Below are 109,608 nucleotides of genomic sequence, written 5' to 3' on the forward strand. Positions count from 1 at the left end.
TCGAAGAGACTTCCACTCGACGCGTCCTTCGAAGAATGGACTAGAGAGGTCGGCCAAATGAGGGTAGATAATCCACGGAGAGTAGGAGGGAGATGAAAGAGCGAGGAATGCCTAATGCTGGCCTAGCATATGTGTGTGTCTGGCTCGGTGTTGTGATTCCGCGGTGGTCTTATTTCGGGTCCGAGACTTAGGGGATATGAGGTCGTCGAGGCGATGACAAGTTGCCAGGGAACGGAACAGTGGCGACTCGAGAGAGAAACAAGGAAGACGCAAGTTCAGTTCATGGAAATTTTTGTGGTGTGTGGTTTGGCAAGTGTGTGTCGTGCTTTCCAACGAGTCTTCGCAGAGTTGGAAATCGCAATCAGGTCCAGGGTTTGTCTATAGTAGCTTATGAGGGAAGGGGCAAGAGAGCTTCGAAAGGTACATGAATTGTAGATAGTAGGCACAATTGGAAAAAAGGAAAACATAGACAGATGTTCAAGATGGTGTTTTTTTTCAGGCCCTGGTTTGGAGGAAGAGTGCAATGAATGATCAAGGGAATAAAGGGAGGAATGGCCTCAGCGGAAATTGGTCTTCTTCAAGGATCTGGAGATTAGCAGGGAAATTGCTGCTTTGTTTATTTTGTGCTGGATCCTGCATAACAGTTTCCTCTGCAACGAACAATTCTTGTGTATTATCCATCCAATCCTTTATTCAGTCCAAGTCTCAAATGCCTTTGTCAGCCATTAGAGGTATTTCTCATACTAATTATAGTGTATGATACATTCATCTGAGTGGGTGGAGGAAATTAGAGCAGCTGATTGGCCGGCTCTCATCTGTTGGGCGAGTCAGCTGAGCGATGGACAAAGACAGCTTCCGTCGCCATGGCAATGACGATTTTCCGGGGAATCTCCACAGTTCAAGGAACTAGCCTCATTGCGGCTCAGACAGAGGTTCGTCGCGTCTCCCCACGGCGTCGACATTTCGAAGGCTTTCGAATAAATCATCAGCGACAAGCAAAATTTCTCATTTCAGTTAATTCAGACGATCGCCCCAATATTGGAATTCTCAAGCTGTATTTAATTTTCAATTTTCTGCTCTCTTGAATTGAGAGAACAGCGGAAACTCGATCGTCGGCATCGGAATTCATCTCGCGTAAATTGTTAAGCCAGAAAACACGACAATTCCGCCAAATCACGTGATGAGAAATTCAGCCCAAAACGGGAGACCGTTACAAATTTGGCTCCAGTCCTTCGAAGACGGTGGGCACTTTCAGGATGCTCGAGACTGCGCATAGGGTTTTTGCGCAAGCTTGAATGCTCTCCTTCGCATTCATGACCTGCCAATTCCTCTGCGCACGCGAATGGCAGCTCAAATGAAGCGCCCATGTTGCATCAAGCGACAGTCTGATGGTCGGGTGGCATTAGTGTCGAGTTGATTGAGCTAAAGGGCAAGTGACTGGTTGGAACTTGGTCGGGTCAACATTTTTGTAACCCCCCGTTTCGGCCAGTCGAGCTGCGCTTGCCGAGATATTTTGAAGCAATATTTCCCGGCGCTCGTGTCAGGGGCCTCCCGCCATCTCTATCGCCAGCCACTCGATCACTACTAGTTTTGCTAGGTTCTGCTTGTAAATTCCAACTTAGTTGCGACTGTTTATGTTGATTTTCGAGCCTTCAGACACTAGAAACAACTGCGGGATACCTGTTGTCGAGCGTCCTCGGATTGATTCCATCATCTCGCCAGGCGGTGTAAGGGTAATTGAGTGTGCATTCAATTTAATGCTTTGCATGAAGATGGGCAACCCCCCCTCTCCAGATGTCGCCACGCTTGTTTCTGCGCTAGTCGGCGTCATTGACGGAGGAAGATCGACTGCGACCACACACGCCATTCAGCTTTTCTCGTTTTTAACCGTCGCCTTCGCGAGAACGAGAGTTCCCCATTTATCCAAGGACAGTCCCCATCGCCCGAGTTTAGTTAGGACAGGCGGGCGTCGTACACTGACGGTCAACAAAGTTAGTCGTCGTCGTATTCAAGACGACAATCCCCAGACTCTAAAAATTGCGCCTCCCTCTCCTTTGCTTTGTTAGGAACAGCTCGGGCAAGAAACCCCGCTGCTGCCGCGCAATTTTCCCCGGGATATGTCATGTTCCTCGAGATGCGAAGCAGTCTTTTGAGTTCGTCTGCGACACTTCGCTTCGTCCTGTGCGAAGTATTTTCCCAGCTTCTCCTGGTTACCCCCACTAGTCAACTTCCCGCGCTCAATACCCAAGTACGAAGTATTAGTCTCCTTCGCATTAGGTGTGTGCGCGCAGGTGTCGGGATTGAGTCGTGGGATGTAACAGCTGCTCCCAGGTATTTGTACGTAACTTGGAGTTTATGGATGAATGGCACGCTTTGTCAAGAGGACAGGGAAACTTTGAGACTTGCTTTCTCTGCCCCGGATCAATCAACGATACATGACTCGCCTCCAGTCCAGTGTGGGTGACCTGCAGGCGGGCGCCAGATGCACTCTCACACCATCGGGTGTCACTGCTGCAACAGGGTTCTACAGACATCCAAGCAACATGGCTGACTGGCACTTTGCAGGATCAAGGAGCTGACACAAAATAATAGACAAAAAATACTTGTCGTCCTTCGTCAGCCACCATGCGGATCGCATCCGCGCAGTTCCCCTTGGTAGTTTGTTACTGAACATGAGCAGGGGTTCAAGGTTCTCGTGCTCTCTGCGGTCATGTATTCACGGGTTGGCGGATTCTGAGCCAGACAAACTCATTGCGACCGCCCCCGTTCCTGGACATGCAAAGACATGTCAGAACGAAATGGAAATGGAATAGATGGGCAGCAAGGCCTGCTCAATCGGGGATGGTCTCGGGTGGTGCCAGCAAGGTGATGCTGTGAAGTAGTAGATGCCGCATGCGCAGACCAATAGGCACCGCGGGCGCCAGGGCCAAGAGGGAGGCAAGGAAGTCGAAGTATTGCCGTACTTGACAGGTAAGATCAATGCTGAGGTAGATCTGATTGATCCCACCACGGCTACCAGAAAGGAACATGGAAGTCTACTTGTAATACGGAGCGCTTTCGAGCAGAGAACTGATCGGAGGATATCTTGCATGTTGGGCTCGAACTAGTAACCAGCAACACCTGCGTCGCTGTACTTGTAAATAAGAAAGTTCCAATGTTGGACCTTTGGGGAGAAATTCAAAGCCAAGCTCGGCATGACAAGGCCGCCCGACCAACAAGAAACGTCGTGAACAAAACCATTAAATGAGAAGGGGGCGTTCGCGGCAGGATCGATTGGCTAAATGGGCGCAAGATTGGACATCGAACACCGAACATTGAAACGTCGAAGCTAAAAAAACAAAACCCAGCGCCAAATGCACCAAATTCCGCACGGTTTCGCTGGCAAACTGGAATGTCTGGATGGACCTGGTACGTAGCAGGTTTGCATTTGAAACTTTTCCTGGGATATGCGCCGAATGGCGAACGCTACGAGGAGTCGGTTTGGCTTCTGTGGTTCCTCGAAACGCCGGACAGTTCGCGCCGCACCAACGAGTGGAAACCAGCCGTTGAACGATGAAGTCTCAAGTCTCAGAGCCCGTCCTTCCCCAAAGCGCCTGAGAAGACTCGAATATCTTCCGGTTCGGCAAGTTTTAGAGCTCTTGTTCGGGAAGAAGGATCGCCCAGCTCGTTTGTCAGGTGGGCTACGTCTGCGCCATGGCAGGGACTCTGTCGGTGGAAAGGGTTTCCTGACCAGGCAGGTTGCCGTCGTTCAACGTTCTTTATTCTTTGATGAAACCAACGGCCGTCTTTAGCAACCCAAGTGGGCAGGCCAACCAGTCCGGGCTAACCTTAGCAACTTGTGTGTGCTCGTGCCCTTTTCATCATCCATTCTTCAAGAACATTGAACCATATTTCGTGGGTTGCGAAAACGAGGGGAACCAATCCACATTGACGGGCCACATGTAATGTACGGTACGATTTAACCTCCGAGGACGAAAATGGACACCTGACAAAACAATGCTACGAAGTAGTTTACGGCTGATGCCTTGGAAATGTCGTGGAGCCATCCACGCCACATGCGACTTTCTGGTTTGAGCGCAACAGGCGATGACCCTCGATGTAGTTTACGATGCGCCCACGTCTCGTCGTAGGTGAAGATAGAATTAACGAGCGAGCGTTTGAAAGAAAGCTTGAGAATGAGTCGCTGGACGAGAGTAATGTCCGAGGTCCTCTGTTTCACGGCGCATGCCTTTGTACTTGTCGCTGTTCATTTCATTGATCCAATGTGTTGAAATGGTACTCACGTAAGCGCCAGGCCTTTGAAACATTGAAGCATCGATCAATCAACTTCAAGAACCTGTAGATTTCCCACACACACCTCATCTCAAGGGGATGTTTGCGCTCGCTTGCTCGCCTTGGTGAAGCTCTGGCGCACCTCGGACACGCCCGGGAGCTAGCGCGTGTGGAGAGGAAGGAAAGAGCGCATTTACTGACTTGGCCATCCTTCTTGTTGACATTGATTTCTATTGTTTACCTCTTCATTAGATCAAAATCGCCCCAGCTTGTACGAAGGAGGCTAGAAAGGGACGCGCAAAGGGGGCTTGCGACTTCGTAGCGCAACATTCATTGGCCGCGGATTTTACCAAAACAGACTCTGCAGATGTGCCGTGTGTGTTATAGATCTGCCAAGCTGTGTCTTTTTGCGACGGGGAAAAAAAGGCGATTTTATTTTTAAACCCGACCGCCTGCGGATTTTTACCAGGATGAGACGATTACGGTCTGCTCCTGCGTGACCACCCGATGGCACTCACGTCGACGGAAATACGGTGAGGATCAGAAAAAGGTGTAGGCCGGCACCACAGGCCGCGTGGGTGTGTGTGGTAGGCGCAAGGGGGAAAGAAAAACAAAAGGCTGGGGAACAACAAACAAACGTCAACAATGGGATCGAAAGGGGACCATGTCATTAGTTTCCCTTTTCCTTCGTATCTCGTCGCCGTTGGTCAGCGGGGAATTCGCTTCGTGCAGTATGCGTAGTAAAACCTTTCCAATCCGCAGTCGCATACCCGGATAGGGCAGGAGTCGCAGGAAGAGAGGGGCGCGGCAATCGCCAGACTGAAAGGGTCGCATCAGTTTAAATCGGGTGGGACTCGGTGTCTTGATGGTCGCGGATGAAATGTCTCCCCATTTGATCCTGCGGAGTAAACATCCACAGCGGCGAAGTATAAGTATCACAAACCGACACTATCGAAGTGGCGAGAGCGATATTCAGAAGTACGCATAGTTTAATGTCGGGATGGAAACAAGACCCTGCTTAAATGGGGTTCATGACCAGCTCTGTTCTTCCCGGCAGGGGGGTCAGGCCAAGGCTACCAAGAACACCAAGGAAGCAGGGCGGCGATGCGACAGAGCCTTTATCCATGCCAGCCAGTCAGTCCAGTGGAGTATCGTTCTCTGGCCCTTTTGCCATTTCGCAAACCGGGAAAGCACTAGCTCGGGAATAGTTCCTGTCGCATGCATCCATTGACGCCTTTTTAACGGATTTGATGAACTGTGTCACTGTCGGGCTCTATACTGCCCAAGTACTAGGTCATCAGATTAACAGTATGCGCACCAAGATGTATCGAGTCTTTATTCTTTCAATACGACATATTTGAAGTATTGATCTAGTCAAGGTATTCCATGTTGCCAGTTGTCGCAAATAGCTCGGTACCAGAGAAAACGGGCGAGACTTTGGACTTTGGACTTCGGTGCGAACAACCAACCTTTTTGTGATTGTACCTTACGGGTCCCTCGGAACCTGCGAAGGATTCAGCCCTCCATCATGTTTCCAGAAAGAAGCTTCCAAAGCTGGGCAATATGATCGTATGGGCAGACCGTGACTCTGCGCTTCCACCAGGAACTGGCAGGCAGTATCGCGGTCATCTTCTGAACGAAATGGCAATGTCGGGCGTGCTGCGTACAATTGTATTTGCCTCAGATGCCGATTATTACTTCGCCATAGGAAGCGGCAGCGATCTACTTGCAATGCGACAAACAGTCCGAAACCCTGTCCTTCCCATCCTTTATGCGACGAACGCGGCGTTTCTATAAAGTACAACCTGCGGCCAAATTAGCCCGTAAATCGCACATTGATCCCTCGGCCGGTGTCAAATTCATTGGACTGGAGCTTGAGTGGGTTGGATTTGATATCTAGTTTATGAAGGATTTGATGAAAGATTGAGGTGGCCTGGCGCCGACCCTTCATCTTGAACACTGGAGGGTTACCTTGTACCAAGCCTTTATGTCACTGCCAACTGGCTGGCTGGATCTTCAAAGGTGAAAACGGTATTGATTCCCGTAATTCAGTCCAGCCTCCGTTTTGTTAGCTCTTGGACATCATGGGACCTGACATTGGGTCGGGCTAATCATAGCATCTTTCAATCCCACCAAGGCCAATTCACAAGAACGATTTCATCGAAGAAATTATACAGGTTTTGATCCTTTTCCATTGCATTTCAAGCTCGTTCGATTATTCTGTGTTATTTTGGGTTGGTTTTCGACCAACTCCATCTCCAAGTGTGAAGACCAGCCGAGTCTTGGATGGAGGTGTAGGCGGAGGTACCTTCGTAGTGTTTGGTGCTGCTTGGCACTTCAAAACGGAGCAATGACCTGATCGGCCTCTGAGCGCCGCCGCACTGTGTGGCCGGCGACCAGCGGTCAATCACTGCCTCGTTGCTGGCAGTGGGCTCTACCCATGATTGATCAATCACTAAAGCCTCCCTTAGGGCTAACTGTCTCCAGCTGCCGCCAGGCCCGACGGACAATTGTAGTGCTATCATTGCTCAGCTCACACTGGCTCCTCCAGGACCCCCCTTCAGCGGTCTCAACATGCTATTATTGCACGCCTCCCAATGATCGGCCTGCGAAAGGAAAACCCTCGCTGGGCTTGTCCTAGTTGGCGCCGTAAGACCCAGTGCCCGTACTGTCTGTACTGTTCTGTCTGCTGGCTGTGCCCTTGTGGATTGGGACGGATTCCAAACTCGTCGGCCTCTACCAGTTGTACACTACAATTTGTACTCACGTACTTCATAGTCTAGTCCCAGGATCCGTCACTTCTCCAAGAGAAGAGAGACTCCTCATTTTTCCTGGTCCGCACTGCACACAGGTTGCGAATTCAACCCTGGATTCATCCTCCCACGCCAACTTTCGAGCTTTCTGGTAAGTGTCATTGATCCTATCATCCTATGCGATCAAGACTTTGAGTCTATTTTCAACACTCTCCTTGCACACCTTGTTCCCTTGAGAGTGACGACACTCGTCCGTGGCTGGCTCTCCTTCTGGCTGAGCGCCTGCGACGAAGTCGACAGATGAGGTTTTACTCTCTCCTCTCCCCATCCCCGACATTCCCTGGACCTCCCTTTCCCATCGACAACCCCTATGCTTCTTCTCATCAGCGCCTTTTGTCCTAGATATTAACTCTTCACCCAAGAAACACTTTCCATTAGAGTATCCGACCTTGCCCGCGGCCTGCCTTTCTGTTCCCACACCTTCCGACGTCAATATCCTCGCAAGAGGGCGATCGACACCCCGAGCATCCAGGTCCTGGCGCTTTACCGCCCTTCGACAGGACGGTGACGCCCTCTTAACGAATACTTTGGAGAGGCTGATTCGCACCTCCGCAGACTTCATCGTCGTCGTCTATTGTCGACCTCGCCCTTCCCTGGGGCTCCCTGGAATTGGCCGAGTCTTGTGCTAAAGCCGACACCGCCAAAGCACACGCACACACCAGGGCCAATTCGCCCGCCACCCCCATCGCCATATTCATATTTCCCCCTTCATCGACCAACTCCCTGGTCATCCTATTATTTTCTACCTCTCCTATTTCGATCCTACTCTCCTCCTCCATAATATATTCCAGTATGGCATCCGTGTCACCCACAAGCACATCAAATGGCTATGCCGCCCACGGGAGCATGTCACCACGACAGAGCGCCACCCCCAAGAATGTCGCATTCGAACTCCTCTTCACAGAATCGCCCCAATATCGTGCGCGCCTCCCCATGCGTGTGCAAATATATCCTCACGATACCACAGACTCCATTGTCACCACCGTGAAGAATTTTTACGGCTTATACTCCAGCCCAACAAGTTCCAAGGGTGTTAGCTTTGAGGACGAGCAGGGCAACACCCTTATTGCAAGATATGAGAACTTCCGAAATAACATGGTGGTCTATGTGAGGGTCATAGAAGAGCCGACACAGAATCCCGCTGCGTTTGGACCTCATCCCTATCCGCCCGCTGCCACGGGTGCCCAGACCTACTACAACAATGACGGTATACCTCCCCAAGCTGCCCAGCGGCTTGAGCAAGATATTTCGCGGCCCAACTCTAGGACGTCGCGAAGACGAAGTCGTTCTCCTGGCAGTGCACGGGGTCGTCGAAGCGACTCCGCCAGCACGAATCCTGCCACTGGCAAAACCGGTCGTTCTCGCTCGGGAAAATCTAGAAACCCCAGCAGCCAGCACGGAGCCGATGGATATGATAGCCACAATGGCTATAGCAGCGGTGACGGTGCTCCCGGCTCAACATCTGGAAAAGCCAAGGATCAGATTGGGAATACTGAAATCAGTGTCGAGAACATTGTGGAAGGTGGCCGTCGTAAGAGGGCCAAGTTTGAAAGCTCGGTGAGTACTTTTTCGCCCTTCTTTCTTTAGGCTTTCTTTTTCTTCCATTTCTTCATTTCTCTTGCTTTCCTCCTTTCCTCTCCTTGGGTTTTCCTCTCCAATATATTTCCTGTGCTCAATACTCTAGAGGGCCTCTTTTTTTTCCCCCTTCCCATTTCCCTTTTGCTATCTCGATTTCCAATCACTAACTTTGCTTGCCTTGCCCTCTAGGAACTGCCACTCTTCGCCCCCCCTCAGATGCCCGCGGCAACTTCCAACCCGTCTATATCCCCGGCAAGGAGGATGGATCAGCATCGATCCTCTCTTTCCTATGCGCCTGGGGCTCCGAATCCATTCACCAACCCTCGACCGCTTCAGTCCCCTCAAAGTTATTCCAATGGTTTCGGCCATGGGCTGTATACTACACCTGACGGCCATCGCTCGCGCGGCAGCATAGGATATAGTGCTAATGGTATTGGCATTACCAACGGCATGGGCGGCATACTTCCAACACCTGATCCGACCGTTGGAAGTTGCGTTTCTGAAGAAGACAAGGATGTGGCCATACAACTTATGCGTCTTGGAGAGATGTCGAATATATCCCACGGTAGGACATCTGCTTCGACCCTTGACGATACATTTAGCGGCCGCGCCGACGTCGCCTCATCCACGGGAGCCACCAGCGATGGCGAGAGTGACAGCGAGGACGATCTGCCGCCGTCGCGCCGACAGAAACTGAACTCTGGTGTCAGCCGACCCGCCTTTGGGCTTCCGGAGCGCGCCTTTCCTCACGGCCCTGAGGCTGTGCAGCCTGCTGCCAGCGAAATCCAGCCCGGCGAAGTCGCAATCGGAAACGCCATGCTTGCTCCTCCTAGGACACAGAACCTTCAGGGCGCATCGAAGCCAAAGTCCGCTCCGGTCGCCAAAGCCACCAAAACCACCAAGCAGACCAAGGGCGGTAGCCGGACGACTGCCGCTTCCAAGACAAAGAAGGCGTCCGCTCCTTCGACTCTCCCAATGTCGCCTGCTTCTCTGCCCCCTTCGAGGAAACAATCCATCTCCTCGGGCTCCAACATTCCCCAGCCGTCTATTGAGGAGGAGCAGCCCGATCTCTCGACCAAGCCAAGGTGCCAACGCTGTCGCAAGAGCAAGAAGGGATGCGACCGACAACGCCCTTGTGGCAGATGCCGCGACGCCGGTCTTTCCGCGGATCAATGTATTAGTGAAGATGAGGGCAACGGTCGCAAGGGCCGTTACGGACGACACATGGGTGTCCCCATCAAGAAGGAAGATATGCCGGCTCCCCCGCAACCAAGCCTGCTCCCTGCTGCACCTATAATGGCTTCTACTGCTCCTGCGACGGCTGCTGCGCTTGACAAATCCAAGAAGCGCAAGCGGTAGACGTGGTCGCAAACCGATCTTGTTTATTATGTTTGGCGAACCCTCATGATGCTTTGTTGTCATGCAGCGAAGGAGTCTTCCTTTGCGACCAAGGGAAGTCGGACGAGTCACTGTCACTCCAAATTGGCCGTGGCTTGCTCATACACTCCCCGCGACTCTTCGTCTTTTTACTTGGCCCTGGGCCCTCGCTCGCGATGCCCGCGACGCGAGAAACGATGCTGGTGCGCATCTATCCGACTTTCGAATTCGTGCGGCGCGAGTCTGAGTTTGGTTCCCTGCTTTGTGCGATGCTTTCCGCCTTCTATTGTTCACTTCGTCAGCTCATCCTCTTGATATTTAACGTTTTTTATTATCATTATTACTATCTGCCTAGTTCTAACCCCGAAACTTGATCATTGGGACGCACTGTGGGGAGGAGTATAATTGCGATGATCCCTAACAGCGACCATCCTAAACTACGACCTCCCCTCCCCATATTTCCTAATTCTTTCACGGCGTATATTTGGTTCGGGAAGGGTGTCTATGGAGATCAATGCTGCTTTGACCCCCGCGCCAGCAACAGAGAGCGGGGGAGTTCGGTTGTGCTTTTCTTTCCTATCTCTTTTCTGGTTTTCTTTTCTTTCCTTGCTGTCTCTTGGGAGAAGTCTGGGCTTGGCAGTATGTTACCGAAAAACCTGTGCGACATTGGCGGGCGCAGCGGATCACGGGTATATTGGTGGACCTGAAACAAAAAAAAAAGAAGAAAGGGACAAAAAAAGAGCTGGAGAGGAATGGCCCTCGGGACAATGCAAAATTGATTGCGAGGGATGGGTTGATGGTGTTTGGATGTGGTTCTCTGCATGTTTTTATTTCCGTTTTTTTCCTTTTTGTCTCCCCAGTCTTTGTTTTCTCCTTTCCTATCTTGCGTGTGCTCTTATGCTTCTAAAGTACTGCTCTCTAGTTTCTGTCTTGTCAATCTTGAAAGTTTATGTCTATCCGGTGCTGCGTCTGCTGTGTTTACTCTTCCTATATTGTTCGGACGTTAAAATCAGGTGGCGACGCGACGTTTCAGTGGCGTGTGTGAAAATGCCCGTTTTTTTTTTTTTTCGTTTTCTTTTTTTCACTTTCTCTTTTCTTTTCCTTCGGTCTACCTATTGTTTTATTCTGTTTGGATTCTCGATCAATCCGCTCGCTCCTGTCGTCTTACCATTGAGCACGATGCGATGCGCTGCCGCCATGCAAGGGGAAGTGCACGAGCAAAGATGCGCGGGAGGGAAACGAGGGAGATGAGAAAGTAAATGGAGTAGTCATGACACGATATTTTGATTTCCGTTTTATGTTTGGCTCTTGCCCGTGAGATAGAAACTGAGAAACGATAATTGTGAAACAAAATGGCGTCGATGAGCGGGTGACCAGCGCATTGATGTTGGGGCTATCTTTCTGGTCGCAACTTGGATTAGTTCAGTAGGGAGCTGGAAAAGTCAATTCCAAACTCTCCGTGAGCCAAGTCAATTCAATTCCCCCAAGACTCGGAGGGTTTTAAAAAGGACAAAGCATATTTCTCGTTCCATGAATATCGCGCAAGCGCTTTTAAAGAGTGAATTGAATCTGTTAAATTTTTTTTACCCCCTCAATCCTTGCGCATCTTCACGATCCAGGTTGCAATCTCCATCTATCCGTTTTAGGAAATGTCAATAATTAAATCCCAAGTGTTTACATACGACGTCAAAAAAACAAAAACAAACGACACAGCGCTAAAAATAGGCTCAAGCCACTGATGACGCACAAGCCAACCGAAAACGCACAAAATTGTAACGGGTTATTGGTTTTTCCGGGAATTGGGATCGGCTACTTCCGGGGTTTGGACAAGGTTTCTGCCGGCGTGGCGCCCCCCACTTTCTCTTTTTGTGGTTTTCGTTCTTAAGCCGTGGTGCCGTAGCCGGGATAGCGCCGAATGCGGAACCTGGCCCCACTTTAATGGCGAAGGATCGGGACCGAGGTCACGTGTGTCGGTGCGATTGTACGGCAGGCATTTCACAGGAGGGGGGAAAAAGGTCATCATGATTGGCGAATGGGACGGACACGAAAGATTTTCTAGATTTGCCCATCGAATCGCTTTCTATTGGATGCGGAGTGGAGCGGTCAAGAATTGTAAACTAGGGTGCTGCGTTGGTGCTCTATCCTATCCGGGCTAACGAAAAGTTCTGGCGCTGGCGCTGGGACTTGAAAAAGCCTGGAACCAATGAGCAATGGTATAGCGAGGAAAAATCATGACGAAGTCGGAGCGGACAGACAGATCGCGGAAAACGTTGGGTCTCGACACCATCTCGGGCCTTCGGACAATGGCGAGAGAGACCAACTGACATTTTGTGGGTCCTCCGCCGATGCTGGGGTGGTCTTGGCCCCTCTTTTTTGGTTCTCTTTTTTTTCTTATAATTTTTCTCCCCAGTATTTCCTCACGTTCTTTTGCCTTCCGCCTTTTCAACCTATGTGGGGTTATAGAGCTCAATCCTATTTAACGTCAGTACAAGGTTAACTTTGGGGATTTGCTTTGCAGAGAAGGAATTTGAATTACCACATTGCTCCATCCTCTGAAATCATCATGGAGTTGCGAGCGGAGTGTTGGGGCGGCAGACGTGAACTATCGAAATCCGGCTAGAACGGCGCCGAAGACTCGCTTGTACATACCTTCCACTTGCCTCTCCTGCAGTTCATATGCCTCTCCGATGCCATTAAATCTAGTGTAAACGACGTTCGAGTCAGAAAACCACCGGCTGCCATCATCCGATGACTCGGCCCGCGATCTCGGAACCTCAAAAGATGTGACATATGCTCCATCGCAGACATTGCATCAACACCCACCATTGTCAAAGTCAATGATTCTTCCGGTGACCAATCCGCGAAACCGACAGGACCAGGTTCTCGTGACACCCATAGAGGCTAAGAGAGGCTAGCCCCGACTTCCGGGGGCCAAGAAAACGGAACCCTCCTACCCACGCCCTTTGACAAGTCAAGTTTTTTTCCCCGATCTGCGCCCTTGCCCGTAGCCGATGCGTGGTCCCCCTCCTCCCCCGGTCTACACTAATAGTCTTTGCGCAAAAGGATCAATTAATGCGCCTCTAGTGCAGGATTCCCGGCTTGAAAAGGCTTAAAAGATCAAACGATATGGAAGGGCAAAAATGACCAATTAATAATCCGGTATATATGGCTTGTATTTGATGTATGCAAGAGCCGATTCCGAGTCAACTAAACGCTTGCTTGGCCCTCAAATCCCAACTTCCCTCGGTTTCTTAACATCGTTTCCGTCAAGCTCTTTTTTCTACCCCTTGGCGTCATCCCGTCCAATGACCCGGCCAACTTGCTATCCAACCCCCACGTTATCGTCACCTCGCCAATGTCCGCCGTAGAAAGAGAGCTCAACGAGCGCCATGACGACTACCCGGAAAAGAAGGTCGCCGGCGCCGACAACCTCCCCGCCGAAGAGAGCGAAGAATCTCTCCCCGCCACCCCGATCGCCGACGACGATGTGGACTACCCGGACGGCGGCCTCGTAGCCTGGCTCCAGGTGCTCTCGAGCCACCTCATGAACTGCCTCGCATGGGGCTACGCCTCGACGTTTGGTGTCTACCAGCTGTACTACACCGAGACGATGCAGCTCCCCCGCTCGCAAATCTCGTGGATCGGGTCTATCCAAATCGCAATCACTTTTGCCATCTGCACCGTGTCCGGCCGGCTGTCCGATGCGGGGTACGCGAGGACCACTGTCGTGGCCGGGTCGGCACTCGCCGTGTTCGGCACCGCCATGACTAGCCTTGCCAAGACGTACTGGCAGATCCTGCTCGCGCAGGGTGTCTGCACGGGGATCGGCCTGGGTCTGCTGTTCATGCCCGGCATCGCTACCGTGAGCTCGTACTTCTTTAAGAAGCGCGCCTTCGCGCTGGCCGTGGCGGCGACGGGGACCGGGACCGGCAGCGTCATCTTCCCCGCCACGGTGCAATACCTGATTCCTCAGATCGGCTTTCCCTGGGCCGTGAGATGCGCTTCGCTGGTGGCGCTCGTAGTTTGTGCTCTGTCGGTTGTCCTATTAAAGCCGAGGCTTAGACCTAGGAAGTCTGGCCCCCTGGTGGAGTGGGAAGCCTTCAAGGAGCCGCCTTATGTCCTATTTACTTTGGGCACGTTCTTCTTATTTTGGGCCCTTTACTTTGGTTTCTTTTACGTGAGTAACCACTCCCCCCTTCCTCCCTCCCCCGCCCCGGGTGGGCTTGTGGGGGAACCTGAGAGCCCGGCGGTTGCCTCAACCGCTGGCTGGGTTGACAAGTTGCGTTAACTGCTACCCAGATCAATGCTTATGCTCGCGCCGAAATTGGCTTCACTTCAACCAAGGCAGTCGAACTACTTCTCATAACCAACGCCATGAGCATCCCGGCGCGGCCCGTTGTCGGATACGTAGCCGACAACGTCCTAGGACCGATAAACACAGTGATAGTAGCCATGTTCGTACTCAGCTGCATGTTCTTCGCCTGGATAGGAGTCACGACGAAGACCGGCATCTACGTCTTCTGCGTCTTCTTCGGACTCTCCAACGGAGCGGCGCAGGGCGTGTTCGGAGGTGCCTTGACGAGCTTGACGGCCGATCCAAGGAAGATGGGCACTCGGTTCGGCATGGTGGCTACCCTGCTCGGGTTTGCAGCGCTGGCTGGGCCGCCTACTGCCGGGGCGATTATAGATAGGTCGGATGGGAAATACCTTGGGGCGCAGCTCTGGGGCGCAATCGTTATCCTCGCAGGCGCGGCGACGGTTGGTGCATCAAGAATAGCTATTACTGGGTGGAAATTGAAGGCGAAGGTATAGAGGTTCTTTCCTTCCCTTCACCTTTTTTTCTTCTCTTTCCTTTTCTTTTTATGGGGCACCTTGGTATAGCCATTAATAAGGAGCAGGGGGGCGAAAGGGGCGAGCAAGCGGGAACCACAAAAGATTTCTGGGAAAATGGGAAAAGACGGACATGACCTGTTTAAAGGCGAGATTCAATAGATAGATAGGTTAGCGCGAAAATAAATAAACGTTCATCACGACTCTGTGAGCTTCCGGTGCATCTCGGCAATGAGAGTAGCGATCTGTTTCCCATCCTGCCAGGAAAAGTCATGCTCTCCCTTGATGAAGATGACATCGGTATCGATGCCATCGGCGCGGAGGTGGTCGGCCATAGCGGTAGTTTCCCGATCACCATCCACCAGCGAGTCTTCGGGGGAGTAGGCTAGGAGAACCTTTGGTCCGCCAGACTCGAGGCCAGCATAGCTCGCCTTCAGAGGAGCATCATCGTTCCACTTGGAGTGATCAGGTCCGAGGGCACCTTCCACCATGGTTACGTAGGGAGCTGAATGACGGTAGACGAAATCGTAAAATTCGTAGATACCCGCGACGCCGACGATAGCCGCCGGGAGCGGTTCGGCGATCTGAGGGGACGACAAGGCTGTAGTGAGCTGGCCCATCAAGAGCTGGAAAGCCAGAGTGGCGCCGACAGAGTGGCCAATAAGGATATACCTATCACGGATATCGTACTTTGACTGGAGATACTGGAGAGCAAGGCGGACGTCGTTGATGTGATCTGGGTGTTTCGCAGAGCGAAACTTGTCCGGCGGGGTAGCGGGGTCCTGTGGGTGATTGGGATGCGCAGAAAGGCGGTAGTCGATACTCGCAAACCCCCGGATGGCAGCTGGCGGCACAGACTGGGCTGACAAGAGGGCATTGATGGTCGGGAGGAAGTCTTGGTATGTGTTGGTCGGGTCCCGCCATGCGCCTCCGTGGATGAAGCTAGAACTGTGTAAGCCTCTGGGTTGACAATGGAAGGAATACATGATTCTCAGGAGTGATTGATGATAGAACAGAAGGTATCAACGCGTTCAAGTATTTCTTGACGGGTTATGATTGATGCTGCCAGCTTCACTTTGACACTAGACCCGGTGCGACTCATGATGGAGCCTCGGGTTCGTGAAAGAGAGGAACGCTGAATTCTTACATTAACCAGTAGGCGGATGGATCTGCCGTAGGAAGTGGAAACTCCCAGGTGGCCAAGCTCTGGAGCTCATGATCGCTGGCATAGCTGTGACGCTTGAAGATGAGAGATTCGGCCATGGTGTGGGGGTTGGTGTGTTGAACTTATCAATGTTTAATCTTGTCACTGTGGAGCTGGGAACTTCAAGTCTTGAGGCTTCCGTAGGGTCAAGTATTTTTTTTTTTTTTTTTAAGTACAGCAGTCGGCAGAGGGCGATATTAGGGGCGGTAGTAAAGCGGATAGCAACCCGAATCGCCAGTTAAAGTCGCCATGTTGAATTGCAACTCTACTGGAACCTGGAATATCAGGCATCTATGCTACTGGCGGAACTCCAGATGATTGCAGTGCTTCATGGGCGGCTGGAAATAGAGTAATTCCCAACTTCACCTGTACTTCGTACTGAGGTATTGGCATCCCCTTTTACCCATTTCCTGTGACCAAAATGACCCGATATTTTGACATATAGTTCACCATGAATATTCCAGATTTAGAGCCATCTACTCTCAACGTCGTCAATTCGGAGTAAATTGGTAGTTCTAGCCATGTAGTGTCTCGAGGGTCGAGGTGAAAGAAGCTATGTTCGCAGATTGATAGAGCCGATTCTCGAGCGACTCACCTACGCTATAATCATCACTTCGAACACAAGTCTGAATCCACAGACTCCCCTTTCAACATGGGCAAGAAACCCCTCCTCGATTCCTAAGTTTCCCTCCAACGTCAACGATTTCCTAAAGAGTCATGTCCTGCCTGCGAACCGGGACTACCGCCCTCGTTTTAGCTTTGAAGAGGCCGCAAGGCGAGAAATCCAAGTAGTTCCCCTCGACTTTATCACCGGCACGCCTCAAGCTTCCACTGATTTCGGGGGCACCTTCATTCGGCCTCTCCCCTCAGCAGACGTAGATGGCTTACTGGATATAAGACGAAACCCTGGCTATCCAACCCTCGTTTCAACGACGTCATTAATACCTCTCCCGACTGGCGCGCGCACTCGGCGTCAAGAAGCCAGTAGCCTCTGCGGCCTTATTAGCTACTACTTAATGCAGTGCCAAGACGCGGACGGTGGTCCATCAATTATACCAGGCTTTTCGAAGTGGCGGGACTTCGGGTTAGTAGATGCTATAACTCTATAACTCTTAGGAATGGTAATACTAACTTTATACTAGTCACGACATCATCCACCTTTCCCGGGACAGACGTGACGATATTAGTTGCGACTGGCATCTCCTAAATGTATGGCGCTACTGCGCTGAACCGCTGTCGCCGCTTACCTACGATGGATACATGGACCCTTCGAAGCCGCACACGGTCAGCTTTCTCGTCGACCACCAGGAATTGAAGGACAATTTTATCTCTACTAGTGAGCTCACGTCCATCTACTGGCTTGCGTGCCCGAGCGCGTCACCTCACGTATACGCTGAACATACACTTTTCCCTGTAAGCCATACTTCCCCTCAAGTCTATCTAGCCCTATACCACTAACACACATCTAGCAGGTCACTGTTCTGAGTGCGTCGTATCGGACAGTCCGCATCGTGCAGGGTGCGGTCAACATGCGCACTCGCGCAGTTGAGCTCCGGGTGTCGCAGCTTGTCTCCTTTGAGAATGGTATTAGAGCTGATGCCACGAGCTGGCGGAGGATTACGACTCTGCTTGGGTGGATTTTGGGAGAGCCGATTGGGCAAACAAAGCTAGAGTGACCCGGGGGGAGTTTGCCGTGTACTTTACATTGCTTACGCTTGAGATGACCCACGGCGTTTATGGCGCATAGAAACCTGGTTTTTTGGGACCCTCCTCTCGTCGGTCGGATGTAGCGCCTCCTCGGCAATGTGTTTCGTGACCAGTGCCATGGAATCCTCAAGGTCGTAGATAGCCGAGTCTGCAGCCAGCGAGCTGGACTGGGCGAGCATCTTGGAGGGCGACCCGGGAATTGCACCCTTGTACCTTTGTAAGCTTATAAAACCGCAAGTTCATGTCTAGGATGGTAGGAGCAAACTGTACGTACAGCAAGGCGCTCTGGACGGAAGCCGTTGCGCGAGCCATTGTCGACAAAATAGCAGCGTAGGATGCTGTGGAAAGATCGCTCCTCCTTCTAAGCGTCTTACAGGCCAACTCGGTTTGCTACATTCGAATCGGCCAAAGAAGAAGCCAGGCACAGGAAAACTCGCCCCCTTCCGTGCCTTGTCTCCATAGCAGCATCCTCAGAGGGTTTTGTGTGGAGGAAATTGTCGGCAGAGGGCCAGATTAGGGGCGGTAGTGAAGTGAACAGCAGCACTGAGCCCGAACAGACCAGTACAGCCTCCCATATCCGATCCGCCGGTCCAAGTCGAGTCCAAAATTGAGAGAGGCTTGCCTTTGTATTGTTGCAAGCTCTGCGCATCCGTCAAACCCACTAACAATTTTCAATCAAATGAGTAACCTCTGAGCCGTCAATTCTTGACAATGCAATGGGAACAAGACTACGAGGTACCGAGGTACCCCAGATCAGATAAGCCAGTTGCCCATCAACGATCAACGAGGGAATCGCGACTGGCGACCTGCGAACATGACGAAGTACTTTGTACACTACCATGTGCTGGGAGAGTACACAGGTACATACAAAACACCAAATGGTGCTCGATCCCATTGCCCGTCACATCTTCCAACACAGGGACAGGGACAGGGGACAGATTGATGTTCGTAACAACCTCCAACCTCTGCTACCCACCCCCGTTCAGCACAAACTCGAGTTTCTCAGGGTCTTCTTGTCTGACTCAACATTTTGAGCCTTCCATTAATTTCTTGCCAAGCATATTCATGCCATGGCATCGGCGTGGCCTGGCGTGGCCTGGCTGAGCGGTTTCTGGCGACTTGCACAGCCCACCCCTGGTCGTCTTGGCCTGGTATGTGCAAGGATTAATTGCCAGGATTGCAAGGAGCCTCACGGGCAGTGGAGAGCTCTGTCCCCAAGGCACGGTTTCAAGAATTGACGGCACAATGTATGAAGGACGAAGGACTCATCAAGGCGGCGGATCTCCTACGAAGTACTCCGTACCTTTGTACGATTGGGAAAGATGCGTCGAATTGAGGGTTAACAATTCCTAGTAATAATAATACCTGATCCATACATTAATTTTGCTGTCCGGACCAGGGCTCGACAAGCAGCAGAGCGGCACGGTATAGCCTGCCAGTACGGAGTACAGGCTTCGGCTCGACGTTCCTCAGTATATTTCTTTTCTTTACATCATTGTAAGTACGAACACGCAAAAAGGACAGAGTGGTGAAATGATTCAACTTCCACGTCGGGCTTTTTTCACCTCAATTCTACTCTCATGCCACCTGCCCAGTTCGGTACCAACATCCCCATCTCAATGGATCCCAAAACCCAGACCGGTCTCGACAGTCGACGCGCAAACACGCGCAGGAATCTCCGCCCATCCCCACCGAACTAATGCTGCATGAAACGACGACCAGCGCCACGTTCTAAATGCAGGTCTGTTCGCTTCGGGCTGAGCTTGGGTGGGGATGGGGAGAGGGGGGCAGTAGAAGCACAGGAGAAGCACACCACGCAGCAGCATCTCATTGTCCCATCTCGACCGAGGTTTGAAGTTTGCGAAACAGAGAGGGCGACACACCCATTCAATGGATCCCGGTCTGGTACCTGCAGGGCCAAGTGCAAAGTAAGAGATGGACAGACGGACAGACGGACAGACGCAGCAATCCAAGACATGTGAACCGCGTTCGAGGTAGAGACAAGAGAGAAAGAGCCGACTTTGAACACGCGATGAATGAAAAGAGTTTACCGTGGTTGACGACCCGACACAAGCATGCGCCATGCCCCGACGTTGCCAGTGACGAATCAACGAAGGTCCTGCTTGCCCGCCCCTGGTTACTTTCCGCCCACGACGGAACATGTTCCCCCTTGTCTACACTCCCTGTTGGACGTTCTCACGGGCCACTGTCTTGCTGTCTCGCTGGCGATGCCTCGGAAAGTATCGAGGATGGTCAGTCTACTTTCGTAATTAGTTGCAGGAATGGTATGCACAGAAGAAGGCAGAAGAAGCACTCGATAAGCGAAAATGCCATCTATTGGAAGTATATCGTAGAAGCGCTTTGGCCTAGAATTTCCCATTTATCCAGCCCGGGAACTGCAGGCCGCTTTCAACGAGAGACGAGCATTGGGCAGCTCTGGCCTGCCATTTTACACGGCAATCAGTTTTTGGATTGCTTTAGATGCCAACTTGAACTCATCGCATTCCTTCTCGCTCCCTCATCCTTAACAACGGCAGCAACTAACGACGCCAGTCGGCTTGTATATCCCTTCCTCTACCCTCAACTGCCGGGCGTTAGCACAGCTCATATCCCACCAGTTGAGCTTACCGACGACTCGCACCATTACCTCCCTTCATTCAATGTCAGGTTTAGCCAACACATGTGTGCGTCCAGGAGCTCTCCGGAAAATCCTCTTTGTGCAGACACCTCATGTATCATTCTCTGCCGCCCTTCCTCCACCCCGGTCCACCAGTCCCTAGGCTCGATTATTACAGAATAGAACCGAAATTTCAGCCTTAGTAAATATCGGGAGCACGGAACGAACGGGCTGGGACGGACTGCGACAACCACATGGACAAAACTAGCAGTTGGCCCTGTCTGAACGAAACAAAGGCCCCAGCTGCAAGGTACCACCCACGCCTAGCCGTGGGCATCGACGGATCCGGAATCGCGTCCACCTCACCCTCTCTCCTTCATGCATCCCATGTCTTCTGGGGTGGCTGAGAACATCCTGGCACTTACCACCCACCCCGGCGGCCCATTCGTCTCACTTCGTAGAGCCGATATCTTCCCGCTCCTACTACTACCTTGACCTGGTGTCGGATTTGCTTCCGTCTATATTTGAAATGTAATAACGATGCTACTAAATTGTTCTAAGAGATCCACGGAACCCGCCCCTCCCACATAACATGGTTTTCATATTCGACACCAAACAAAGACGAGAACTTCGTTCCTGCTCTGGCACACTATCTCTATCCATAGCCTAGCGACCTCTGGTCTACCTCTGCTGCTTCTCGGGGCTACTCTCTGCTCTACATGCCGACGGCATCAAGGAGATACAAGTTGTTTCGCGCCCATTATAGCATTCCAACACTTTATAGGTCCTCCGTCCCATATCCGCAATCGTCCTTGTGTAGCACTTAATTCTGTCGCCGTCATTCCCGCTTTGAAACTCCGTCTGATGATAGCTTTTCTCCAACTTTAAAAGGCAGGAAGAAGAGAGGAGACAGAGAGCAAGCGACGCACAGCACCTGAAATGGGGCATCCTTAGCCGACTTCGACTTCCATCTCGATGCCAGTCGTCTCTACCTTCTTTCCCCGAAGCAAAGAGCCAATTCCAGTTTTTGCGGGCCTCTTCATTGGCTCTTGTATCCTCCTCGCCCTCCCGTCCGTCTCGAGAGAAAAGTTGCGCTTCGCCGTCGAAGCCACCACCCTCACATGGCCGGGGTGGACGTCAATGAATACAACGGCGGCGTGCTCGTCGCTGTCTCCATAGCCTTTCTTACCCTCAGCTCGGTTTCGGTTCTCTTGCGAATCTATGTCCGGCAGTTTATGACGAATAGCTTCCAGCTGGACGACTGGTTCATGGTCCTTGGCCAGGTATGGTAATGCGATGCGATGTCGCGAGATGGATCTCTAGGATCCCCTTCTTAGGAGAGCGGCACTTTGGATTTCACGGCCAACTTCGATCAATGGCTGGGTATAACGGAGCTAACTTGTATATTTTCGCCGTCTAGATTGTTTTTATTCTTTCATGTGCCTTTATCCTAGTTGGTGTGAGACGTGGCCTTGGTCATCACAACGTCGCTCTTCCACAGGATGCCGAGATCGATTCTCTCATGGTATGTACTCTCACGCTGCCGATCCCACATAGAACCAAATGGTGATATTACGTCCGGGGCTTTGGAACCAGGGCTTCCCAAGCTAACCATTCTATATCCGTGTTTGTAGTGGCAAGCCCTGGCGACGGCAACCTATATCCTCGACATGATGTTCATCAAGCTTAGCATCGCCATCTTCCTAGTGCGACTGGCCGTACAGAAGGTCTACAAGTACATTCTCTGGGTCAGTCTGGTGGTTGTCACGATTTGGAGCATCGTCATCTTCTTCTGGAACATGTTCCAATGCGCTCCCGTCGCCGCGCAATGGGACTACACTATCCCCAATGGCAAGTGCGTCAATGCGGAGCAGATCGTGTCGGCGGCCTATTCGATTAGTGTCATGACTATCCTTACGGATTGGCTCTTCGTGAGTGCTCTTCCTACGCTGCGGTTCTTGATCACTGGTGGCAGGCTAACTGACAATACGCGCTGTCTCTTCCTACACAGGCTCTATTACCGATTCCCATGCTCTGGAAGGTGAAAATGACGAAGCAGACAAAACTCACCGTTATTTTTATCCTTGGACTCGGTATCTTGTATGGTTGCGCTTTTGCTTCTCCAGTTCTCTGTCCGTCATGTTATCCCTAACTAATGCTATGTCTTCTGCCTGCAATAGTGCGAGCATTGCAACTCTTATTCGACTGAAGTTCCTCGCTAATCTCACCGACACCGAGGACATACTATGTTCGTAGCCCGCCCGTCAGCCATAAACGCGTATTCTAACATCTTCTATAGTTGCCGGTACTGATGCTATGATGTGGACCCTCATCGAGCCCGGCGTCGCCATCATCGCCGCCAGTCTCGCCACCACCCGACCCCTCCTCCGCGCCATGCGCCTCAAGGGCTTCGAGTCGACCGGTCGCACAGGCAAGAGCGCCGACGTCCGATCCGGCGTCTCGAACCGCTCGCGTCAGCACACTATAGACGATATAGAAAGCCGCATAGCAAACTCAAAGCACGCGGATCGTATAGAAATGAGGCCTCTACCAGGTCACGACAACTTTAGCCCCACACGCGACCGATTCGGTTCCGCCGTGGACATGCCCAACATGCCGGGGATCGCGATCACGACGGACCAGACCGAGCGGCTCGGGCAGGATTCGAGAACGCGCCGCGCGACTAGCGAAATGTTCGTGATAGAGGGCGAGAGGACGAAATGGACGCATGAGGATTCGCGGCTTAGCACCGCAACGCCATATTCGGACGAGGGGGCCTCGACGAGGACGTCTTCGATGGATATCATTGGGATGAACCCTACGGGCCAGCATGGGCCCCTCAGTCATAGTACTGGTGGGCGATGAGCGTAGTATCCTCTTCGAAAATTATACATTCTTGACTGGCTTTGTTGGGCCTGGGCTTTTTTTTTTTCTTTCCCTTTTCAACCTGGGAGTTTTACGGTGGGCAGTTTTTGAAAAACATTTTACGACTAGCGATAGAACAAAAGCCCTGGGGAAAGTTCCGGCAGCGAATTGGCATGGCTACGACCACATGCCTCTATGTATATTCTTGTTGGAGTGTGGAGGGGACTCCATGTATCACGAAATGCTTGAGGGAGAGAGGGTTGCTTGACATGTTGGGGAGACTTGAAAAGAAGCTAGCTGGCGAGTTGCAGAAAGACTGCGCCTTATGGGCAACGCATGAATTGATACCCTAGATCGATTTAAGAATACTCACACCGCCTCCTCCACATCAAATGTCCTCAACTATTATCAAAAGGGGCACTTCTGATACAGGGCCTCCGCCTCTGCGTAGGCGTCATATCCGTACAAAAACCTCTGCACCCTCGGACAAGTCCACCTCGAAGGAAAGTCCCCCGGCACCACCCCAGTTCTCAACGCCTGCAACATGACTTCATCCCTCATAACCTGCTCCTCCCCATCAGGAAGATGAAAGTCCTCCCGCTGCCTAAACGACTCCTTCTGTATCTCCATGCCCCTATTCCTCCTCAGAGCTTGATACATAGCCGCAACCCGTGGCAATTGCACGCCCATAGACCCCCGCCTCACCTTCCCAAGCAGATATCCGAGCACGGCGCCATCCTCCAACGCGGAGTTAGCCCCCTGCGCAAGGTAAGGAAGCATAGGATGACAGCTATCGCCAAGCATGAAGAACCTCCCGTCCTCGGAGGTCCATTCGTCCAGCGCCTCGACCCAGAGGAGCCGCCACCTCTGTACGGACTCGACCTCGTCGAGAATCTTCAAGAGGAACGGATCCCAGCCCTTGAACAGGTCGCGCATCTCTTCGGGGTTAGCGTCAACTTTGATGACTCCAGGGGGTAAGTCGTCGGGTTTTAAAAGACCGACGTTGAGGATGGAACCGCCGCGCACAGCGTACGAAACAGCGTGACCCCCCGGCCCGATCCAAAAGTTGACGGCCTCAGACTTCGCGAAAGCCGCAATCTCATCCCGCCAGGGTCCCTTCAAATTCTTCGTCTCCAGCGAAATCCGATACGCTAGATCCCCCGTCGGCAAAGGCTCGGACTCCCTCCCCAGGAACTTACTCCTCGTACAGCTCCACAGACCCTCGGCGCAAATGGCGACGTCTCCTTCCACCTTCTCGCCATCCTCAAACTTCACTGCTACCTTAGTTTTGGCTGCGCCTGCGGGGCCGAAATCTACGTCCGCGACCCGCCGGTTGAGCTCGATCCGCACCCCAAGCTCTCGACACCGCCGGACAAGCTCCCGCTGGAGATCCACGCGGTGAAGATCCCAGAAGGGCGAGCCGTAGCGCGAATCCATGACTTCGCGCATCGAGGGCTCGTGCGCGAGGATCTTGGTGCCGTCGTAGCGGCGGACGGTGAGGGTGCGGGGTTCCATTGCGTCCGGGGAGAGGGCGTCGAAGATGTTCCATTTTTGGAGGAGTTTGGTCGCGTTGGGTGTTATCTGGAGGCCGGCGCCGATCTCTTGGAGGACTTTGGCTGCTTCGAAGACGGTGACCTGGTGGGATGGGTTGGCGAGCTTGGTCGAGAGGGATACGGCGAGCCCGGCTAGGCCTGCGCCTATGACAAGGATTTGGATCCCATCTGGGTCCGGTGGTGCTGCGCCGTCTCTTGTCATTTTGAGAGGCGCAATCTGAGGAAGAGATGCAGCGATGTCGCTAGTGCCTCCTAGTCGTGTGAATCCTTGTCTGTGTTAGTATCCTGTCTGGTTCTCACCCAGAACGAGAAAACGGATCGATAGAATTAATTTACTTCTGGACCCTTGGCCCCCGACATTAAAACACCCTTCTCGGCGCTGCAAGTGGGGAAGGCCGAGAGAGATCCCGGATGGCTGCAGATCACCGTGAGCAGGCGCCGTGATCGACACATGAATAAGACAGACAGGAAATAGGGGATCCTCCTACCAGGGTATCAAAACGTTTTATCTTCAATTCCCAATTCTATGGAGGATTCCTATTAAAAACGCCCTATACTCCTTGCACCTTGAGAAGCAGAAATTATCATCCAGCCGGGGTCTTCTCCTTAAAGCTGGAGGTACTTTTATGATACATATTACCCCCTTCCCTTTTCCAATCATCCTAACGAAAGGGAGCAAACAAACCGCATCGGACACCTGGATTCGTGCATTGCGGAGAAGACGAAGGGAAGACGGCTTGGAGAATTCTAGGCGTCATCCTCAGCTGGCGCTTTCAAATCCTCCTCGTCTACGACCCACTCCTCCTGCTCTTCGTAAATCGGTCCAAAGTTGAATTTGCCAAGGAGGGTTCCCATGGCAATGGCGCGACCGGCATACTGGTCCTGTCCGACCTTCTTCGCTTCGTCTTCCTCGATAAGCATGTACGAGGTGACACCGGAAGACTTGATGCCGCGGCTCATTCGGTACTTGATGCCTCCGTAGTCGAGCTCGGCCTTGCCGGACTTGCGAATGATGAGCTTGCCCACGAAGCCGCCGTACTTGAAGGGGTTAGATTCGTCAATATCTGCGTCCGCGTTCGCGTTCTCGTCGCTGGCCTTGGTCGTGTCCCCGGTTAGGTCTACGGAGGGCTGATCGAGCATCACCGTATCCGTGGGTTCATCCTTAATTTGAGGACCAGGACGGACTTTTGGACGTAGGGGAGGCATGATGGGGCCAAACTTGCAGAGGAATGGCTGGGGATCGTTAAGAGCGTTGGCAGCTTCTTCGTCCTCTGCACCATCCTCGGCGTCACTATCACGCAGAGACGCGGCAGCCAGAGTTCGGAGGACATATTGGTAAGACTCTTGTCTCCATTCCTCCTCGTCCGTCAAAGGCGCTCCAGACTTCTTAGTCTTGCGCGAGGGCTTCGCTCCGTCGGAATCGGTCATAGAAATAGGTTTAGACTCGTCGCCTGTAGCTTCCGAGCCAGTGTCCCCAGAATGCTGGGGAAGGGGAACCTTTCTCATCGAATCAAAGTCGATGTCACCGGGGGGTGGGATGATGCTGCGCAATTCGCCGTCCTCGGTCTTAACCTGGACGTGGTCTTCAGGCGCGGCAGACCAGACTTTGTCATCGGCTTGGGGCATAGCGGGAGGACTCTCGGGAGAGTCTCCGACATATAGGTTCTCGTCATCTTCTTCCTTCATCTGGGCCTCGAGCTCGGCGGTTGTGACAACGACGGTCTCGGGTTCCTTTACTTCCCTACGGGCAATGCCAAGGGGCTTCGGTCCGGGCTGCGAGTTGACGGCCATAAAGGTCATTTCCTCCTCCTCAGCGTTTTCTTGATCTTGAGATGAGGGAGTAGATGAGCCGAGCTTGTCGGTATTGATGCGCATCTCCCAGGGCCGTTCGATGCTCTCGAAGTTATAGCCGCGACCACGACCTCGTCCGCCGCCACGGGGGAAGAAACCGGCTTGGCCACCGCCGAAGCCAAATCCTCCACGTGAAGAGCCGGGAACTACATAGAAAAGAAGAAGGCAAGGGTTAGCAAAGTACCAGAAGTAAGTAGAAACTGCGACAGCGAGTGGGTACAGGGCATACGAACCTCCTTGCTGTCCCGCAAATAAGGCTGAGGGCTCCGCTTTGCTGATACGGGGACCGGTGGTATTGAATCGACTACCGCGACCACGTCGACCACGGAAGCGAAGTCGCCCTCTCAGCCTCCGTTCCTCGGCGGCGCGTTCGGAGTCTTTCTTGGCCTCCTGCTGGGCAAGCTTCTCTCGCTCTTCTTCGTTCCTTCGAACAACCTTGGGTCGTAGCCTCAATGAGGAGCCCGCTGTCTTGGATGCTCCGCGCGTATTCGTCGAAGTTGAAGCCTGGGGCTGGGTCTGGATGGTAGAGCTCGAGCTCGATGACTCGGGAAGCGTAGCGGAAGCGGTAGTGGCTGGACGGGGAATGGGCGTCGCGGAAGACGAAGGTGATGCAGAGGTCGGGTCTGGAGCGGTGGGCGTTGAGGTAGAGGCGCGAGTATTGGCACTGGCAGCGGCGGCTCTACCCCGACCGCGAGGCCGCCCTCGACCGCCGGAAGGAGCGCCTCGAACCATTGTTGCGGTGCGACGTCACTAACTTCACACACACGTACTGCAGTGTACTGTTAGTATCTCGCAGGCATTTGTGAAGGTGGTGGTGCAGGATTTAATTGAATAATTGAATAGGTAGGTTGTGCTTCTTGTGCGATAGTGCTTTGTTTAGCTGTCTGGGGTGTTGAGGAGTCCCAAGCTTCGAAGAGAATGTGTATCGTTTAGAAAAAAGATGGGAAAAAAAAAACTATTTTCTATTGATGACTGTAAATCAGAATCACTGGAGCTTGGAGGGGCTGCGGGGTAAAATTATCCCTAGAACAATTGAGCTTGGGGCATTGGAGCACTGATCAAAGTACCTGGGTACCTTGATTTGTACTTGTACAGGGATCAAGACACAAGCCTGTAGGACCAAACCAGGCTTGGGTGGGGGCCAGTTGTCCCCAGATGAGAACTGCAGCAAGGTCAGGATTATGATTCAAGACCTGTGTACCTTTTGTATTGCTTCACAATGTACCAAGTAGCACTCGTGCACACCTCGGTAGACTTGATAACATCAATCCTAACCCAGCTACCGCACACAGAACAAAGCCTCGTCCCCAAAGTTTGCTGCTATGCTCCCTTCCTTGATAATCATCGAACCTATCCACCGTCGTCCTACCTCCACAGTGGCCGCGCCAAACTTGACAATGACACAGCCACGCACACTGGCGGCGCACCATAATATGCCCTCCTCCTTCTCCATTGCTAACCGCCCAGCCCTCCACGATTCCAGTTCCGACTCTGGTGTATTTTCCGAGCCTTTCGCATTTGTCGACTTGAAACCACGGGCTCCTAGGCGAGGGAGCGCGGCGAATTCAGACAGAAAGAAGCCCGCGAGAGATGACACTAGGTCTCCTCGAAGAATGAGCGTGCCAAATACGGCTTGCTGATGCATGACATCCTTGAGCGGCCTGTCCGTGAGCAGCTGATCCCTTCCATTGAGCTTCACTGCGTCTCGTACAAGCAGTCTTCCTTTATCCCCTTCGCTCTTGCTTGCCTGCCATATCTCGTTTCGACCATGCCACTTCACGAAACTCCAGTTCTCTCCTCTGGCAGATCGTCCCTGGGTGACCCAGTCTAATAGGCATACCGATCCCGTCTCAGCAACTGTGAAGGCCTGCACTTGTTCGTAAACGCTGTCCCTGAAGGGCTGGACGGGATCCGGGAGTAGGCATATCGATGCGCCGTCTTGGACGCTGATTGTGAGATTTTGTCTCGTAACAATGTCTGGGCTAGCCGACTTGAACACCTTGGTGTGGCCTTGCGTTACCAGGCTTAGCTTGGCATTTGAGCAGACGTCTATCGTGAGATTCACCTGATCGCCTCCGACCAGTCCTCCACCGTAGGAGAGCAAGAAGACCGAAGCGCTGCGATGGTGAGGCGCGGGTTTCGGCGCGATGAGCTTGAGGGGATACTGATATTCGGTCGTCTCGAGTCCAGTGGCCCCGTCTGGTAAGAGCTTTGCGACAATTCGACCGTGGCCTGGACGTGACGAGGATTTGGGGAAGGGCGATGCCATTGATTGATTGGTATTAGTCGCATCACCACTATGCACAGGGTATGTACGCTCTTAAATTGGTGGATGGGGGAGAATGAGGGATGGTGGAAACGGATGGATCTGCCAAGATCCGGGGTTAATCCCCTCTTCTTCTTTCTTGTTTCTTTGCTCTTTCTTGTTTGCTTTTCCGAGACGTGAACTTCGGGAGGTTGTTTTGGTTCTCGGGGTCGAGATTCGAGATTCAAGATTAGCCCCTTCTAAACTTGTTTGGTAATAAACTAATACGAAGTACACACTACGCAGTTGGGCGGCTTATCGGCTTCCGCAACAGCCCTGGCGCTATCAAATCAATTACGACTCAGCAGCGACTCAATAAGGTGAGCCTCTGAGCCAGTCTGTCTCTGACACAGGCACGGTGGGGTCCGCTCTGGCTATCATTCAGTGCATTGTCTTGGAGAGCACACTGGACGTCGCCAGTACAGTGCGGGTCTGGTAAAAGAGCCACATCTAAACGGTGTACTTGGGCACTCGTACCTTGCAGGGTCTCTTCTGCTGTCTGTTCGCAACCCAGTATTGAGTACCTGCTCGCTGTGCCTCGTGCCTTAGTACCTCCTCACAAGCAGTTGTGCCTGTGTACGAAGTACTTCGTACTTTGTACTCGCATTATCCTTGATTCTTCCCCAAGTCGACAAGTCCCGTTGTACTTTTTAGTGGCCAGAAATAATAAAGTGGAGCGCCTTATTTGGACAAATCACACAACTCCGCCGCCCACAGTTTCTCTCCGTCTCAACGCGACGCAGGAAACATTAAACCTTCCCATTTCCGCCCGCCGCACACCGCACACCACTACACAGACACATACCCCCCCTTCCTCTGTCGCCCTCATCCACCACTGGTGACATCGCCGTCATCGAACCCGCGCGACCCTCGTCGCCTTATTTGGATGCTATCGACACGACTTCCATTGCGTGAAACCATGAACTCTAACGCGAGCCCGAGCCAGTCCCCCGGTCCCGAATCGTCGCGTCGCCGATCCGGACGCGTCGTCAAAGCCCCTCAGAACTTTCTCGCCGACGCTGCCGCCGCGCAATACTCCGCCGCCAAACGCAAGAGGGGAATTGATCAGGAAGGTGATGATGTCGAAAACGAAGCTCCCGTCGCCTCTGACGAGGAAATGTCGGACGACCAGGATGACGACGCGAGTGATGATGTTGATACCGAGAACGATGATGACCATTCTCCCCCTTCTCGTCGGAAGACAGCGAAGAACAAGAAAGCTTCTAAGCCGAGCCGTCCGAGGAAACCTGCAAATAAAAGAGTAAAGACAAACGGCGCGTCAACTACCATCGCGGGACACCCTTCCAGCCTTCCCAGCCGACCCAAGAAGACTGTAAGGATTGAGCGCTTGCCCGAGGATGGAACAGGTCTCTTCGGTTCGTCACCCCAGCTCATTCTTGAAGCCTTCCTCCCCCTTACCAATGATCTGCCTTTTCTTGTTCCTCATTCTTTTCCATTGTGCACTTACTGCTCTGGACTCTGGACACGCCCCGGGTTTGATTGAGACTGAGACTGACCTTATTCCCCTCCCCCACAGCCGAGATATTCGGATCTGGCGATTCGTCCGATTCTGTCGCCGAGCAGTGGCTCACGAGGTACCGCGCCGACGAATGTGCTGCGGTAACCGAGCTGGTGAACTGTGTTCTCCAATGCAGCGGATGCGATCTTTCCGTGACCGAAGATGATATTCGAGACCCTGACAATTGTCAGAATCGCATAGCCGACATCCAGAGTGTCTGGCAAGATGTAAGCCGATCCACCGCCCACCCGCGCTCAATGCTTTCCCCTTCCTGCTCCAGCCCTCCATGTCGCTAGTGTTGTGAAAATTGGAAGAGGGGAGCGAAGAAGTCCTGCGAACTAACCTGGCATTTCATGCAGCAACAAATTACCGACTACCCCTTGATTTCCAAAGCCAAGAGCACGAAATCCTTCCGCGACCTGCTCAACGGCTTCTTCACCTCTCTTGTTAACCTCCTACACACCACCGACGTACTGTACAACGACGAATCCTTGATGGACAACATCCATAGATGGGTAGCCACAATGTCGTCCTCTACTCTCCGCCCCTTCAGACACACTGCCACTACTATTGCCCTCGCCCTTCAAGCCGGCCTCGTCGAAGTCGCCGCGATCCTTGACCACAGAATTACTAGCGTAGAGCAGCAGCTCCAAGCGAGCAAGCGAGGAAAGAACAAGGCCAAGACTCAGGCAATGCAGCAAGCCCTCGACGAAGCTAACAACTATCGCGAGATCTGCGGAAACTATATTAGAGACTTCTTCGATACAGTCTTTGTGCACCGATATCGCGACATCGATCCGAAAATTCGCACCGAATGCGTCGAGGCCCTCGGCTACTGGATCTGGGAGCTCCCAACCGTCTTCATGGAGCCTGAATATCTGCGATACCTCGGCTGGATGCTGACTGATGCCATGCATTCCACCCGCCACGAGGTCTTGAAGCAGTTGACTAGGATGTTCAAACGCGACGCTTCGCAGCTGGGCCATTTCATCGACCGGTTCCGGCCCCGCCTCGTCGAAATTGCCACCAAGGACGCCGACGTGTCCGTGAGAGTTTCCGCCATCTCCGTAATCGAAACGTTAAGAGAGAACGGTATGCTCGAACCGGATGAGATCGACAGCGTTGGAAAGCTCATATTCGACAGCGACCTCCGAGTGCGCAAGGCCGTTGTGGGCTTCTTCACTGCCTGCGTGCAGGATCTTGTTGATGCCAAAGTCGAAGAGGTGGGCGGCAGCGATGCCGTGGAAGAGGCGTTTGGCTCTGTCGAAGTCGACGATTATGAGACGCCGCGCCAGGAATGGATCCATATCAAGTGTCTCGCCGAGAATCTGGCCGCGTACGACGCGCAGATCGAGGCGTCAGGCCAGCAGGATCCACCAGCCCCTCTAGACATCTCCGCCACCTTATTACAAGCCGCAGTGCCCGATACCAGGATTTCACTTGCCGCCCAAGTCCTCTATGAGAAGATGGCCGAGGTGAAGGACTGGGAGGCCGTTGCCGGCTACCTACTATATGATCACACAACCAGCGCCAAGTCTAGATCTAAGAGAGGCAAGGCTAGCGTTGAGGAGGCGGTTAAAGCTGCCGTTGCGCCCACCGAAGAAGAAGAGGCTATTCTCCTCGAAATCATGGCAGCCGCTGCGAAGCTCAGCTTACACCCCACCGGCCACCACGACCATACCAAGAAGCGCACGAAAGCGGATCTTGCCGAGGATGCCGAAGATACCGCTGTTCAGCTGGCGACCACGATACCGCGCCTCTTGAACAAGTTTGGCGCTGATCCGGACACGGCGACCTTGGTACTGAGGCTGGAGCATGTTCTCGATCTCGACTTGTTCCCCTCCCTGCGGCAAGATTCCAACAAATACGAGAAGCTCTTGGACGAGATTAGCACTCAGTTCAACAGGCATCACGACAGGCGAGTCCTCGCAGAAGCGACCAAGGCGCTCCTACATGCTCGCCAGTACGACGAGCTGGAGGAGTTGACGGACGGTCGCTTGGCCGCCCTTTGGGAGAACGTCGTCGAGGCCCTTCGCAACTTTGACAAGTACTGCGAACTCTCTAGCCGGGGCAATCTCGACGTCGATAGGTTAACGGAACTGGGGACCGTCCTGGCCAAGATTTCGAAGCTTGCCAGCATCTCGGACTGCATCGATGTGCTCGAGACCGAAGGGCGATCCGCAGACTCGTCTGCCTCGGTCATCAATTTGCTGGTGGAGATTGTGCACAGGGGCAAGTTCGATCAATCGGACCCGGACTTTGACGAAGCCGAGGACCAAGTCGTCGGGTTTGCGATAGAAGGCTGCCAGTTTTATTTCATGTGGAAGATTCGATCCATCCTGAGGCTCATCGGCAGTGGAAGCCAAGTGCCCACGAAAGACATGGAGGCCCTCTCCTACCTCAAGGAAAAGTACCGACGAAACCTCATCGTATCCTTCACGACGCGCACGGCGGTCGACGAGCTCTGCCGCAGCGCCACGGGCAGCTTCTGCGACTTCCACGTCCTGCTCAGCCAGCTGCGCCCCGTAGTCGAGAACACCACGACCGAAGCGTGGAAGGCCCAGAACCTCGACCGCGTGGCCGGCCTCGTGTCTGACATTGAACCGAGCCTAGTCAAGGAGCTCACGGCCATCTTCGAGAGCGTCGAGAAGCACTACGCCAAGCTGACGAAGCGGGTGCTCAACGAGCCGGCGGAGGACGAGGACCCCATCGACTTTGAGGACGAGGATGAAGATGACGAAGACGATCGGCTCTCGCCCGCCGAGAGGCTGTCGGCGCAGCTTCAGGCTGAGAAGCACCTCTGTGAGCTGACGGGGAAGCTCGTGCTCGCCATCTCGGCAAAGGTGCTTGATCACACGCCCGGTCAGCGGCTCAAGAGGCGTCTTGAGAGGAATGCTACGCGTCTGGGCAACAACTACAAGGAGATCGTGGCGTACCTGGACGAGGCTAAGGTCGCTGCCCTGCTGTCCGGCAAGAAGAAGGGAGGAGACAGGCAGAAGAAGGCGGCGCCGGCGACGAACGCCACGAATGCGGCGGCCCCTCGCGGAAAACCCTCTCCGAAGAGTGCCGAGATGGTCGTTGACGATGACGATGACGACGAGGAGGAGAATGAGGAGGATATCCTCGCCGCACCCGAAGATGATGAGGAAGAGGAGGCCGAGCAAGAAGAGAGTGAGCCCGAGGCCCCTCCTCAGGATGATGCTGATGACGAGTCGATCCTGGGTGATTAGGCGCTCATCCGTTGAAACGTCTCTTTGTCCTTTTATCTGTTTCCTCTTTCTCTCTCTCTCTCTGTGTCTCTTTTGTACTTCTGAGCCGAAACAAAACTCATGATTGGATGGAGGGTTTAAAAGAAGAAAAAAGGGGTTTGAACTATGTTCCTGGTTTGCTTTCCTGTCCGACTTCGATGGGTTTCTACCCATCTGGGATATTCGATTTTCATGCGATTATTTCTTTTCCTTCTTCATGTTTATTTTTTTTTTGTTCCCCTTCTTTTGTTTTTGTTACGTTGAATCCTTTCTTGTCTCGGGTATAATGTCTGGTCTAGTCGAACGGCGGCAGCAGTGGTTGGCAGTTTCTTCTTTCCCCTTCTTTCCTTTTCCTTTCTTTTTTTTTTTCTTGTTGGACGAGAATGGGTTTGGTTTTCGTCTTTTGACGTCCTTGTTTCTTTTTTACTCGCCCTTCTTTTCTTTTCTCTTTCGTCAGACTCTCTATTTCTTATTGGGGATCAAGAAGGGATGAGGAACAAAAAAAAAAAAAAAAAAGGAAAAAAGAAGATGGCGATCCTTTGTATAGCTGGTTGATCGGAACTGTATTCCCCAATCTTCTACAGAGGCCATTGTTCTCTTCCTCGATAAGAAAAACGGGAGCTTGACGGAACGAGGGAGCAGGGTGGGCCGAATGGAGTTCATAGGAGTCTGAAGGTGTTTGATGTATTTTACTATTTTACAGTCTTTTTATGTCTGCTTGAATGAAACGATAGCGTTCGCCCTTCGTTCGTGTCAACTCTCATGTCTTCCACCTCTGCCTTGGTTGAAGAAGCACCCTGAAGCACCCCTGATCAAAACTGTTTCTCTAGATAGGATATCAAATACATTTCAGGGAAAGACAAATGAACATGATCCCATCACCCTGCGCCTCCCCAGAACCTTTTAAACGCCGGTAAGAAAACAAAAAGGACACTTGTCGAGCTTTCTGCAGTTCAAATCAAAGGGGAGATCCTAGTTCCGAAAAGTCCGAAACATCTCTCCCAACGAAACCCCTCTCCAGCATCTGCCTTGTCAGCATCCGCTTCGGCCACCTTGATGCCAAATTGACGGATGCAGCAGGGGAAGGGTTTGTTCACCAGCGGATTAATTGCTTCAGAAAGTCTTTTAGACGATTGACTGCCGCGTCCATGATCCTGAGATAGTTCACCGTCTGAGCTATCGGGTGGCAAGCCGTCCTGATCCTTATTCTTCCCTGTCCTGGCTGTTTCCTTCTCGGATGATTTCGCCAACTGCAGCTTGCGCTCTTCTAGGTTACCCCATAGTCTGGCGAGCCGTGTTCGCAAGTTGGCTAGACCTTGGTTGTCCGAACGAAGACTACTTTTCGTTAACACTTATTCCTAGGTAGGGTTTTCTGGATGGGGTAGTTTCCACCTACTTCGATGCGTTAAGATCCGTCAGGCATTCAGCGTCGGCGTTGCTCACGTAGACCCAGGCTCGTTCCGGCTTCGATCGCGCCTGAGGAGACGCGTCCTCCAGTTGAAGGGCGAACCGCCACTCCCACCTTCTCTTGCCATCCGGAGTCCCATGTGCATCGGAATCTTCGTCGTCATCATTGCTAGAAATGCCCGACAGAGCATCGTATTCCGTGACCTTGCGGGAATATGAAAAGTCTTCAAGCTTTTGGGGAAAAAAGTCCGTGACTCGGGCTATAACCCGATACTTGGCATTATTGAAAGGGATCGGTATCCTCATGGGGCTATCAACGCCGTCTAGAGACAGGTTATAATACACGGTCTTGACCATGGATAAAATAGTCGATATGGGGACGTCGACGTTTTCGCAAGACACTGATGAGCAATGAGAATCGCGATTTTGAAGAGAAAGTAAGATTCCACGAAACGGTGGCAGAAACGGAAAGCTGGCCTACTTACCATCAGGGTTTAGGTCGAGCACTTCCTGACTCTCCCGTTCTTTTACCATCTTGTTGGCGCGTTCCATTACACGCCGCACCTTACAGCTCAACCGCGCCGTTGATTCGTCGTCCTCTGCACGGCGCTTTTTAAACTTCTGGTTCGCAGCATTTTTCCCAGGCTGGCGGTTCTTGTTGCGTTCGTAGACATACTTTCGACGGATAGCATTCTTTAGGCGCTGGTCCATAGTATCGCCATCAGCTAGATGGTCGAGCACTTCGGCGCCGACCTTGGAATGACTTCTCCGATCCTCTCTTAAGTAGCCCTCTAGATTCGCATTGTTCCTCCCGTATTTGACTTGCACATTCCGCAAGGAGACCCAAGAGCCAGCCTTGGCTTTGGTCCGCAATACGGTGGCATGAGGCTCCCAGCAAGTTATCTGCATCGACATCTTGCCTACAGGACCTGCGCCGGCACTCTCCTGAGTTGCCGGATATGCAGTGTTAGCATATCCCATAGGTTCGCCATAGACAGACCCCTCCGAGCCTTCTTCTGAAAAATGGTAGAAGGCCGGGTTTTCGGTGTAGTCGGTCACCCAGATCGTGATTGAATCACCAAGGTCATACGGCCGTCGGACGACTCGAACAATGAGGTCGTAGAAGTTTCCCGGGCGTAGGTCTTTTAGCTGCTCGTACTTTCGTTTAACGTTGACGGCCTGTTTAGCCATCTCCTGGAAGCTTGCTACGTCCGGTACTCGCCCTTTGTCGATTGTATAGTACAAGGCGGAGACATAATTGAGGACGTCCTGGCTGGGCAGGGTATTGTTAGATGTCCTAAGGGCGCGGGAGGGACAGCCAGGGGGTTTGGGGATTAGGGATGCGCGAAAGACGTGGATACGGGTAGAACGATTAGTTAATATCGACAATGAATTCATGCCGTGGCGTTGAACCTGTTTGCCATGATTAGCTACGTGGAGTCGCAGAACAGACGGACAACGTTAATCCCACATACTCTAGCGCTTTGCACGTAAACGACATCACCAGCGCCAACGTCTGGCATTAGATCTCTTGGTCTGAAAATGGTGAAGATGAAGTCATCATCGCCATGTTGCGTCGATAGGTCAAAGAGGAGAATTGACGCCTTCCAGTCTATGTGAAAATTAAGCGACAGCATGTCGATATTAGTTCGCCGGAAATGCAATCTCAAGGAATATTCGTATCTTCATCAAGTTGAGCGGACTTACCAGCACCGCGGGTTTCGACGGGGGGACGAAAGTCCCTGACAAGTCCGATCACATTGACGAGCTGCTGCGGATCTACTTTCTCGTCAAGTATGTCACATATCGGGATGATTTGCCGCGGAAGGACAAGTGTCGATGAGGATGGCAAGCCCGAGGATGAAGTCATGATGGGTGGTTCAGCTCTTTGATTGTAGGATAGGCACTTCAACATAGCATCGGGACCGTGTCAAGATTCCGGCATGCCTTGCCGAAAGTCTAAAGAGAATGGGAAGAATGACAAGCACCCGTCGAAGGAGTGGTGGTGAATTAATCGCCGAGTGTGAACGATGGGGCTTGGGACGCGAAGTGCAGACTGCAGGCGCAAACGATGAGTGAAAGATAAGATTGAGACGCGACAGAGGTTCAGGCGATGCGACAGCTAAGCCGTGCGTGTCAATTACAGGATATCGTGGATAAGGCGGTGAGATACTAGAGCTACGAGGAGCGAGGCTCGTACGATCTCAGAAGAGTTTGGGAGGGAGGTGCCATAGGTGCCATATCAATCCTGCCTTGCAAGACGACGACACTCGATACGCGATCCAGCCTTGCTTTGTATTACACGGAAGTCGCGATGGCTGCTGGAGTGCTCTGCGCGAAAGCACGTGCTGGACAGGCCTAAAAGCCAAGCAAAGGGAAGGGGGAAATAAAACGGCCTGGAAAGTCCAGCCCTGATGTGGGCACACAGTACGAAGTATGAAGAGCGTGCAGCTTAACAGCTGCCAGCCCCTCATTGCTGGGCTCGAGCTCAGAACCCTCAATGGACAAAGGTAGTGTACGTACCACAAAGACAATCAAAGCGCGGGGTCCTCAAGTTCTAACTTAGCGAAGTACCTCTCCCGCCAGTGATGTCAGAACTTGGTGGAGATTGCACTCTCCCACTTTTCTCTCTTTTACTTCGTCCCTACTATAACAATGCAGTAGAGCCATCAATAGTGTTAAGAAATACTATCCTAGATCTACCGAGACTGAGCTCGAAGGAATCTTCTTGGCTGATTGGTCGTATGTAGTCGAATGACAATTCACCACTACTTGATGTTAGACTGGACAGCCAAGATTCCCCTCAAGCGCTGTGACAAACACATGCCAAACTGTTTAGTGTGTGAAGCACGTGCTTCATTAATTCAGCGAGTGCGAAACTGAGTCTTCCAGTGGATTCGTCAGACTGGCGGGGGACTGGAATCTCATATGATGGAGACTTCGGAGATATCAATCCATAGGATTCGTGGATCCAGACTCTGTCAAATGGGAGCCTCCAGTGTCAAAGGTGGTCCCAATGTCACTTTCCAGCATCAGGGTTGAGTCCGAAGTCTGAATGGTGTCTTCCACACTGTCTCGCGGATTGTTCTCACAGTCAAATGGTTTGGAAGGTCTGACCGCTCTTCCTCGAAGCTTCCTTCCAGGCGTGGCAGCAAAGACAGTAAGTGAAGTGTCCGGGCAGTACTTATAATTGTACTTCGTACTTCAATGTTGTTTCATACTTAGTAAACGCTGGGGAGAATACACAGGTAATAGACGAGACGGTGGTAGACTCGACGTACAGCGAAACGAGAAGAAAGAGCGCTGCATGATCAATTTCTGCTTGGGATACTCTGATACCTGGGAAGGAGTGTTCCAACACACCAACCCAAACACCAAAGCCAGCAGGATACAATTGTACAATATTTATGGGTCCTACCGTTCGAGCCTAGTATTGATTTTCGTAGATTCTAATTATTGTCAAAGTCCCTCAAGATCAATTGGTCTTGGACTCTTGGTCATATGTTGGCTCCTCACTCCTCAGGCAAGAATACCCCGCCAACGCCCCCCAAACCGGCATAAAAAAACCTTCACCAACGGTGGACCACCAAATCTCCCCAGTAACAAAAACAGTACAATTGTACTTTGCAACAAAATATCCTGCCCATTTTGTAGTGTTGAAATTTGGGGTCCCTCCTTCTCTCCCCACTCGACTCAACTTCTCTCTTCTCTCTCCTTCCTTTACTTCCTTCCTCGTCTCATCGACGTTTTTCTTTTCTCCATCTCTCTCCCGACTTCATTCCCATTCTGCCTTGATCTGTGACCCGAGGAGCATCTTTTTCTACTCTTCTTAATTACATCTTGTTTCCTACTTTCCGCGGAATAATCTTCGCCCCAAAACGAGCCTCCTGAACAGCCCGCCCGCTCTAGGACACACCTCGCCAAACTCCCACCAAGTCGCCGCCGTCCAATCAGCACGATTCTTTCAACTCCCCCCCTTTCCTTTCCCAAGGAAAATACCAAGAAAAACCTTGAACCGGCGCTCCGCGACATCCACTTCTCCTTTCCCACCAACAAACCTCTGAATTAATTTTCCTTCAACGATATCCCGCTCAGCAACAACCATGGCTGATCGATACATTCCCGAACATCGTCGGACTCAGTTCAAGGCGAAGGGCGCCTTCAAGCCTGAAGAGCTCCGCCGCCGACGTGAAGAGCAACAAGTCGAGATCCGAAAGTCCAAGCGTGAAGAGAACTTGGCCAAGAGAAGAGGCATCGGAACTGGCGAGCGTCTCGGTGCCTCGCTTGGTGCCGCGCCAGATAGCGATGATGAGACTGCGCCCACCGAGTCCCAGGTAAGCTCTCGCATTTCTGTTGATTCTCTGATTCCTCGCACATGCCTATGGCCTGTCGCCAGCCGTCGACCGAGTCTCGGTGACGCCCCTCTATTTTTATCCCAAAATCCATCATCCCTTTGCACTGCACCACGTACCCTCATCCTGGCTTTTGCGGGAATCGATGCGTGAAAGCGGGGGAAGCTTTATTCTCTGGTGGGATGCGTTCTTGATCCCCGCCAAGGCCGCTTCACCAAAAACAACCCCACCATACATTTGAGACCCTCGAAAGACAACCCCCCGTTGAAACCACCTCCACTTGATGGCAACCCCCTGGGGGCCCCATGCATCTTCAATCTGTCCTCCCCCAGCGTTGTGCTCCACCTCGCATCCAACAGGGCTCTGTGTAGCCTTCTCGGAGACCAGTCTTCTCCCTTCCCCCTCTTTACCCTGCTCTCCGGTCATAGGCCACAAGCCTATAGCCTTTGCCCATTCTTCCCCTTCCTTGATTTGCATCTGTATCTTCTTTTCCTTTTTCACTCGAAATGCTAACATGGCCAAATCTTTAGCTCAATGAGGACCTCCCGCAGATGGTCGCTGGCGTTTTCTCCAACGAGATCGACCAACAGATCAAGGCCACCACGAAATTCCGAAAGCTACTTTCCAAAGAGCGCAATCCCCCGATCGAGGAGGTTATCAAGACTGGCGTCGTCTCCCGCTTCGTCGAATTCCTTCGCTCGCCTCACACCCTCGTCCAGTTCGAGGCTGCCTGGGCCTTGACCAATATCGCCTCCGGCTCGGCGACCCAGACCCAAGTCGTTATCGAAGCCGGTGCCGTTCCCATCTTCGTCGAGCTCCTTTCGAGCCCCGAGCCCGACGTCCGCGAGCAAGCCGTCTGGGCTCTGGGCAACATTGCTGGTGACAGCCCCCACTGTCGCGACTATGTCTTGACCTGTGGCGCTCTCAAGCCTCTTCTGGCCCTCCTTGGAGATAGCCGCAAGCTTAGCATGCTGCGAAACGCTACATGGACTTTGAGTAACTTCTGCCGTGGCAAGGCTCCCCAGCCTGACTGGGCTACTGTTCGTTCTATCCCTTTCCTACCTTTCATCTTAGGCCCATATTAACTAACATTCGTGCTTTAGATCTCTCCTGCCCTCCCTGTCCTCGCCAAGCTTGTCTACTCCCTCGATGATGAGGTTCTTATTGACGCCTGCTGGGCGATCAGCTATCTTTCTGACGGTTCCAACGATAAGATCCAGGCTGTTATCGAGGCTGGCATCCCCCGCCGCCTCGTCGAGCTGTTGATGCACGCGTCCACATCGGTTCAGACCCCTGCCCTTCGATCGGTTGGTAACATCGTTACTGGCGATGATGTCCAGACTCAGGTCATCATTAACTGCGGAGCCCTTCCCTGTCTTCTTGCCCTTCTGAGCTCCAACAAGGATGGCATCCGCAAGGAGGCGTGCTGGACTATCTCGAACATTACCGCCGGTAACTCGAGCCAGATTCAGGCCGTCATCGAGGCTAACATTGTGCCGCCCCTCATCCACCTCCTTCAGAATGGTGACCTAAAGACCCGCAAGGAAGCCTGCTGGGCCATTAGCAACGCGACCTCTGGTGGCCTTCAGAAGCCTGAGCAGATCCGCTACCTCGTGTCTCAGGGATGCATCCGCCCTCTTTGCGACCTTCTCGCCTGCCCCGATAATAAGATCATCCAAGTCGCTCTCGATGGTCTCGAGAACATCCTCAAGGTTGGAGATCTCGACAAGCAAGCCTCGGGTGGACCAGAAGCCATCAACCGCTACGCTCTCTTCATCGAAGAGTGCGGAGGAATGGAGAAGATCCACGAGTGCCAGAACAACGCCAACGAGGAAATTTACATGAAGGCGTACAACATTATCGAGAAGTACTTCTCCGACGAGGACGAGGGTGCCGACGAGATGGGTCAGGCCGGCCAGAATGGTGGAACCTTTGGCTTCGGCACAAACGGAGGTGCTGCCGGCGGACAGACTGGTGCTTTCAACTTCGCCAACGGCGCCGACTCTATGGATATGTAAAAAGGCTGTCCAGAACGGGCATTTTTCTACTGTGCACGGGATGACGACGGAGGACAGCTCTCTACTTGGCACCTTGTCTTTCTGCGGAGCACTCGTTATTCGGGTACCGGCAGTACTTTGATATCCTTTTCGTCGCGACTGCAGACCTCACACTGCCTGGAGAGCCCCCCCTTATCCCGACTCTTACATCTCTCTCTGTCACTCCGTGTTGTCCCGCTCACAGTCGATCGGCCGCATCGACGCCACGCATCGCACCTCTTGTTGTTTAATACCATTTACCCCATCCCTCCACCTCCCATCACCGAAACACACTACCCCCCAAACGACATTACACTGGATAACCCCCGTTTAGCCCCACTCTTCCCCTACCCCCATTATCCCCCAACTTTACATGCTCTTGGTCCTGTTTCTTTTGCGATAATGAATGAGGAGGTTGCAGGGGAAGAAAGAAATCCGCACTTTTATAAGCGGAGATAGACAGGCCCTATGGTAGCTTGAAAGCTCCAGCCTGAATTATGAATGAATGACGAGAGAGAGTGGACGACGAGTTTTGGTCCCTAAGCCGTGTTTCAGCTTGAGGAGAGGTGTTGTGGCCACGCCAGGATGGGGGCTCCGAAGCCTCTTTTCGGCCGAGTCACTATGGTTGTTTGTTTCTGGCTAGGGAGGTCGCTTGGACTCGAACACACAAAGATCCTCTCTAGAACCAAAAGTTTCTCTGTCGGAAAGGGACATCCAGCATTGTTGGAATGAAAAGCCTGCAATCTTCAACTCACGAAATTGAGACACCACAAGACAGCAGGCAGCCACCTTATCGAAGGAATCTTTTGGCCAGCGATAATGCTAGTGCATTCGCTGCTCCCAGACACTGCAGAACCCTGTGCTAGCTGGGTTGAACACCGACAACCAAGTGGTATGTTGATGGTCTTTCTCCCTAGAGAGAGCGCCTTGTTAGCCTTTGTTCGACATGAGTAGGGAAGAAAACAAACATGATGTTGAAATCAAAAAACTGTGCCACCTAAACAAAAGCAATTCTTAAGTGAAAGAGCTTGCTGTGGGCTGTGAGTGATTTGTATCCTGTGAAGCTTGTAATGTCTATGATCGATGGCAAAGAGCATCTTCTGTTTGTCTAGACAAACAAGTACAAGGAAGTGGTGTTCTGTCCGTCCGTACATACACTTAAAGATAGATCCCTACAAGGTAAACATGATTTTTGTAGCACCAGAACTCACACATCCAGCTGCAAGGTTATAGAGCCTAAGGCCTGTTGATATCTACTCCTTTATATAAGAAGAGTATTGGGTCCTGTATGCAGGTAAAGTACGACAAGCTAGCAAAAGCATTCTCAAGTATTGTCCCCTCCCAAACCAGCCATCCCTCCTTTTGCACCAGAAGGAAAATCAGTAAGTATCATGACCCTGCAGCCCATCATCTAGTTATATATAGATATATGTGTGTGTGTGTGTGTGTGTGTGTGTGTGTGTTTTAAATCAAAAGGGAGAAAGGGAAAAAGAGCGAAAGCAAAAAGGAGAAGAAACGAAAAATAACCAAAAACTTTTTTCCTCTTCATTTCCCACCCTTCTCCCACTCCTGAAACCGCTTCTGCTTCTGCCTCGTATTCCACCCCAACTTCCCACTAATACTCTTAATCCAATCCTCGCTTCTCCTTCCTTCGGACTGCACCGTAGCAAAGGGGTACCGGCTCGCGCTAATGGTAACGTAGTCGCCGGGATGGAGCTCGACGCGCTCGCGGCCGTCGAAGCTGGCCCAGGAGCTCGTGCGGGAGTCGTAGGGGACGCCGATGCGCAGGACGATGGTGTCGGGGAGGATGATGGGGCGGAAGGAGAGGGTGTGGGGACAGATGGAAGTGACGAGCATGATTGGGTTTTCGGGGTGGCAGAGGGAGCCGCCGGCGGCGAGGTTGTAGGCGGTTGAGCCGGTGGGGGTGGAGACGCAGATGCCGTCGGCGAGGATGGATGTGAAGTGTTCGTCGTCGCCGAAGAGGTCGAGGCTGGAGAGAGCTGTTGGGAGTGAGGGGTGGGTTAGAACAAAACTACTTTTTTTATGAAAATATGACAAAAGGGCATGCAATTGCAGTTCGGTATACTCACTTGGATTCGGACCGCGATCTACGACGATTTCATTGAGGACCTCAAAAGTCTTGCCGTCAGGGCGATGTGTATGCTCGTCGTCATTCTCTTCACCAATGAGTTCCTCAATAAGATCTCTCCTCCTGTTGAATTCTTCCTCAGTCTCGTCCGGATGGTCAGGGTCGTCGGTGATTGGCTTCCTCTTGATGCTGCGCATAACGGTGCTCTCGAATCGTAGCCTTAAGCTCACGCTGACACCCTTCACGAAGGCTGTTGTGAGGATGTCATCGTAGTGGGCGAAGTCGAACTTGGTAAGGAAGCCGAGGCTCCCAAGGGAGAAGCTGATGACGGGAGGTACAATGCTCTGGAAAAGCCAGCTGGCGTACAGGACGGTTCCGTCGCCGCCCAGGGTAATGATGAAATCGATCGAGTGGGGTTTGAAAAGGCAAAGGTTCGTGTTCCAATATCGTAGCTGCTTGCTGACTTTTTCGATGCAGGTTGCTTCGTCCATTCCCGTCTTTGCGGCGTACTCCTTGGCAACCGAGCGTATGAGACCGTCGGCGTCGAATCGTTTGCTGTCCTTTAGCTTATCCTCCACATATACTGCATACCGCCGTTCCCTCTCCGGCGAGAGAAGCCACAGGGTGAGCTCCCTCGTCTTGGGAATCAGGTCCTTGTCGTGGATTTTGGTGAGAATAAACAGGCTCCTAACCTTGGGCTTCAGGCGAAGGGTGCTCAGGCGTCGACTGAGCTCTCGAACACCCCAGGCCATGTCACTCAGCTGTCTCTTAGTCAGGAGGCGGCTATTTAGGGCCGCTTGATCGGGAGGTGTGGCAACGGAAGGTATGTTATTAGTATCAATGTCGTCGCAGGATATAACGGTGTGGCCGGTCTGGTTCGCCCATGCCATCTCATCTGGTTGGCCTATATTACCAGTGGAAAGAGCTCGCGGCTTGACTCGTCCATAGCGAGTCATCTGCGGAGTCAAAGTAGCGGCCTCCTCGCTCTCGGGTGGGCTAGGGACTTCTTGAACAGGGGCAAGGTGGTGGTCAAAGGCGGATTGTGATGCAGTGGACGATGACGGCTGGCGGATAGAGGGCTCGGCTTCTTCGTCGAGCAAAGAGCTCGCGGACATTAGATCCCGCTGCTGGCCCTGGAGGAGGTGATGCACGATGCAGCTTGTCTGCTGCTTGGGCTGTTTCCAGGCGGGCATGGCGACGTGGAGGACGTCTATGGAGCTCTTTCGGCGATGGGTTTTTCCGGCATCGAAGGTGACCTATATAAGCAGATTTGCCACTAGTAAGTCTCAGAGACTCTTCCATGGGGTGGAGGTAGCTCAATTAAAAGATATTCGGTGGAGGTGCAGGCCACAGCCGTATATCGAGTTATGTACATACCTCAAGCTCGCCGTGCTCATGATCCTCGCTCGAGATAGAGCTCAAGCTCTGGTTGTCATCATCGTCATCGTCAAAGGTGACATGCTTTTCGGTATCTGCGACCTCTACCATGGCTTCGGTGGACGTGGTATCACTGCGGACATGTATATGGAATGACTGACTGGTGAGATTCGAATCCATATGGTGCAGGTGCAAGTGTTGTCTGGAGGCTTTGGCTGTTGAAGTGGGCGGAGGGGTTTTAATGGAGAATTGGCTGATGACGTCGGTGGGAATTGATAGTGGAACAGTGGAACAGTCAAAGTGGGACTGTCCCAGTCCAAGTCAAGCTGAACAATTGAGGCTGGCCTAAGGCAAGCAATGATAGCAATGATAGCAATGATACATTGCAAAGATCATCCAATGCTCGTACAAAGTCGGAAGGAGGGTCCCAGATCGATCGAACTACTTCGTGCCGTTGCTAACCTTGCCAACCTTGCCAACCTCGCCGTGCTGTTCCGTTCCGTCTTCGTGGGGTCCAAATGGTCTCTGTTAGTCAAGTATGACAGATGAGGGACGCAGTACAAAGGTCCCCCACAGCACCAGAGTTCATGAAGCTGCAGCACTGGTTGATAAGGTTTAGCTCGGATTTTATGCTCCCTAGTGTCGGAATGTCGGCAGCATCATGAAGTTTTATAGACGAATATTTGTTCAGAGAAAATCCAGAAATCCAGCGAGGGTGCTGCTGTTTCTTGTGCCCGTGGATAGATTGTGAGATGATGGCTCAATCTGCTTGGCAGGTTGCATCAAACGAATCGACTTCTTAATCTATGAAGGGTCGATGACTCGATGCTGCAAATGTTTGTCGTTCTGCGAAGTGCATGAATGACCTCATCCAGATATGAGTGGTACTTCGTACCTTTTGTACACAAGTTGTACAGTAAATCGTAGAGTACTGACGCGTTGGTCTACTCCGTACTTTACGGCAGGCCATCGATAGAACGGTTGGACGCTATCAATAATTCCAATTATAGGACCCCAAAACTGGGCTGGATTCTGTCTTTGTCCTCCGGCTAGGGGGGCGAGAAAACGAGAAAGGAACATTCCTGGATCTGGGACGACTTGAGTTGATGGCAAGCTCAGTGCTCGCATCTCTGAGCCCGAGGATTTAAGCTTCAATTCCCACCAGGACCCCTGCCTTACAGTCGGTCAGTCACCTTGGTCAGTGCCCAGCGCCTTGTAAACTTGCACCGACAATTACAGCTAAGCACCTGATCGCCCCTCCATGTCAGAGCATTTGAGAGCTCCGAGCTCTGAAGTGGGGTTCGTCAGGGGCCCGCACAAGCTCTGAGCTGCATCGACGCCGCCTAAACCGCACCGCCCGCTCGTGCTTCGCGATGCGTCAAGTTTGATCTGGATGTCTTGTCGACGCAGCCTAGCCGCAGGATACAGGAGAGCCACCGCAGCACGCTATTCCACCATGGCTCCTAGAAAACCGGGCGAACCAGAACCGGAACTGGAACCACCGGCCGAGGACGCACCCAAGCCGGCAGCTAATGCATGTATGGACTACTACCCCCCCTAAATTGAGAGCTACAACCTCCGACCAAAACTGACCACAGTCTACAACACAGTCGAGGAGTTGATGGCCCCAAAACCAAAACGTCCTCCCCCACCCTCTCCATCCCCGACCGCTGCCATCGCTAGACGCTGGGGCGGCATCAGCCGGGACGGTCTCGGCGCCTACCTCCAACACCCCGAGACATTCCCCTCCACCCGCGTCATCTACTACACCGACGACTTCGTCGCCGTACACGACCTCTACCCGAAAGCCAGTGTCCACACTCTCCTCCTCCCCCGAAAAGCCACCTTCAGCGACCAGCATCCCTTTGACGCATTCCTCGACCCGGCCTTCCTAACGGCTGTGAAAGTCGAGGCCGCCAAGCTCAAGGGTTTCGTGGCCAAGGAGCTCCAGAGACGCTTCGGCGCCGAGAGCGCGGCCGAGGCGCGGCGCCAGGCTGTTCTGGATGGCGAGGTGGAGCTGGAGGGGGACGATGAGGAGCTACCTCCCGGGCGCGACTGGGAGGCCGAAGTCAAGGTTGGCATTCATGCGCATCCGAGCATGAACCACTTACACGTCCACGTGCTCTCGAGGGACATGTTCTCGCCATGTCTGAAGCATCGGAGACATTACAACTCGTTTAACACGCCTTTCTTCGTTGAGCTCGCCGATTTCCCTCTGGCTGATGACGATCCGAGGTTACATCCCGGGAGAGAGCAGTATCTGCGTCGGGATATGGTGTGTTGGAGGTGTGGCAGGAACTTCAAAAACCACTTCAAGAGCTTGAGAGAGCACTTGGAAACAGAATTCGAGGAGTGGAAGCGCGAGTAATCTATCATGCGGTATTTGATGATGTTCGTGTCCCCAGAGAACAGTGGAAGCGGGAGCTCTCAGTTTTTGGCCGTCACTTACGCGGAGAAAACGCTTTTATAACGATGATGATGATAATGGCAATGACGATATGATGGTCGAACTCGGACGTGGAATCCCGCACAACGCGTAGTTACCCTCTGGGGCTGTCACATTAGAGCATACTATCAGTAATAGGAATCAATGTACCTTGATTGTTAAATGTTAAAACATCAAAAAAAAAAAAGAAAAAAAGCGAGATAGTAACGAGGAACACCAGACTGGCACTGCCTTCCCCAATGCCGAGCCCCCAACTTAAAGACGTCGAGACCCTGACGTCCCCAAACTCGCCCTGCCCGAATTTCTCCCAACCCATCCCAAAAAGTAGTTCCAGCCGAGCAAAACACCTTGAATTGTTACAACCCGAAAAAGCCACTGATTGCCAAGTAAAGAAAAAAACAGGGAATAACCCGTCTGAAATCGTCCCGGATTTTTTTTCCTTCATTTTTTCTCCCATTTTTTTTAAAAAAAAAAAAAAAAAAAAGAAACAACTCCTAGAAAAACTCGAGGTACGTAAACAGTCGCGAGAGGAAAGAGGATCCGCCGTCTGTTATTGCGCTTTTCTCGACGATCCGAGTGAAAAGGGGAACCACCTTCTCGGTGTCGCAGTCGGCGGCGTTTCTCTCGCTATGGCATCATCCTTTTCCGCGTTATCAGCGAGCTTGCTCTCTTCCTTTTCTGTAATATAGTGCATTGTCTGAGCGTAGTGTTCTTCTTCTTGTTCCTTGGAGGGGGAACCAAAAGGTAGTGAGGCGCAACGCATTCGACATTGAAACAAGAGCCACTCTAGCTCTACAGCCCCATGCTCGGGGAAAAGAGTTCCAAGATGCGGGAGGTAAGAGTAGGTGAAGAACCGCGACACAAAAGAAGAGTATACGCACACAAAAGGGGGGAAGAGACGCGGGACACGGGAACAGAGAGATAAAGAACCAAGGGGTTAGGAAAACTAACCAGAGTCATCCTCGTTCTCGCCATCACTACCCTCAACCTCCTCCTCAGCCTCAGCCTCCTCCTCCTCTTCCTCCTCTTCCACGGGCTTACCGCGCGTCGCACTCCTCCCGCCGGCCCTCGCGCCGGCCCTAGCTGCGCGCGACCCGTCGTTGGCCGCCTTCTTCGCCTTCACCGCCGCAGCCTCCTCAGCAGCCTCGAGCGCAGCAGCAGCGGCGGCAGTCGCCTTCGCACTAGTCGCCGTGGTGGTGGTGGTGGTCGTCTTCTTCTTGCCGCTGCCCTTGGGTCGGCCGCGCGGCCTGCCCGTGGGCACGTACGTGGGCTTCGTCACACTGCCGCCGCCGCTTCCCTTGGGTCGACCCCTGGGCCGGCCGGTGGGGACGTAGGCCTTCTTGACGGCCGCGACGCCGTTCTTGGGCGGACGGCCCCTTCCTCTCTTCTTGGGCTCTTCGGTGGTTGGGGCCATTGGGTGGTTTAGGCTTCGATCTTTATGTGTGTTTCAAGACAGGGGGATTTGCGACCGTGTCTTATTGTTCGGATGTTTCTTGGCTTGGTCAGAATGGGGGGAGGGGCGAAGGAGGAATATTTCTCGGTACGCGCCGCTCCTTTTTTGATACGTTTCGAGATGTTGCGAAGTGTGGAGATGCTTCTCCTCTTTTGCGCGCACTTGAGAGGGAGGAGGTATTCGATGCGAAAAGAATTTCAACCGATAAATAAGAGACAAAAAAAAAAGAAGGAAAAAAAAAGGAAAAAGGAAATGAGAAAAATTAAAAGGCGACGTTTGATAAAATGACGTTTCCCGCTTTGAGCTGTGCCGGTGCAGGTGCTGTGCTGGGATTGGGATGGGATGGATCGGTTGTCAACTTTAATGCGGAAGAAAACAACGCGTTGCAGGTCGCGTCTCAAATCGGCAGCTGCCAGCTGGATAATTCCGATATGATCATTTTATTGGATTTTTATTTTGAGAATTAATTTCATGACAAATTTCTCATTCAAATATTGCATCAAAAAAAAAAATGAGGAGAGGAGAAATTTCCGGACGCTGACTAACATGATTCTCCAGCCGCTAACAGCTGTTGACAGCTTTAGCATTCTTTAGCCAATTAAATCCCTCCAAATCTTGACCAGCTTGCGGTCAATTCTCCGATCGCCGTGCCAACTGCCAACCACAGCTTCCCACGCAATCAAAATGCTCTCGCCCCGCTAATGTAAACAGATTCGACCTAGATCGTTCCAGGGTAGGCTCGCTCTCGCCGCAATGGGATCCACAAGGCCCAGAGTACCTTTCAATATAAGCGTCACCCAGGCCCCCCGTTTTATTGTTCGCAGCGGATGTGGAGTCTTCACAGGCTTCGCTTTCGGCATTCCATCGAAGAGATCAGCGAGGCTCTAGTTGACATGTCCATTGATGCACGACTCATGCCAGCAGCAGCGGTCAGCCGGGAATCACCACGAATGATACGGTCGTCGGCCTCGACTCCCTCGCTGAGGTCGAGGGATGGAATTGTCCCGATGCATGCGAGGATGGATGGAGGTGGGAATGTGAGGGTGGTTGTCCGTGTTCGAGCTTTTCTCCCAAGGGGTAGGTGTCTCTTTTATTGACAAGGGAATATAGGGGTGAGCTTTGGACGATACTGACGATCAACACAGAGATTCAACGTAGGGCAGAATGTCTAATCAGGATGAACCCAATCACTCAAGCGACGACCCTTCTCGTCCCCGCAGACGATGATACGACGCCGGCCAAGGCTAGGTCTCGCAGGGTCGTCGAAGAGAAGACATTTACTTTTGACAACTCGTTCTGGAGCCACGACAACAAGCAGCAAGAATACGCAACCCAAGAAGACATCTACAACAGCCTCGGCGAAGAGTTCCTCGACCACAACTTCGAAGGCTACCACACCTGCATCTTCGCCTACGGCCAAACGGGTTCGGGAAAGAGTTACACCATGATGGGGACCCCCGATCAGCCCGGCCTGATCCCTCGCACCTGCGAGGACCTCTTCGAGAGGATCGAACAAGCGCACGACGAGACACCCAACATCTCTTATAACGTAAGAGTGTCGTACTTTGAGGTCTACAACGAGCACGTCCGCGACCTGCTGGTGCCCGTAGTGCCTAACCAACCCCCTTACTACCTCAAGATCCGCGAGTCGCCGACCGAGGGTCCCTACGTCAAGGACCTGACCGAAGTCCCCGTGAGGAACATCAACGAAATTCTCCGGTACATGAAGATGGGCGACGCGTCGAGGACGACGGCAAGCACCAAGATGAATGATACCAGTAGTCGAAGTCACGCGGTCTTCACCATTATGCTCAAGCAGATTCACCACGACATGGAGACGGACGAGACGACCGAACGGAGCTCACGCATCAGGCTGGTGGATCTCGCCGGCAGTGAGCGCGCAAAGTCGACGGAAGCGACGGGTGTCCGACTCCGAGAAGGTAGCAACATCAACAAGTCACTCACGACGCTGGGGAGAGTCATCGCCGCCCTCGCCGACCCAAAGCAGCATCGTGGAGGAAAGCGCCGCGACGTGGTCCCCTACCGTGACTCGATCCTCACCTGGCTGCTCAAGGATTCGCTGGGCGGAAACAGCAAGACGGCCATGATTGCCTGCATCGCGCCCTCGGACTACGACGAGACGCTCTCGACGCTACGGTACGCTGACCAGGCCAAGAGGATCCGCACCCGCGCCGTCGTCAACCAGGATCACATCACCACGGCTGAGCGTGACGCGCAGATCGCCGCCATGGCGGAGGAGATCCGCACGTTGCAGCTGGCTGTTTCGGATTCCAGGCGGCGCGAGAAGGACGTCAAGGATCAGGAGGAGAGGCTCGAGGAGTACCAGAACCGCGTGGCCGTGATGCAGCGCATGATGGAGGAGAAGACGCTGGTGGCCGAGGGCAAGATCAGGAGCTTGCAGACGGAGAACGAGGCCTTGAGGTTGCACCTCAAGCTTGCGCTCGAGAGCATCAAGAACCCCATCCCACCCGTGACTGTTACTTCGCCAGACCCCGATGACGAGAAGGCCGCCGGCCTTGTTGACACGGAAGACAAGGAGAATGCGCGGAATGCGCCGGGCCAAGGGGACGAACACGACGACGATGACTACGATGATGATGGATACTCGTCTGGGACACTCCATGAAAGCGATGAGGATGAGGATATGGGTGAGGATATGAAGGCGCTGCTGAAGGACCTTGATATGTTTAGGCGGAAGATTGGGGACGACAAGTCAAGGTTTCTGGTTGATGCGGTGAAGCGAGAGCCGCTTGGTGTGAGGATGAATGTTTGAGAGACTACGCTTTTCAACGGCCATTCTGATTCGACTTTCTCATCATTTGTTATCTTTTTTTAGGGGGAGGCGTATAGGACATGACGGGATTAGGCATAGCAACTGTTAGATATGAGATTCCTTTTGTAGACTATTTTATGGATGAGCGAGTATTCGAGTTCTGTTTGAAACTGGCCTTTAAGGGGTGTTTTGTTTCTTGACTTTGTGCGGGCATGGTGAGGCTGAAGCTGATGTTGATTCATCCAGCTCCATGGCTTCTAACTTCTGGCATGGTACAAGAAGAGGGAGAGGCAGCAACCCTGCTCCGGCTCAATGCATCTGGGGCCTTCGACAGCACGTTGTGCAATCGACTGTTACCCCCCGTGGACTACGGCAGAGGAGAAATCGTGAGAAAACAGTAGTGGATTGGCAAACCTCTGAAGGACTAGCACTGGAAAATTTCCAGTATCAACTTCGTCAAAATTCGATTTTCTCCGAAGCACCGCTCGTGATAGGAGGCCAACTCTGCGTCTTAGCATGACTAATTGTCGTAACGTCAATGCATGTTGCTGCCAGCACGTCGATGGCCAAGTGTAAGTGATTTGACCAATGGATATATTCCTCCCCCAACGTTATCCACTATACCGCTGTATGGCCCGACATCCGTCCTCCTGCTCACGATTATCCACGCCGGCCATTCTCAGCAACCCCACAATAGTCCCAAACCCACACTCATAAGTAGCAGATCAATGCGCTCCTTGGATACTCCTTGGATAGGAAGCCCCATATCAGTCATCACCAATCATTCATTTGCCTTTATAGGCATTCCGAGACGGAAATTCCTTCCACGTGCTATCCTCGTGGGCATGGATCGACGTGACACGCGTGCCCGACTGTGTGTGGTAGCTGACGGTGACGACATCTTGTTCGTCGCTTGGATCCATGGTCGACTTATGTGGCCACGAACCCCTATACGTTGAAGAATTAGCCGATTTGAGATTCTTTGACCTTCTACGACGGTATATATCATGCGCTATGGGACCTACTGGATCCTTGCCTCTTTGACTTTGGGGTACTGTTCCCTAGAAGTTAGCGGAAGTCTTACAAGTGCAAACAGGGAAGGGTATTTTCATTAACCTTTTCCTCTATAGCCGTACTAGCGACTTGAACAGAGGTAAGGAATCCGCCCGGGAGACTGGACAACGGAGTGCTACCGCCGTACTTGATAAGGCGGGCCGCAGTGCGCTGCATGGTAGAATAATGATAAAAATAGCAAAAAGGACAAGAGGCTAAGTGAGATGAGGAACGAGGATCAAGTCGGATTGGGAGTTTGTGAGGGTGGAAATACCGGAGGGGGAAGGGCAATGGTAGGACATCGAGAGGGTCTTTATAGACGATGTATTTGCCCTTCCCATCCGTCCTCGAAGTTCCATGACAACCCACACCCTTTGGAGTTGGGACTCGTTAAGCGCCAGGAAGACGCGATGTCGTACGAGAAGTGTCTCGGCTTCGGGCACAAGTTCACAGCCATTGGCGCCGGGGCCTAGCGCTGGCTACTGAGATGGTGATATCTCAGGATAGGCCAGTTCCGGCGACCTGGAGGCCCACCGTCGGCGCTAGGATGTACAACGGATTGATGCGGTGCGTCGGTTCTCATTCGGCACGAGAAGCTCTTCGAACTCCGCCATCGAGAGATTCTTCCGGAATCACTTCGTAGGCGCCAATATTGATCTTAGAATCGGGATTCGGGATTACACCCTCCTCCAAAGGATTCAACAATACTAGAGATCTACATCATTCGCTTGTTTGACTGAATTCCAGAACATCTCGAGGCGATGAGTGGTCGTTGCCAATTGGTCGTCTCTCAAACGCCAGGACGGGGCTGATTCTCGGATAATTCTCACACTGTCATCAATGTTACTGGTCACCGCCAGGCTCTATTAGCAGCAACAGGTCGCACCCGGCGCCTACAGAGTAGAGAGAACCCTAAATTTAGCTCGACTAATAATAGGTACAGTCTCGTCTCTGGACTCTAGGCTCTAGACTCTAAGCTCTAGGCTCTCAAGGCTCTCTCGGCCCATCTACTTCGTTCACTTCAGTCACCCATTCCACCTGCCACAATTATGATGAGAACTGCACGGTTGCCTCTCCAGCTCTTCACTAAAGTGTCAAGCTGCTGCGTTCACCAGTCTCCAGTGCTGCCTCCAAATCCAAGGTTTTATAGACCAAATCGCAGTCTTGCCACGATGGGCCGGGACCCTCCTCCGGTTGCTGATGCCTTCGAGAGGCTACCAATAAACGAAAGGATCGAGGAAGAGGATGTCCCCAACTACAAAGCAGAGAGGTTCTACCCTGTTCAACTAGGGAACGTATTCCAGTCGCGATATAAAGTCGTCTCAAAACTCGGATTCGGCACGGCATCTACGATCTGGCTTTGCCGTGATCTCGAGTATGTACTTGGTCACGCATTGGGTTTGAGGTTACTCGCCAACTCGCCTGGATCCTGGCTCTGACCTTCGCGGTGCCTAGAAAAAATGATTTCATCGCCCTTAAAATATGCATCACTGGGAAGGATACCAGTGACATCGATAACGAAGTGGCTATCTCCGAGTATCTTCAATCCGTCGATCCTGCCGGACACCCTGGAAAGGACCGTCTGCGTCTAGTGCAGGATCACTTTCGGATAACTGGTCCCCATGGCACGCATCAATGCTTGGTCTTCGCGCCTCTGGGCCTAAGTTATACCAAATTTCGGAACATTTTCCCTGAAAAGGCCCTCAACAAACTACTACTACAGCAGTCCTTGCAGCTAGTTCTTCTGGGCCTCGATTTCCTCCACCAGGCCGGCGTCGTGCACACAGGTACGTTCGTTTGTTGCGTAAAACGACTTGAAAAGTGAGCCACACTTTAGGAAACTAAAACTCTCCTCAGACATATCACCAAACAACATCCTCCTGGGCGTTCCGGACCCTTCTGTATTCTCAGAAATTGAAAAGGCCGAGCAGGAACACCCAGCAGCTCGCAAAGTTCTCCCAGATCGAACAATTTATCGCACCAGTGTGATGCCCCTCACATATGGGGCTCCGGTAATTTGCGACTTCGGTGCGGCGAGGATGGGCGACGGGAAGCACCACGGGGACGTCATGCCCGGCGTTTATAGAGCGCCTGAGATAATTATGGGCATGGAATGGGATTCGAAGATAGATATATGGTCGGTTGGAGTAATGGTCTGTCTCGCATACATCTCACACACCCCCCTTTTCCACTCGCCAGTCCCTTCTAACTCTTGCAATAGATCTGGGATCTGTTTGAACGCGGTCGTCTGTTTCGCGCCGTGAAAGACGGACATCTCAACGATGAGCTACATCTTGCAGAGATGGTCTCTCTGATGGGGCCGCCTCCGAAGCAATTCTTGGAGCGAAGCGAGAAGTGCCGCCAGTACTGGGATGGCGAAGGTAAGACGGCCCTCTCCGTGGCTTATCTCGCGGTTCTTGAGTTAACAGAAGATGTCCCCCCCCCCCCCAAAAAAAAAAGGGAATTGGATTGCGGCCACGCCTATTCCCGACCAGACCCTCGAGTCACGCGAAATACGACTGGAAGGGAAAGATAAGGAGTTACTCCTTACCTTTGTGCGCAAGATCTTGCGCTGGCTCCCAGAAGAGAGGCCCTCTGCGGAAGGGATTTTTGAGCATGAGTTTTTAACTCAACACTACGAGAAAAGTTGAGAAACCCGAGCCAGGAGAGCTTGGTTATACGGCGTGGAACTCGAGGCGGTTGTGAATATCATATGTAACGAAACTGCCAATTGGCAACCTTGAGTGTAGCGGTTTTTATTGTTTCTAGTGTCTTGTACTTGGGCGGAATAATACCATCACCATCACAATCAGTGTGGATTAGGAGGCGTAATATTAGAATATCAGAACATCAGAACACCGGCAAGGGATGTCTGTAGAATATAGAGGAAAGAATGTAATTAGATAACTATATATTTTGTGACAAGCTCTAGCTGAATATATCGTCGAGCTCAATTGACTGCAGCTTGATGTATGCGAATATCGAGCAAATAGCAAATCAAAGGAGGAAAAGGTTAGATTTTGAGAATAACCTCCTTCACTGCTTTACTACTTTGTGTCTTTCTCTCCCAAGGTAGCTTATGTAAAGGCCTACCAAGACGGCGCCCTGGTTCGAAAAGGTGGTCGCCTTTTTTTTTTTTTTTTTTTTTTTTTTTTTTTTGGTTTTCGTCAGGGTCATGTTCGAACCGGCATCATATCATCGATGCTGGTATCACCGGCGAGCCAACGCTTTCTCGACTAGCCATAGATCATCATCAACCCGGCCGAGGCCGATTTGCCGAAGAAGCTCGAAGCACACGAGTGTCCTTTCAAGCTCCGCAAAACGCCGGATATTTCGTTGAAAAATTCCTCAGATACAAGCAACGATGAAACACATCTTCCTGGTCGGCGCCTGCTACGTCGACACGATTCTTAGGTAGAAAAGAGAGATGGGAAAGAAGAAGAAATCACCTTCTAATATATACTAAGGATTTAACTTTCGCACAGCGTCCCCTACTTCCCCGAAGAAGACTCCAAACTCCGCGCCCAATCCCTCGCCGTCCGCCGCGGAGGCAACTGCCCCAACTCCCTCGAAGTCCTCCACCAACTCCTCCTCCACTCGTCCCTCAAGAACGGGGCGGCCTTATCAGATGTGAGGACCCATCTTGTCAGCTGTCTCCCCGATATATCTTCCACCGCTACGGCGAGGATCAAGGCGTCATTCAGGACAAGAGGAACGCCGCAGGGCAAGGAGGAGAAAGAGGCTGAAGGGTATGAGGAGCTTGTGGAGGGGTGCTTCTTGACTTGTATTTACAGGGATGGTGTCGAGGAGCCCGCTAGTAGTTTTATTGTGAGGAGTTTGGCGACGGGGAGTAGGACTATTGTGAATTATAATGGGTTGGAGGAGATGACTTTGGAGGAGTTTAGGGGCGTTGTCGCGGAGTTCGAGGGTGCGGAGAGTTCATGGTGGCACTTCGAGGTGAGATGAACTACTTTTCTTCTGTTTCCTTCTCCCTCTGAGCGAAAGGATATAAGTCTATGGCGTGTAGGGGTGGGATGGACCTAACATATCTCTACTCCATGACGACGAAGACCGTGTCTCCCTGGAGCCTCTGCAAGGGGCTTTTTTCCAGAGTCCAGCTCAATGACACAAACACATACTAACCTGTTGAAAAAGGGCCGGATCCCCGAAACCACCCTCCAATGCATCCAACACCTCCGGTCCGTCCTACCCAACGCCAAAATCAGCGTCGAGGTAGAAAAGCCAGGAAGGGAAGGGCTTACGAGCCTAGCCGAGGCAGCCGATGTCATCTTTTACTCTCGGAGCTGGGCAGAGGTAAAAGCATTTCCCCTTTTGTCGAGAAATGGTACCGCGCTGTTTTCTCCCTGGGCCTCCCTCTCTCCCTTCCTCTCCCCCGAGCACCTGAAAAGGGGACAGAAGTAAGGGAATAGGAGACTAGAGCATCCATGAGGGGGAACGTCTGGCCAAGGGAAATGGCATGCTGACCGGCGATGGTGCTTATATGATCTGTTCTAGGCCCGGGGACATGGCAATGCGGCAGCTTGTCTTGAGAATGAGACACCGCGAACAGCGTACGCAGAGACTACCCCTTCCCTAAAATGAGTTGTCGTCTTTGTTTTCTTTCCCGCAAGGCTTCATTTACCTCTACAACCCGTACAGAGGGCCTTGGCCTTAGATGGAGAAGATCGGTTGGTTGGCAAACGCCGGCCTTTTCTAGCCATCGCACCCATTTCGTGGGACGCTGGACAAAGCAGCGTCTGAGGATGCCTACAAAGTTTTCTTTTCTTTCTTCGCCTTCTGCTCCTCATTCTGACGAACGGCGTTTAGGTCGCTGGCTTTGTGCACTTGGGGATCTCAGGGAGCGACGGCATTCACCCCGTCTGACGGGCTACTTGCCGAATGCCCGGTTGGGACGCCCGCTGATGGAAGTCATATCGAAGTCGTCGAGTACGTATAAGTCATCCCGGCGAAGCGCAAGCCGCTTCTCCTTCCCATATCTCCCCAAGTACGAAGAGAGAAAGGCAGTGGGAGTTGCATGGAAAGCCACCCCCGATTCACAAGTCACATATATATCTCTGCCTTGACCCTGCTAGAGAAAACAAAGCGATCCCACCTCAGTTTTCTGTTGACAGATGGCGTCCCTTCTCATTCCCTCGCTTTCCCCGTCGACATACCACGGCTTAGTAGCCACAGTTCAAGGAAACGGCTGACACGCGAGAACCGCAATCCTACAGCACAGTTGGGGCGGGAGACACGTTCATCGCCGGGTTTCTTTACGGCCTGACATGCCACTCCACCGACTGGGACACCGAAGCCAAGCTAAAATTCGCCGTCGAATTGGCCACGCTCAAGGTGCAGCGAGAAGGGTTTGGCGGGCTAGGCCGGGATGCACGGGGATGCCTGTGATGTCCAGACCTCGAAAGGTGCGGGTATCCGGGGAGTAGGAGATGTCCACCTGTTACGCTTTCTCACCTGTCTCTCTCTCTCTACGTAATCATCTTGATGAATCCGAAATACGTGGCTCATGCAACGGGACCTACCCAGTCACCTTGGGTAATACAATCTTCCGCATGATATCCCCCTTTTAACGCACTTCATGGAGAACTCGCCTTTTGCGATAGCACCCAGAGCCTCGGCATCGCATCGCGATATTAAGTGATGACAGGACCCCCTTTCTGTGTCTCGGCTCGATTCTGTGTTCTTTTCATTGGGGTCAATCTATGGATCTAACCCTGAAGCGGCCCAAAATCTTCTCATCAGCGTTTTGAGTTCCTATCCTATATTCGTCCTATATTGGTCACTCTCATTCACGAGATGCCAACTCCCAGTTCGTATAATTGATGCCGTGGTCGGCGGGATATCCAACACCTGTCAAAATACCGGGCTCCTTTGGGGTGGCAAATCGGTCGAAATGCGGATGTGTGTCGATGTCAGTGTTATTGAGGAAGTTAACAAGTCCCCCATTTCCAGCCCCTTATGTCGGGTTCTACTAGAGCTACAGTTCAACAACGCCGGGCTTGTGAGCGCCGGGATCCGAGAGGAGGCGATCGAATTCGAGAGCATTCGAATGTAGAGACCATTCAGCTTATGTTAAGCGCCGGCCTCTCTATGTTTATTCACTTGATATGATGAGGAGAGGATTAAGCCATATCAGTGATCGATCCTCGGCGAAGCGGCCAGGATGTTCAAGCTGATTAGGCTCCATGATTGGCAATGGGTCTCGACGTATTAGAGAGAGATAGGTGGTTGCAGAGTCCTAGCATAGGTCGGTCTCACACATCTATACAGGTCCTCATATGGGCGCGTTAAGAGAATAATAATCAGGGAAACTGAGTAACTCTAGACATTGCGGGCCGTGGGTGTGGGAGATGCGAGGTCGGGTGCCATTTCAGTCCGTATACGGACTGAAATGACGTGACCGCTCTAACAGTGGCACCTCACTACGTCCTACAGCGCCACAGAACATTACATCCCTTCAGTTTTCGGTGGCTTCGCACACGACCGCATCAAGGTAGAACAAGGCCCGCGGACAGTCGCTAAGAAAGGGAAGGGGCGAGGATGTGAGAAGATGATCGGCAGGTCACGATCGCGAAAGGGCACCTGACTGAAGCGGGGACACGGCCGATATAATAGCGTCGTCATCATAGACGACCGGCATTGGGGCCTTCTCGATGTCGATAATCCAACAGATGGTCGAAGGGAAGCATGTTTGGGGAGGATGCTGATACAAGCGGCAACTTGCGGTGGGTAGAATGGGACCTCAGGCACCATAGATTTCACAATGCTCAAGGCATTCCTGTATGACTAATACTATTAGAACAGCCTAGGGCGCAATTATGTCGCTTAAGTGGAAATACTCAAGATACCTATTCCTAAGTCACTTCAGGTACGACTCCGTACTACATAACCATGAAAACAGCTTCACGAGTATGAATTTCCTCAGTTAATAATACCAAAGAATAAAAGCTACTTCTCTTTTTCTAAAGACTACTGTATTAATAGAGAATATGCTGCTGGGGCCGCGCAGATTCTGCCACCAATTTCGGAGGCAAAAAGCAGCGGATCTATGCTCCGAGGCACATCGACTTCGGGTCTGCCCAGCTCCTCTTGAAACTTGAAAGGCTTTCATCGGACAAGAGAGTAATCGTTTTCGTAGCAATGTTTAAGGATATAGAAATGTCATTCTTTATGTAAAACGAAACAGAGACCTACTAACGCGGTCCGCGGTAATCCAGCTTAACAACATATCTCCGTCCAGCTCGGTTCGAGGAACACAGAATCAAGCCAACCTCGTCTTCCAAAAGAGGAAAATGCCAAATCAAGACGTAAACGGAGCAGTGACAATAGAGACCACATAGCCAGCCATTTGCTTGATCTTGTCCCAAACCCAGGTAAGCGCATCGCGGGCGTACTCCCAGATGGCCCGCAGCTTCTTCTGTACGTAGCTGAAGACCTTGTCCCACGGAATGAGATACACGATGGCTGCGGCCGCGATGCCAGTCGCGAGTCCGGCGGTGCAAGCAGCCCCAGCAGCCCCAGCAGCCCCGGCCTTAAAGGAGCCAGCCATAAGGGTGAACTTTGAGCTCGAGATGAAAATACCCTTAGCGCTACACCAAAATACACCCCCGGCAGCAGCACCCCCGGCCCCCGCACCTATGATGACGGCGAGGAGCGACTTCCACCTGTTAAACCAGTCCGTTTCTGTCTCATTAGCACGTGGAGGAGGCTGCGGCTGGCCTTGACTCACTGGCGATGGACTCGCCTCTGGCTTTACGTCTGATGGCCCGGCTGCAACGGCGTCGTGGAAGTCGGCGATCTTCTCGCGCAGCTCGGTTAGCTCCTGATCGGACATGTCGGATCCTATGGTTGTTGACCGACTGCATAAGCTACCGGCATATTCTTCTGGAAGGTCAAAATAGCACCCATCTTCGTGAGTGATCTTGTAATTGGCTTTGCGAAACTGTTGACCTAGGAGGTCCCAGCTATTCGTCCTCACGCCGCAGTAGGTCGACGAAGCGCCGATACGCAAATTGTCAGCACGCTGAGAGCTGCAACTAACGTAGACCTTCTTCACAACATCGGGGATGTAGTAGGTGATGGAATCCACCCCGGAGGCAACCAATAGCTGGAGCGTGTGGAACACGCCGCTGAGCTTCTCCTCGATGATTTGCTGAAGGTTGGCCGGCGTGGTTATGACGACTTTGGAACCTACGGTAGTCGGAAGTGTTAGTGTCAGCTCTTTTTCCAAAACCAGTCCCGACTGGATGAGGTCACAACCACTTGGAACTTGCAAGTGGGAGGGAGGGCGACGAGGCGTGACTTACTGAGCTTATCTTCGTCCTTGGCCTTTCGATTCTTTTCTTTGACAACCCTCTTCACCTCCTTCGCTTGATCGGGTCTCACAACGGCAACAATCATGCTCCCCTTGTTATCTTTCTCCCTAAGTTCTTGCCATAGGGATTCGACATCCGAATCACTCATGTAATCTCCCCCCTTGGCAGAGGGATCGGTCGAGAGGGGAGACGCGAGGGCCTTGTCATGCTTGGGGGATCTGGGCGCATGTCGCGCTGAGGAAGATGAAGAAGGCGACGATGGCGATGACGATGACACGATGGGGCCAAGGAGTTGACTGGAGGATTTAGAAGGGTTTGTAGACCTAGAGGTAGAAGATCCGGAGGACTTGGATGATTTGGAAGAAGTGGATGATGACCTGGATGATCGAGAGGATTTGGATGATCTTGATGAACTGGCCATCATTTTCTTCAAAGAGAATAGGAGCGGCTTGATGAGGTATTGAACACTGGGGCAGAACCGCCAGAACCAGATGCAGATATGAACTTGAGATTGATCTGGGTAGATCCTCACTGGTGAGCCAGGCTGGAAAATGGCGGTGTCTCAAGCGGGGAGCCGGGCTTTAATACTCGAAAAATCTGCTCTAATTGTCCAATATTCCGGATTAACAGTATCTACTCGACACGGCCCAATTAAACGGGGGGCGTCGAGTGAGGGCCTCTGGTTGTTTGTGATGATGGACGCGTCTCGATCCTCACCAACCTGCACCACTTAGACACCAGGGTCAAAACGCGAAGCTTCCTCCTGCGTCATGCCTCCGCATATCGTGCGCGAGATGGTTGGCTGCAAAGCCACTTACACAACATTGAAGCAGTTCAGTTCAGCCAACCCTGCGACGAGTCCTCATCTTATATTCCATGGCAGGCAAATCAGATGGTTGACAGGGCCACCATCAGTCGAAGCAGGGAGAGCGCGCTTGAATGGCCAGGCCACGAAGTCATGCAGTCTGCAAGAAATCGAGACATGCTATTGACCAGGCCGGAAACGTGTGCATTAACCCCACCGACACTTTAGTCGTTTCGGCCACTCACGAACGACCCGAGTCCTGCGCCTCCGTAGCCTTACCATCCCAATTATTATGAGGGTTGTGGTCCGCGTCAGTCGTCAGTAGCACCAAATCGCGACACGGACACGGTCACGGTCACGACTCTCGTTCTTCCTGCATCGCGAGTGCGTTCCGCCCAATGTTCATTAACGCAGCTATCGCGATATGCATTTTGACGTGGCCTGCAACTTATCTACAGCTTCTCTGTGTTGGCATCATGAACAGACAGACTCTTATGGCCGATCACGTCAACCGGCGAGGTTGTTTTGGGGGGAGCGTGGTAGGTGATGGAAGGAGCTTCTATCGTCGTACCCGAGACTGAGAACCGAGCTTACCTCTCGCAGCCTTTCTCTTGAGGCGTGCCACACCTAACGTCTTGTTCACTTATCAGAGACTTCCGTAGAATGGACTCCCCTTACTCGTCGGCAACCCCGGGTAACAGCTTCGGAATCTCCGCTAAACCGTGATATAAGTCCAACTCCCACCACTTTAAAGGCTTCTATCTGGATTTCTTCTTTTTTTAAATACTTATTTTCTTAAAGAAGGTATATAGGTACCCGCCGAAGAAACCTCGCCCTTTACACAAGGCATCGACTGCGGTGTAACAATCTCTATTCGGTGGTCAAAGGTTCCCCTCCTACGGAAACCCACACTTCATCTCTTCCTTCATCTACAACATCTATTCCACGGCCGATCGTATAGATCGCCTTTCCCAATTCTCTATCCCGCCATCTGAAACGCACTAAACCATGTCTCCCCCACATTCCTCGACGGCGAACGACGACCTTCCATCTCAACTCAAGCCGAGGCCACCGAAGCCGAATAGGGGGGTAGCCACTTACCCTCCAGAACTTTGGCAAAGAATAAGACCAGTAGTTCAAAATCTGTACATATGCCGAGCCTGCACTTTGGAAGAAGCCTCACTAGTTCTCCATGCTTCCTACGGCTTTCAGGCGACGTGCGTCTTCTCTCTTGCAACGAGTTTCCCCGACGTAGAGTCGAGAACCAGACTAACATAGATTGAGGCCGTAGGAGGGATGAAATCAAAAATAGGCTACGTGATTGGCCCGAATGCAGAAAGAATAGAACTGGCGGAACGAGCTCCAGGCCAACGACGGGGAATCCACCGGACGGCCGGAACCGGTCGAGGCCCAAGAAGGCCCTGGCTAACCACCCCCCATGCCCCGGGTACATTGCTATCCGACCTTGGAGTGCGATACCACCTTCCCTTAACCACCGCCTCTACGAGACACACATATCTCTCCTTCTCTCAATCGACAAGTACGTCAAAGGCTTCTTCGATTCAACCGGCGGTACAGGTACGGCATTGCGGGAACAGCAGCCTGAGCGCGATGGGCGGCTCGTTTCGGTCGAGTTGGATTGGCAGGCTCTCTCGGCTCGTTGTGACGGAGTATCCGCCATTATTCGAAAGTACAAGTCCCCTAATGTCGATATGGAATTGCCCACGGCCCGGGCGCGAAGACAGGCAGCCACAATGACGATGAGGAATATTACCAAGAAGCAGCTAAGCGAGATAGTTCTAGGAGACCTTCCACGCATAGCTGCGCAAAGTACTCCGCACATCCTGCCCTACTTCTGGAACGTATGTAGGATCCTCAGAGGTTTCGGACCTCAGCTGGGATATTCCATGGGCGATACTTCCGCTCACGTTACGACCTTCGTCCGTGCTCTACAAAATCCCTTACCGGAAGAGAACGACGGGAGAATTGCCGGGCTGATTCGACTTCTAGAGGCATTCCTCAATGTCCCGCTTGCCGATCTTCAGAACATCATCCGGATCAGTGCTCTGTGTACTGCCCGTGCTTACTCCACCAGACTCGGTCATGCTCATCCGGTTGTCCTCAACGCGTGGGCAAGCTATTACCGTTACTGGGACACCGACGGCTTAGACAAGCAGGAGTTTCTGAGTTACTATGCGGAGGCTCGTCAGGAGGCCGAGGGTGAGCACGGCCCTTCTTCCGATCACACAATCAACGTCCTGTGTAACTACGCCGTCGCCGCTCACTACATCTGTCACGACGATACTCTTGCCGGAACACTGGCGACCGAGCTCTGGAACCGTACTCATCACGACCTAGCAAGAGGCGATGGCGCAAGCACAACAACCTGGAATGCGCGGACCCGCGGCATGGCAGAAGCAGCCAAGATACTTGCACTGCTCGCCTGTATCAGAAACGAGAACCAGCGCAAAAAAAGAGCCGAACTCAAGGAAATCCGCAAGAAACTGGGCCTGAGACGTCGGGCTGCCCGCAGACGATGGCGGCAAACTCTAGATCCTCCACCGCCGGTCGACGAGGCTTCACAAGGCGTCGCCATGCTGGATGAGGTAGTAGGGGGGCTTGAAGATGCTGTGGATGATTGGACTTGCTTGATTACGGCGGCCTCTTTACGTGACGTCTTGTCGCGTCTAACCAGGTTTCGGGGGGAGGATGCCGCTCGTTATAGTGAGATTGCCGGTCGTGACCGGTTGCGAGCAGAATGTATTCGCGAGTATATTGTCGACTGGCGTGAACTAGTCCATCTCGAACCTCTGTATATATTGGAGCGATTTTAATCGGGTTGAAGAAAAAAGAGCACTTTCTTGTACATGTACACCATTGGAGCGCTCAGTTGCTAGAAGCTGATCCTCATCTATGTGACCGAGATTTCGACTTTGAATCCTTCTTTGAGCGTCTCCATCGTCTTCGTATCGACCTCGTCCTCGCCCGGACACGGGCAGATGGGCGTACGATGTCCTGAGCTTGGTAGGGAGGAGATGAAGGCGGCGAAGCGGCTTGGGCCAATCAGGCGGTGCCGCAGGATCCTGCGCAATGAGCAGCGTGTTCTCCTTTACTATATAAAGGTGACTGTGCGTAGAGCTGTTAGCCTGACTCGTAGCAATAACAAGCAGCACCATGGTCGTTACCTGGCTCCGTTGCGTTCTTATCGTCCCTCCGTTTCGTGAACGTTCGATATCTCCCTTGTCAACGCGATCAGCCGCCAGAGGCTTGACAACATAGTTGTGATGATTCGTGGACGTGACGCGACTGGGCTGGTGTTGTAGGTGCTGTGTTGCATGTGTTCAGAGCGGTTTCATCAATTACGTCTATCGTGCCGCTTGCTGCGCGTTGTGGTCAGAAAATGAGCCCAGCGCAGCCACGGTCGCGGCCAGAGCGTGGAGGTGGACATGATTGGTTGTTGATGCGCCGTGAACCGCGGGCTTGCTTGCGCGGTACCCAGCCTTTATCGAGGCTCGATTCCCAGGACTTGTTTCCGTGTCGCAAACCCACCGAATGCTCTTGACTCAGAGTCTCTTGGATCCTGCTCTTCTCTTGCTTGACGCAGCTTGCACCGTAAGGATGGCTCCGCTGACACTGTCTCATAGCACAGGACCCTCAATATTCTGCGAGCTATGGTCGTATGTACTGGTGACGGGAAGGAAACCGTCCTATAAAGGCTAAGCCGGTGTTGTGGAGTCTCAGGAGTGGAGGCATCGTGGGCCCAGTTGTGGCAACCATGGACAACCGGGCACGTCGACGTATTTCCTGAATAGAACGGCGAGATAGGCCACAGAGGAGTGGATTGGGTTTCACCTTCAACATCCTAATATTGGCGACACTTCTGGCTTCGCTTCGCTCCGGGAGTTGCTTCGGGGGCGATCCCATCAGAGAGACCATCTCGGCCAAATGTAGTCCATCGTTACGGGCCATCTCCCACTTCCTGAAACAGACGACCGCGTTCGAACAGGCCCCAAATCTATTGTATGAGTCAGAATAAGCCTCTGAATGAAGAGGGATCTATGTATATGCATGTATATGACAGACTCTACAACTTCTAAGACTTGCATATCACTAGCCAGAGAGACATCATCTTTGTCCTTGAGCGCTAAAATCGCTCGTGGATGAGCATTCGCGACCGTTTATAAGAAAACAAAAATGACTTGATCGTGCTGTTATATTTTTGTCCACAGACGCAATAGGTATATGCGAGGAATCCTCTCCAGGTTATATACCTTGATAATCGTAGCACTTTTACATCTTTGATGCTTGCATGGAGGGACTGGAGGCCATCATCAGCCTCGGCAGTTCTGACATCTCGATGCTTCCCATCCCCTATCAAAGACCAATGTCCTCACCCGCTTACTTCTACTTACTTGAAGTTATTCTTCAACTCCCTGAGCTTGGTCATCACGTCGATGGGGTCGGAGAGACCGACTGCTTTTTGTACCTCGGGATCCTATTTGACTGGGGTGTTAGCGTTTTCGGTGCCCAAGCTCCGTGGCTGGGTATATATATATATATATATATCTGTGAGATCGACCACTGCTAACATACCTCTACTCGCATGAACACGTTGTGCTTCTACACGTGGAACAAGAGTCAGCTTTTGCCCGCTACTTGACTTCGCAACGGGTGAAAAGCATTATTTCCATGGTCTCCTACCTTTTCGTCACCAATCGTGAACTTGCCCTGCGACTCTTTGTTCTCATCCATAAACGTCGAGAGCTTCTGAACAGGGCTATCTTGGACAACGGAAAGAGCAAACTTTACGTTGGACTTGGTGTATTCGTGGCCGGGCTAGATGAAATATCAGTATAAGGAGTCTTGAAAGTGGGAGGACTGAACGTGTGTGTTGAGCGGCACTAACATAGATGGCAGTATCGTCGGGAAGCGCCGCAAGGACCCCGTTGAGTGCCTTGTGCATTTCGGAGGGTGTTCCCTCGAAAAACCTTCCACAGCCTAAGAAAGGAAATCAGAACAAAATCGCTCTAGATCCAGTACATGCTCAACTGCTTCTCCTTACCGCCAATAAACAGGGTATCCCCCGAGAAGACAACCCGACGGTCGCCATCCTCTAAAAACCAGCAGATGCTGTCCTGGGTGTGGCACGGCGTGTGAAGGCTCGTGGCGGAGATGTTACCAATCTTGAGCTTCTCGTTGTGACCCGGCGTCAACGTCACGCCTTCGCAATTCCTTCCTCCCCAGATTGGAAGATTGGGCTTGCCGAGTCCCTCACGCTGGAGGTTGGGAGAAAAGTGATATATCGGTTAGCCGAGGTACAGACTTTATGAGAAGGGGGATAAAAATTTGAGAGCCAAGGGTGAAACTAACTATTCTCATGTTTCCCCCCGCATGGTCGTGATGGCTGGGTTATCATGAGTTAGTATCTGCCCGTTACACTCATCGCAAGGTCCACTAATGAGAGAGACGTACTGGTGGGTGTTGACGATAGAGATGAGGTTGAGACCATCGGATTCAAGAGCCTTCTTGAGCGTCGGCAAGACCCTTTCTAAACGGTAAGTTCCAAATCCAGCAGAAAAGCATCCCGAGACATTGAAGAAGAGAGAGAGAGAGCTCACTCTGGTGGATGTGCCGGGTCAATGATCACAGCATCCTTCGTCTTCTTATCAACAACGAGGTACGCATAGTTGTCATTCCCTTTAAAACCAATATCAGACACTTCAAATTTCTCAACCAACTTGCGAGATGGGAAAACTCACACATGGGAATACTTTGGATATGCATCTTGCGTTTCGGCAGCGGCGTAAGCTATTTACGCAAAGGTTAGCTCACCCATTCCGAGCTTGTGCCATAGAACCGCGAGCTTCGCTTACGCCGGCGCACTTCGCTGCGAACCTGGTTTGCTGGGAATAAATTCGAGGTGTAAAACGGAGCAGGGAGCTCACTACAGGTCTGGGCATTGGCAAAATAGCAACTGAAGATCAATTGCGAGTAAAGTATGGATTGTTGTTGGCTGCACTCGTCGAGATGCCGTCATGTACAGTTGTATCATGGCATCACAATGAGCTCTTGCTTTGTAAGAGGAGCTTCAATGACGCGGGGTTCAATATTACAATGTTACCGCGCATTTCGATGCAATTGGAGAGACTGAAGCAAAGGTGTCTGGATGACTAATTGCCGTGATCCATCCAGACAACACACAATTGTAAGCATCGGAACAGCTCCGTCGGCAGTCGCAATGCATCATGAGCAAATCCTACACTTGACTTCTCGGCTCGGTGCAAAACACGCCGAACCAGGAAAAACGGGGTATCTAAAGAAAAGCCAACATTGAAGAAAAAGACGGTGACGCAAGATCGGGGCTCCTCACACCACCCCAATCGGCTTCGGCTCCCACCTCTCATATCGGGACCATCCGATATCTTCTCCCGACCCCGGGTCAAGAGACTCCGTTTGCCCTCCGGGGCCGGCGCCCGATACGCGAGCGTCCTCTGTAGATAGTTGGTCTTGTGCCCTCGTAATCTCGTCCCTCACAGTATCCACGTCCTTCAGCTCCGACGGTCGCGAGGTCGAATTTCCTCCATCAGAACCATCAATTTCTATCAGCTGTCGCAAAGCCTGCAGACATCTTAGAAGGACCCGGCCATTCTCCATCTTATCAGAAATGGCCATCAGCGTCCTCAGAACCCGAGCCTTCCCCCATCGCCGAAGCAACTCCTGAAATCCATCGCTTTCCACCAGGGGCGACGCGTCCTTAGTCTCGACGTGGCTCAGATAATCGACGAGAGACTCGTAGCACGGATCGGTTGGTGGTTCCTGGGTCGAGCTCTGATCCTCTAGGTGTTTCCAGTAGTATTCCCATATCCATGCCAACGCTTTCTCGGCCGCCGATCGTAGTCTTGCGAGGGAGGGGAGCTGCTCGTGTGTCGCTTGGTGCCGTAGTTCGACAAAGGTTGCGGGGAGACCTATCGTCTTTGCGATCGAAAACATGCTCATCTTCCGTTGCTTGTCCTGTTGCATATCCATGAGACCCGTAACGAATCTACAACGATGATTCCACCGTCAGTAAGCTGCCATGACGAATGCTGGTCTCCGCAAAACGGTGCCAAAAATACAAGGCAACGCGCAAATAGTTCCGTCATCTTATCTGGTTTTTCTTTTCTTTTCTTTTTTTTTTTTTTTTTTTTTTTTTTTTTTTTTTTACACCGGCACCTCTGGCGTAAGAGAGGCAGAGAGGTTTCACATTTACTAAGAAGCCATTGACGGTGGTAAACAGGCACAGCATCTTCACGGCAATGGTGGTAGAAGCTTCAGCCAAGAGAGCCTGAGTCACGAGCAGTCCTACGATGATCTCTTTCTCAAATGACGCCGAAAAATGGTCCCCGAAAGCTACGCCTACTGCCTCCCGCCCCTCCGTGCCTACCAGAAGGCGGAGGTAGAAAAAAGCCGTCCAGAGCTCGGCATACACAGGAAAAAAAGAAACAAAAAAAGCATGCAAAAAGAAACCAGGGGAATGAGATGAAAAACCGAGCCATACCGACTAAAGGCCGTCGAATACGCCGCTCGCACCGCATACGCCGACGAGCCTTGACGATCCGGACCACCCAGGAGCTCCTCGTCGCTGAGGATCGCCGCAGTGAGGAGCGCCGTCGATTCCACCAGATGCGGGCAGTTCCCTCGCTGCACCCACATCGACACTCTCGCCACGGCACGGTGCTGAAGCTTTTGCCGCGCTTGCCGTTGGTCTTCGGCGGCGTCGTGATCATCGGTCAACCCTAGCTCGGGGGCGTCATCGCCTGAAATGTCTGGCGCCTGGGGGTAGAACTGCCCCCGCACAGTCAGGAGTTCTTGGCGATCACGCCAGGGAGTGAAGATGAATTGGACCATTTTTTGTCTTCTCCCTGTTTTTTAGCGTGCGAGGGCGAGTCTGCCGTTCCAATGTCTGGAATTGAAAATTTCGCTTGTGGTTAATTTTTGGCAAAAGGAAAAAAGAAAATGTATGGAGCATCAAGGGTGTTGGCTTTTTGAGAGTTCGCCAAGTAAAAATTCAAATCTGACATAATCCATCCATCGCGATTGATCGAGCGCACAAGGTTGGACGAGGTAAACTACGAAGTAATTACTCGGCAGGATTTTGGAGTGGAGGACCAAATTCATCCCTGCGGGTCACCTTGAGAGACATCGGCCAATATCGATATTCTTTACCGACGTTGCTGTCAGGGGAAACGGAGGCCGACCGTGATAGGAGAGTCATTTCTGAAGTAAACCGCGCTAGTGTGGTCCACCCTTGTTTGCCGGGGAGTACAGATTCGGGATTCCTTCCAGAGAGATGGGCGTTCTTTCCATGGCATGGCCCAGTTCTTATGGTACTTCCTCACTCGTAGGACGAAGTACTTCGTACCGTGCAACAAGCCCGGAGGTATTCTCAAGCAGCAGAGCACAGCACCAGCCATGGGTCTCGTCTCATCCCTCCCCTCCCCAATGCATCATGTACAAGCATCGCTGCTACCACAAGGTACCACACGACCACTATCACACGTCTGTGTTCCCACGATATGTGTGCTGATCACAACATCCATCGCAAGCCCGACCGGGGGGCGGGACCAGGGCCGATGAGAGAAATACAGCACCCCCTCTTTACCCTGCGGTCCACACACCCCCAACCGAGATCAAAGACAAACACATTCTCAGCCCACCGAACTCAACTCTGGGTTGGTTGGGGTGCAGTTTATCTCCGCCTACTCACACACCCACCCCTTCCCCCCCCGGTCCCCACCATCACTTTCTCCATCCCCATTTTTTGACCTCGAGAACCATGGAGTCATAGCCTCCACCCTTCCTCACGTCTCTTTGGCCCCGGCCCGCATCCAAATCCACCCAGCTCACCAAAAAAAAAAAAAAAAAAAAAAAAAAAAAAAAGGGCCCTTTTCCACACCCCTTCCAAAAATCTCCCACGCCTCCGCCCCACCCTTCGCAACACCAAATCTCCACGCCCCCTCCCTTCAACATGCCAACCACTCAGAACGCCCCCAAAAAGACTCTTTCCAGAAACAGCTCGAGGGAAGCACAGGCCCACTGCCGCCCACATGTCCGACAGGGGTCCGCGTCTCCCCTCAATGAGGCTCTGTCTCGCTTTCTACCCTCCCCCGTTCCGATCAAGGCGGTAGTGGGAGAGGAAGGAGCAAAGCCGAGCTAAAAATGTACCAAGTATACCTCATACTTGATAATATTGTTGCTTTTTTGTTTTTCGTCTCCGTGCGCGATTTGCTCACCACTTCTGAAGATCTCGTCCCTTTCAAGATCTTACTTGCTTCGTAGAGGAGCGGGTTTCGGGGCGTTCGAGAAGGCTCGTCCTCCGTTTCCCCTTATTTCTTTCTCCCATCTTTCGGCATCGTAGGATAATCTTTTGTCTGCCTTCTACCATCACATGTCTCAAGACGCGAACACGTCACGGGTCATGGCAAAACCCGACTTACACACGAGATGCTCTCCATCAAAAGACACGAACACCTAAGAGGAGTAACTCTTCATTCTCACTCACACCTGCTCAAAGAAAAAAAAAAAAAAAAAAGAGTAATGGGAGAAATGTTCCCTTCACAGTAAATTTCCACTTGACCAGGTGCTCGAGGCTACCCATTATCTAAATGAACTCCTTGTAATCCTGGTTCCTAAAATGCCAAAAACTCCCATTGCTTTCCCAACCTAGTCCTGGGACCTGACCTTTCCAGTCCAGAGTTCTATCGTATCCGTAACAGTAAAATAGTACATAATAATAAATTGGATCATAAAAAGTCATTGCGCATGGCGGTTCCAGACGGTAGGTTCCGTCTTTAGTTTTCCGACTTTTCCTTCTCACCTTCATTTTCGTCATCTTCTTCCTCGTCTTCGTCCTCCTCATCGTCGCTCTCTGGGGGTTGCCAGGTCTCCTCTAGCTTTAGGCCTTTTCCGGGGGAATCCTGAAGCTTCGGTGCACCGCCCAATAGGGAGGATAGGCTCGACCGGTAATTGTTAAGACCAAGGTCGGCTTCGTACTTGTCGGGCGCGTCATAAAGGCCCATGCCGACAAGAATCTCGCCCTCATCCTCTGATTCTTGCAAAGGCTCGTATGGCACCGTCTCCTCCGACTTGACTGCGGTCTTGATATGTTGGACTTGCGGTACGTTCTCGGGAGTGGGCGGTGAAGTTCGGTCAACCCCGTGCTCGGCAAACGACCTCCAGTCCGATATGCTCGAGGGGTGCGAGCTTTCGGTGGTGCTGCTCATAATGGCGGGCGAGGGCGACGTAGTGTTGGTGAAGAGAGAAGGGAATGACTCGGGATAGTCCAGGCTATTGCCCATGGCCGGGGATATGTTGCATGGCTCTAGGGGCGGCGAGACGTAGCTTGGGATCTGATGCTGTGGGAGGGCCCAGCTCTGGTTGTCGACGGGAAGATTTGGTGGTTGGACACTGAAATCGTTTCCAGGGAGTGATAGTGGAGAGAACGTCACCGGTGAGGTGTGGCAGGAGTAGGATGAGGGTATGGGTGACATGTGTTGGTAGTTTGTTGTTGAGATATCCTGGCTGTGGTAGTAATACGCGGGAAGTTGCTGAGAGTTGTCTTGTTGGACTTGGGTCGTGGTTGGTTGTAGTTGGAGATGTGAGGAAGCCGGATGCCAGCTTACTGGACGAGAGGCTCGCTTGACGGGTTCTGAAGAATATTCTACGCTGGGGACGGAGAGAACAACTTGTTCCATCATCTGCTGTTTTCTCCAGGCAAGGTTGTTGGCATCGTTCACCAAGGTCCTCCTCCTGCTCAGCATCATGGACGACCTGGGACTGTTGCTTGCACTGCTGGGCTTCGTGATTCGCATCGTGGTTCCTGATCGTTGGCCGTTCGATCCAGGGGAAAGCCTCCTCATAAGTTGCGAGGAAGTCATCTGTCTCGCCCAAGAGTCATGGACGGTGTCGGGATGTGCGTACTGGTGGGTTGCCATGTCGGCGCAGGCCGACGGGTAGCCGAGGGTTGATGGCATCATGTTTTGCCTGTTGTAAGATGCTCAAGTCGGTTGAGCCAGGTTGGCTATAACTGCATGGGAGAAGAGTTGAAGACAGGGAAGAAGAAGTGTAAGAGGGGAGAGAGCTGGTGCGTGAAGAAGCCGATGGTGAGTTGGGATGAGTTGGCGACCTCAGGGTTATATCATCATGTCAAGAGACTAAGAGAAGAAGAGAAGTGAAGGAGGGTATGGAGTATAAACGTGGATGACGAGTTAGAGGGCAGCTCCAGATATGAGGTGGGATGGTGGATGGAGTGTGGTGTGGGTTCAAAGGAGACGGAGGCGTAAAGTGATATTTGATGAGACTGAGTGCATCCTGACCAGGGGGACCAGAGCAATCAAAAGGCCATTGGAACCACTCTTAGCGTCCAAGTTTGAAGTAGGTGTAGACAGACTCGGCTGGCTTGGGACATGGAAGGAAGAGAGGGATCAAGTGACAAGACCAGCTCACTTTGAATATAGTTCCATGGTGTGGGAGAATAATAAGTTCTTAGTGTGTGTCTGCGCGCTATGTTACGTTTGAGCCAGACCGGCTAGAAAGCAATATTTGGCAGGGACGGGTTTGGCATGTGTACATATCTGAGTACACGGGCTCCATTGATATCATGGGGTCGTCTGGACATGGGGGAAACCATCGGGATGGATAGACTGGACATGGACCCAGAGCGGCAGTGTGTGACATTGGGGAGGGTCAACGGAAGAAAAGGTACAGTTGGACATGCCGTTAGGCTAGGAGACAACATTGAAAGTCGGAGGGAGCCGCGCTTCGAAGTACGAAGTAGGTATGGATCAATTGATGTATCAAATTATATTTGTTATGAAGTACACTACACTCCACACACTAGGACCTGGGTTGGAAGAAGGGGCTGTGGTAGCTTTTTTGCTGATGCCTGTATGTATAACTTACTAGGACCGACGGAGAGGGTCCCATAAAGGTTAGGCTTGTCAAGCCTGACGGTCCATACATCGGCTTGAAGGTCCAAGGCAACCTGAGAGTCTGGGTGGTCTTATGTCCCACGGCCTTGCATCCCGGGTCCCTTGGTCCCCTTGTCTTTTGGTGGCCAAGTGGGTGGCGGTACCGGAGGGGGACAGCGTAACGGTGTGGGAGAATGTACACTGCTCCCTTGTGTAATGGTACTAAATTGTATTGTCGACCTTTTCTTAGAGGCCTTGATCTTGGAGACCGCCGCTTGCAAATGTTTGGAGCAGCCAAAGAGGCAAGGCGAAGGTACACAGCAAAGTACAAAACATGGAGATGGGAGGAACAAAGGCGACGGGGGGTGTGTGGGAAAGAGGCCAACTGGGGGGCAGCTGAGCTGCAGCAAGAGCAGTCTGGTTCGTGGGGCTAATATTTAGGAGTAAAACCGAAGAAGAAGAAAAAAAGTTCAATGTTGGCTGCGTCATATGGGATGTGCAAAAGGGGGGGGGGTGTATGTGGAAAGCTCTGACATGCGGAAGAAGGGGTGAGACAAGCCAGAGGAAGGGTAGTGTATTTTAAGCTCGAGACCTGCTCCTTCCATTGATGGAGCAGGACCCAGAATTGATCAATTGAGACTTTGATTATGGTGCTTGGGTAGGTACTCCGTAGTTGTACAAGTATACATCAAATGTCCCAATGCTTCTTTCTGGTTCACGGATAGGGCAGATCGGTGACAATGCACTAAAACGGTCACTCCAATCCTGCTCCCTCTGTGGACTTGGGATCCAAGTACTTCGTACTAGTGGCTATGCTACGTTTGCTTCGAACTGATAAAGCTGGGATACGCTACTTCGTGCTGACTTCGTACACCGACACAGTTTTCAGTCAGGAGGGGGGTACACTAGACCCTTCTCCATACGGTGGAAATTTGGAAATTCCATCAGTGGGTCGGGCTAGGTTTTCTTCTGGGTCTCGGGGATGTACGAAGTTTATGACACTAATACAGCGACCGTCTCTGAGAGTGTTCAGAAGTCCTTCATATGAGCGCTATTGCCTGATAATTGCAATCTACTTAGTGCCAGAGCTGTTGCCTTCGAAGTCGTGTAAGGTAATCTCCTTAGTAGACTGGAGGTGCTTGAGTTGATACCCGCATCCTCCATCAGACAATCCACTCCTCCAAGCTTGAGAAGAGATAGATCAGAGCCTAGTGTAGCAATTTATCCCAACCCTTGCCACGCGCGATATCTTGCAGGATACCATGCTATTACCAATTCCGGATGAAGTCGACAGTCACAATGAGCGAAGATCCCAGGATTACGGATTGCTGGTCTTGTCCGGTTGCCTTGGTACGAAGTACTTCTGGGCGGCCGTGAATTAAGGGGTATCGAGCCGCTTTTCGACTAGGACGGGCGACCTGACCATCCAAGCAAGGCAAGGCAATGTAGCACTCTCCTGTACGACGCCGCTGCTGACGCCTGCTTGTACATTAGTACAACCAGACAACAATTACGGAATAGGGTGAAGTGCTGGAAACATCATTGCCTCCGGCTGTCCAGGCCTCCTGCAGATGTTGATTTTTAGACAACTGAATAATTTCAATGCATGGTAGCGGGGTCTCGGTATTACCAAGAGCAGAGGAGGAAATTGCGGCAAGACTCCACCTAGAAATCAAAGTGTCGCTGGCCCTGTTACTTTCGGTATAACAAGCATACGAGCTCAGCACCTCAGAAAATCCCACATTGAATATTATGGACCTCCTCAAAGAGGGCGTGTCTGTTATATCAAACAGAGGAGTGTGTGGATTCGGCGGGGGAGCGGCGACATCAATGGGAGAGTGTTCACGCTTTGGTCAGGTCTTTACAATTCCAATCACTTGACACTGTGTTGCGTTTAAGAGTCTCTTCCAAGGATGTATCCCTCTATAATTTCAAGGCTAAACACTACCTGTTCTCAAGCAACGACGAGGATTAGGTATAGTGTTAATACGTAGAATTTCGTACGGTATCCCAAATATGTTAGAAACACGGCAATGTGGGGAATGGTAAAGGCAGCATTGAAATCCTCGCCGTTGAAGGGGTGGGGGGAGGTAACAATTTGCACAAGACAGCGGGTTCAACTGAGCAAATGATTGGAGCAACGACTGATCTCTGATGGCATGGCACAGGGCAAGCCGCGTGCCAGATTCCCCGACAAGGGCTGGAGACTGGGGTGATCATGGGGATTTGTTTCCTTTTTCATGGATTCTTGACTCCCTACAGGGACGCGTATCAAAAATATGGTTCCGTTCCGGACTTCTTCTCGTTTAATGCAACCCGAGCGTATCATACGAAATACAATTTCTTGGCCGAGAGGAGAGTCTGTTCCTCCCCCCCCGCCTCTTAAGTACGACGTCGTGTTTCCTACTCATCGTCGAATTTGGCATAACAAGGAGCCGAAATTTTCCTATCAATAAGTTTCACCCTTAAAGTGTTCCAATTATCAGGAGATGATTGTCGACACTGCATGACACTTGTGCAGAAGGCACTAGTATAGTGTTGAGGAGTCCACGTTGGAAAAAACTGGCATCAATATAGTAAGTGTGCTTCAAAGACTAGTATCCACCACTCTACGCTCCGACGTACACTAGCCCTGATGGTTCAGGAAGGTGGAGAGAAGACTCGACTGTGATATCACGACGGAGTTAAGCGAGCGTACGGGGCAAACCATCATCGAAGTTCGAGTTGGCGCTAGGCGGGCCAGTCCCGAGGATGGTCGTGCAGGACCCAAATGTGGGTATTGAGTGGATCGGACTTTGCTTGTCCTTTGACTTGCTCAGCCACCGGGCAATGAACTTTGCAGAGGCGATCGATATTACGAAGTACATGCTGCTGGGTCTTTAGCAGGTACATAACATACTTTGGTGGGGAGATAAAAACAAATCTACACTACGAAGTACTTCGTACACGATTACTCCGTCCTACTTACGAAGTCCAAGGATGTTGGGGCTCCGTATTTTCTATCCACGGAATGTCCGCCCTGAGGGCGGCCACGCCAATCAGACCAACGTCTGTGGCAGTAAAGCTCATTGGGCAAGACGGAAACCTCAGCATTGGTACAAGCACACTACACTCCAAATACGGTCCACATACCGATGATACCGTACAATGCCTATCACAATTGGCGCGGGGGATGGTTGATGCATATGCAACCGTGAAGTTTTCGACATTGATGCAGGGCAGGAGCATTTGAACCATTAGACCCTAAATTTGTCCAGATGCCCTTGTCTTGGAACAGGGGGCTAGGCCAATGGAACTGTGCGAAAGTATGCTGGAAGGGAGATCCCTGAGTCCTAGCACTATTAATATTAGCTCGCTTTTGGAGGGGGATAGAGGACTGAGGAGGGCGCCACTCGAAGCCTAAGAACCTTTCGATGGTGCATCCCAGGAGTGTGCCATCAGTGGAATCGGACCAAGACAATGAAGGCGGATGCAGCAACCCTGGAACCTTGAACACATGCACTCACAGTGCGACCGCCATCAACCTCGCTTCGAGAAGAGAAGTAATAAACTACTTAATTGCACCCTCGTCCTAAACTAGGATTACGAAGTATTGTTTGAGAAGGATCTTACCCTCTTGGGCTTGTTGCGAGACCGGGTAGCATGGCGTTTTCAACCGGCTAGAGCGGATAAGCGGTTCGTCAGTATTAGGGAACCATGCTCTCGTCTGAAGATCCCTTGCTGGCGACACAAACAAACCACTCGGGTACCAAGTATGGCGCGTGAATCGAATAACGGTCCCTATCCGGCCCCCGGATGCGAGACGGCTGAAGCCGGCCCAGGGCTGTGCCATACGAAGTAATCGTAGAATAATACCGCAGGACTTGCTGTCTACGGAGTACGGCGGAAAGAGAAGTGTACGAAGTAATACTTCGTGCTTTCCTGTGAGTTTGAGGGGAGGGTTGAGAGAGATTGAGCAAGGGAAATCTGATCAAGATGGAACATTGATGCGAGCAATGCAACCCTGCCACTCCAATACTCTGGAGCCGGCGCTCCAGGTTAGCGAAGCAGCGGAGTTGCCTGAAAGACGTGGCGTACTCCGTATGAGTGTTATCCGCTCAGTGGGTTGACAAACACCGTCTTCGAGTACAAAGTGTTACGAAGTACGGAGGTACGAAGTGAACGAGTTTAATACCGAGCGGCGTTTTACCGTTCCGTCTGGCTCGAAGGGTAGTGTCAGCTTGGATGTTGCCACCTACACTGCACGATGGTGATTCGTTCCATCCAAGGACCCTCCCCTGGTCGCGTCTCACCAGGCTTGATTGAAAAAAAAAAAAAAAAAAAAAGACTGAACCTGTTCCTTTGCATTAGTTTAGGTGTGAGTGCGCCGCCACTGATACAAGCACTGACCCGGCCGGTTCTGGCTGATTGCATTTCACTTTGCGACCCTCCCAGCCTGGCTACCGCAATGCCATCAATGATGGTACGATCGAGGAGGCGGCCGGCACTACTCCTTCCTCCGTAGTGCGGTCTTTCAATAAAGTACTTCGTAGTTGCCGAGCTTGAGCGTGAGAAACTGACGAGACTAAAGTAAAATTGATTGGAGTGGACTTCACGTAGTATTTCTTCGTTTCTTCAGTTTAGTTCTGTCCATCCCTCCCAATCAACTCCCAAATTACTCTTTGAGGAAACCACCAGGAATGGCATCGTCTCCATATTCGTACTTCGTACACAATGCGGGACTAGAGTACGTGTGCGTAGTCTGGCACAAATAAGATTTGTACGAGGATCATCCGCAGCAACACACACACACACACGTACACACACATACACTGATTCTGCCTCAACTTTCAGCCCAACAACAACAATAAATGCCTCAAGGATTCGAATGCTTCGTCACCAGTGCCACGGCTTAAACACGCCCGAATGCGCTACAAAGCAAAGTATGAAGCATGAGGAGCAGGCACCGTTAAGCCCAATACCACCTTAACTTTTGTGGGCTCATCCTTTTCCCAGCTACATCCAGATTACCCCCGGTGGACACCAGCCGAGTGAGCATCTTGAAGACTCCGGCATGCCCAGAAAGAGCGATCCATGCCGGTGATCTGCTGTTGCGTTCATGAGTGTCTCGACGTTCAATGATCCTTGGAGGCCCAGTCTCGAAACAAAGTGCGGAAAGTATTATCCACAGGACCAAAACAGACGGCAAACTTAACCTCCGGCTGGGCAACGAGCGTTGTGCGAAGCACAATCACTTTTTTTGCTTTGTGTTTCTCTCTTTTTTTTCCCACACGAGTCAGCCGCTTCTACTCCGTACTTTCCAATATGCAACATGGATACAATTCCCTCCGTCTGGTTTGCTAAAATAATAACCGTTACAATATCGGGAACAGCTAAACTACCATCCCGTGCCGTTTACTCTAGAAACGGATCACGCGCCTTTCTGGACCGAAGGCCAGGCTCTCCTGGAGCAAGTGGGAATGGAGCATCGATGATCTCCAGCAATCACTTGACTGGAAAAGGCGCCAGGGGCTTTGCATTGGGAGGGTAACCTGCTAGACAACTTCTTTTTTTTTTTTTTCGTTGTTGCTGCCCTTATCCCTGACCTATCACATCATGCAAGAGGTGCTTCTAAACTACACTACAAGTACGGAGTAGTGGAGGACATTAATACCCACACCGCCTTAGTTGCTTCAAATTTGCAGGGCACCCATCAACTGGCATCCACGCCCTAGTCCAAACACTGACGCCTGTCCACGCAGCGACCGAGGGGACCACACGGTCGATCGCCATTCCCCCCATTGCCCCATACTTCACAAGTTTAGATTACGTTGAAACGGGCTCGGAGCTATTGGCCAGGTACGTATCAATAACCCGCAATCCCTTGCGAGCCTGGGGAGGGACAACTCAGGTTCTGCCCGCCTGGGCTCCATTGGGGAAACTCGCCTCAATCCTTGATTACGTGGTGATTGGCACCATCAATTGGGACCTGAAATCAGGATGGTGCCGCCAGTGGTGGGCACCACTCTCGTAACCAGTGACTATTGCGTCGTGCACATCCTCTCTTCCTTGCGTGTACTTGTATGCGCGAACATCTGGTGGTTTTGACTGACACGTTGCGAGTACGAAAACTTGGAGGAAAACCCTTGCCCTGCACTGCCTGGCGAGTATGACAAGATTGACCAGAGAACCCTCGCCCCAAACCTTGATCGCCCGCGAACCAAGCTGCTCGGCAAGGAGGCCGGTCATCGGCAGATTCGAGCCGTATCTGCTTCCGTAGTGTGCTTGGATAAAGAAGATTATCACTCCCAGAGTAATCATAGAGTACTTCGGTAAACTACTTCGTTGCTTGCTTTGTGCATGACGATATTGAGTCTCGGAGTAAGGTGGCGATGACAATAAATCCTTTTTGCATCTGCAGATCGGACTCCTTGCATGTCCCCCTTCTCCCTGTTGACAAGCACTTTGTACTTGCGTACGTTGCGTTCGCTCGATTTAAACTAGTGTAGTTTATTCGTCCTTGACCAGTATGCGTATTGGTAGAAGAGATCCCTGTTCGTCACCCTTTTAATGATCCCTTCTCCCACGTCATGCCTCTCCCGCCCGGTCCCTCGGACAAACCCACGAGAGGGTGTCAGACGCTAGTTACCTCACTGGTCGTGCGTCATGGCGTTCATCGTCGGATTTCGATGATCAGCCTGCTGCCTTTTTTTCCCCCATGGAAGATTCCATCTACCCCCCTCACCCCCTTTTTACCAGGAGCGACCAGGAAGGCAAGTAACTTTACTTGCATTTGTATACCTGTGTAGGAACTGCGTCATGGGATTCTTCCCCGAAAGCCCTTCGTTGAAGCGGTCGCCCTTATTTCCTGAACAACCATGGCCCACAGGCACTGGCGGTCCTAAGGATCAATTGATATTGTGTCTTAGTTTACTTCGTAGCTTCGTCGGTGTTGGCGCAAGGCGGGTTGCTCGATCCAGGAGGGTGTTTTGTTGGCCGCCTCCTTTTTGGCCATGACTCGAATAATAAACGGTCCAGTGAAACCAGGGATTATGTATCAATCCAGATCCAATCTCTTGCGAAGGATTGGAGTGACAAGGTATGAAATGATTGGCGGCTGGGTTTCTCGGGGGAATCTACGCGAAGTACGAAGTATGATGTCCGAAGTACTGAGGTACTCTCAGACAGAAACACATACGAAGTGTTCCTATCACCGTCAGGCGGGACAGAGGAAAAAGAAAAAAAGAAATTGACGACCAAAAAAGGAAAACGTGCGGGTTTCGGGGATCGTGTCCGTTTAGAGATTGCCCCTCCATCGTGTCCGAAGTAAAGCACTCCGTCTTGGGTGGTCCAGGTGGTGGGACGGACTATTGGGTGTGGGTCAATAAAGCCCAAGATAAAACGTCGGGGCCACGGTTATCGGTTGAAACGTGGTTGGGTTGGGTGATCAATTCTGACGGCAGGCTTGTGTTTTGAGAGTTCAATTGTGTATGAAGCAGTACCTTTGGCTTTGCACTTTGGGCAACACGGGCCAGGTTCTCAGGTCGGTGGTTGACAAGGGATGGATCATGGAGGTGATCATCGCTAGCACCGAAAGGCACTCAGATGCGCCGGTGTGGGGTGGACGACGCTGGAGAAGGGTGGGTGTGATATCACGTTGTATTATAGAAGTACTTTGGCGGTCGTAGTTCAGACCTTGTCAGGCTCAAGGCTCCCAAGAATGCAATGCACTATTTTGAGCCAGCGCAAAAGGCACAGACCCATGCACTCAAGGACGATGTACATACAACGGGTACGAGCCACGAAGTACTCCCCAAACCCGTGTAACCGCGTCCCATGTGGGATGTCAATTAAGACACTCGGCAGGCACTGGGCAGTGCCCATGCAGAAACCCTCCCCTTCCGGACAGAGGTGTTCTCCTTAACATCTGGAGACAGGGGACGACGCGGAAATAACGAAACAACGGTAAGGTCGGTATAAGACGGCACAAATGTAAATACGGTTGATGATTCTACTACCTCGGATGAACATCATTCTCATCACCTGCAGAGTCTCCTGTAAAGTAGTAAGTTTACAAGAGCCCTGTATTATAATTCGACCAAAAACTACACAGGTAGCGAGTGTTCGCATAATGACTCCAACATGGTCTAGCTAAGGGGCGAAGATGGGGAGCGGAAAAAGGAAATTTCGTTTAGACCGCCCACAGCTGGACGCGCTTCGAGTGTGCCAGAGGCTTGTTAGCTCTGCCTCAACTTCATCGCCACTACGAAGTAATACAGAGTCCCCAGCCACCATTTCTTCGTAGTGCACTGCTCTGTCTCGGGGACTCTTTTGGGCCGAAAGTTCATTTTCGATGTTATAGACCGAGGTACATAGGAGGAAGCACATACTTTATCATTTGTTGTAGTGGAATTGCGGATGAATGCTCCAAATGGGGCAGCTCCCTTGGAACCTTGGCGGAAAGAGAGATTGACGGAGTGCTGTCAGTCAACTTCCAATGTCAAAGGTTAACCCCACACTTCACATGACTACACTATATTTTTTTTTTCTTTTGTAACTCAACCGCCCGGTGCAGCCCGAGGCCCCCCAAGGGAGGTCCTGCCCGTCTAGGGATGTATCGTCGTAACGCATGAGTATCGTCACATATACGAGGAGTCAGAAGATGTTCGGAAGGCGAGTGATCCAAAGTGCGTATCCATCTCAAGTATAGCAGATGCGGTGTTGCTCGGGACATCAAATATTGAAGATGACGTTAATAGGGCGGGAAACACCCGCTACTTCATACTCTGTTGATCCGATGCGGTTAACCTTCGGAGAGATCTGGATGATTGCGGTGGAGGATGCAGGTATGGTGGGTGCAGGGAGCAGACTTGTACAAGTGCGTCGTAGAATCCACACACCCCTCTTCCAAGTCATCATCGATCTTTTCTAGCTCGCATGATCCTGATATTTTTTTCTCTCCAGGAGACCATCGAAAAACAATAAGTACAAGTCAGTATTGCAGGGACAGACCCGACTTAGGTGGCTAAGGACACGCTGGTGTGAGGTCGGTAATTCACCGTTCGCCTCCCGCTTGACAAAGTCTACGAATAATATCAATCTAAAGAGATGGGGAATGGGAACGGTACGCACCCATGCCGCGTCGCTTGAAACCTGTGCTGTGTTGTTGCACTTACCCAGTTCGACGAATGCCTGGGTACAAGCAAGGCATTCTAAACTATCGATCAAGTATGAAGTGCGAGTACTTCCTCCCTTGTCTTCCCACTTCGTACGATTAGTCCTTCTTCCGAATGCGATCTAAATTGGCGGGGTAGTTCGAGAGCGAAGATTTCTAGAGTCACTATGTCGATGGAACGTGGATCAAGATACTTCGTAGTGTACATCGTAATTGAAGATTACCGGATGGGCAAGAAATTCTCGGGCGATTAGTCCTGTCCGTAGGATGGTCATTTATCCTCTACCTTGATCACCGCGAAGCGAGGTTTGCCTTGCCACACATACACTACAAGCAAAATGAGATAGGACGAGCCACGTCTTGGCCGCCTCTTTTCAATCTGGACACCCATGAGACATTCAAGGAAATGAGTTTCACATGAGCTGCCGGGATCTGAAAGGAAGCTCACATCCGTCCTCCCAGTTCCGCTCAGATGATTTCACTCCTCGTCGCATCGTCTGGGGTGGGCGAGCCAAATCTCAATCACAAACTATCCCTGAACGATTTGAAAGTGATCTTCTGGGCTAGTCCTATTAATATTGCGAAGTGAAGTGCAAAAGACCAAAAAACGCATTTGATTCTTCCTTCGAATAAAAAACGCCGAGGTACCAAACTTCTCTTGCATTGTTCTGTGCTTATGAAGTACTTTGATACACTACCTCGTCCGCTTCGCAGGAAAGAAGCAAATGCGGGCCCGAAAAATTCCAGGACCTCCTAGCTAGACTAGGTCGCATTCGGATGCCTGGAAGGGCCGTGATTCGGTAGGCGTTAACCATTACCATGGGATTCTCTCGCTGCGCAAAATCTGGGCATCTCCTTGACTGGCGAAGTGGGTCCGAGATCTCACTTCAGGTCAGTCGAGGGAAATGCTTGGGCCAGAATGGGGTGTGCGTGAGCGCTCGAGCTGTGGTGGGTCTGAACGGAAACGGAACGGGAATGGTTGCTTCGTAGTGTTCGAAAAAGTACTTCGTACTTGGTACGGTGGGTTCCTGCCCTGGTAAAAGGCCAGTACTCCAGGAGGCCCAGGATGCCTGTCACCTTGCTTGCACTTGCCGCACAGGGCAAACAATAACACTATTACTTCGTACACCCCCTCAAACAAGCACGACACCCCTGCTTGGAGACACAGTACGAAGTAAACCCATGTTGCGGGTAGGAAGTAATGACCGAAAATGCTTTCCGCCAGTCCAGATCTCATTCCCCAAGGCAAGGATCTTGGGAAACAGGACTTTATTCGTCCTTCTGACTCTGTAGTGCACGAAGTAATGTGGTGCTTCATTTGGTTCAGCCTCCAGCATTGATACGAGCCATGGAGTGGAATGACTTGAACCGACCCCGGCTCAGGACCAACCTTTTACTTCGTACTTCGAACATTATATCTGATTATCTGGTTTTTAGCGAATCAGGAATGGTGTCGTGTTAGATTCTCCTCCTCCGGTGTGTTCGAAGTACTTCGTACCTTCCCAACCGACAGTCCGAGCCAGCTTCCATCGGTGGGGAAGCTGATGTCGGAAAGGGTTCTGACCCTGTTAGTCCAGAACTACTCTGTTAGTTCACCTCGAAAACGCCAAGACATCTAGTCAGTTTTGGGGCTTTCATCCGGACTTGACGCCTACGAAATAATCGACAAGTACGGAGGTACACTTTGAACGGGGATCTGCAATACCATGGCCCTGTAAGCGGTGTTGCCGCAAAAAGGATTTCGAACACCTTTGTTTGTGGAATCCTTCTTCCGCTCAACCCTGCACTTTCCAGTTTCCACTGACTGGGGGGTTATTCCCTTTGACTCGTCCGCATGGGCTTGGATTCACTCAGTGAAGAAACGACCTAACTCGCCCCACCCCCCCCTATTCACAACCCACCCTCCCCAAGACTCCCCTTCCCATGAGCGTCTGTACTTGGTGATTCTCCAGTTTCAGAACGCGCTCCCCTCTCATACTCCGCACACTATACACAGGTACTTCGTACACTCCTGTAAGTATTGATTGAAGCCCTTATGTATTTCAGAGATGGCAGCACCAACTGGGTTGTCGAATCGGCCCACACAAGTTATTAATCACCCTTGATCCTTTCTCACACTGACTTTCCATCTGACGTCCCAGGAATGGAGGGTGGTCCTTCTCCCATTGGAGGATTATGTGCATCCCACATCAGCTCTCCACACACACACACACACCAAACCAACCTTCCCCCTCGTTACCAATTTAAAGAGGGAGAGAAACATGACGGAGGAGAGGCGCGACCTCCACAGGTACGAACGACACTGACACTAATACCATACTATGCCCACACCACATTCGCGAAACCACACCCACTTTCTAGACTCTGTGAAGTACTGGACATGAAGCAATAGTTGGCGGCTTCGGAAGCCTCCGTATGGCAAAGCAGAGTTCAATGTTCGACTTTGGTTGATATGTTTGGTCTGGTCAGCTCGCCTCCACCACTCCCTACGTACTTCCTACATCATGGGCGACCGATCAGCAACAACTTGGACACGTCTAAGGAAAGTACGAAGCAGATGAACCAGCTCCGATCTTCGCTTGACGACGTCGTATGTGCATAGATACGCAGATTCCTCTCCTGAAAGCCAGCTCACCTTCAGACTTGAGAAGGAGGTGCAGCATTCCCCCGAAATCAGCAAATGACGGCAAGGGACTAGGCTGGGGCAATTCCATCCATCTGTTTTGCCAACCTTGACACACCTCACTTCACCAGGAGGCAGAGAGGCTGGGCTGGGGGAGTGCATTGTTGTGGGGCGGCCAAAGTTGCACACCTCAAATCACCAAGATGAAAACCGATTTAGCCCCGCCCCTTACGGCACTCGAGTTAGTGGGCGGGCGCCCACACTGCATCACCGAAGAGCGTACACAGGTAGCGTACACTACACTAAACTACTTTTTTTCCCTAAGGGTCAGGCATGGACGAAGTAGCGCCATGGGAATGCATTGAACTTGGGTTTGCAAGTACGAAGTACATTACATTCATCCTGGCGACCAAAAGGTGGCGTTTTGTCACGGCTGGGCTGGACTCACATCGCCTGGCTGGTTGTACGAGTCGATAACCGACCGATCGGCATCCTTCTGTTTCAATATGCCTCTGGCGGCGCAACGATGTGTCGGTGTCTGCTCATGATTTTGCGGGTGGCCATCCATTCTTGGCATTCGTCCTCGGCATTCCCTGCATGCGACCCCCCTCCGACTGCCACACTTTCTTCTGCTGACGAAACGGCGCTCTACTTGTACGCTTTCCTTCACAACGTGGGTCCATGACTCTCGTTCCTAGGCTGCAGCAAAATATCCCTACGAAGTAACTTACATAGATGGAAGGAGGTATTTTGGGCAGCAGGCTTCCATCTCTGGCACATCGGGTGCAATTCCCCGACCGCGCAAATGTCTTGCCTCATCCTTTGTCGATGCCTTGGGCCAGCTCACATAATACTCAAAGATCACAGGGTAGTACGACCTCGCAACAGTTCCAACACACCCGTGCACACCCGACCAGGCGGTGTGCCCGTATAATGATGCCGACGATCTCGGCTACGGAGAGTCAGACATTTGGCGAAGGAACCCACTGTCTGCGACCGTTGCTTTGACTTTTTCCCCTTCTTTTTTGTCTGGCGGCTCCTCGAGGCGAGGGAAACACGACGCCTGGTGGTGTCATAATAATCGAACTCCCACGGCACAGCGGCGTCCACTCACATCCGGTGATGTCACAGTCTCATAGACGGACATGCGGACGCTGCAGCATTCGCCCTACCATTTTGCATGGGGGATCGCACCTTGGTAATACATGGTCGTGTCAATCGATACACTATCCATATCTAGCCCCCGACGCGGAAACTCGAGACCCCATTTTCAATGTATTGGTTGGGAGGGTCTCGGTGGTGACTGACAAGTCTCCAACACCAACACGTCCGCAGACATGCACACAGTCGCTCTCCCGCGAATCAGTCAACCTCTTCTCGACCAACACTACAAGTAGTCGATCAGATATGCACCCAGATGACTGCTCATATATACCAAGCTTCCTTTTTTCCTATTTTCTTTTGTCCGCGACAAGTCATACAGGCACTCACACCAATATTGAAAGTAGCCATGCCTGGACCGAGGAAGGAGTTTTAGTGGACACTACTGATAGTAGCGCCCTGATCCGACTTCATCCTGGTGCCTCACCGCCTCTTCTAAAACTCGTCGTTCCTGTCACTGATCGAAGCCGATTATGGTAGGACTTGCATGCACATTGGACAGGCAGGAGAAAGGCAGGCCTGGACACAACCGATCTGCCATTCGATCCTTCTCCTTCGCATTGTTCCCACCAGTGTACTTTGCTCATCTCGCCTCAACAGGGGGGACCTCCCAGTGAGATATGTCTGTTCCAGCCGAGGACCGCAGATGCAGTTTTGGCGAGTGACTGGTCATCTACCAACGATTAAAAGCGCACCACTATACATACATACGACTACACATGTGGTTCCCCCGCGACATCCCCAGACCCAATATGCCTAGGCACGCAAGGACAATTTTGCTCACAAAGTGTTGGCGAATTTCGCTCACACCCCGCGGCCGCCTTTCACGAGGATGTTGCCCACCTCCTCCCGCCGACAGAACACGTCGGTCCCGGGCCATAGTATGCGTAGAATGGGAAGACGCGAAACCCACCCCCATCTCTCCAGGTTTCTAGATACGATGGTCGGGAGAAGGTGGTGGGGTCGTATTGTGGGGGTGTCGGCACAAGTTGAAGAGTTGTTGAAGGGTTGAAGAAGCTATTTACCGACTTGGCCGAAAGCGGCAGAGGGCCAGCAGAGAGGCGCAAGTGAAGGTGAGTGCATTGGTGTCTTGGTGGATATCGGAAAAGACATGGTGTGCTTCCCGTTTTGATATAGTATGCGTGGCCCTACTACGCATGTGCCCAGCCGATAGTGTGCGCATCCTCTGCCTCGGAGGTTTAGGGACACTAAACCTGCGAAGTCGTGTAATAAGCAAAGCATACTGCACTCTAGTGTGGGCATTCGACTAAATCATCTGACCTACATTACCGAGGTAGCCCATCACCGACTACAACCCACTAGCAACTCTTCGCACATGTATGAAGTTGTCCAGAAGTGGGAGAGTCTCCTCATGCTCTGAAGCCGCTTGCAAGTTCGAAAAAGAGAAGACCTGAACTATTTTTTTCATTTCCGAATACAAGCCCGGATCTGGCCTCATCGTTTGGGAAAACCTTGCGCAACCTATTGACCCACGGGAGCAGCGGTCGATAAAAGGGCGTAAAGTTTTCATCCGCGTCTCTGAGGAGTTCGCTCTCATCGCCTATCGTACCGATCTTCGAACGAACCAGATCATTGTCACTTTGACAATGCCAACTGTCAAACTCCCTCCCCGACCCGTCGTAGTGGATGCATATCCAGAACAGCACCCAGAAGAACGACCCGAGATCGTGCATGAAAGAGCGCTCCTCGCCTAGAAGGACCCCGATAGCCATGAACGCCCTCGTGTCCACTTTTCCTCGGGCTCCCGAGCGGCTCGTTGACTGTTCTTCCTTAATCGCGAGATCGAGGTCGATCAAGAAACCGCGCGGGGAAGTGAGGTCATCCTCATTTACCATGAGGTTGTACGAAGAGATGTCGCAGTGTAGCACGCCAGCTTGCCTATGCAAAGACTCATACCCTTCAATACAATCTTCCAGGGCAGAGAGCATAGCGGCCGGAGAGCTCGACTTGTAGATGGGCTTCCCGTAGTCGCGGACGATGACGCGACGGCGCACCGTATTCGGAACTGGAGGGGTCGTTTCGGGCTTGACAGGGGAGGTTGAGCGGCCATGCTTGCTCGGCGGAGCGCCTGTGTTATAGGAAGAACACTTCCTCTCCGGCCCAGTGGCACCGGTGCTTCGACTTGTTCCCTTGCTGTTCGTTCCAGTTTTTGCTCGCAGGCGGCATCGTATGATCCAGCTTGTAATTTGCCGTTTGTATGTCCAGGCCTTTCCGGATATTGTTGCAGATGTCGTCTTCCTTCCCGCCCACGTAAACCGTCTCATGGTGGTAGTACGTTGGCCACATTGATCACTCCCTTTTCCGCCGCCTCGCGCAGCAATTTGCCCTCATCACGCTTTGGGTTCTGCCATGAATCCTTGATGACCAAGGTTCTCTTCGAATCGTCCCCTTCAAGGCGTCCTTTCCAGCAAGTCGTTGCTCGGCCGGCTAGGACCGGACTCCGTCTTATCACCGCGTCAATGGCAATTCGCCCAGTCTTGCCATGCCTTTGGTTTTCAACGTATCGCTTGCCATCAGATGTTTTAAAGGACGAGTCCAATCAAAGCTGAGTATCACTTTATCCACAGAAACGCTAGGACAGCGGACATAAACCGCAGCCCATCTTGATTGATGTCGAAAGGCATAGATGCGATGGCGCCGAGTCTGTCGAACTCCCACAGGCGCATAAGCGATCCGCACAACGAAAACCCCAGGACGAAACGACGGGAGTCCTGAGCATAGAGAAGATCTTCTGAATATCTCTCCAGGTCGAACCATGCCTTTGGTGTAGCATCTGCCACCGGGTTGGGCTTAAGCTCTCGCGTCACAAGAATCTGCGACCAGTGGAATTTGGAGCGGTTGCCGAGGTTCGCGTGGTCTACAAAACCAATGCGCAGCTTGATCTTATCCGTAGAGTCTCGCAAGTGTGTGTAGAGTCGTGCCAACCGCCTACGTCGAGTGCCCGTGGGCCTATGTTCCTTTGCGAGGTCAAGAAGCTGGTCCGTTAGACGGGCCAACCAGTTCAGGATGTCTAGCTCTTTCGCGTCCTGGGGCCAGCCTTGCCAGCCGACCCCTTCTTTGTAGAGTGGACATGCCCTTCCTTGCACCTCTCAAACACGGCATTGGCCGTAGAGTCAAGACCCGCGATGTCTCCAAAGAATGCCTCCTGGAAGCCAGACACGCCTACGTGCACGAGTCCAACTTCCCCCTTCAGTACACCCTCCACGTGTTTTCGGTATTCGGAGGAGTTCACAAAGTTGCTTGAATTACGCACAGGCGAGATCCATTGGCTCGACGGAATGGAGGGGAGAGGGATGGACTGAGTGATAGACTCATCGCGTTTACTCCAAATGATGTCGTCGGGTTCACGGTTGAGGACGGCTCCCTGGAGAAACTTGATGCGGTTGGGGTAGAAGTGGGGGATAAGTGCTACGCTCAGTCTCGACAGGTCATGGAAGCTAGTTCCGCTTCTGGTCCGGGAGGGCAGCAGTCGCGATGCTGGGAGGTTCTGAAGTGCCCGGACTAGCTCAGCCGCAAGATCCCATAGATCTGCACACGTTGAATCGGGCTTCAGCAGCATTACCATGGCTCCTGCACAGCAAGGAGCAGAGTGCAATGTCTCGTTTTCACATAGTTCCATGCCACAGTAATGCCCACGCTCCATGGTGCCTTCACACACACTCCGCTGCTATGGCGAGCTGGTGGCCATTGGCCATGAACCAGCTCCCATGGGAAGCTGCTGAAAAGCTCGATCGCACGTTCCTCTTGATATAACCGGGTGGAACCGAACGGCAGCTCCGGTAGATATAGGTTTCGACAGTGGACTCCAACCCGGAAAAGAATCGAAACTCCGGTCGACCATCACGAGACACCCCGGCGCACTCAAGTCTTAGTCCAACCGCACGAATAGGTCCATCTGTGCACGACGAGTCTCCGAGGGGATGGAATTAACAATGAAGAGAGCTGGATTGTGGTAACTGAAGCAATCAAATAAGAAGTGCCTGTCAAAAGCACTAGAATGCAGACCGAACTGATTGAACTGTAAAGAAGGAAAGAAACAAGAAAAGGAGCCTTCCTCATCATCTGCATCATGAACCTTGACCCTGAGCCTTCCTCTTGCATCTCTTGCATTTGATGTCTCGAAGCGCCTCTGCGTGAAGGTCCCTTGATGCTACAATTGTATCATGGTATCCCGCTGACTCAGCAGACCGACCTCAGGCGAGTCTTGGTGCGATTGGACTTTGCTCTTTCGTTAATTCGCCAGTTGTACCTTTGTACCTGTGTAAAGACGAAATAACTCCATGTTTCTGCGGCCAAGTCTCGCAGGCGAGAACCGTACGAGCATCGAGTCTTTCGCGATTGCGGGCGAGGATATTCTCCATCGTGATGGTTATGTACTGAAGTTACCCCAGTACTGTAGCTCTTATCAACTTGCTTTACTGTGGCTCCTCTGAATCAGTGGCTGGTCTGTCCCATTCATTGCCCCAGCCCCTCGCCAGGTACGCGGTGGAACGGGTAACCTTGAACGCGGGGCACTCTGATCTCTCTCCCATTCTGAAAAGCTTCACGTTCTCTGACGCGTTTCATCGAGACCCTTTTGCGCCTTTCCCCCTTCTTCCCATCACAACCGCGCCATCTCTCTCTTTTACTTCGTAAGACAAAAATCGAGACCTCTCCATTCCCACAGGCATTGGACTTCCTAGTATCCGATCCCACCCTCGTAAACGCGACATTTCTACGTTACTTAATCAAGCACAAGGAACAATAATGGTAAGTCGTGAACCACCTTCCGTGAGACTTGAAAACCCAGGCGCAGGCGCAGGCAGGCTAACATCGCCAACCCACCACCATCAAGCCGCCCAAGCGACGTTCCGGACCCTCCACCGACCCCATCCCACCCAAACCGCGCCAATCTAGGCTCGCAAAAGAACACAACGTCACCGCGCAAGAGGAGAGCGAGATCAAAGAAGCCTTCAGCCTCTTCGCCGAGCCCATGGAAGGCGAGCGAGAGGGCGTGATACCCACCAGCGATGTGCGCTCCGCCATGATGTGAGCTCTCCCCTCCCCCCCCCCCCCCCCCCGGTGCCTTACATTTATTTTCCTTCACAAAATATCGTAACGCTGACTCGTCGGCCCGCCCTCTCAGAGCCCTCGGCATCCCCCCAAAAGACGGCCCCGAACTCTCCGAATTCATCTCCATCCTCGACCCCGACTCCGAAGGCTACGCAACCTACGAGCCCTTCTTCGCCATCTGCGCCCTCAAGTTCCACGCCCGCGACCACGACTCCGACGCCCACGCCCGCGAGCTCGACGAGGCCTACCGCCTCTTCACACACGGGTCCTCTTCCTCCTCGGGCCCCATCACCGTGGCACACCTGCGCAGGGTCGCCGCGCTGCTCAAGGAGGACGTCGGCGAGGATTTGTTGCGGGATATGATTTTGGAGGCGAATGGTGGGGAGGGCGTTGCGGCTGGGGTGAGGAAGGAGGAGTTTGATGAGGTTATGAGGAGGGCGGGGGTTTGGAGGTGATCGGGGAAAAAAAGGGGGGGTTGATGATGGTTAGGAGATTTTGGTTTGCCACGGGAGGCAATGGCGAGGAGCTTTCTTTTGGAATTTGGTCCTCCGCAAAGCCAAATAACCCTGGACGTTGATTGTCAAGGAGGCTTGAGATCCAACTCGCCCTTCTATGAGCCCACTCGACGATTAAGGGGATGGATCTGGAGCTTGCCGAGGTGCCATGGCGCGCCGGCTTGAGCTACCTTTTCAAGCGGACGACAACCGCTGTAAACGACACGTACGAAGTCATGATACCCCGAGTTTTGTCTAGCGTAGTTAATGAATTGATTTCCAATAATTCCGCATTCGTTCCCTTCTCAACAGCGTCTGCTCTCGCCCTTCATATTGCTCCCATCTGGCAGGGCCTGGCTGGGGGGTGATACCGTCTGCGGTAGCTTAAAACGAAATCCGTGTATTTCTGTCCTAACTCCTGTATAACTCCTTATGTAACATAAATGTGTATAAGACAAGGACTATGCCATGCTTAGCTATGTCAATATCTTGCGTTGTTTTTACCATCATAAAACTCATAAGAAAATATCCCAGAGGGAAAGAAAACGAAAAGAAGACACCGAAAAATTAAGGAAATATGTGGAATGCCCTCCAAGATGTGGACGAACCATGCCCTCAAAAACAACCTCCTCTCCACGCTTAAATCCTCCCACCCCTTTACGTCGCTAAGCATCCGCCTCCTTCTCCTTCGCCGCCGCGGCAGCAGCAGCAGTAGCAGCAGCAGCAGCCTCCCTCTCAGCATTCCTCTTCTGCGAATCGAGCACGGCCTGCAGCTCGGGAGGGGCCTTGAACCCGGGGTGATCGGCGTGCTTCTTGTAGAAGTAGTTGTCGGGCTTGGGACGGAGCTCGGGGGGCAGCTCCTCGAGGACGCAGGCGAGGATGCCGTCGATGGACTTTTGCTTGGAGGAGTCGCGATGCCAGATGGTGATGTTGTGGGAGTTGAAGCGGACGGAGAGACCGACGCCGCAGAGTTGGTCGCCTGGAAAGGAGAGGGAATTGCGGTTAGCAGGTTGTCTTTCTTTTCTCCTTCTTCTTCTTCTTCTACTTCTTCTTTTCCCCTTCAGCGGACGTACCAGCGTCTAGCACACTCTCAAACTTCTCGCCAATAGCAAGGAGCTGCACGCGGGTCCACACATCGGGGCCGATAGCCTTCGGCACGCGGAAGGTCCATGAGCCGCCGTTGATGTTGCGGCGGTCCTCCCAGATGGGACGGAAACCCTGCTTGAAGAGGTAGATGGATTCGCGCATCTTGATCTGGTCGACGGGGGTGTTGTTGTTGTACCTCCAGAAGTCCTGGACGGATTCGATCTGGGTGCCGAGCTGCTCGAGCTGGGCCTGGTATTCTTGGTCATCTTTGCGCTCTTTGGCTTGTCTGCAGGTGAGGAAAACGTTAGCTGCGGGAAGAAAAGGAAGCCGGAGGCCATTCGCTCGAGTCCTTTCAAACAGGGACAGAAGTTTCTTTCGGAGAGAGAGAGACGAGAGGAATGCGTCTTACCTGTCAAAGTAGACGTTCCAGTAGTGTTGGGTAGGCAGAGGCCTCATGGTCTTGAGGAAGTTGCGCTTCGCATCGTCGCGCTTCTCGGCAGGCGAGGCTACGGCGGGGGAGTCGGGATCGGAGCTCTGGGCGAGGCCGGAGAGGCCCCTGGTGAAGAGGGCTGGTCGTGTAGCCATGGTTACTTTCGATGTAGGCGTATGCGTATGCGGGATGTGTCCGTGTGGGCGTGCGTGTGTGTGTGCGTGTGTGTGTATGCGGATATGAGGGGCAATACGGGTCCGGTCGAAAGCGGGCGGCAACAACGAAGAAATTGAGTATGAAGTAGATAAGTAGTAAGAGAAGAAAGAAAAGGAGGGAAGGTATAGGGCGAGGCGAAGAAGGTAAGGCGACCCTGGGTTGCAGTACTCTGTGGGAAGTGTGGTGGGATTGCAGGGGGAGACCAGTGATTGTCGTGGTTGGTTTGCGGATACGCAGTGGTGGGGTGAAGGTGAAGGTGAAGGTCAGGAGGGGTGAGGGATGAGGAGTGTCCGGGCCGAGCCTTGGGGAGGAAAAGATCAAATGGTGAGAACAGACGTCGAAGGATTCAATTGATTCCTCGTTTTCAGTGGCTTGTTACGAAGTAGGAGAGATGGAAGCAAACAAATCAATGAGGATCAAGTGGTCGTGATAGCCTCCGGGGCTCTCGTTTCTAACAAAGGCGGATTGATGAATCAATCAATCTTGAATCCGATTGAGAGCTCAATTGGGGGTCCCTAGACCAGCCAACGATCAGAGCTCGAGCCCGGCACGCCAGCGCTGAGGACACTGGCATTCATTCATTTGACCATTGACATTGACCACTGTGGATTCAGTCTCCCGCCTTCCTTCCGCCTTCCGAGACGTTCAGATGAGGGGTCATCGGGGTCATCGTTACAGCGGTCTGGGCCTGTCTTAGCTCGTCCTGAGCCAATCTGATTGATACAAAAGGTACAAGGGCCCCTGTACACCCCTGCAAACCCCTGTACGGTTACGTCAATGGGACCTAAATTAGGCCAGGTTCAGTGCTTGGCGGGAAGTGATGGGGGGCGCTACTTCGACCCTGAGAAGTACCAGACTTCGTTCGTCCTTCAATGCTCCGAGTCGACGAGAAGCGCCAGTGTCTGATCACTTCTCCAATTCGAATTGACCTCGAGAGCCAATTGCTCACCAGTCCTACTCTCGTCCAACCCTCCATCAATCAAAGCCGGCTAGAGAATACATGACCCACCATGCCGTAACATTATCATCGCCCAGTGAACGGACGCTTGTTCCTCGAGCTACGAAGTACAACTAGATCCCTTCTAGCCCTCCCGCTACCCTCGACGCTTCACTCGTCCTCTCAATGGACCATCGCCGACGTCTCTTTGACCCGTCTAGCCCACGACCTGAAACAAATCAGCAAGGGCTTCTTTCAACCTCTGCTTCTCTGCGAAACCAGGCTCCGACTTCGAAGATCCCTCATCCGAGAGTCGCCCCTCGCCCCCCTTTTTCATCCCGCCTTAATATTAGAAAAGTTCCATTGAAGCCTGGTTCCGTGAACTACAAAGAACGATGCATGCATTCAAGGAACACACCAACGGTCTCGGACCAGTTTGTGTCGAATCAGCGTGTGAATGCTTCATGAGGCTTAACTAGTCCATTATACTTACCTCGTATTAAAAGGCTCGCCTTGTACTTCGTATATCAAATACCCTCGTTTCTGATCCTCGTACCTGATCCTCGTACTTGTAGTTTAGACGCCTCCACTGTGCTGGAATAAACGATGACCCGCACTTGGGACGAACGTGATGTGATGAGAGGTGCAACCCCGAAGCGCCTCGAGCTCGAGTCGCCTATCTCAGTTACACTCATTGCTGCTTCAAACAGCCCTGATCTCAGTACTAAGCCTTTTATCTTAGCTAACCAATTATGCAGGCCTGGCCATCGACTGTTTCGCTTTCTTTAAAGGGACGATATAGGATAAGCACCCATCCAGCACAGCCAGCTCCTGAGGCAGGATGGCGTCCTCACTCCTCCAGGTGCCAACACCTGTGCACCAAAAATAAACCTCACTTCAGCATCCAAAATCCTCAGAAATTCGCCTCGGGGCATTTTGAAGATGACAACTTGAACCCATCAACAGCCAAAAACATCCAAAGAAATGGTTAAAAAGGGAAAGGCCAAGGCGGCGCCCGCAGCCAAAGATGCTGCCAAACCCACCGGCGCCTCGGCCTCCCAGGGCAAAAAGGGAGGAAGCGCCGCCGCCACAGGCAAAGCTCCAGCTGCAGCTTCTACCAGTGGTAGTCAGAAGCAACAACAACAGCAGGTTCCGGAGTCGCATCTCCTCGCACCCCCGAAACCCACAGCGAAGCAGATCATAGGCGGCTCTTCATGGACCGGCAAGCTCCCCATGAACCTCTTCAACGAGCTCTGCCAGAAGCAAAAATGGAACACCCCCGTCTACGACATGAGAAAGACCCCCGAGGGCTTCTCGTGCTGGGTGTCTCTCAGCGCAAAGGACCCCAAGACCCAGGAGGTCATCAAGCTGGAGCCATTCAAGATCCCCCCTTCGCACAAGCACCTGCTCTGCAAGCCCACGGCCCTGGAGGCGAGGCACTACGCCGCTACGTACGCGCTCTTCAGGGTCTGCAGCATGCAGAATAGACATGCCGTGCTGCCCCCAGCCTTTAGGGCTCTCTGGAAGGAGTTTGCAGCCCTCAAGGCTCAAGACGTCAAGGATGGTAAGGAGTGGATGTACAGCGCCGATCCGTTCAAGACTTATCGTGAGCGCGAGGAAGCCAAGGCCGCCGCGGAGAAGAAGAGGCAGGAGGCCAAGGCAGCTGAGGAAAAGGCAAAGTCCATGCCGGGTGCGTCCGGTCTCGTGCTCAGAAGCAACGCGCTCAACGCTTCCGGTAAGTCCTCGAATCTGATGAAGGGATGGAGCACTGCTCCCAAAATCGAAATGGGAAAGAGGGCTAGGGTTCAGCTTGAAGGCCTGCTGCGGCGGACCGCGACCTGGAATCCGTACGGCATCCAGATCCCCGCCGCGGAGCGGAGGGCGATTGTCGCCGAGCTTTCGAAGCTTGGTTTCCGTCCGAGTCACATCGAGGAGGCCACCTCGTACTGCAAGGACAAAGAAGAAACCCTTGAGTGGCTCTTGATCCACGTTCCCGAGGATGACCTGCCGTCTTGGGCGTTGCCCGAAAGCTACGCTGCTGGAATTAGTGTCGGAGCATCCGACCTGAAGCGCGAGGCGGCCATCAAGCGCCTAGCTCAGCCTGGTTACTCCATCGACCTCTGTCGGCGAGTCTTTGACAGGGAAAATGCCGATGAGGGCAAGGCTGCCGAGGTCCTCCAGCGGATATTACTTGATAAGCCCGAGCACGCACCTGAAGCCGAAAATGAGGATGAAATGTACTTTGGAACGCCCGAGGAGAACTGGCAAGAGGAAACCGAGAGTCTCGAGTCCGTCTTCGGCGACAAGTTTACGCGGGAGTCCGGCAGTCATATTATTCAGGTTCGTCTCGATGACATTACCGACCACAGCAAGAAGGTTGTGAACGTGGCCGTTCAAATCCGCAAGTCCCCGAGCTACCCCGCTCAGCTCCTCCTCGGCATCGTCGCCAACCTCCCCTCCTACATCAAGCTCGCCATTCTCCGAAAAACGCTCGAGTACGTCGAAGAGTCTCTAAAGGGCGAGCCAATGAAGATCTACTTCGTAGTCGACTGGATACAGCAAAACATACAAGGGATCATCGAGAACCCCGGAAAACTCTTGGACATCTCGTCCGTCTCCTCCGCGGCCTCGGAGTCCCAGACGGCTGGCGCCAAGCCTCTCCGGTCGGGGAGGAGGAAGCCGCCAGCACCTAAACCTACCAACTGGACGCCGGACCCGGCTTCCAAGGCGGAATGGCTGAAGAGACAGGAGTCCCCCGCGTGGAAGGAGATGGTTTCCAGCCGCCAAAGGCTGCCAGCCTGGAAAGTCAAAGAAAAAATCGTCCGAACCGTATCCGAGAACCATGTCACCATCATCAGCGGCGAGACAGGTTCCGGCAAGTCAACGCAATCCGTGCAGTTCATCCTCGACGACCTCTATTCCAAGGGCCTAGGCAGGTGCGTCAACATGCTCGTCACCCAACCGCGAAGAATCTCGGCCCTCGGGTTAGCAGACCGAGTCGCCGAGGAGCGATGTTCCAAAGTCGGCGACGAGGTCGGATACGCCATCCGTGGAGAATCCCGCCGCAGCCACCAAACTCGGATCAACTTCGTGACGACGGGTGTGTTGCTCCGCCGCCTCCAAGTTTCGGGAGGCCGGATCGAAGACGTCATCGCGTCGATTGCCGATGTGAGCCACATTGTTGTCGACGAGGTCCATGAGAGGAGTCTTGATACCGACTTCCTCCTGACCATCATTAGGGAGGTGATGAGGCGGCGAAAGGATCTCCTCAAACTCGTCCTCATGAGCGCAACTCTAGACGCCGCATCGTTCAAAAATTACTTCGCGTCCGAAGGACTAAGCGTCGGACTGGTAGAGATCGAGGGTCGCACGTTCCCCGTCGAGGACTATTTCCTCGACGACATCGTCCACTTCACGGGCTTCAGACCCGAGGGCTACGACCAGTCCAGCAGAGCCGGGATCGGCGGAGATGGCATCGGAAAGGCAATTCAAAAACTCGGCCACCGCATCAACTATACCCTCATCACCGAGACGGCCCGCGCCATCGACTCGGAACTCTCCGCGGCCAAGAAGACGGGCGGTATCCTCATCTTCCTCCCCGGCGTCGCGGAGATCAGTCAAGCCTGCAACATGCTCAAGTCCCTCGGATCCCTGCACGTCCTCCCCCTCCATGCATCTTTAGAGACAAGGGAGCAGAAGCGCATCTTCGCCCGCCCACCTCCGGGAAAACGCAAGGTCGTCGTGGCCACCAACGTCGCCGAGACGTCCATCACCATCGACGACATCGTCGCCGTCATCGACAGCGGCAAGGTCAAAGAAACCACCTACGACCCGCAGAACAACATGCGCAAGCTCGAGGAGAACTGGGCGTCCCGCGCCGCCTGCAAGCAGCGCCGCGGCCGCGCAGGGCGAGTGCAAGAGGGGAAATGCTACAAGCTCTTCACGCGGAACCTCGAACAGAGCATGGCCGAGCGGCCTGACCCTGAAATCCGCCGCGTTGCGCTGGAACAGCTCTGTCTATCCGTCCGGGCCATGGGCATCCGCGACGTCGCCGACTTCCTGGGCCGGTCTCCCACGCCGCCCGAGGCCACCGCCGTCGAGGGCGCCATCAAGCTCCTACGTCGCATGGGCGTACTCGATGGCGACGAGCTCACGGCCCTGGGGCGCCAGCTCTCCGTCATCCCCGCCGATCTGCGCTGCGGCAAGCTCATGATCTACGGGAGCATCTTCAACTGCCTCGACGATAGCGTCGTCATCGCCGCCATCCTCAGCACGAAGAGCCCCTTCGTCTCGCCCGCCGAGAAGCGCGACCTTGCCCGCGAGGCACGCGAGCGCTTCTCCCGCGGCGACGGGGACCTGCTGACGGACCTCAACGCCTTCCGCCAGTGGGACGAGTTGATGCGCCAGCGCACGCCGCAGCGACAAGTCCGGGCCTTTTGCGAGGAGAACTTCCTCTCGTACCAGACCCTCTCGGACATCGCCTCCACACGCACGCAGTACTACGACGCCCTAACAGAAGCAGGCATCACCGCCCCCTCCTCCGTCTCCGAATCCACCAACCCCTCCTCTTCCTCTTCTTCCCCTGCACCCTCCACATCTGCGCCCCTCCTCCGCGCCATAACAGCCGCAGCCTTCACCCCGCAAATCGCACGCATCCAGTTCCCCGACAAGAAATTCATCAGCTCCGTCTCCGGCGCAGTGGAGATGGACCCTGAGGCCCGGCTCATAAAATACTTCACCCAGGACAATGGGCGGGTCTTCGTCCATCCTGCCAGCGCGCTGTTCGGTAGCCAGAACTTTTCTGGCGGTGCTGCTTTCGTGTCGTATTTTAGCTTGATCTCTACCAGCAAGATTTTCATAAGGGATCTAACGCGTAAGTTCTTTAACCCCCGGCCATGAATTTTTTTTTAAAGGCAAAGGAAAAGAAGTGTAGAAGAGAAACTGACAAGAGTAGCATTGAACGCATACACCCTCCTCCTCTTCGCCGGCCCCATAACCCTCGACACCCTAGGCCGCGGCCTCCTCCTAGACGACTGGCTCCGCCTCCGCGGCTGGGCCCGCATCGGCGTGCTGGCCTCGCGGCTGCGCAGGCTCCTCGACGGCGTCATCGCGAGGAAGATTCGTGGGGGTGACGATGATGACCTCGGCGGCCCCGGCGGTATAGGGGCCGGCGATGCGGATGAGATTATTGGGCTCGTGACGAGGCTGGTGGAGTTTGATGGGTTGGATGCGTGAATGGGACTTTGGGACTTTGGAGGCTTCTTTGATAAGGATAAGACGGAAAAGATATAGAACCCCGACTAAAAGAAGAATTGCAAATAGACGAACATGGAGTAGAAGGTTTCTATCTCTCTTTACAACGGGCCATACCATGGCTCATTCGTCTGCTCAGATCACGAACAGTAAAAACGGAGGGGAAAGCGACAAAAAGGCTAGAGGCAAAAAATTGTCTGCCTCTGTTCTTCAAATAAAACGGCCATCGCCTAATTGAGGCATGCTTGGTCTAAAGTTCTGGTTCCACGCCCATAAACAAAGGTTTGTCCTTTCCACCAGGGAACGCCATTGCTTCCAAGTCATCCCTGTCCAAGGGAAGAAACTTCCATTCCTCGTCTCCCATATATAACGCCATTCTTTTTTCCCTTTCCTACCCCAAAAAAAAGGAAGGGAAAACAAAAATAAAGTCCGATAATACAAAGGCGAGAGCTGGATACACAAGTTGCGGACCCCGTGTTTTATCAACATCAGGGTGCTGGCTTGACCCTATCCAGCTTCTCGATAAGAAGTGAAGATGATGTCTTGTCCAATATTGCAAGAAAGCATTTGGGAGAGCTGTCCAGACCCTCCAAAGTATCCAAAAACCCAGAAAAGAAAAGCAAACAGTCCTGCAGTACGCCGTGCTCTCTTCTTCGCCTGGGGTATATAAGTGCTTTCGACCAAGTGAGATTGGAATAGTCAGAAAATAGAATGAGAGGGGGGGAAATAAAACACTAAAGAAAATAGAAGCCGGAATTTGGCATGAATATAGACAAGAAGAAACAAAAAGCGAAAGAAATAGGAAGGGCTGTCGTCAAAACTCGATCCGCGCCCTTCCATATCGACAGCCCTCTCACCAGCGGACGGTTGTCTGTCGAGCGCGCAGATCAATCGCATTTGGTTGCAGCCCTCGCGTCCCCACAGTGAGTCGCGCGAATCTAGACTTCAAATCGAAATCGACTGATCGGACCATGACTCGCTTTTCCTCGGGGACTAATCTCTTGGATGATCGACTGTTGGCACCGGGGCTATTTCCGTCTCTCCGGTAGTCCCACCTCGCATTTCCACCTGGGCCAAGCGCCACGTCTTCTCCAAATGGCAGCGAATCGTTGCTGCTCGACCGCCGACTGGGCTGGCTGCGGGTTCCAGGGGACAGACCCTCTTCCTCCTCGATCGAGGCCACCCACTCTCCAATGTGGGCGCTGAGATTACTGTCCCACATTCCCTCACGCCTGGAGCTGCTTCTCAAAAGCCGAATGGCTTGCCAACGAATCGAGTGGTTGCGGCACTTAGTTGCGACGACGTACAGCGGCGGGACAATGCCAAGGTCGGCACTGAAGCTCGGTTTGACGTGATAGGCTGTATACTCATGTCCGCTGAGGAAGTCGGTGGTCAGGTTTCGATGCGTGCACTGAGCCGGATCGGGGCACCTGACTGTCGCCGCTCGTCTTTCTTCGTCTCCAACCACTTCAAGCGCGAGGTCCACGATGGACTTGAACTGCGATTCAAACATGTCGAAGAGGGATTCCGAATCACAAAATGTCATGAGAAATAGGATCTGACCCATAGTCTGGAACATCTTTAGAACCGCGATTCCCGCCTTCTCTTGGGAGCTGACGTTAGGTGCACTGCGGCGCTCAAGAAGCGGCTGAAATGCATCCGACCAGGCCTCAAGCTTCTCCTTAAATCCAAGTCCATATTGTTTTAGGGCACGTGGAAGGATGCCCATCGGGCCGTTGGGATTTGACGACAAGAAGAGGGTTTCGGTAAACCTCAGCATGGCTTCGCAGAGCGCGTCCCAAGATCGCCGGGCTTCGAGGAGACTACCAAATTGGGTCGGTATCGTATGGGGAGTATTGAGACTAGAATGAGACGAGGAGCTTGAGTCCGAGCGTGGTGAGGTGGGCTGGTGGTAATCGGGAGTCTGAGGTGTTAAGCGAATTACATATGGCTGAGGAAAGTGGAAGGCCATATCGTACGACTTGGCCTGGATTGCTAGGCGGGTGAACATCTGGATTAGCTCGTCTTCAATGGTGTCTGGTGACCCCCCAGGTAGTAAGGGATGCTGCCGTGCTGCTCGGAGCTGGTCGAGAAGACGCAGGCCATTCTGGATCTGATTTATCGCCTGCTTATGATCGCCGATGAACGAGTCGAAACAGGCCAAAAGGACACTTGCCATGAGCAGAATCCTATGGGACCCTTGATTCTGCGCGTTCAATGCAACCACCGAGGTTATGGCCGCCGAGTACTCTTTGACGGCCATCTGCCAATGGGATGCTGTTGAACCGGCAGGGACGAGCTGTTTCTGCGACGGAGAGGACGGAGGCGATAGACTTGATTGTTCGAGTGTCTTGTACAAAGCACCGAGGGCGACCACGGCATGGCGGATAGCCGGAGCCGAGTGGCATTCCCGGAGAACGGTCTGGGTCCAGAAGACCGAATCGAAAAAGCCAGATAACTCTCTGGCCGTTTGTGTCCGAAAGAGTTGGAAGTACAGGCCCTCCTGGTCCTCGAGAGGCAAGTTTGCACTCGGCCGATAAATGGTTAGGCCGTTCGCGTTGAGGTTCGCAGTTGAATTTTCTTTTGGAGCAGGCTTGGCTGCTGCTCGCTTCCGAGCAGCCTGCTTTGCTGCGCGTCGAGTAGGTAGGTCGACATTTGGAATAGGTGGCCGAGTTGCGGGTGCTGGTTGAAGAAGAGGCGGAGCGGCTGCGAGAAGTGGCTTTGGCGCAAGGGGGACAACTTCATGAGGCCTCGCACTTCGGCTTGGCGCTGGATATCCAGGGCATGCCTTCTTAGACTTCTCACATTGCGAACAGCTAGGCCGCTTCTCGTCGCACTTTATCCTCCGTTGCCTAAGAGGCGCGTTAGACAAGCGAGAGATATAGAATAGAAACAGAACGAAGGACGCGATTAAACTTACTTGCAATTGTTGCAACCGGTCTTAACTTTGGGTTTGCTCGTCCTATTCCTCTTCGGTTTGTCTTGCGATGCTTGCCCAGAAGATGCTGGAGACGGCTGTCCTGTTGAGGAAACCATTGGACTCGGCGCCGTCGACGACGCCATGACTGAAGAAGCACAATAGATTGGATGGTAATATCGGTGTCTACTGTGTATATGAAGTTGTCATACGGGGAGGAAGGGGGTAAATTCGCCTGTTTGCTCTCCTCGTCGAGACGGGCGAATTCCAAAGAGCAAAAGCTTGAACCCACGTGAAGATCGGCAGCTCTTTGAGCTTGCTTCAGAACCAAGGATGTGGGGCAGGAGGCGGGAAACAAAAGGAAAGGAATGGTGCAGTAGTAGCACACTACACGCCACAGGTCTGGTGGTGTTGGTAGATTATTAAGTGGATTGCGCGCACTGAGGCCGCAAAGATCCATATGAATCTGTGTCTACAGAGGAGAACCTAGTGGCAGCACAAGATGCTGAATGACGGGACGCGGATGGCACGAGAGAGAGCAAAGGTCGTCGGCGAAAGCGATAGTTAATAAGCGAATTGCCTCGCGTGTGCCCTTGATGCCGGGGTGGTATCTCGGGAAAGACCTGGGGTTTTGTGGATGCTGGATTTAAGCTAATGGCCGAAGCCTCGACCTAACCAGGGACAACGGTCCGTTTGCCAGCGATCGGACGAAGACGTGCCCTGTAAGTGGGTAATTATCAGGGGCTTTATAGGGGGGTTGGAAATCGCGACAGCCGGGATTAGTGCGCCATCAAAGCCCTACCGCAGGAGCGGGCAGAGACGGCCGTTATCAACCAGTTAAGAAGATTTGTACTTGGTACTTGTTGGCAAAGGCTCTGCTGCAGGCGATTCTGGTAGGTGGAACGATTAGCGTTGGCACTCTTGTTCTCTGTGCTGCAACATGACCCCATCAAAGTTCAGAAAGGGAGCTGGAGACCCAATGCTGGTTGGTTCAAGTTGGGAGCAGCGCCCCTGGTTCGTCGCCAAGGGGGGTCTGTCCACCTCCATGGATACAGACGGATTCTGGGGAGAAAGATGCACGCACCTTTGATGTCCAAGGGTGCACGTTGCACCTCTGGGTTATGGGTGGGTACGTAAAATCGGCGCTGGTATTTTTTCGATTGAAATACCAAGAGCTACTCGAGCACGGAATCAAGTTTTATCGGCCGTGACGTATCCGAGGATGGTAATTAGTCGACACTACTTGGAGGAGCTGCCGGATTGAGAATAGCTAGACGCGGGCTCGTCGATGAAAGAGAGATCGCTTGCGGGGAGATTACTAGTTTTAGCTGGTTAGTTTGAGGAAAATTCCCGGGGAAGCCAGGGAAAGCAGGTGAGACATTGATTCAGAGTATACAGCGCGCGCCGAAGACAAGCACAACACCAGGAGGCCAAGGGTAAACCACAGAGATTTGGTAGCCAATGCGGAAAAGGGGGGTTGAAGGAACGATCCGAACTACCTTGAAGGTGTGCACACCAGTCGGTCGGGAAGATGCGATCCTCTTCGAATCCTGGAAATAGAAAATGGCAACCAAGACAACGAGGTAGACAAACTCGGAGGTCTTGAGTTAACTAGAAAGGCAGCTGTAACAAGGCCGTTCCAAAGACAGTCCCCGAGGACAGAGCCCTGTCGTCACTCTATCCACAAAGGGGCTGGGCGTCTTTCTCTCGAAACTCGCACCCTGCGCGAGACACCGTGTCGGAGTGGAATTGAACCGACGGCAATGGCAAGGGAAATATTAGAGTTTCTTGGCCAGAGATGGGGAGAAAAAGAGTTCCAAAAAGAAGAAGAAGAAGAAGAAGAAGAAGAAGAAATAGAGAAAAATCGATAATAATCCCGAATAAAAAAGAAATGTTCAAATCAAGTAAAGGCCAGCTGCGTCTCGCCGTTAGAATTTCGAATGGGCTCGCGCGAAAGGAGGTCTGTCTTGGGACCCTGTCGTGTTAGTTGCTACCAAGGAGCAATGGATGTGGGTGGCAGGGGTCTTTAATGGGGAGAATCAATCGATGGACTTGGGGTTTGCTCGCTACAAATTCTGGTTGCTGGTGGGGGGGATTGGGGAGAAGAGGGTGCTTATGTTTAACATCAAACCTGGTTTGTTGTGGCTTACCTTGTTCGAGTCTGGTGTCTGCCTTTGCAGAACTATTAATTGGGTGAGATATTAAGCCAAACGAGGGGCCCCAACTGCTACTGGGTTGAACCAGGCGATAAGTGACGAGAGGTCTGGTCCTGGGATGAAAATGTCTGGGGAACATGAAGCCAAGCTTGGAGGACGGGGGGATGTGGCGGGAATTCAGACTCTTAATATCCGCGCAGTCCGACGTCAAGGTGGTTTCTTCGTATGTGACGGTGACTCCAGAATATCGGGCGGCGGGTGAGACCAGAATCGATGATACCGCAGCCAGCAGGAGCAACTGCGGAGAGTACAGACGATCCTTGGGTACCCAACAGATACGATATCTGTACGTATTCCGTCGTCGCAACAATGAAGTACTCCGTGCCAGTGTAAATCGGCAGCGTTGACTGTAATTGCGTTGTACTCTGTGAAGTCTGGTACAAGTACGGCTCAACCCAAGCCCCCCCCCGAAGCCCACTCCCATTCAATCGCTCAGTCCCCCCTTCCCAGCCGGTTTGATCAGTGATCATATCAGGGTCCAGCCCCAAGCTTTGTTGTGGCTTTGCAGAAGTTCCGTTGTCGAAGTCTAGTCGAGTCCCACTTCCACCAGCCATGGTGATGTAACGACTGGACGGCACTGGGCTGCCAACAATTTGCAGGGACGGCCGCCGTTCGGGGTCGATTCAGCAGCAACAGGCCCGGCGTCCAGCCTGGCCATCGGCTGTTGGCAATTAATCGAACACTGCGACCACCTTGATAGTGATACAATCAAGATGAGCTCCTTCCATGGGTACAAGCTTCTGCATGTGTACCAACCCTTCATTACACCTTCCCCCCTCTTGGTGATCCAGACGGTCGTCAGATACTGCAAATGGCAAGCATCACCGAAAGCTCAACAAGCTCTTCTCCCCCCCCTTCTTTCCCTCCATGCTAGCCTTCCCTGAATCATTAGCTCTCACTCGGCTGCCTCTGCCAAGCTCGAGTGGAAAGAGCTATCGTTGGTTTTGGGCTTTCTATTGAATGCTTTTTTTCATGTGAACGTGTTGAAACGGCAAGGACAACTCTAGAAATAACGACAGGGCAATTGCCAGTGACATCTTATCGCAAGCCAGAGTGGCTGTGTTTCTGTGTTGCTGTGTGGTGATTGTGCGATCTGGCTCCCACTCACTGTTAAGCGACGACAGGAAACCATCAATTGATCATCGACATAGATTCCATGCCAAGGAACCGTTGAGATCGAGGAGCGAGCCAAATCTTATTTTCGGGGTAGCATCGAGATCTGCCTCGGTACCCAGAACGACACACAATTTATTTTACTCCGTGCTTGCATCAATATCATTTTATTTTCATGTTTTTACTCTGAATCCCCCGCCGATTTTGTGATGCGGCCTCGCCAACAACAAGGGCCAGGATACCTTGCTTGGGACTTGCCCCGATGCACTCTGCGGTCATGCAACCCGATGCAAGCTGGAAGCGCCGAGTGACAGCCACTTCTGGACGTCCACACTAGCCCTTCCAAACCGGCGGCACCTTTGAAAGATCGGCAGCCCTACCGAAAACGGGAAGTGGAAGATGCACGGGGAAGAGGAAGCGGGGACGGTTCAATCGTTGTTATTTTCCCTACTGCATCAAAATATCGTAAGACGGCAATTGAACGGGGCCGCCGTCTCCAGCCCTACCACATACAACCCGGTGCCATGTCACCATCGTCTCGCAAGTCAGGAACTGAACGATCGCTTAGCCCGTCCGCGCCGAGGTAAGATCAATTGATGGACCTTACGGCCCTTGATGACAAGGGGAATGTCGTGCTGTGCCCCCCTCATGCTTCCGTTTCTATTACTCTTGCCGGATGCAATGCCCGAAGAATCCTTCCGGCGGTTGGGGCTATTTTGCCGCATCTCATCTGAACAAGCCGTTTTGCTTTGAAGCAACGTCACAAAACAAACAAATACAAATTCCGACAAAACGGATTGGACACGCCATCATGCCCGTCATTTGCGCCAATAGTGGTGACCCTGGACAAATTGTATCAACACAGTGTCGCCGTGACGAGACTAGCCTCATGCTGCTTTTCGTACATGTAGGATGCCTGAATGTTCACCGCTGTGGTTCGCTCGCCGCAGTGGGATGAATGACTCTGTCGCGGAGTTAACACAGGCGGCGGTATCTTGCACGGGATTGACTGGTCACAGGTACGGGCAGCACCTCGCAAAAGAAAAAAAAAGAAAAGGGGGGGGACCAAAGCGATAACTTGGGAACGCCCGTGGACCACCGGCTTGGCGAACTATGCTCAAACGTCTAAAAAATTCAAGATTCAGGATCGCAGCTCGCCTGACAGTCTTGGTTCTTGGGCTTCTTTTCCGACTCCTCCCGTGGCCGTGGCCCCTATTTGTTGGGATCAACTTAAACGTTGATCATAGCTCGCCACAATTTGGAATTCAAAACTTAAGACAAAGCACAAACCGAGGTATCGAGTTTGTTTCCTCAGCCCTACCCCAAATGGCGGGAAGAAACTATGAGTCCCGTTCTGCGCAACTGCACCTCGAGAACAAAAAAAAGCACACCGACTCGCCCGAGACCAACCGACGTGCAGGTCTCAATCTCCGTCGATGCCATCCTTTCGAGATAATACCCGTCAACCTGTCTTGAAGCGAGCAGAATACGCAGAGAATGTGCCCCGTGTTCCATTCTCCTCGGACCACCTCCCCACTCGGCCCAAAGAGACAACGACCTGCCCCTCCATTTCAGCCCTACCGAAGCTCCCTGGTTCCGCTATTTGGCAGCGCCGCGCATGATTCGCTGGATCCTTGAGATTCCTAACATTACATCCGGAGTGCCCGCTGCAACATGGTCCCGGACGAGTGGGTGTAGGATCTGGATATCACTAGTACACACACTACTTTGTACTTCGTACTCTACATCGTGAAATTGATGCTCCATTCTCCAGTTTGCACAGCCCTATTCCCCAACCCCCCCACTCTCTTTTTCTCCATCCACCTCCCGATGGGCAGATCCAGGCATCAAGTGTCATTCCTACACGAACACCGGTTACATTTAATTTGTAAACTTTGCTGGAGGTGACAGCACATCGAAGTGACGTTGTTTTTTCTGACTTATTTGTTTTCGCCCCCAATAACTCTACCGTTTCCATAAAGCTATGCACTAAGCTTCTTGAGTCCCGGATGCCTCCCTGTGGCTGGCTTGTCAATGCAGTAGCGTCAAGCTCCAAGTGCGGCTGGTGCTTAGAAGCGACTGTCAGTCGATTTCCTCATAATTATCGGATTAACATGGCGGTGAAGAGTTTCATGCTGTTTCCGAGACGAGATTTCCACTCAGAAGAGCCGAAATCGTCTCTCTGTCTTGGCTTGATTTTTGACGGGGGGGAAGGGGCCTCGGCCCGATACTACAACTAGGTCCTTCACCATTGCTCATATTCAGCCACACGGGCGGTTGACGGGACTTAGGCAGTAGTGGAAGATATGTGGTATTGGGGTCGGTATTTGATTGGCCGGGTTCCTCTTGCCCTTTTGAAAGGTAACTTACAGCAGGCATAAGTGCATGAGGTGTCACCCATCATCGAAGCCGTCAAAGAAGGTTTGGGGTCCAGATGCAAGCCATCGGCAACGGCCTGACCCATCCAACATCTAGGTCATTGAGTCATTCACGGACAACCTGCAGCACTGCTATCTCGCCACACCCAGCCCCAAGATGCCTTGCCCTCTGCCATGGTATTCTGTGGCACGGACGACAATAGAGGCGCTCTAATTGCTGCGAGTTGATGCCCGAAATAGGTGTAAGATTGATAAGCTTTTTTCTTGGATCACTGCCCCATCTTCTTCACCTAGTACCTACGGTAGATGACGACTAGCCTACAGCCTAGTCGGCTCATTCCGGCGTTTCCTAGTGAGAAATTGAAGGACTGAGGGTGTCCTGCCTTCTGTACGGAGTCCCTAGCCATCAAAAATCAACGGCATCCTGACAAACTGACCGACTGCCGAGTTCTAAACTTGGAATCATGGCATTCATAGCCCTCTTATTTGCCAGGGCTAAGTCGCGTTTACGAACAGGGACTTTTTTTTTTTGCCTCCTTGGCCCGCGGCTTTAGCGCCTCTGCCAGAACCTGAGGGACCAACAGGAACGAATCCAGCGCTGCGGAAGGGCCTTGACGCATGGCTGGTTAGGGGCTGTATGGTGAGGAGACTGAATGGTACGCAGGGGGATTGGTCAACTTAGTCGCGCTGACACCATGTAGGCTCTCGGGAATGTCAAATATGAT

The 109,608-nt window shown here is 52.4% G+C and overlaps 20 protein-coding genes and 6 pseudogenes across 20 annotated transcripts; 12 read left to right on the forward strand and 14 right to left on the reverse strand.

Annotated features, from left to right (window-relative positions):
• Nucleotides 1-7,877: 7,877 nt before the first annotated feature.
• Nucleotides 7,878-10,022, forward strand: SAPIO_CDS10407 (putative C6 finger domain protein; the record flags this gene model as incomplete). The annotated part of the gene is made up of 2 exons (XM_016783997.1): nucleotides 7,878-8,642; nucleotides 8,853-10,022. 2 exons carry the CDS (start codon nucleotides 7,878-7,880, stop codon nucleotides 10,020-10,022), a joined length of 1,935 nt encoding a protein of 644 aa, XP_016638832.1.
• A 3,373-nt stretch (nucleotides 10,023-13,395) lies between these two features.
• SAPIO_CDS10408 (uncharacterized protein) lies at nucleotides 13,396-14,852 on the forward strand (the record flags this gene model as incomplete). Its single annotated transcript, XM_016783998.1, has 2 exons — nucleotides 13,396-14,217; nucleotides 14,340-14,852. 2 exons carry the CDS (start codon nucleotides 13,396-13,398, stop codon nucleotides 14,850-14,852), a joined length of 1,335 nt encoding a protein of 444 aa, XP_016638833.1.
• A 215-nt stretch (nucleotides 14,853-15,067) lies between these two features.
• Nucleotides 15,068-16,133, reverse strand: SAPIO_CDS10409 (Kynurenine formamidase; the record flags this gene model as incomplete). Its single annotated transcript, XM_016783999.1, has 2 exons — nucleotides 15,068-15,812; nucleotides 16,018-16,133. 2 exons carry the CDS (start codon nucleotides 16,131-16,133, stop codon nucleotides 15,068-15,070), a joined length of 861 nt encoding a protein of 286 aa, XP_016638834.1.
• A 1,650-nt stretch (nucleotides 16,134-17,783) lies between these two features.
• Nucleotides 17,784-18,093, reverse strand: SAPIO_CDS10410 (uncharacterized protein; the record flags this gene model as incomplete). Its single annotated transcript, XM_016784001.1, has 2 exons — nucleotides 17,784-17,994; nucleotides 18,056-18,093. 2 exons carry the CDS (start codon nucleotides 18,091-18,093, stop codon nucleotides 17,784-17,786), a joined length of 249 nt encoding a protein of 82 aa, XP_016638835.1.
• A 3,426-nt stretch (nucleotides 18,094-21,519) lies between these two features.
• On the forward strand, nucleotides 21,520-23,263 carry SAPIO_CDS10411 (uncharacterized protein; the record flags this gene model as incomplete). The annotated part of the gene is made up of 6 exons (XM_016784002.1): nucleotides 21,520-21,681; nucleotides 21,900-21,923; nucleotides 22,033-22,329; nucleotides 22,410-22,498; nucleotides 22,579-22,646; nucleotides 22,698-23,263. 6 exons carry the CDS (start codon nucleotides 21,520-21,522, stop codon nucleotides 23,261-23,263), a joined length of 1,206 nt encoding a protein of 401 aa, XP_016638836.1.
• A 408-nt stretch (nucleotides 23,264-23,671) lies between these two features.
• Nucleotides 23,672-25,018, reverse strand: SAPIO_CDS10412 (annotated as a pseudogene; the record flags this gene model as incomplete).
• A 545-nt stretch (nucleotides 25,019-25,563) lies between these two features.
• Nucleotides 25,564-27,399, reverse strand: SAPIO_CDS10413 (uncharacterized protein; the record flags this gene model as incomplete). The annotated part of the gene is made up of 2 exons (XM_016784003.1): nucleotides 25,564-26,813; nucleotides 26,901-27,399. The coding sequence occupies 2 exons, from the start codon at nucleotides 27,397-27,399 to the stop codon at nucleotides 25,564-25,566; spliced, it is 1,749 nt and encodes a 582-aa protein (XP_016638837.1).
• Nucleotides 27,400-27,946: 547 nt separating this feature from the next.
• Nucleotides 27,947-28,936, reverse strand: SAPIO_CDS10414 (annotated as a pseudogene; the record flags this gene model as incomplete).
• A 955-nt stretch (nucleotides 28,937-29,891) lies between these two features.
• On the forward strand, nucleotides 29,892-33,721 carry SAPIO_CDS10415 (STAG domain-containing protein; the record flags this gene model as incomplete). The annotated part of the gene is made up of 3 exons (XM_016784004.1): nucleotides 29,892-30,348; nucleotides 30,510-30,718; nucleotides 30,851-33,721. The coding sequence occupies 3 exons, from the start codon at nucleotides 29,892-29,894 to the stop codon at nucleotides 33,719-33,721; spliced, it is 3,537 nt and encodes a 1,178-aa protein (XP_016638838.1).
• Nucleotides 33,722-35,131: 1,410 nt separating this feature from the next.
• SAPIO_CDS10416 (Uncharacterized protein) lies at nucleotides 35,132-37,016 on the reverse strand (the record flags this gene model as incomplete). Its single annotated transcript, XM_016784005.1, has 4 exons — nucleotides 35,132-35,547; nucleotides 35,632-36,559; nucleotides 36,622-36,758; nucleotides 36,854-37,016. The coding sequence occupies 4 exons, from the start codon at nucleotides 37,014-37,016 to the stop codon at nucleotides 35,132-35,134; spliced, it is 1,644 nt and encodes a 547-aa protein (XP_016638839.1).
• A 2,233-nt stretch (nucleotides 37,017-39,249) lies between these two features.
• SAPIO_CDS10417 (uncharacterized protein) lies at nucleotides 39,250-41,516 on the forward strand (the record flags this gene model as incomplete). Its single annotated transcript, XM_016784006.1, has 3 exons — nucleotides 39,250-39,480; nucleotides 40,029-40,538; nucleotides 40,602-41,516. The coding sequence occupies 3 exons, from the start codon at nucleotides 39,250-39,252 to the stop codon at nucleotides 41,514-41,516; spliced, it is 1,656 nt and encodes a 551-aa protein (XP_016638840.1).
• Nucleotides 41,517-43,079: 1,563 nt separating this feature from the next.
• Nucleotides 43,080-45,111, reverse strand: SAPIO_CDS10418 (Uncharacterized protein; the record flags this gene model as incomplete). Its single annotated transcript, XM_016784007.1, has 3 exons — nucleotides 43,080-43,534; nucleotides 43,625-44,879; nucleotides 45,001-45,111. The coding sequence occupies 3 exons, from the start codon at nucleotides 45,109-45,111 to the stop codon at nucleotides 43,080-43,082; spliced, it is 1,821 nt and encodes a 606-aa protein (XP_016638841.1).
• A 1,345-nt stretch (nucleotides 45,112-46,456) lies between these two features.
• SAPIO_CDS10419 (uncharacterized protein) lies at nucleotides 46,457-47,368 on the forward strand (the record flags this gene model as incomplete). Its single annotated transcript, XM_016784008.1, has 2 exons — nucleotides 46,457-46,538; nucleotides 46,611-47,368. The coding sequence occupies 2 exons, from the start codon at nucleotides 46,457-46,459 to the stop codon at nucleotides 47,366-47,368; spliced, it is 840 nt and encodes a 279-aa protein (XP_016638842.1).
• A 1,024-nt stretch (nucleotides 47,369-48,392) lies between these two features.
• On the reverse strand, nucleotides 48,393-48,860 carry SAPIO_CDS10420 (annotated as a pseudogene; the record flags this gene model as incomplete).
• Nucleotides 48,861-50,076: 1,216 nt separating this feature from the next.
• Nucleotides 50,077-51,693, forward strand: SAPIO_CDS10421 (annotated as a pseudogene; the record flags this gene model as incomplete).
• Nucleotides 51,694-53,918: 2,225 nt separating this feature from the next.
• Nucleotides 53,919-55,397, forward strand: SAPIO_CDS10422 (uncharacterized protein; the record flags this gene model as incomplete). Its single annotated transcript, XM_016784009.1, has 5 exons — nucleotides 53,919-54,121; nucleotides 54,202-54,533; nucleotides 54,604-54,899; nucleotides 54,968-55,127; nucleotides 55,207-55,397. 5 exons carry the CDS (start codon nucleotides 53,919-53,921, stop codon nucleotides 55,395-55,397), a joined length of 1,182 nt encoding a protein of 393 aa, XP_016638843.1.
• Nucleotides 55,398-56,110: 713 nt separating this feature from the next.
• Nucleotides 56,111-58,152, forward strand: SAPIO_CDS10423 (uncharacterized protein; the record flags this gene model as incomplete). Its single annotated transcript, XM_016784010.1, has 6 exons — nucleotides 56,111-56,160; nucleotides 56,232-56,703; nucleotides 56,902-57,060; nucleotides 57,262-57,317; nucleotides 57,574-57,693; nucleotides 57,981-58,152. 6 exons carry the CDS (start codon nucleotides 56,111-56,113, stop codon nucleotides 58,150-58,152), a joined length of 1,029 nt encoding a protein of 342 aa, XP_016638844.1.
• Nucleotides 58,153-60,064: 1,912 nt separating this feature from the next.
• SAPIO_CDS10424 (uncharacterized protein) lies at nucleotides 60,065-61,500 on the reverse strand (the record flags this gene model as incomplete). The annotated part of the gene is made up of 2 exons (XM_016784011.1): nucleotides 60,065-60,954; nucleotides 61,071-61,500. 2 exons carry the CDS (start codon nucleotides 61,498-61,500, stop codon nucleotides 60,065-60,067), a joined length of 1,320 nt encoding a protein of 439 aa, XP_016638845.1.
• Nucleotides 61,501-63,638: 2,138 nt separating this feature from the next.
• Nucleotides 63,639-64,718, forward strand: SAPIO_CDS10425 (annotated as a pseudogene; the record flags this gene model as incomplete).
• Nucleotides 64,719-66,292: 1,574 nt separating this feature from the next.
• Nucleotides 66,293-69,771, reverse strand: SAPIO_CDS10426 (uncharacterized protein; the record flags this gene model as incomplete). The annotated part of the gene is made up of 12 exons (XM_016784012.1): nucleotides 66,293-66,379; nucleotides 66,478-66,504; nucleotides 66,586-66,720; nucleotides 66,791-66,882; nucleotides 66,947-67,160; nucleotides 67,255-67,288; nucleotides 67,357-67,428; nucleotides 67,503-67,581; nucleotides 67,644-67,692; nucleotides 67,758-67,779; nucleotides 68,282-68,926; nucleotides 69,422-69,771. 12 exons carry the CDS (start codon nucleotides 69,769-69,771, stop codon nucleotides 66,293-66,295), a joined length of 1,806 nt encoding a protein of 601 aa, XP_016638846.1.
• Nucleotides 69,772-71,714: 1,943 nt separating this feature from the next.
• Nucleotides 71,715-72,899, reverse strand: SAPIO_CDS10427 (annotated as a pseudogene; the record flags this gene model as incomplete).
• A 15,241-nt stretch (nucleotides 72,900-88,140) lies between these two features.
• Nucleotides 88,141-91,152, reverse strand: SAPIO_CDS10428 (uncharacterized protein; the record flags this gene model as incomplete). Its single annotated transcript, XM_016784013.1, has 4 exons — nucleotides 88,141-88,924; nucleotides 89,384-89,740; nucleotides 89,842-90,361; nucleotides 91,110-91,152. 4 exons carry the CDS (start codon nucleotides 91,150-91,152, stop codon nucleotides 88,141-88,143), a joined length of 1,704 nt encoding a protein of 567 aa, XP_016638847.1.
• Nucleotides 91,153-91,537: 385 nt separating this feature from the next.
• Nucleotides 91,538-92,298, forward strand: SAPIO_CDS10429 (uncharacterized protein; the record flags this gene model as incomplete). Its single annotated transcript, XM_016784014.1, has 3 exons — nucleotides 91,538-91,540; nucleotides 91,626-91,819; nucleotides 91,917-92,298. The coding sequence occupies 3 exons, from the start codon at nucleotides 91,538-91,540 to the stop codon at nucleotides 92,296-92,298; spliced, it is 579 nt and encodes a 192-aa protein (XP_016638848.1).
• Nucleotides 92,299-93,002: 704 nt separating this feature from the next.
• Nucleotides 93,003-94,008, reverse strand: SAPIO_CDS10430 (uncharacterized protein; the record flags this gene model as incomplete). The annotated part of the gene is made up of 3 exons (XM_016784016.1): nucleotides 93,003-93,316; nucleotides 93,411-93,709; nucleotides 93,833-94,008. The coding sequence occupies 3 exons, from the start codon at nucleotides 94,006-94,008 to the stop codon at nucleotides 93,003-93,005; spliced, it is 789 nt and encodes a 262-aa protein (XP_016638849.1).
• Nucleotides 94,009-95,990: 1,982 nt separating this feature from the next.
• Nucleotides 95,991-100,241, forward strand: SAPIO_CDS10431 (DEAD/DEAH box helicase; the record flags this gene model as incomplete). The annotated part of the gene is made up of 2 exons (XM_016784017.1): nucleotides 95,991-99,879; nucleotides 99,961-100,241. The coding sequence occupies 2 exons, from the start codon at nucleotides 95,991-95,993 to the stop codon at nucleotides 100,239-100,241; spliced, it is 4,170 nt and encodes a 1,389-aa protein (XP_016638850.1).
• An 871-nt stretch (nucleotides 100,242-101,112) lies between these two features.
• On the reverse strand, nucleotides 101,113-103,322 carry SAPIO_CDS10432 (C6 zinc finger domain protein; the record flags this gene model as incomplete). Its single annotated transcript, XM_016784018.1, has 2 exons — nucleotides 101,113-103,111; nucleotides 103,180-103,322. The coding sequence occupies 2 exons, from the start codon at nucleotides 103,320-103,322 to the stop codon at nucleotides 101,113-101,115; spliced, it is 2,142 nt and encodes a 713-aa protein (XP_016638851.1).
• Between the last annotated feature and the right edge of the window lie 6,286 nt (nucleotides 103,323-109,608).

Source organism: Scedosporium apiospermum, assembly GCF_000732125.1.
Source record: "Scedosporium apiospermum strain IHEM 14462 chromosome Unknown SEQ_SAPIO_0165, whole genome shotgun sequence".
Classification (NCBI taxonomy): domain Eukaryota; kingdom Fungi; phylum Ascomycota; class Sordariomycetes; order Microascales; family Microascaceae; genus Scedosporium; species Scedosporium apiospermum.